This window comes from Parus major, chromosome 3, assembly GCF_001522545.3.
Source record: "Parus major isolate Abel chromosome 3, Parus_major1.1, whole genome shotgun sequence".
NCBI lineage: Eukaryota > Metazoa > Chordata > Aves > Passeriformes > Paridae > Parus > Parus major.
The window spans coordinates 65,142,897-65,284,504 of NC_031770.1; the positions used below are offsets into that span (position 1 = coordinate 65,142,897).

Sequence of the window (141,608 nt, forward strand, 5' to 3'; positions counted from 1 at the left end):
ATCATCATCATCATCATTATCATCATCATCAGGTTTTGATTGTGCCTTGGTGATATTTGTGAATGCATTCATGTGGAAATAATGACATTACCTTTTTAAACCAAGATATTGTGTCAGGAACAAGAAGAAAATATTTGCAGTCTTTCAGTACATAAAAATGGTTTACAAGAAAGATGTAGAAAGACTTTTAAGCAAGTCCTGTATTGACAGCAAAAGAGGCAATGACTTAAAAGTGAATCAGGGTGGATTTACATCGTATATAAGGAAAACATTTTGTACAATGAGGGTGCTGAGGCACTGGAACAGGTTGCCCAGGAAAGTTGTGGATGCCTAATATCTGAAAGTGTTCAAGGCCAGGGTGGATGGGGCTTTCAGCAACCTGGTCTAGTGCAAAGTCTCCCTGTCCATGGCAGGATATTTAGAACTAGATGATCTTTAATGGTTCTTTTCAGATCAAACTATTCTATATGTCCTAAAAATCTGTTGCCTTTATTCAACTGCTTAGACAAATAAATGTCAAAGAATTCTGCATCCACAGAAGTGCATTTATTCTACAGATTTAGAAGAAGCACTTCAATGTATTAGTGGTAGAGGAAAGATTTTAACAATTTGGATATTAGATGTCACATAAATGTGATATTTCATAAATATGATTTTTTCTTATCACTACAAGTGACATTAAAACAGAGCTCCCCCAGTGGGTGATGAAGATTTACATAAAGGAATTGATGTGTGAAAAGAAGGAAACCATTCTAATTTAAAAGCAAACAAAGGAAAAAAAACCCAAAAACAAAACAACAGAAGGAAAAACACTATATAGATTGACCTCAAACTCCTTAAGTTCTTTTTACTTGTTGCCCCTCTTGATTACTTATAAATGATAGAAACCCCTTTTTCTGTTAAAAGAAGGGGAATCCTTAGAACAACCTGTAGTACAAGGTCACACTCATCCTTTCAGACTTTAGAGTGGCTCCATCTAACAGAAAAGACTGGTAAATATTTCTGTATTTTAAACATAGAAATATTTAAGTATACCTCTAGGAAAATACTAACTTTTTTTTTTTTCTTTTTTCATATAGAACTTCCTTTCTTTTCTGTGAATTCATTAAATTTCTGTCTGGCACTGTGGAAATAACCATTTCACTTATGTAGATTATGATGGAAGCACTGAAAATTGCAGAAAATTGACATGCCTGAAAATCTACTGGAGAAAATATCTACAAATCTCTGCCAACACATAAAGAAAAATTCACATAGCTAATGTATTATTTTGCTCTGTCTTTGGTTGATCCTTAGTAAATTTTTGCTGTCTTTTGGACAGCTGCTGGCATAACCTGTTTCTTCTTCCAGTTCATGGAGATCATGATAGTTGTTCCATCACCTTCAGCTTCAAAGGCTGGGTGATTGGAAAGAGATTTAATACCAAACTTAAGATCAAATTTGTTTATGTGCTGGTAGCCATTTCATATTATATTTCTAAAAAATGTGTATAAGCAGAATTCTTGTGGGAGTAACTGCAGATTAATGAGTTTATTCATCCTTGAAGTATTTCTTCAAAGACAACTTCTTGTCAGGGAACAGAAATGACTTACAGCAAACTTTTCTTTCCTAATTTCTTGTTAGTCAAAAGTCACTAATGCAATATTTTTGTGTATGTAAGCTGTCCTTAAGCAATAGTGCTCAATATTCTGTAGGAAGTGTGTGGAATGTTATATTACTCTAAAATATTATAGCAGTGAACTTTTTTGTGGTAAACATTCCCAATGGTTTTAATGTGTGAAACTTTCTTTTTTTCCTCAGTCATTCAATCTGAAGGTTGAAGTCAGCCTCCAGGGTGACTCACAGATTTGCTATTTTGGGCTCTTTTCCTTATCTGAAAGGAATTTTTATGAGTGTCACCTGTTCTGCCTGTACTTTCTTTGCAGATGTATGTTTACTTTTATAACACAATCAGTTAAATCTTGTAAGGTGAACTGAAATCTTTTAAGATCTCAAAATATCTTAACCAAAGTAAATTAAAAAGTCCAGAATAAGGGTGACAATGACAACCTTGAATCAATAAGCATCAAACCTGGCCTGAGCTAGCTAAGGCATAAAACCAATCTACCTTCAGGAATCGTGTTCCTTACCTGCAGACCTCCTCACAGCTGGGTAAGGAGCTCCTAACAGCTTATCTCCTGTACAAACATCAGGAGATTTAGGTTCCCAGAGTTCCCCAAGACATACTGGCTGAGCTCAGGAGTCCCTACAGTAGTTTGCCCTGAGAGGAGCCTCAAATCCCACTTGCATCTTCTGCAGTTTGGCATCTATGGACACCTATTTCCAGACATTATTGAGTGTGGTATTATCACAGAACTACACAAGAGATGATGTTGGAAGGGACATCTGGAAATTCTCCAGTCCTATCCCAAAGTATCTTTCTCTGTCTCAGATAACTAAGTATTCCTGCTCAGATACATGGTTTCAAGACAGTGACAAGATAAAGGTTTATTAAATCAGAAAGTGAAGACTCTTTTTTTTTTTTTTCTCTTTTCCTGTTGTGCCATTCTAGGTTCTGCCATCCAGCATATTTGGGAGACATGGACTTGATTTTCTTCTTTATCTGAAGAGTTTTAAATCCATGTTTTCCAAATGTGTTCTTGTTAAAGTATGCTAAGGAGGAAAGCAAATGAATTCTCTCTTCTTCTTATGCTGATATTTGAATAGACTTGAACATTTGGGTGAGTATTTTCATTTTATGATTTAGTAATTAAGGTTTCCCTTAAAATTAGGGTCTACCTGACTTTCAATCCCTGCTTCCAAAACCTATTTTCATTTCTCTTATTCATATTACTGTTTAATATTAGCAGTTCTGTTTTATCTCCAAAATGACTGAAGAAAAATGCCAATATTTTTAAAGGAACTTTTGTGGGACAAGGGGTGCAAGAGTTGAAAAATCACAAAGTACTATTTGCAAAAGTGATTTAATGAGAATAAGCACAAGGTCACCAAGATGGCTATCTCGATTTACGTAGTTATCTGTCCCTTTAACAGCCTGTATTCAAAACCAACACTCTCAGATCCTCCACAATCAATACCCTGGGAGATGCCTAAAAAGTGTAACCACTTACATTTTAAAATTCCTATAAGCCTAATTTTATTTTGAACTGTGTTACTTATTAATAATACTGAGAGTTGCTTGGCATGAACTTCATACTTGCTTGGCATTGGCATTTTTGTGTGAGATGATCTCCAACCCAACTTTCTTGCTGATAGGCATTTCCAAAACATGCCAGATAGACTAGGCAATACAGCCCTAGGAATTACTGAATATGCTGAGTTTATTAGGAGGGTTCTTACTGCTCAGGCAAAAGGGCTTTCTCAAGCAATTGTCAATGACATTCCAGTAAGTACAGGACACTAGAAGAAGAAAAATTTGAGTCCCCTCCTTTTATGTAGTAAAGGTATCAGTCTAGGATTGAGAGCAATCACTGGCAGAAGGACCCCTGGCCTCCAGCCTCTCAGGAGAAAGCCCAAATACCTAAGTTAGAGGTTTTCTTTCCCTCTGGGTGACCCTTTCACTACAGGCTGGGACCAAATATTTGCATTGTCAACAGATGAACAGGATTTTTTCTGTCTTGCTTTTCAATTAAAAGAGAATGAGATGGAACAAAGGAGAGAAATGAAATCTGGTGAAAAAATCTGAAAATGTTGTCTCAATAAGCTGGGTCATGCCTACCATGCTGGCTTTTATGAAAAATTGTCCTGCATCCAACCTATGTAGCTGACTCTCTTGGCTAGGTGGGATAGGATTAGGCTTGCTGCATTATTTTAAAAAAAACCAAACCAGGCACTTTACAAGAAAATTTAGTTTTGGAATGGCTAAAAATATTCCCTGTCAACATCAGAAAATTCAAATCCCCTGATTTTTTCATGTTAAAATTGTGTTTGACACATTAAATTGTAATTTAATCTAAGTATATTAAAATGTCAGAGAAAAGCTAAGTGAAACAAACATATCTGTCCTGAACAAAAAAATAAAAAATAAATTGTAGGCATTAGTTCAAATGTAGGCCTTTGATAACTCTGTTTTAAATTCTTATATCTTTTTTCTAGCATAAACAGCAGAGGTGAACTGAATATGTGCAACATGGATTATTGACTAAAACACTTTCTGTAAAAGAAGTTGCTATGAGACTGCCCAGGATGTCCCTGACAGTCCAGGAAGGAGGTTGAAGGCACTGCCATGTCCCAGCATCTCAGTTTTCCACCAGAAGTACTCCAATGAGTGCAAGGTTATTTGCATCAGGGGAAATTTAACTTTCAAGGAACATCAGGAGACACATTATAACATTGTGACCTGTTAAGGAAAAACAGGGTTTGTCCTTCCCATCATGCAGCTCAGCTGACACCCTCTAGAGGACAAACTCAATGAACTTGAAAATTGAGTTAGTTTGTTTCTCAGGAATTAATGTGAGCTGTTGGCTTCCATCCAAATTCCATTTCACTGTTGATGTATTTTTAATTTTTATCTTTGTTTGTTTTTTATAGCAAACCACAAATCAAAATAATGGATATTTGTCTTCCCATTCTTTTAATATTGATCTATATAGGCCCAAATAAAGAGAAGAATTTTTAAAAGGTATTTGAAATTATATAATGAAATACCTCCTTCTTCTTCCCCCCTCCATTGTTTAAACTTCTGTAAAAGAAATAAGAAATAAAAGAAATAAGGAAGAAATCATTGTGTTAAACACTATGGTCTATTGATCAAGACACCTGGCAATCCTAACCAATATTTAATCTTCTTAATGCAACTGATGGGATTTTATTTGAATGTTGCTGGCTTCTTCAAACAGGACAATTGCCATTGTGTCAGTGTAAGTCCTGTCTGAGTGAGGGGGGCTGCCCTACTCCTTCAAATAACAGTGAGAATATACAATTTTTTTCTTTCTTCCCTTAGCCTTTGTCATGTCTGGCAGAGGATTTTGCTATAGGTTGTATATTTGGAAACAGCACAGTTAAAATCAGTTTAAAATAGAAAGTCTTGAAAAGTGTCTTTCTCCTTTAGCAGTACCTGACTGGATGGGCTTCACAGAAAAGATATTCCTGTTGGAATCTAAGCCATTATCATCTTTGTGAGAAACAACAGCTAGGACAAAGAAGTTCGGCCAAAATGATATTTGTTTGTTTCATGGACAGTGTAGTCTCTTTTTGCTGGACAAAGCAACTTAGAGTTACAAAACTTTTTCTACACAAAAGCAGAAAGAGCGGTCCAGGTTTAGAGGCTGCAAAGACAGGCGGAGCAGGTGGTCCATTTCCAGGTGTTCACTGCTGTGAGGATTCACTCTGTTGGTCTCACATTCAAGTCATACACAGCTTCTCTTGTACATTTTTAACTGTGGGTCCTTTCAACACTTTGCCAAAAATTTACTAGGTGTAAATTTACAGAAGGTCACCTGAAGGATAAATGATGAGGGCTTGACAGGGCCATCCTCCACACCCCACCAACTCTGGTCCTTCTCAAAGCCCAGGTGGAAGAAGTAACCTTTTTGTCATGTCAACAAGTAACTTTGGGGCACACAGAGATACTGTCAGGACCTCTTTGTCTCCCACAAGATCCTCTAAAGCCTCTTAGAATTCATCTATGGCTCTCACAGTGGCTTTGGGATTGTTAGGTCCTGTTCGTCATGAAATTCCCCTGACTCTTACGGTTGAATCTACCTACCAGGAAATACTCCTGTGCTGGCAGCTGTGAAAGTCTAGTATTGTATCCATGATATATCACCACATTCAAAACAAGGAACCCTTTGTACTATACAATTATTTCTATTTCATCAAAGTGCCAAAGAAAAAGGATATTTGCAAATGGTTCAATACTGCAGTACCAAATTAGGCTGAGGTATCTTAGTAAGACTATTACATACTTCTCATCTCTAATAGTAATTATGAGATAGAGGTCTTGAAAACAAACAAAAACAGTAAAACCTCTTTTCTTTTGAAAATAACACTGTGGAATAAAATCCATGTAGTTGACTTGGAAGCACACCTCTTTTTATGTTGTTTTTATAAATAACATGAAATTATGCACCAATTATATGTGATGTTTATTTTGTCAACTTCCACTTTCCAAAGTGATAAAGTAAGGATTTTTTTATTTGTAGGTAAAATCCTCTTCTATAGAAATTAGTAGGTTTTTAAAGACTGGCCAGAGTAAAGTTCCTTTTCTGCTTCTAATCATAAACCATAACAAATTTGAAGTTTAAAATTATCAGTACTGTATTTCCATTGAGTCCTTATTACAATACTTAATGTTAAGCCCTTAAATGCTATGTTTTATACTAGTATTTCCTTCACATGGAAGGAAAGAAGTCATATGAAAGAAACACAGACTTTTATATTAAAATTAAGAGCCCAAATGTTATCTTAACCAGGGATTAACATTTGCACTTGCAAGTGTTTTGTCAGCTTAATACTTGCAAGTATTTTGTGTTGTAAATTTGCATTTACAAGAAATATCTTGGTTCTAAACAGATGTTTTACTACAAAGGGACTATTGTGAAAACAAGTAAAATATAGTAATTTGAATAATTTATACAGTATGCGTTATGCTTATTGAAAGGAATGCATAACAAACATTACATTTCTAATTTTCTTTGCCAGTAAATAAACCTTGGTTGAAATTTTCAAGATAAACCTAGATTTTATACAATCATAGACAATAAATGCTATGACTGAACCCATTCTTTTGGGAGTGTTTTGGCATGTTGCCAAAACAAGCAAAATCTGAATAAGCCATTAAAAGAAAACAGGAAATAAACTAATGTCAGAAACAGAGAAGGATTGTTGTCAGATTGTCTCCCTCATACAGATTGGTATTTATTAGCATAAGTCATGATTCTTCTAAGGAGTTATTAGCATAAGTCATGTTTCTTCTTCTTCTAAGGAGGTTCACTTTGATGTTTAAGTTGGGGTTTATGAAAGCTGAGAGTCCAGCTTCTGCTTCTCTTTTCCCTGAGTTCCCTTCTGGCACAGCATCTGATTCCTGTAAATCTGAGGGGAACAGTGGTGGTGAGAACAGCCACTTCCCATTCCTCCCACAGCACAGGAGTTTCTGTTCGTGAGCTGGTGCCTTCAGTCAGAAGAGGAAGAAAGCAAAAACTTGGAATAATTTATTATTGTTTCCCACTCTTCTGTGTTTGTCACAGCAGACTTGGCCTGGTTTGCAAATACAGAACCTGATCCAAAGCCCACTGAAGTCCCTAGGACATGTGCCTCAGAATCATGAATATTAACTTATCCAAATAATTTTTATACAAGGATTTAAAAGCATAAAAGGGTTTGAGAGAAAAGCAGTCTTTTGGTAGTTTGGGGCTGGGATTTTTGATCCAGAGTCTGATATAAAGCACACTGTGACAGGGGAGTCTTTTATATTTTAGCATTCTTTGGACCAGATTCTTAAAACATTGTCACAGCAGTATCGCTACTACCATATTACATGATTACTTCTTTGCACACTGCACTCAGTTGGAAGGAATTCAAAACAAGCCCAAATTTATACCAAAATATTTGCCACGTGTTTCAGATAAGGTATCAGAAACTTTGAACACAACATAAGAGATTTGCATTTCTTTTTAAACTCATTTATGTTTCTCCCTCCCTCTCCACTCTCACACCCCTGCACCCTCACAATTTATGTGACAGCACTGCTTTAGTACCTTCAATAAAATAGCCTGGTCCAGTGAGGCAAATACAAGCACCTTATGAGGTGTGACCAGCTTTTGAGTGCAGCCTTTGTCCTTTTCTGCTCTTTACAGATGACACAGGAGCCCTTGTTGGTGCTGCGGCTTGATTAACTCAGAGCTGGGTGTGAGCGAGCAAAACAGACTCATGGCATTTGTTATCTTTTTGATCCCCTGCCTTGTCCTCAGCATCGACTTTGCTTTCTCCTGCCAGAATGCTGACGACTTTGTGGGTGCCAGTTCTCCAGGGGACATCATTATTGGAGGATTGTTTGCAGTTCACAGTGAAATGCTGCATCCAGAAGAAGATCCCATCAAGCCAGTAATTCAGAATTGTGCTGGGTGAGTAATACTGGAAATTACACATTTTGCAAAGAAGAGAGCACTGACACTGTACATGTAAGTCTTATATTAAGGTCAACAAATTCTGGTTCTCTTGCTTTGCTTAGTCTAAAAATTCCTTGGACATCACATAAATTTCCTGTAAATTAAAACAAGATGACAGAACATGGCCAAGTTAAAATAAAAAATACTGCAGCTTACTGAGGAAGGGAATGAGCATTTTGTCTGTTATATTTGTATTTACAAGAAATATCTTGGTTGTACATAGATATTTTGATCCTATTTAAATTTCAGTATTTCAATTAATATATTAATTCATATATAAATATTTCATATTTCAATTATTGATCCCATTTCAATCTTCATAGATAATCAAATAGCCTGCTTAATCACCTGTTATAACATCCACTGGAGATGAGGGGAAATATCTGGGCTAATTTCATCAGGTCTGAAGAGTATTTTAGAAAACCAATGTAACCACTAGAAACCTTGATGTTTGAAATATTTTCTTCTATTCTGAAATATTTAGTGCTTCCTTTCCTTTGCTTCATGCTTTTGGTGAAAATAAATATGTTTTTAAAAAACTTACTGTGCAGGTGTAGTAAGCTGGAATATCTTCACTGACTCTGACAGAAGCTTCCTGAAGATACCACTTGCAAATTTTCATGTATCATGAAAATTAAACTTTTAGTACCTTTTTCTTTTCCAGAGAAAAAAAATTTATTCGGGTATATTTTAAGTTTTGTGTTTATTTTACTTAGACTCCCGTTAAATGAGAAAAAAAGTATGGTTTTTAATCTTTTGTACACTAAACCCAAGCAAATCACACAAAACTTACTACCCATCAGTTCTTCTCAGCAGTAGTAAAATTCTAAGGGATATGCTTGTAACAGAATTGCTTCACCCTTGCTTCCAGCAGTTTTTCTAAAAAATACCACCTATGTTTCTCTGCCAGCTTCGAAATCCAAGTTTTTCTTCAGACACTTGCAATGATACACGCTATTGAAACCATCAACAACTCAACGCTGTTATCTGGAGTTACTCTGGGCTATGAAATCTACGACACGTGTGCAGAAGTTACAAAAGCCATGGCATCTGCTCTGAGATTTCTGTCTAAATTCAATTCTTCTGAGGATGCTGTGGAGTTCAAGTGTAACTACTCAGACTACATCCCGAGAGTCAAGGCAGTCACTGGAGCCAGCTACTCAGAGGTGTCGATGGCAGTGTCAAGGCTGCTGGCTTTGCAATTAATCCCACAGGTAGGTTTGAGGTTCAGATTTACCATTCTAAGAATACAGGCTCTGATCCCAGGAATTGCAAAAGCCACATATTTACTACAGGACAGGATTTGGTTTATCCTAAGGACATCAGAATGGGTGGGCTTCAAGTGGAAGCCTTGATTCACTTGCCCAAAGAAAGGCAGTAAAGGATATTTTGTATACCCAAGGCGCATTTATCCAAGTGTTTTTTCAGGGTTGTCCTGGGTTCTTGTCAGCCTGGCCATGCCTTTAGTCAGTCCTGGTTACTCCAGTGTGCCTTGGATTACACTCAAGGACTTTGTTCAGGCAGAAAAGTTACAGCTGCCATGTCTAGTTTGCCTGGTGGTGAATATAACAACACTCAGTCTCAAGCTAGAAAAGAAAAAAAAAAAAAAAGGAGACCAGATGAAATCTGGCCAGGAATTCAGGAATTCTCTGAAGCCCAAGAGAAATTAGGTGCTGGAGTCAGTTAAAACTATGGACAGGGAAGTGAGGAAGATTGCTCTAAAACAAAGATTTACTCCTGGTACTCTTCCTCTTCAAACAATTGTAGAAGTGAAGGAATACAACAGTTCAGATCCACACAAGTCCTTCCCAAAATATCCTTTTCTATTTCTGACTTCTCTAGGACTAGCACAGTCCCACATTTGTGCTTAGGCCTGTGCTGCCTTCCTACTGTCACCCTTGTAAAAAAATTGGGGTCAAGGCCAGGACTAACAAGGAAGAAGCAGAGCCACACCATCCTATCTTGCAGATTTTTGGTTTTGGCAATAGATGTAAATTAACCAAATAAGTGGAAAAGACATAAAATCTGAACCAAAGATAACTTCTAACTGAATCTTCTCCTCTGCAATGGTAGGAAGTAATTCTGACCTCCAACGCCACCACAGGAACTGTAGTAAGTATGAAAACTAAAATGCCACACTTGAACATAATCAAAAGGCAAGTGACTACAAAAATCTGCAGTAGGGCATAGATGAAAAATGGGAGCCAACAGATTTTTCTTATCAATAACACCTGCAGTGTTCTGACACAGTAAGATTTTGGTATCCCCTCCAGTGAGGTGACTCTCATTTTGGAAAGCTTAAATTTATTTTTTAAGAACTGTCAAGCAATACAGTAGAAAAAAAGTTCCAGCAAAAAAAGTAAGAAAGGGTTAAAATGGGAGATATTTAAATAGCAATGTTCTTTTTATGTTTTCTAGCTACATTCACAAGAAAAAATATAATAAATCATTTGTATGAAAGAATTATAGCATTTTGTATTATCAGTTACTCTTTGTCTGTTGAAAGTCTCCCAACAGATTTAATGATCCTTTTGAAATATTATAATTAAATACTGGGGAGAAAATATACATATATATATGTAAGCCATACTAACATGCTGTGATAGGAAAATACTACAAGAGTTCTAGCAATTAGAATAGAGACTCAAAAAAAGCCAATATTTTAAATATTGTTTTGAAGAACATGTTGACCGTATCTGAAAGGAGTAAACCATAATTTTTATACCATCAATTCTGCCGTATCCATTTTGAAAGATTTTGCTCTGGGCCTTTATTGAATTGTGTGGAAGAGAGTAGAAAAAAAAGTGTAACTGGTACTGGGCACAAGTCTGCATCTAAGAGCAGAGGGAGAGAACCTGCCCCCTTTGGCTGCAACTGGTTGATGCTCACTCTCAGGAGGAGGGAGCCCAGGTCAGGTGGGAAGAAAGAGCAATCATGGCAGCTTTGGATCTCTTGGCATACTTTGGAGGAGACTGCATCCATAACTGAATTGTTCGCTCTTCCTAGGTCAGTCCTGCATCATCAGCTGAAATCCTCAGTGACAAAATCAGGTTTCCTTCTTTCTTCAGGACTATCCCCAGTGATTTTCACCAGACAAGAGCAATGACTCGTTTGATCTGTGAATCTGGGTGGAACTGGATCGGAGTAATAGCCACTGATGATGACAATGGGCGGTTCGCTCTGGAGAGCTTTGGGGTCCAGGCCATGGCGAACAATGTTTGCATAGCCTTTAAAGAGATGCTGCCAGCCTATCTCTCTGACAGCACCTTTCACACCAAAGTTGATAATGCAATTGAGAAGATTGTCAAGGAAACAAGAGTAAATGTTATTGTCGTCTTTATGAGACAGTTCCACGTGCTCAAACTATTCAAGAAGGCAATTGAGAGGAATGTTAATAAAATTTGGATTGCCAGTGATAACTGGTCAGCTGCAGTCAAGATCAGTACAATTCCCAATATCAGACAGCTAGGAACAGTTGTGGGATTTGGATTTAAAAGTGGGGATGTCTCCTCATTCCAAGAGTTTCTGAGAAACCTTCATGAAAAGCCCACTGAAAACAACAAGTTTTTACGTGAATATATTATGCTTTTGTCAATCTGTGCACACCTGGAATATCATGATTTTCAAACATGCATTGCAAACCAATCCCAGGATGATCTATTGGAAAATGATGGGAGTAAACCCCAGATCTGGAGAGACGATTTTTTGAATGCTAATGTTGAACCAGGATTTATCCATAGTACTATACTTGCAGTCTATGCTATAGCCCATGCCATTAAAGGGCAATGCAAAGACAGAGACTGCAAGGATCCATCTGCCTTTACTCCCTGGGAGGTATGATGCTAATTCTTTCAGGTCTCCTTCTCTCTGCCTAACTTTCATCACATTTTTGCTCCCATGTTCCTGGAGATAAAACCTTGGTCCTTTTACTAAACAACTAAATGACTTATCAGCTATTTGACCAATAGTAGTTGGTCCCATTGCTGCAAACCATTGTTGCAAACCATCTCTTGAGAGATGGGGATACTGCAGGATAGGAGCAATCACCAAAGAATCTCAATTTTCCTTTCTCTCTTTCTCTCACCATTGCATCTGTTTCATCTTAATTCAAGTATTTTCCTCTACAATGAGTCTCTACTTGAAACTGAAAATGTAATACATTACATTATACTTCTCTCTGATCTTGGCATATATAAAGACATAATCTCTAAGATGGGTGAGGTACTTGTTATCACACTACTGGGTGGGTAAAGAAGAGGAAAAATCAGACAAGTAAACCTGACCTGACCTTTTACCCAACAACCTGCTCAGGACTATTCACTTTTACACACTTTTACTCAGAGGATTAAACAAATGTTCATTTAAAAGTCAAACAACCTCTGAAGCGCCCTGATTTGTTACTCTGATTTGCTCTGACCTCTTATCCCAGGTCAGGGCAGGTCAAACCCAGATACAGGATTTGAAAAAAAAACCAAAAACTAACCAATAACCCAGTAACAATCAGACTTTTGCATGAATTAATAAACTCTAATGTGACAAATGCAGGACTACTTTGTGGGAATGCAGATTTATGGAGCTACATTTACATAATAACTGAACTAAATTCCAAACCATCCAAATTAAAAGTCCTTTTAAGTTGTTAAGTGCTTGTGAAGAGAACTGAAAGAGATAGTTATTTCCCCCGTGATGTTTTCATAGCATGTTTCTTCTACATGAAAATTCAATCCTCTAGAAAGGGAGGCATATATCTACAGAAAAACCTTGGGATCCAAATAATCCATATCATACATCTCCATATACAAGGAAACAATAGAGTGATTGTTGTTATAGACTGCAAAAATAATAACCAGTTGCACCAAAATGTTGCTAAATATTAGCCCCTTCTCTCTGAAACTCAAGATGTATTCAAAAAGCTCTGGTGTTCTCATAATGTTAGATAAATTGAAAAAGTGGAGAAGAGAAGAATTAAATGACTAGTCTGAGTATATATAATTAAAAAAACCCTATTCAGTTCCACCCAACTATGCATCATCCAAATAAAATGCACCAATCAAATTGGTTAGAAACATACCAGTTCTTCATAAATTATATAAGCATTCAAATAAATTACACTAAAAAATGAAAAAAATGGCATATTATACACACCAGATGTGTTACATATATTTGACAAAGCCTATCGAGGTAGTATACCTGTCAGCACATTTAATTGTGTTAAATGCTATGAATATCACAAATGGACCCATGTAAGAGCATGCTTTTCAAATGCAGTTGAACTCTGCCTTTCACCAAACACTGAATCTTTTTTCTTGTCAGTTAATTACTGTTGCCAAAAATCACTAGGTCTGCAAAATAAGAAAGCTTGTGTTTCAATTAAGAACCATGGCAGCAAATGGGAGTACTCCTATGATCTCCCCATGAACTGGGAGTAGGGATATATAGATATATAATGTGCCTTAACCTGTCCTATTCTAGATTCACACAGACCTTGTTTGATCTGTCTGTGATGAGGGAGGCAGAAGTTTTCCCCTGTTGAACAGAATGGATTGCAATATGAAGCTGGACAGTGGCCTTAAGAAAGCATCTTTGGTTTGGTATTTCCCGTGACCTATCAAATACAGCCTTGCTGTGTATTGTTGCCATTGTGCCATTGATCTTGTCATCTGAGCAAATTGGCATATATTGTTCTTTGATTATTTACAGTTTTGAATCTCACCTTGCCATACACAATTTCAGCCAGAGTCACAGCTGGGAACAGTGCTAGAAACTTCCAGACATGCTAAGGGAATTTACTCTGGAAGCAAACGTTGCCCAGATTGACTCTGCTGACTGTAAAGTAACAATGGGAGCACTGTACACCACTGTTCTCTACAAGAAGGGGAGTGCCTAAAGATTCTTAGTTTTTGCATGCAAAAATATTTTCTCACTGAATATCACACCAAAATTTTCAAGGCTGGAAAAAAATAACCCTATTATTATGATTTTATGAAATTATTATTCTTTTTATTAATTGGTTTTTAAGGCCAACAAGGTTGTACATAGAATGTAATTCTGTAAACAAAACTAATTTTAATTTTAATTTTTCTCTTACTTCTAAAAGCATTTCTTTTTAACTTGATGTTATCAAATCAAATTATCATATGTTAAACTACTCAGTTTGTCACACTGACATGATATTGGTACTGTATGTTATCACTCCTTACACTTATGTGCAGCTCCTTGAAGAACTTAAAAAAGTTATCGTCATTGATGATGATAAGGAAGTCAAGTTTGACTCCAATGGAGATATGAGCACCAGCTATGATGTCCTTCTTTGGAAAGAAATTGATGGCCACATGGAAATCATCACTATGGCAGAATATGATGCAGAGAAAGGTGGCTTTATCTTTGAGGATGAAGAGAAAAAAAAAGATTTTCTGGCTTTGAAGGTAACTTTTGATTTGCTGACATAACGTGTGAAATTTGTTTCAGATAATTTTTTTCTCCCTGCAGCACTTGCAACTGAATCATGTGTCAGCTAGAAATCTCTTGTGTGGTTTAATGTTTTCCTCTTAGAGCAAAGAATCCTTTCTGAGTTTATTCAATCCTTTTCATACACCCTGAGATGCATGTTAGCCTGTGAATAGGCTCAATGATACAAAATTTATTTATTTCTCCAGAATGCCCCTAGAAGGTTATGTCTATCCTAAGGATGCTATTCCAGAAGCTTACAAAGGGATTTTAAAATAAAAAAAATGATACTGTGTAAAAAAGCCCTCATTTATGTACTACTTTTTTTTTTTTAAATGAAGGTTCAGATGTGTTGACTTTATTGTTTAAAAAAAAAAAAAAACCCAAAAAACCAAACAAAAAAAAAACAACAACCAAAAACAAACAGCAAAAAAAAGGTTTTGGTGTTTATTTGTTCCTGTTAGTGCAGGGGGTCAGCATCATGAGTAGGTGGTGCCACCTGGAGCCCCAGCACTGGTGTAGACAGGACTAGCGGGTGGCTCTGGCCAGTTCCAGCTGGACAATCTGTGCTCTGTGCATGGGTAGAGGTCTGAGTTGCAAGGCATTCCCCACTAATGGGACAGGGAGAGGCTGCTTACTAGGTGGGCTGAATTCTCCACATGTGAACTTAGCTGAGGACAAAAGGAAACCTCAAACTTTGTGCCCCTTTGTGGTGCAAGGAAATGTCTCCACCTCGTTGTAAAGACCATCTTGGAAGGAGAGGAGATTGCAATGTGCCTCAGGACAGATCATTTGACAAAAAATAGTCTTTGGAAGGAAGACCTGAAGTGAGACCTCAAGAGAAGGCCCTGATCACACACTCAGGAGTGGAGCCTCATGACTCAGAGATAAGCTGGCAAGGGTCAGGAGTGCCAGAGCTGCAGTACAGAGCACCCTCCGAATTGTCTTCTTCAGGCCAAGGTGTCCCTCCTGGGCTCTGAGCAGCTGAAAGTATGAGAGTATCAGGATCTCATTTGTGAAGCAGCTCACTCAAATTCCCCATCAGATGCTTCTGTGCGTCCTTTGAAGATGATCCCCAGTAAACACAGGTTCAAAGCTGAACGAAAGACTTTGATCTAGATTTTAAAGGTACACACAAATCCAGGGATTAACATTCAGGGCCCAAAAATAAAATTATCAGGTAAATAATGCCCCATTCTATTACTCATTGACTGTGTTGAGGAAATACAAGAAATTTGACTCTACAACGTCTCTTTTTCAACATAATTTTCAGATTTCCTTAAAATATGTGTGATATGAAAAGAAATACAAATTTCAAAAATCCTGGAGGTTTATATTAATGCTCTCTTGTAATTAGCTGTACCTGAGATGATGATCTCTTTTTTTTTCCCTCTGCACACTGCAGAAGGTTCAGTCAACATGTTCCCAGCACTGCAGGCCAGGCCAGGTAAAAAAGGTTACAGAAAGTCCACACACATGCTGCTATGAGTGTATTTACTGCCCAGAAAACCATTACAGCAACCAAACAGGTAAAAAATTTGTATCCAAATAAAGGTTTATTTATACATCAATGCAATTGTTTTGCTTGGATATAATGTGCCTTGAGAACCTTGGGTTAAATTTTGGAATGGGATTTAAATATTTTTCTATGATCAGTTTCCTGTAAAACTTGGTATAAATGCTTCTTAAAAGGCCAAGTTTAAAAAAATTAGATTTTCCAGCTGACTAGCATTACCCTTTGCTAGGATGGAAATTCTGGCTGATTTATCAGTGAGATTTACTCTCATTAAATAGAGTCTTTCCTCCCTATCTTTCTGTAGTACATTCAGTCCAGTAAGGAGAAATTTCTTGACTTTCTGTGTGGTGAGACACTGGAATGTACTGTCCAGAGAAGTTGTTGTGGTTGCCTCATTCTCAGAAGTGTTCAGGACCAGGCAGGATGGAGCTCTGGGCAACCTGGTGTAGTGAAAGGTGTCCACACCCCAGCTCAGGAAATGGGACTAGATCATCTTTGAAAGTCCCTTCCAACCCAAACCATTCTATAAGCCTATGAACCTATGAAATTTAAGGCTATTTATTTTGCTTAACAGCACATTTTGTGTCTTACCTCAGAGTACTGTGCAATTTGATATGACTGTACAGCAATATTTTCTAGTATCAAATCTGAGGTATACTTTACCACTGGTTTAAGCAAAATCTTTTAAAGGGGAAAATTAAATATGGAGGAGATGGAATTAAGAAAATTAAAGTAGCATGCACTTTTAACATACTGAGAGCAGAAGAAAAGTTAATTTTATCTTCTTACTCAATTAATTGTGAAATTTCTCCATTCCACAGAATAGGAATTGCAAAACAAAAGTACCTTTCAAATCATAACCTAAAGCAATGTTTGTTCTTCCTGTTGTATTTTAAAAGCCATCTGTAACAAGAATATTTAGGGTGTTTTCTTGTTAAAACAGACAAATTAAAGAAAAACAGTTCAAATTTTTGCAAGAGAATTGATTACTCTAGATTAATTGTTCAGGTTGCAATTAAAGTTTGCCTGTCCAGAGCTCCAGCCAGGCCCCATTTCACTGGTCAGTAATGAGCAGGACCGCTTTAGCACCCTGTTCATTTTCCCTCCTTGGCCCTGGCTGCAGGCAAGGCTTGCTCCAGCTGCCAGGGAGCTCCAGGCACCTGTCCTTAGCTCCTTGTGCCACTGCCACCGCAGCCACCGCAGCCCTGCAGCTCCTCCCGCTGGACAGCGACGGCCGCCATCAGGAGCAGTCAGACCCATCTTTTCCCTTTAGCATCCCTTCCCACATTGCTCCTTTATCTCAAGTCCCTACAATCCTCTTTGCAGTTTATTAACTTCGGGGTTCTAAGACATCTTCCTTTTTTTCTGCTTCCAGACATGGATTACTGCTACCGATGTAACAACAAAACCTACTGGGCTCCCATCAACAGCTCCACGTGCTACAGAAAGACAATCTATTTCCTTGCCTGGACTGACTGGTTTGCTATCTTCCTCCTCCTCCTCTCTGCTTTCGGGGTTGTGTTGGTTTTGTCCATTTGTGTAATATTTACCAAAAACTTGGACACACCAGTCGTAAAGGCATCTGGTGGTCTGACTGTCTGCTATATTATTCTCTTCAGCCACTTCTTAATTTTTTTAAGCACTGTCTTCTTCATAGATGTACCCACAGAATTCAAATGTAAAACTAGGCAAGCACTCTTTGGCATAAGTTTTACGCTCTGCATTTCATGTATTTTAATAAAGTCACTAAAAATTTTATTAGCTTTCAGCTTTGATCCCAAGCTTCAAAATTTCCTGAAATGCATGTATAAACCTATTCCCACTGTGGTCACCTGCACTGGAATTCAAGTTATCATTTGCACCTTCTGGCTAATATTTAACACACCTTTTGTAAATCAAAATTTCTCAATCCCAAGAGCAATAATACTGGAATGCAATGAGGGGTCCATTGTAGCTTTTGGGATTATGTTGGGCTACATCGCTGCCCTAGCATTTATTTGCTTCATATTTGCATTTAAAGGTAGGAAGTTGCCAGAGAATTACAATGAAGCTAAATTCATCACTTTTGGCATGCTAATTTACTTTATAGCATGGATCGTATTTATCCCTGTCTACGCAACTACATTTGGCAAATACTTGCCAGCAGTGGAAATCATTGTTGTATTAATATCTAACTATGGAATCCTCTGCTGCACTTTTCTTCCAAAATGCTATATCATCATTTACAAGCAGGAGACAAACACAAAATCTGCCTTTCTCAAAATGGTTTACACTTACTCCTCTAAGAGTGCAGGCAGCGTTGCTGTTAGCCAGGTTTCTTTAGATTCAAAATCTTCCAGCCTGCAAGCTACTATCACAGAGCCATGTAAAACTGAGAATGACTCTGTGAATGGAAACTGCCATTTCCCAGTGCCTAGGCAGCCACTAATAAAAGGCAAAGTTCTTCCTAAAAATGCTACAAGGAGTATGGTCAGAAAAAGAGTCTCCAGCATATGACTGGCCAGTGTTAAGCACTGGAAGTTAAAAAGCCATTTTAGGGAGCCATTTCTCTTTCAGATCTTTTTCCTTTTGATATCCCCAAGGAGGGCAGGCCATGTGAAACACCTTTTCCTGTAGTTAGGTGGTTACCCATTACCAGATCTGAAAGGCATTCCTGACTCACAGAGTCCATCCCTTGCTCCTGCAAACTCCCTGATGCACAGTCCTCTTCAGCAGCTCCCTTCCTTCCCCATCCAGCCCACATAGACCTGTGGGAACCTATTCTGCAACCTCCCTTCCTCAAGTGAGGCAGAAGCATCACAAATTTTTTATTTCTCACAGTCATATAAGTGGCACCACATGAGCTTTCTCACTTATTTTGCCTCTTTGATGCTCATTTGTTTAAGGAGCTCTTCTACTCATCTGGCCCCATTTTACAGATCAAAGAGAACCTTGTCCCAGGCTTTGTTTGCCAAGATAAACACGTCCAGTCCTTTAGTCTCCACTTTTAAGATAGGCTTTCCATTCTTCTGAACTTCCAAAAGTAACTCTTTTCATCTGGTATCAGTGAATCTTTTTGTTTTCCTCCCAAAATTGCACATCTTACTCCAGATGAATGTTGTAGTAACATTTAAAGTCCCTTGTGTTTACCAGCATGGTAATGAACTAGAGACAGATCTATAAAGAAATTACAGAATTCTTCTGGAGCTCTGTAGTTATACATATGTTCATTTGCCTTTTTTCCCCATACTCAGAAGAAACACAGTGATTCACCTCATTCACCTCTGATATATGACGAGAACGAGCCCCAGGTGTCCTTTTATTTGAGAGTGTAAAGTCAATGTGTAATGGCAAAACTTAAAACCACTAATTGATTCCTCTCATTAGCATAAATAATGTAATGACCATCATGAGTCAGTACCAGCATGAGCGCATCCTGGAAAATTTAAGGGGTTGATATATATTTTTAAAAAATGTGATTTTCAATGAGAACATGACAATGCATTATTATGATACACAGAAAGAGCACAAGGATGACATGATCTGGACTGTCTCTGCTCTGTAGTTCCATGCAGTTCCATGTAGTTCCATGAGCACAGCTGTGCTGTGCCTTCTGTGTGAGAGGCAAAGGGCACATTCAGAGAAGGAGGAATTTTTCTGTCAGGGTAATGGTACCACAGAGCTTTTTCAGACAGAGCTTAAACACCAAAGCTATGCTGTCAATACCGGAACAGGAACAGGAAAATACTTTTCCATATTCATAAAGCCCAATAGAAACTTTGCTATTTTAAGTTCTGTGCCATGTTACTGTGAGGTAATACTAAAATCCTTGATATTGTGTATCTATGAAGGTATTTTAAAGTAATTTGAAAGGCAAGAGTGCAATTCACATATAGATTTGTGTAAATACATATGTTATGTTGCTGACTGTAGGAATGAAGGATTATATGTATATATTTATATGTTGAATGCTGTTTGTACTTCAGTTGTGGAAAATACCTTTCTGCATATGAAATTATGCATGATAAGCTAAAATGCCTGAAATTTGACTGCCAATGCAGCAAGAAGTCTTCCCCTAAAAGAGAGAAGCAAAGCTTTACATTACATGCACAAACTGTCAGCAATCAGCTGGTTAGAAAAGTGAATTTGGCTGGAATGTTGTACCTGTGTTTATTGTTTTCAAAAGTGTTGAGTGTAGCATGCCTTGAAGCTATATGAAAGGGAATGATTAAAGCCATATTGATATTTAAATTTGAGTTGGTTCACTTAATTTCCTTACCTGTCCCCATGAGCTTATGTTTGGCCTTGGACAACATACACCTGTAAGGTGTTTCCACTGTAGACCTCAGCCTGCTTAGAAACATCCTTTAGATTGAAAGCTGTGTATGGTAGGGGATTCATCCTGCAGGACAATGAGGAGAATGTCTTGATGAACAGGGCCTGGTGACAGCAGTATGAAGGTCTCTACCAAGGTATCTCTGAGGAAAGACATTACATATGGCAGAATTTCAAAGGAGCCCTACATGCTTCTTCTAATTCTCCAGCTATTCAGGTCTTCTGTGCAAAGCACAGTCCATGGTGGAGCAGAGAGGATGTAACAGGTTTGCAAGCTTGACTTGGCAGCAAAAAAGAGACATTATAGCAAGATGTACTACATGTTTTTAAATGCCTTGTCTGCAAGAAGCAAGTGATCACATATAGGAAGAACATAAAGAGCTTGTGCTTCCCTACACAGAGGATAAAAGAAAGCTCAAAACAGGAGTTTATTATGCTAAAGGATCATTTGTGCACATTCTCCGGCCCAGGGCAGTAAGTATTCCAGCAATCTAACTGTTCCTCTTGCCAGTCATGGGAACATTATATGAACCTGAAACAGATTTTCATCCCCAGAGCACAGAACAGGAATCACCTTCCAGAGTCATTGCAAAGTCTTATCCTGCTGCTCCCAAAGCCATGGCCTATAGGTCAAGCCATGTGAGGCCAAAGGGATCAGCACTTTTTTCTGGCCCTCTGCTTGCTTACTTTGGAAAGATCCTGAAACCACTTCTCAAAACACTAACATCCCACAGGCACGTTTTCCATCTCCGAGGGCAACAGAGAGAATAAATGTCACCAAATACAGTACTGTTCACAGAGAAATCAAATGGGAAAATGCTGCTTGTCAAGGTCAGTAGGAGGCTGCTCTGAATGTAAACATTATTTAACCTTTTTAGGGCTCATGTCATCCATTGTTAATAATCCTGAATGATGCATTCTGAAGTCACTATCATACAATGTATCTTCAGGCAGAATGAAGACCATGAAGGCCACCAAGTGTTTGATGTCTTCTTCTGCAGAGCATAATTTCCTCTGAGATTTCAGTAACTCTGGCTGTGTAGATGCCTTTCAGCTGCCCAGTCTTTGAAGCAGTTCTTGGGCGAGTGCTGTGAACTACATGAGCTCCAGGCTTCCTCCCAGCAGCTCTGCTGACAGCCATTGGAACTACAGTCACTCTAAATGTGTGAGTGACCATCAGGAGGGGCAACTAATAGCAGTGTCTGGGATGCTGCTCATAATGAAGGACACGGAGCCCAGCCCAGATGTGCTGACTCTTCCTACCCTTCTCGGCTGTGTCTTCAGGGACAAGGAGCCTTGCTTGACACTATGCCACTCTCTCTGAGCAAAGGTAAAGTACTGTCCTCATTTCTGTTGATGTGTCTTCATCTCCTTGACAACACTCTGAAAGAGGGCATAGCTGCTCAAGGGGTGTGTGTGCATGCAAGGAGGTGCATCTCTTCCTTTTTATTATATGCTCTGCTCCTGAAGAAAAAATAGCTGGAGGTTACAAATCACTCAAAACTCTTTTTTTGTGCTGTCACACTGAGCACAGGACTTAAGCTGTTGCCAGACAGTGATCCATCCCTGGGGAGTGGGACTTCCTCTGTTCATCTGCAGCCATTCTGGCTTTGTTTGGCTGTTGCACGTAAAATCTTCCACTGCTTGATGCATCAGATGGAGTTCTGTTGAGGCGGTCTTACACTGTTGTGAATATCATGCTGATACAGGCTGTTATTTAGTAAATGTCTACTCTGTGCTGATTTCTCTGAAAATTTTTTCAGGGTTGTTTTTTTTCTTTGTTTGATTTTTGGGTTTTTTTTTGTTTGTTTGTTTGTTTTTAAATAAAACTCTGTCCAGGATATGAAAGGTTTTTCAGAAAATAAATAAGTTTTTCAGTTTAAGTAGATGAAAAAGCCTGTGATGAGAATCAGTATATTTGAGCATTCTGAAAGCAGTAAAATGACAGCAACACAGATGTGGGCAGGGTTGTGTCTCAGAATTTATATTCTACATGGAATTGTAAAATGGTTTGGAAGGGACCTCAAAGATCACCTAGTTGCCATGGACAGAAGCACCTTCCACTAAACCAGGTTGCTCAAAGTCCCATCCAACCCTCCAGGGATGTGGCATCCACAACTACTCTGAGCAACTTTGTGGCAGTGCCTCACCAAACTCACAGGAAAGAATGCCTTCCTAATCTAAACCCATCCTCTTTCAGTTTAGAGACATTACTCCTTGTAATGGGAGTAGAGGAATCACTGCATGTCCCTGCAAAAAGCCCTTCTCCATCTTTCTTGTGGTCTCCCTTTAGGCACTGGAAGGTGCTGTAAGGTCTCCAGGCAGAACAACCCCAGCTCTTCCAGCCTGTCTTCACAGGAGAGGTGTTCTGGTCGTTTTTGTGACCCTCCTCAGGACTCGCTCCAGCAGGTGCACGTCCTAACATGAAGCTGAACTGCCGCGTCTGTTTCTTTAGCCGAGTTTTTTCTTGAACGATGACCTTTCCTCACTCGAGTTGCAATCCATGAGTGCGGTAGGTGAACAGGATGCCTTCTCCAGAGGACCGATCCCGACCGGGTGTCGGCGGCCGGCCCGGTTCTCGTCGCTTCTCCTCCGGGTGCGGCTGGAAGGGTTCGCGGGGCGGGATGGGGCGGGGCAGGGCCGGGCGGGGCCGGGGTCGCTCCGGCAGCGGCAGAGAGTCCGGCCGAGGCAGAGGCTCCGGCCAGGCAGAGGCTCCAGCCGAGGCAGAGGGTCCCACAGAGGCAGAGGGTCCCACAGAGGCAGAGGCTCCGGCTGCGGCAGAGGCTCCGGCCGAGACAGGGGGTCCCACCGCTCCCCGCCATCCTCGGCATGCTGCGGGCGCGCCTCCGCCCGGGGCGGCTGCTGTCCGCCGCTCCGCTCCGCCCGCCCGCTCCGCGGGGAGCCGCTGCCGCCGGGGATCCCGCCCGGAGCCCGGGCACCACCCGCGGTAAGGGGCTGCCCGCCACGCCGGGGGAAAGCGGAGGCGCCGGGATCGGCCCCGCGGCGGCGTCCCGGGGCTGGCGGGGAGATGCGCGGGCGGGCGGCTCGGGGCCGGGGCGGAGCGGGGCCGGGCTGCCCGGTGGGGGTGGCCCGCCGGTGGCACTGCAGCTCGGGTGGTCCCGAGAGTTCTCCTGCTCGCTTGGGTACCCACACCCCGGGCGGCGGGGAGGTCGGATCAGACGCACAAAAATACTCGCTGCGTGCGGGGACAATCCAGAGACGGCGCGGAGGTGACTTCGTGTAGCCGAGACTTGGAGGTATAATCCCTAAATTACTCTTCCTACCAAAATGGGTAGGGTTTTTCCCTTGCACACTTTACTCTTAGGTAACCCATAATTCTCTCTTAGTGCATGGTTTACAATGTGTGTTTTTTTTTCCCTGCTCTTTAAGCTGAGCAGGCTCACAGGGTGGTCGCAAGTTACAAACCTTCGAAGTTTGACAAAAAAATCCTTCTCTGGACTGGACGTTTCAAGACAGAAGAAGAGATTCCTCTGAGGATCCCGTAAGTGCACTGGCCTTGTCCAAGGGTAACATGGAACTGAAGGGAAAGCAGTGGTGTGATCCTGATCCAGTGGAAAATTTAAAGCTTTTCCACAGATCGGTTTTACAACCCTGAGACTTGGAAACAAACTAGAGGGCAAGAGAATTTCCTGTCCTGGTTAGAGGTTAAGATGAGAAAATGTTCCTTGCTGGAGTCCCTAGAGCCTGGGCTTAAGAACTGGATCCATCTGCGTGGACAGCCTTGGTTACATTTATGTACTGGCTTGTTTGTTTTGCTTATTCCTAACGTGCAGAGAAGGACGTTACTGGTAAACAATATTTTCTGTTTATAGCTTGCATAGACTGTTCTAAGGGAGCTGTCACTGAATAATTACATACAACAAATTATTTTTTATTATAGAATTGGAGGAAAAATAGGGAAGGAGGTAATGAGAGGAGAATCACTCATCAAGGAAAACTGAGTACTTGAGATAGCCTTAGTCTCTCCTATTCTTGCTGACCCACTGGACTACATGATTTTTGAAGGTCCCTTCCCACCCAAACCACACACACTACAGTTCTCTGACTTGCTGAAAATTAGCAACCCATAAGGGAGTCAGGCACTAAACACCTGAAACTCCTCTAATGTTTAAGGCTCCCTTTTCTTACATGCTATAAAGTACCTTAGACATCTCTCTAGGACACTATTTATCATCACAGTATGTCTCTACCTTGGATGACATGTTGAGAATAAACAGTATCAGAGCTGTGTAAAGCAACAGGTGCATCCTCTCCCTATTCTTGCTGATTCCTGATAGTTTCACTGGAGTTTGCTGAGCGGGACAGTGGCTTTCTGGACAGTCTAACCTCTCTTGTGCTGTTAGTTTCACCATCTTCCTCTAGAGGAAGGCTCAGATATGTCTCAGGAGCTGTAAATGCTGTTCAAGTCATCAGGAGATGTTTATAAAGATGTGGTGTTTGCCAGTCATACAGACACATGCACAAAAATCACTCCTTTCTGGCCTGGCAGGTGAATGTCACCACTGTGCTTTCTGGGTGAGCAAAGTGTTTTTAGAACTGTAAGACTATGCTATACTATAAATAGTAATATACTAGAAGTGAACTGTATACTGAAGTGTTACACTGTTTTAACTCTTGCCAAGAAAATAATTGCAAGGTGTTGCTACCTGTGACCACAACCAACTGCTGAAGATAGTTTGTACTATGAAACAAATTGGCAGGCTTTATTCAAGGTTGTGGTTTCTTTTTTTTAAAAAAAAAAGTCCCAGTTGTTGCTGACTTCAGCAGAGGTACACCTGGAGTCTTAATTAAGGATTGAACAGCAAAGGCCCCAATATGCAATTAGGGAAGAACATTGTAAGGTCTGTTTTCCTTAAAGCAGATGCAGAAAGCAGGGAGAAAGTGAAAATCTGCCTCAGAGGAGTTTCAATTAGTGCACTGTGAAATATAATTAGGCTAATACATCAGCCTAATAACATTTACGGTTTTGCTTTTGTTGCCACAAATGGATTATTGGATTAATGATCCTACGTGCCTGTCTGATGTGCCGTTTGTTTTGAAGATGACTTTTATCATTGTACAAACCAGAAGCAAGGAAGGGATGGAACAACACTGCCACTCATGGGACCTGTCCTCTTCCACCACACTGAACCTTAGAGCAAAGCACTGCAGCCCTCAGCTCTGGTGCAGGCTTTCATGGGCACTGTCAAATCCCCAGCTCTGCCCCCTCCAACCACGGTACTCTTTAAAGTAAATCTAAAGGTTTTTGAAGGAAAGAGAGCATTGCACCATGTTTACTTAGAACACAAAATAAATTCTTTATGCAGCTATTCTTTTTACACATATAGTTGTGGGTTTATACATATGTATAAAACATGTACTTATAACATACAAATATCTATATAAAATATTCCCATGATGACCTATGAAAGGAAAATGGTGCACAGCCAGTATTATGAACATCTTAAAAACTGTACTCCCCAGTATAATGCTTGACTGAAAAACTTAGCTGAATGTTTAGGGAGAATTTTCATTATTTCCTGTACTACTGGTTCCCAGGGCCACACTGCTGGCTCAGAAGAGGAGAGTGGAAATAGGAGCTGTACCAAAGCAGATTGCTGGGTTGTAAAATGCCTCCTTTGCACTGACTACTGCCAGAGGACAACAGTGTTCACTACTTTTGCCTTTGATGATGAGCAAAAACAATCCTGTAGATTGATTTTGTTTAGGTGTGTGTTCCTGAAATAGTGCCCACCCACTTTGTCACGCTGCTGCTTTAATAAAGAACTAAAACCTTTAACTTGTAGTAGTGCGAACTCTGCTTTAATCAAAAATCCAAGGATGTAAAGTCCTTAGCCTACAGAACACCATCTGAACATGTTAGATAGAGCAGTAATTGATTTCTAAAGTTAACTTTGAATAAAGAGAGCTCCATCTGACACCACATATACGCCTCCATCTGTTTTAAACAGATAACCCCACTTAATCTTCACTTTGTTTAGAGTTTAAAGTATGATTTCTGGTGTATTTACCCCAAGCATTGAAATGCAAACATTTATTGCCTGAGCAATTTTCCCCCCAGTTTAAAAAACTCCAAAACAGTCTAAATCCACTAAATCTTGCTTTGCCACGGGAAATGGGTTAGGATCAGAAGATGGCTGATACATAACTAACCGCAGCAAACTGAAGATGTTTGTTTCAGAAGCTAATTCTATATTTATTTTTAAATTGTGATGTTATGTCTGCAATGCTTTGAAGAGCTACTTTGCCTTTTTTAATGACTCAATTGAAGTACTTTAATTGCAGGCCAGAGATGCTAGACAAGGCAAGAAACAAGGCCCGAGTGAAAGCCTGTTACATCATGATTGGGCTCTCAATTATTGCCTGTTTTGCGGTGATTGCTTCAGCTAAGAAGGTGAGTATGACTGTGCAGCATACTTTAAAACAATGGAATTCTGTGAAAAGCACACAAATCTAAACCAAGAGCGGCAGCTTACGGCTGTCCAAGTTTTAGCTGATCGAGTCTCTGTCAACCCCGCCACCCCAAGTGGCTGTTGCCCATTCCTGAGGTTGGGTAGCTTTCCCTGGGTGCATCCTTACTCCTACATTGTTACCTCTTCAGGCTGCTGCACGTCATGAGTCCTTAACCAGCTTAAATTTGGCAAAGAAGGCCAAGTGGCGGGAGGAGGCTGCACTGGCTGCAGAGGCAAAGACAAAGTAACTTCGCCTGAAATGCTGAAGGTCCTTGGAAGAGCAAAATTACCTGCTGCTGACAGCAATTAGTGAGTTTCACCCCTACATGAACAACTGCAATATCCACACCCTGGAGCCAGTAAGGGCAGCTACAGCACTACAAAAAGAAAGGGAAGGTCTCTTTCATTAGGAAGATATTCAGGATACTTGTTGCATATAATTAAAACTATTTAGAATGTTTTGCATATGATTAAAAGCAGTAATTCATTTTATAGGAGATGAGGTAGTTTCCTAAGAATGCCAGTTACCTTTGGTTAGATAACCACAAAGTATTTAAACCCAAGAAGTTTTCTGTCTGGTGACAGTGCAGTTATTCAGTGCACAAACTGCCACTTGGGATTCATTGGCATCAATGCTGTATTCAAAATGGTATTTGCATTTTTTAGTTTTAAGCAGCAACACTTATTAGATCACTAAATAAATACAGCAAACATCTGTAAAATAGGTTTTATTGGTTTCTGTATGGTATTTGGAGATTTAACATTCCATAATATTGCATACTACTTATATGTGTTCTGTTACAGTAATGGACCTTTGGCCTGGATTTAAAGATGCACTATTACTATCTGAAGTTAATACAGGTAATTTAGTTTCCAAGCATTATATGAAGACATTGTGCCATATGTAACTAGAATTTTTCATTCCAGATTTCAGTGAAATCTTGAGGTCACAGCTTAAGTCAACGTATCAATTTGCAGACCTATTACAAAAATCCTCAGTTGTACAATTATAAATATAAACCTACTGAGAATTAACCATGGAGGAAAGACAATAGTGCATCTTTACTACTTTTTTAAAGACAGGCCCAACACTAAATAGTTTCCAGTTGCAAACTTGTTCTACAGCAAACATTTCTGTGCCAACATTATTACTATTTTCTGATTGCTGCTAGCAACAGTGTGTAAAGCAAATACTAGAAAATTAAAAAGCTGTATGAACCAGTCCTAAGACAAAAGTGCAATGACGAAAAAATTAGATATGATTCAGTGTAACAAGAGAAGGGAACTAATAAAAAAAATCTTATGCTCTGCATAGTTGCATAGATTAGCTAGTTAGTATTCACATTTAAGCAGAACAAATGGTACCCTTTTAATTAAACCCAAACCCCTGTATTTTTAAACAGACTTTGTAACTAATGGGGCACTTCAAATTGCATATAAAACACCAAACTTACAGAGATTTTCAAATCACAGTTTTGTTCCTCCCACCATACTGGCTTCATCTATTTAGGTAATACCATCATAATCATAGCCCTACCTGCAAACGAGTACACTGGAACTGACCTTAAGTCATAATCTCTGGTTTTATTTTGTTCGTTTACGTGCTTTTAACAAAGCATGACATAAACTCAGTGATAAAATAGGAGAGACCATCCTGTATGTATTATCCTTTAAAGAATGTTTGTTGTTATTTTTTAACAATATCAGGGTAAACCAAATGTTGAATTTAATGAAGGATTTTCATTATCCTAAATCTATCAATTTTAGTTCCCTTTCAAACTGTTCCATTTAAACATATCAGAGGCATGAAATAGTTTGTCTAAATGTATAAAGTGCAGTCACTAACCATCCACAAGATAGAATAATATATCCACACAACTGAAGATATTCTTTCAAAACAAATGTAATACTTTAGATGTTCCCTCTTTTCTTAATTTTCAAGTCTTTCAATTAAGATTTTCATAGTTCAGATTTGGTTTAAATAAGAGAGGCGTATAAATGTAGTTTTACAGGGTTCTCCAAATAAAAAGCAGGCACGGCTGGTTATTATCAAAACAAGCTTGTTAGAAACAAAGGAATACCCTGTTACCTGAATAATTTTCTTACACTAGAACACTGAAATTCAGCATTTGCTTGTAATCTTGGTAGATTTCCATGATTGTTACCCTGTTCTTTGATGGGGAGTGGAGAGACCATGGGAGAGAATGAAGGTTGGTATATGAAAACCTAAAACTAATAGAGTAAAAAGGGCGTAAGTACAATCACCTAACATTTTATGAAAATTTGGCAGCTGTACTCAATATTATTACACTATTCAAAACTGTTGTATGCTGTACAAATCTAGGTTTAAAGTGTCATTTGCTAAAATATCTCATTATTCAGAGTTCATAAAGTAACAGCACTCCTATATACACTTCTTACACCTCTATCTTCCACTAAAAAGACTTCAAAGGGAGTTTGCTTCCCTCCCAGTTATATCTTAGTCAAAACTGACCATTAATTTAGAAAATCCACTTCAAGTCCCACATTCAATTACAATATAGAATATATTGCTGTAACATCCAAGTGAAACATCTTAGAATCTTAACTTGCATGTAAAAAAAATTCTAAATATAAAATGGTACTGTAAATGATACCACCTTTAACCTGTATTTTTCAGTGCATTAAAATATTATTTAGTGACAAGCACAGTGCCATGGGTAAGTGATTTAAAGTTTGAACTGCAGCTTTTCATGAAGCATGAAATGCTCTCATTTGTCACAGATTTCACTTAACCCAGGAGTTTGATGTTAATACATTAATTACAGGTAATAAAAAATAGAAATACTTCAGCGTTAACCCAAAGTATTAATTTCTCCAAATGAGATATACTACTATTACACCAGAAACACTACTTATATGCAAGTCAAAGCAGAGCATACATTTTTCTGTACTCAACTGTTAACGTAAATATTAGAATTCTATTTCTTTTAGTGTTTAACAGCAAACACTGTATATTGTAGAGCCTAAATATTTAGATGACAATAACTTCTAGTTAGTTTTGGTGTCCACATACTTAATGCTATTTACAGTACAACAAACTTTTCCTTCAACTGGAGCGATTCACTATTCATTTTTCACTGCAGTATTTCTATTGTCTTACCAAAAGCAAACCAAATTCATTAACCTAAGGAACAATTCAAGTGGCAGTAGCGTACTTGGGTCAAAAAAAAACACCTATTGTCTAAACTTTTAAGAAGCTATTGTACTAAAAGGCAAACACTGCAATGTTTTTCAAACTAAAGTGGTGTTACCACATCTTGACAGAAGACAGCTGAAAAATCAGCTTGGTGATTAATGCACATCACCCTTCTGTCATTCTTAATTGCAGCTTTCTTGTGGTAACTGCAGCGGCTGCTTCCACTGCAAAGTACTGCAGTTGTGGCTGACTTGTAATGCCATTTAGCAGCTGTCATTACAGAGCCAACATCAAATGACCAGCAAGGTCTCTGCTGATTCCAATTTGAAAACCTCTGAAATAGTCCTCTTCCCACATAATTGAGAAAAAACTTTTTCATATATTCAATATTATATTAGATAATTAGCATTATATACGTATATCTATTATGCCTTTAAATACATTTTATAAATAAATTCCAACAGTGTGTTGTAAAGTAAGTAATGCATAAAAGTTTCACAATTTAAATAAATATTTTTCACATTCCAATTCAGCTTCTTACAAGCTCATCTTTATTTCATGCCTTAGTTCTGAAGCAATGTTTCTGCTTCAATACAAGAGGTAGATTTGATAGAGACTGGGCAAGTCAAGCCTACTGCCAAAAATTCAACTGTCAGTAACTGTATTGCTGATATGAAGTTTGAGACTACATGAAAAATTCAGAACCACTACCTAAAATCCTACCAAGTCTTAGCTAAACAGTTCTTGTTAAATCACATTTAATGCTTTTAAACATGATTACTCACAGTTGTTTTCTGTACATAAGAGATAATGAAGAACACAAATACAAAACAGAGAACAGTTGTCTCTAACACAATATATAAAAGTGCATGAGATGTTTCTTCATATATTTCTGCAAAACATATTCAGCTTTTCCTCTAACTTTGGCCATAAAGAAAAGACCTCTGAGAAAAAAAAAAGCCCAAACCATACAAGTGTTTAAATTTTATGCTTATATTCACTTCAGTAGTTTAGAGCTGGAACCCCTCCATTGGAGCCTCCTGCTGTTGAAACACAAACTGCTGCTGACTTTCATCCACCTGAGGTGCAATACTAGAGTCCTCTTCTTCAACACCAAAATAATGTTCTATGAGTTCAAAAGCCTTTTGGTAGATCTCTTGGTTTTCATGCCTCTGAAGAAATTCAATTTTATCAAGTCCTAAATTCAAAACAGAACATTTTCAAAAATATAGTTGCTTAAATGAATGATGAATTCAAATGGAAACAGCATATAGTACAGCAGTACTTCTTAAGACAGAAAGATGCAATCCCAAGTCACCTCAATTAAGTTCATACCACTGGTTCTTAATTTCTTAACCCATGTATTTCTAGTCTTAATTTTCTGCTGTCCAAACTCACTGTAAAACTACACTAGAAGCATTTAAATTAAACTAATATCCCAATTTCTGTTCTTCTACTCTTAAGTCTTTCCCCAGCTCTAAATTCTAATCTCCACTCATGGAGTCATCCATGATGACTGATGGGCACAGTCTGGTATCTTTTTTTGATTTTCATTTTAATATTTAAAAATATTACCCTTTGGAAAGCTTACCATTTTGCAAGTAGAGAACATAACTTCTGCTCTTTTGGCTGAATTAAGTGCTAGGCAGTCAGTTAGGTTGATATAAAATTCCTGTTTAGCTTTTTAAGGTAATGTAGATTCCACTTAAGTTGGATTAGAAAGAGCTCAAACCCTCTGGTGACTGCAGAAGCCAAAGCAATGAGGGTGATATAATCAGCTGTTTTCCTTAACCTATACTTGACAGCTTCAGCAGCCTATGCTTAACTGCTAAAGGAAATAAGAGAACCTAGAGAATCAACACTTAAAATTATGAATGGAGAGAAAATCTGCAACACAGTAAATTCCATTGAAGTGTTCAGTACTTATTATTCCTCTTATGCATTTAATTGCTTTAGTTCTTCAAGCATGCACTTGATTTAAAAAAACTCTCTAACAGGGAATTCAGATGTAAAGACTGCTTTACAGAAAAGTTAGTACCATCAAGTCAGAAGTAATGTAATCAATTAGAACCACAGTTTATTAGTTACTAGCAGTTTCTGAAATACAAATGTCTGCCAATTTTGTTTTGTCAGAGCTACAAAAAAGGCAACTCTCCATAAAGAATGCCAGCTTCATTATAAGCCAATTGTAAAATAATCCAGTCATGAAATTCCACAAATTAGTTTTTCTAGAATGTCTGTATACAGTCGTTCAATTAAAGAACTTTTCTAAGAAACTAAACAAAATACTTGCAAAAGTAAAAACATTTTAGTTTTTAGTCAGTTTTATGATCTGAAGTTGATTTTCCTGTTGCTGATGTTTACTATATTAAAAAGTGACCCAACTTTGGGATTAATTTAAAAACGTCTGATTTTACATCCCAGTTGGTAATGAAACTATAGCAGACAGGACTATGTAGTAAAGTATTCAAAACTGTATTTAGGAATGGCTGATAAATTTATGCAAAGCATGGTTCCATGGGACATGGAACTGGGACACCTGTGCTAAGCCCTTCTGAGAATGCTTCTCCAGAAGAACATTTAAACTGACCGCAAACAAACACCCAAACATTTTCTGCATTTAAGCACTTTCCCCTAAACGTTACATTACTTAATTTGTGATACCTTATGTCTATTTATGCTTGGAGTAATTCTTGTATTAAAACTTACCTGCAAATTTCAAAATGACTCACAGTGGTTTTGTTTTTACAGCTTAGAATAAGGAGGTTCAGGTATGCATTTTTACAAGAAGTGTGCTCTTACCATAGGCTTCCTCTATGAGGGCACAATAAGGATTAGTGCCAATTCCATTTTGCTTTGATTCTTGTTCTCCGAGACGCAGAATATTTTCAAGTCCATTTAAAGCCACCTGTACTATTTTTGAATCCATCACAGTTAGGAGGTCACAAAGAGGCTTGGTACAACCTAGTGCTACCAAATACCTTTATAGCAGAAAAGAAACAGAGGAAGGGGAGAAGAACTCATAATCCAGCACATTTATTTTGACATACAGTCTACTGCTGTTGATACTTTTGCTAAAAAAAAATGGCTGAAACAACAAAATTTCTAAAACATGCAACAATACAAAGAGAAATAAATATTGCAAATTATCCTAATTAAAAAAAAAAAATAATGTGTGTATTCCTAATTGGAGTGTGAAATCTGTAGTCTTTTTAACTTCTTTTTACCTACAGTATGCAGATGGGTTTAATTGAATATAAAAGAAAAAAACTTAGCAGGAAGTTCTTTTCTCCAGCAGCTGAAATTTTCAAGTAGTAAAGATATCAAGTAAACACATTAGGTACATGCAAGAACACTGGGCACTGTTCTGTGCTAACACAGTCCACACTAGCAGTCCGTTAAAATATTAACATCGCCTACTATAAAGAGAAGGATGTAACTATAAATACAAAGACAAAAAATACTGGGATTCTGCGTATCCCTTCCTTTTCCCAATTTTGAAAAAAATTTTGTATGAACTTCCAGATGTCATAACTTGTGTCCTTGCTTCTAGTATGCAAGTAAAATGAAAACAGCAAGGTTTCCCTAAATATAGTTTAATTCAGTAGTTTAAAACTATTGTGCAGTTAAGCAGTAGTAACCTGAGGACATTAGGAGGACTAAAACTTCATTATACCAATAATATAAATGTATTTTTGATGAGAAACCATTGTTATGGTATTATATGCACATCTACTGTTTGAAGTTCCTGAATTAAAATTTATTTTTAAAATGCTAGATTTTGAAATGTTACATTATATAAGCAATTAAAATAAAATTTTAAAAAACCAAGATGCTTTCCGTTGTTATCCCTGTTATCCCTCTGATAACACTTAGTGCTTATAAGAAATTCAGGATTAACTAGTTACATTATAAATAAATAAGAACATACTTCTTGCAACAGAACTCCTAAATATGCTGGAAAGCTACCACTTTCAGTTCTGGCTTCCAATAATACAGTAACTTTTAAATCAAATTATCAGCTACTGATTCAAAGCAATCATTATTCTACAGTATTCAGAGAAACCAGAGAACATTTAATTCTAGTAATTCTATCTTTGCAGCATATAAATAGCTACTGACAGTAGAAGTTTAATCAAACTCAGTTCTGAGCAAGGAGTTTAGATATCCGTTTTAAAATAATACTGATAGTGCATTTAAAATACATGAAGAAACCACTAAAATCCGTGAAGTCTGTCCCCAAATATACAATCCTACTGCACAAGTTTGTTAAAGAACCCCCACAGTTTTCCATTTTCAAACACTGAAACAATTAATCAATTGGTGCAATTGTGCTTGACAATGTAGTGTCAGCTGTGGAAGATAAGCCTGTGAAAGCTTTAGGTGAAAACAAAGTACTAATTATTTATTAAGTTTGTTGCATGCACTTTGATTTTTCTGAATTTCTACATTTAGCCTCCATACAGAGTTTCATGGCAATGAGGCCATGTTTAGGATTTTGTTGCTATGACTGTCAAGATTCAAATGCAGAAATCTGAATGCCCTATAGAAGATCCTTAGGCAGAGAAAATTAGTAACATACACAAACTTACCTGATCTGTTCAGGGGTTCCTCCTGATGTTGCATTAGTTATGGCCCATGCTGCCTCTTTTCTGGTGCGAAATTCAGCTTTTTGAAGAATTTCAATCAATATTGGAAAAATATTTGCATCTATAACAGCCTAAGAGATGAAATTGTAACATTTTACAACCATTAATAAAGATTTAAGAACACTTATAGCCTTAACTACAAGAATTAGTGATGCCTGCTGATATTAAAACAAAGAATATTGCTTAGATGGTGCCATACAAACTAGAAATGCTAAACTGAAATTCAGAACTATTCCAACATTGCACTGCAGCAACCATCAGAATACCTTGGGTTTTTTATTTCTCTGTTTCTGGTGGGCAGAGCACAGCTTCCTGGATTGGCCCATTTAAAAATCATATGGCACATCCTGAATTTTTGAACTGAAGACCAAGCTTTGGAACAAAATATTCAATTTTATTGAGGTCTGTGGTCTCCATCGAGAGACTATGTCTGTAATTAGAGACTTTATTACATGTTTTAAGTTATATAAGGAAGTAACATTTTCATCTCTGACTGAAGTAGAAGGGGAAAAAAGTAATTTTGGAATATGCATTCTGATTCAGAATTCTCATTTTTGTTGATCAGAACCTTTTTTCAGACAGCTCCAGATACCTGCAACAATAAGCAGGATGCAGTAACTTCCACAAGAACACAACTCAGTGTTGATGACATCATGTCAGTCTTATCCAAGCAAAATATTCACCATTTCCAAACTGGTTCACTTTTTACTGGACAAATTTGTAGTACAAATTGTGACAGCTATTTCTATTTAAAATAATATCTCAAAGTTGAGAAGAAAGCATTTAGGTTAGGTAAAACTATAGATAGGATTAAAACAAATACAGACAGTGCAGTATCCATTTACATCTTGTGAAGGAAAATCAAGTTAAGTAGTAAAATGAAAACAAAACCAACCAATTAACAAATTCGCAGGCTTTACCTGAATCTGAGCTCTGTTTCCTGCAGTTATATTAGAAACAGTCCAGCATGCTTCTTTTCTGATAGATTCCTTGGGACTACTAAGTAAGTGCAAGAGACACGGTAATGCAGAGCAGTTTAGAATCACCTAAAATAATTTAAAAATTGAGAACTGGGTTGTACTATATATATACATATATACCCTTGAGCAATACACATATATATATATATGAATATAAAAGCATTTAACAGAGGACTTCAAAAGATTTTGCGATATTTATATTATACAAAGTGTCATATCCTGCAAAATTAGAGTTCAATGTTGAGTGTGTGACCAGACAATCCAGCAATTTGAAAGAATCTGCCTTCAATTAATTTCAGACCAAAAGACTGACAATTGCAAAACTAAGTAAGACTGCTTAACACTAAAATATGAATAAGTCAAAATGACTGACAAGTGCACATCTAATTTGTACGGTTGTTAATTTTTAAGAGGTAAGGTTTTCCACTTATTTCCTTAGCAAAATCCTTTCCTCTAGAGCTCACTAATTATGCAATTAACATTTTTCCTTATATTCTTTTTTACACTAGTACTGTCAGCCTTTTAGAAACAATTATTTTTAAAGTAGGAGCTGTCTTCCTATTTACTGCACTGCTTCAAAATCAATCCCATTGCCTAAAATTAATAAAATAGATCTTTAGAATAAATTACGTCAGTAATACTATCACATACAAATTCATGGACAAATCAAGTATAACCATAGCTTAGAAGTGAAAGCCTTGGCTGCCTTTAAGACTGGAAAAAAGGGAACCATAATGAATAACTGAACCCCCTGTAAGGAAGGGAAAAAACCCAAAAAAACAAAAAAGCAACAGTCAAAGTACCATACTTTTCATTTCAAAGAAATGAAGCAATCCACTACACACAATGCTGCAAAAAAAATGTTCGTTCTTGCATTAACTTAATGCTTAAAATAGGAGCCTAAACTATCAAATCAACAACAAAGCTTTCTAGAAAGACTCTTTCAGTGATGCATGCAGACACCTATACCGGACATGAATTTTGTCAGTTTTTACAAAATTCTGTCTTGCCAAGTAAATTTTCTTAAATCAAGTAGTCTTACCTGTGTTTGAATATCATCCCCAGTAACAATATTTCCAACTGCTCTTAATGCAGGGGATACCACCTTGTAATCATTATGCCTGGAGACAAATATTATATTGCTTGATATTACCAAGTGTTAAAAGAATATTTTTGCATTTTCAGCAAACAATGATTTACTTCAGGTGCTAAGTATTTAGTTATCAAAAACACTGTATTACATATTGCACTTTCCCTGTTTAGCCAAATTTGACTACTGCAACCCCACAACCAAACTGCTGATTCAAAGACCCAGCACTTTTATGGAACAACACAACTTAGAGCAATCTGCTCAGCAGATCCATTTTGCCCAGCTCAAGTATTATTAAATATGATATTTGAACATGCATCGTTCAATATCCACAAAAGCAGAGGGGGTGTTATGAGGTGTATACTACAGCTTAGTATGTTTTGTAAGCAAAATTACCCCTTCTGTGAGTCAATAATCCCAAAAGCCAACACATGAAGTCCATATTCAGTTGCATGATGTGTGGAGGAAGGAAATTACACAGTTGCCCTAAAACTTCTATGGAAGAGAAAGCAATCTTCCCTCTCCTGACAGCTATAAAAATGAGCTTTTCAAGGGGAAGCGTGCTGAGCTCTCTGTGTGGGAACTACTGTCTACTACTACTAGTAGATAATACTAATACTAATGTATTCACATGGGACTACTACTCCAGTCCCATGTGACTGCAGAGATTTAGTCTCCCTTTCCAGGAAAATAATGAACAATAACCCAAATATACTGGAACAGTTTAAAAGTAGCTCTAGCCAGCCTCTAGACTTTGCTAAGTCCAAGAACTGTCTGTGAAGCAATTATATGTCCTAGAAAGTACAACAGTGAAATAATAAATAAATAAATAAATAAATAAATTTACAATTCAAGATTGGTCTTCAGCCTTTGCCATTCTATTCCTTCATGTATATGGAATCCTACATTATATTTTAAGGAATTTTAAGGAATGTAGAGGAATACTTTGGATTCGCTGTCAGTGTCAGGAATAATTGCAGGAGCCGAACATCCTAGCAAGAAGCTTAAAAGATTTCAGACTGAATTCACGTTCAACACTTTTCACAAAAATAAATTAAGACTTTAGGTGAGAAAACATAGCTCAATATTAACAGTACTATATGACATTTACTTGGTGAGAAGACTTACATAAGCAGCTCTACCAATCTTCGACACACTCCAGAATCAATAACAGCTTGAATTTTATCATTGGGACCATCTGAAAGGTAAGAGAGGGCCCAGCAAGCATCTGCTAATACATCCGGGTCACTGCTAAACAACAGTCTTGATAAAACATTTAAGCAAGGAGCAACCTAGGTTAAAGAAAAATATTGCATAAAATTAGTTGTTCCCTGCTTTTCAAGTTTCAGAGAATACTCTGCAAAGGCATTAATGTGCAAAACTCTTTACTGCTCAAGTATGTGGTCATTAATGAATGAGGGCCCAGGTGGAACACTTTCTGATTAAACCAGATATCAAACTGAAACCAGTGAAGTGGATAAATTCTAATTCCCAGCCTATTTATTGAGAAATACTGTATTAAGTATATAATTGTTCTGCTTAAACAAAAACCATCTACTTTTACAGGAATTACTGATGCTTTTTTTAATCATCCAGGGAGCAGAATCTAAAAGTAATAAAGATTTTTGGTTTTTTTTATTGCTGGCTTTGTATGTGTACTAGCAGTTATTTGTAATAACCAACCTAGAATAACAGACACAGCACCCAACATTCACTGAATGGGTGAAACAAGCAGGGTCTCATGTCAGTTCTCACTGCTGTTGTACCCTCTGGCCTTAATCTCTGTAACTTCCACGCAGAACCAAATGAACTGGACCATCTTAACACCATTTGAACCTGATGGGTATCTGTAGCCTGGGAATTTCATATTCTTTGCAGAACTTAGTTCTTTACCTTACATGGGTTATGCAACTTCAGTCTCTATTATGTGTCCAACTGCTGCTGTTGCAAAGGGCAAAAAGCAGAGGACCTATTCTTATTAGCAGCTGCCTACAGGGCATCCTTGTGTGGTTTTGCATTCAAACCAAGAAAAATCTTGTTTTTTCACTACCAGAACAAACACTAGTAAAGAATATAGGTTAGGCAGAGTCATTGTAAGGTGTTCAATTAACTGACATCAGAAATCCCCCTCTTTTGTTAATATTTCAAGAATTAATAAGTAACAATAACTACTAGTTAGTAGTTACTAACTCAGGAGGTAAACTCTCTCCAGATTAACTTGAACGATTGTTTAACCACAGTCTCTTCTACCAGAATACACAATGTTCAGCTTTTTTAAAGTCATTAACCTTACCAGAAATTAATTTCATACTGAAAATAAGAAGCTAAAACTCCTACTATAGCCACATACTAGAGAGAAGAATAAAAAAACAAAACAGTGAGAGCATATAGGCTCTCTCTGTCATCAGAGTCTGATTTAACTGCATCTGACAGAGCAGGGAATTCAAAATTTCATTCAGGCAGTGTGCACTCACAGTCATAGAACAAAAAAAAAAATAAAATAAAATTGATGAACCCTCAACTATAACTCACATTCTCTACAACAGTTCTGGAGAAAATACAGCCCCACATGGTTTAGTGCTGAATGCATAATTTCTCCATCACTTCACACCAGTGTATGACCATTTGTATCAGACTATAGACTCAAGTCTGTAAGCAATATGATTTTATTGCTGAGAGGTGCCAAAGTAGATGATTTTTCAGACAGGCAAGATTTTGTGATGACATTAAAAATATAAAATGTATGTCCATATCCAGATTCAAAGATTCTGTTTGTTATAAAATGTTACAAACGTAAGTATTCTTTAGCTTTCTGATTTCTCAAAATTACTACTTTATTATACCTTACTGAAGTCTGGAGGTGGGTTTTTTCCTCTACAAAGATTTGAGAGTGCCCAGACTGCATTTCTCGTTGTTGTAAGACGATTTGAATTTGTTAACAATCTGTGAGAGACAACAACAAAAAAAAAGCAATTTCTTATTAAAATTTAGGTAATTTTATGTCTATTGTTACCAACAGAACATCAAATAAGGAAGAGAAATTCTATTACTAGTCACTAGTTTAAATTTATTTATCTTCATATCTTACATGCTGCAACTATTTTCTTAAAATCAATTGAATCTGAGCAGATTATTTTGCATATTTTTGGATGTCTCATTCCCAAATCATGTACATGCTTATAAACTAAACAATTGCTTATATGAAAAATCATTCAACTAAACCTGTCTGAGGGTTTTTAGAAGTGGCTAGGAGATGTAACCCTGCATGGAATGAACTCTGATGTTTTCATTCAGAGAATGCAATTAATAATAATAAAAATAGTTCCATAAAAAGCTGTAACTTGGAAGTTCTTGTAAAAAAATTAACACATTACTTCTGTTTTTGCCAAATAGAACATGAAAGATTCAACACCTGAAAAATCAGGTTCACTTTCAGATACATACCAAAATGTCTAAAATGTTAATTCTTTAAGTCCTTGGTGAAAGTAATCATGTTCTCCTCTGCTATTCTAAGCTATTTTACATATGTTTTAAGTTGTTTTATTACTTTAAGAGGTAATAAACTGAGCAACTTTTGTGCTGTGTAAATTTTTCCCTGTGATGAAAATACTACAATAAGCACACAGTAAATGCTGGAATGATATTCTCAGTGAAATCTTCTAGTGGAACATAGGTCATGTAACAACTACTCTGTCAGCTCATCTCAACAAGCAAACAGACAAATAGGAATGCTAGAGCTTGGAGCTACTGAACAAAGGTGGAAAAACAGCCTATTGCCTAGGTAGATGGAACCATACAAATACAAGTAGGAATTAAATCATATCTCCCACCACATACACTCAGAAATCTTACAACACAGAGTTGGCACAATACAGAAATTTCATACCTGTGAAATAACACTTCTCTCCTTTTGCAAACACTGAAAAGCTTCCAGTCATGGACTAATTAATTAAAGATATGCATGAAGCTCATGTAATCCAAAACATTAAATTGCTTATCATACTGTTATGATTCTCAATTTAGACAAAAAAAATATTTTTTTCAAGTAAATTCTAAGTTGAAGCTTTCATTTATCTATATGTGTACAATGTATTATAGTATTAGTTTGTAATACTTACTCCAAGAGAGGTGGCAATATTCCACAGTTCAAAACAAAGTCTCTGCATTCTGCATTATCACCAGCAATGTTCCCAAGAGCCCACACTGCCTTAAAAAGCAAAGCATCCAAGTGAATTTATTCATGCTTGCAAATCAACTTTTACAGATATTCTGTAATTTTTACAGCAAATATTATAGAATAGAAAAAAAAATCCATGAGGGAAAAAATAGTGACAGTAAATTTTTATCTTCCTGGAAGCAGACCAACTAGCTAGTAGGTAAATGGGGCTCAAAGCCTCTCTAACCCCACACACCCCAAAACTGGCCTTCATAAGTGAATTTCAGATAGTTACAAATCCCTCAAGAAGACAGTTACCTGCTCCTGTACATCTTCATGTTCTGAGCTAAGCAACTTAATAAAAATGGGAACAGCTCCAGTTTCAATTACAACTTTGGTGTGTAAGAAAGTTCCAGATGCTATGTTTGTCAAAGCCCAAGCTGCTTCAAACTGTTGAGGAACACAAACATAATTCTGTTAAACCACTCAGCAGTAAAACTTAAAATCATGACATGAAGTTTGACATAAGAGTTTCAGATGTTAATTTTCCAACTTTTTTCCTTTCCACTGATATGCAATTACTATTATGGTACTCTTTATATAATAAAATACCTGGCATTGACAAACTCTCTATTTAGTAAGACCCTTCAGTAATTACATAATTTTTAGGTTTTGGCTTACAGAACTAAGAAAGATTTCGAATCACTGTTAACTAGTAGAAATACCTTTTGTTCAGTCAATATTAAGTTAATTCTTTCAGGACAAATGTCCATGAAGCCTAAGTGCTATTCCCATGGGGGAGTAGGCAGAACTGCTTACTCCTATCATTAATTTGATATTTCTCAGAGATTTCCTAAAAACATTTCAAATAAGTCTTTCAGTCTCCTGTAATTTTTCTTTGCTAAGATTTCAGTTGAAAAATACTACAGTATATTCAACACTTAATGAGACAGATTCTGCTCACACATCATTGCTGATGATCTTAATATATCACTGTGTAAATCTTCTTGAACACCTTCTGCTTTCAACACTCAAATTATTGTTCAGCTGAATACATGACACTAAAGACTACTATGAAATTCACAAAGTCAAGTCACATTTTTAGCAGCAATAATGAAAACATATGGCTTCAGTGGTAAACAATAATTATATTCGGTTATTAAAGAACCCCACCAAACAAAACAAAATGTGCCTTCCAAAGCTCTTTATAGAAGATTTCTTTTCCCATTCCAAACCCACAATCAGTATGAGCCGAACTCACTTGCAGAGTGTAATTTTCACTCCTCTCTAGAAATTTCACAAATCTCTGTACTACTCCTGGTTTTTGAATGACTTCATCTATAGGTGGATTAGGCTCTAGGGAATAAAAACAAACACATTTGTGTAGAAAGACCAAATAAATTACTTTTTCAGTATGACAAAAACAACGAATATGATTTGAAGATCATAATTTCATTCAATCACTTTCTTTCCAAAAGGAGTTACAAACTTTTCTCTTGAAAAGACTGCAGGATCTTCTCTATGAAGTGCTACAGTGTAGTAAACATCCTGTGACATATAGCAGTAACACATACTATTATCCATTTGCACATTAGTAACACTTCACAAAACACTGCTCCTTCCACCACTAGCTCAGGTTGGTGGAAGAGCCATTATGGCTACTGGATACTATTTTAAAAGACCAAGCTCACCTTTACCTATCATGCTACACACATTCCAGTGTCACCTTAAGACTGCACATTCTACAGCCCCAACAGAAACAAGCTAAAACTCTTCTTTGCCAGCCATGTAATTTTTTTCCCCTTGAGTAGAGAATGGGAATGAGAAGCTAAATCACTGCAACAATTACTCTAAGTATGTTAATGTGCAGCTAGTTACTGCCCTGGACACCTCAATCAAAAACATCCTTGTTTTTTACTTTGTCTGAAAAACTTAACATCAAAATAATGACAATTGCTGTATTTAGCCTTTAGGCCAGAAGAGATTTGGCAGAGTTTCTTTATAAACAGAACTACAAGTTTCTGCAAGATCTATTTTAAATTGAAACATAACTAATGGTTAACTGACTATAATTCATAACACAGAAGGAAGCAAATAGAAAAAATAAGCAATGTTTACCTACCTTTAGAGAGCAATTTTCTGAATTTCTGAGTTGCTGTGAGTTGTTGATCCGGATCATCTGAAAAAATCATCTGTACCATATCTACTGTAATAACTTCTTCCTAAAAATGCAAAGAAGATCTATTGTAGTGTAGTACTATGCACACTAATAGATAACATTCTAAACACACTCTGAAGTATTTACCTCTGGAATAGGAACAGTAGAGCTGACATCAGGATCCTGAATTGGGCTTTCTACCATGGACTCTTCATTTCCCGGGAGAGACACATTTCGGCGTTTAAACAGCTGAACAAAGGTGAAATTTTTAGGAGACATTAGGAGTTACCAAAGTGTGGGTACTGATGACGTACACTTGAAGAAATGCTTTCACCAATACCAGTTAAAGAATTTTACCTACTCATACTTCCTATTCACCCATGCAAAGGGAATTCTATACAAAAGTTTAGATAACCTAAAGGAGAAAAACTATCATATCTGTGTCTTGAGAAACTTCACAGCAACATTTCAGACAAACATTTAGAACTAAATTCTTATTAGTCATAAAGATCCATAATTTTTTCCACAAGAAAAATAAGATACATATATTTTTTGCTTTTAGTCTTTTATCCCTTATAATTAGCATGCATTTTAAACAAAAACCAGTATTCTACAAGCTATTTTCCCCTTTCTTGGTTTGTAGGCTAAAAACATCAATACATAGGCAATGTTTGTGTTTCAGCACACTGCATTCCTCCCTTCTACACAAGACTACTACTAAGCTGCACCTGTGTTTTATACCCAGCTGAGGAATGGTTAAACCAGAAATGTAATTTTCATATAGATGAGAAAAAAAAACAGTGTAGCTTCAAGATGAACTTCCAAACCACGTAATGTTAAACATTCTCTGTCCAAAAATCATTTTAGAACTGGCTGCATTCACTGTCTATGCTCAGCATACACACCAACACTACAGTACTTAATAAATTAAATTCAACTAGTGCCTCTGCATTTTCTGGCATACAAGAAAAACATTCACATTGACCTATTCTCTTCTAGAATGCAAATCTAAATTTTTATCTTTATTCCAGTACTACACTTACAACCAGTGTAACCAACAATTCTAAGAACATTACATTTGTACCTTTAGAATGAAATTATAGACTCTCAGTCCACTGACTAAGATTTCAACTGTAAGCATAATAATGAAACCACCTATAAATCCTGAGAGTTTTGTCTTTTAGGTGTCTACAGACCTAGGTTTCTGCAGTTCTACATGTCCTAAACTGCAGAAGACCTCCACATTTATATCCAGCTATATTTCAACAGGAACCTAAACCACGACATTCTCTCCTGTTTAATGCATTTATGGGTTGGGTATAATTCTGGACACAAAACAACTACAGAATCCTGAATGCAAAAGAGGCTAAATTCCATTTAAACACACAAAGGAAGAAGAAACAACATTTCACTTTTGGAAGACCAGCCATTCTTTCTAGCACTCAACAAGGACACAGAAGTTCTTGGTTGAAAAGTGTAAACTTGTTTGGTCTTTCTACTAGTGACAATTTCTTCTAGAGCATAAGTGGTCTCATCTCCCTGCATAAACTCTTTCTCAGGTCAGGAAGAATTGAAAAACACTGGTCCAACAGAGCCTAACAGTAGTCTCATTGTTACAACAGTCAGCAAGGGAGAAGAAACACCCATTATTTTCATCATTTATCTAGGAAGCACTTACTACAAAATATGTAAACAAACTTTCAGCAGAACTCCAATGGAATTACTCAATCACAGGTAAGTGCTCCAGAGCCACACCACTTGTGACTCTTACTCCCCTGGCCCAAATAATTGAAATTCTTTTCCCATGCACCACTTTCTCAGTAGAAGCATATGTATTCTCACCTCAGAGCAGACTGTAGATTAGAGCCTGGGACACTCTCTAGGTTGTGGGAGACAAACTCATACACTTTAGACAAAACAGAAAAACCAACTACATTCCTTACCTTTCTGGCAAGAAACTACTAAACATTTTGTGAAGAAGAACTATGACAAACTATTAAATAATACAATGTTCCACATACTCTGATCACTAAAAATTCAATGAAAACAACGGCAAATGTTTGTATAATAGTTCAGGGATGCTCAGGTGATTGGAAGCAAGGTATCAAAGATGAAAATAATTCTTTTCACAGCAAAACTTTAACCCCAGCTGTAGCAGAGAATGCAAGGTTTCAAATTCTTACTGGAAATATGAGTGTTCTTTCGGTCTAGTCTCACATGTTTAAACCTAGACTATGGATTAAAATTAGAAGTCATAACTCTCTCCTCTGTGAGCCCATGTAACTTAAAATGGCTTCTGTTCATTTTTTTTATGATTCTATTGAGAGGTGCCTGGTGCTTCCCACAATTGCAAAGAAAACAGACATTCAATCTGGCCCTCCTGGATTCCACTCCAGAGGACGAGTATGCTCAAGTCCTTTCAGGCCCCTGAATATAGCTCCACAGGCACTGAACAGTGAACAGCTCACCAAAATGCTTACCTGCTCTTCTCTTTTTTGTTTCCGAAGCTGGATTCCTTCCTCCTCTCTTCTCCTGCGCATTTCTTGGGGATTAAGTGCATTATTCTTGTAGCTCTTCATTCGGAAGTTATCTTTACCGGGGCTTGCCATGTTGTCTATTGAAAAAATACAAAATTATTCCAAAAGGCCAAACCTGCCATCTCCTGTACTAGGAAAATGTCTACAGCAGGCACTATATACTCCTGCATCAGTTTGCAACACCCAGTTCATAAAAAAACCAAACATTTAATGCAGAAATCATGGAAAACCTATGCCTAGATAAGCACTTCCAAACTGCAGATTAAACTACAGCTCATTTCAAGGATCAGATACAGCATTAAAGTGCATAAGCTACTGTAAAAAGAAACTATGCATCTTGTAAGAAAACTGAAAAAAAACCCCCAAAGATAATATGCCACAAAAGTTTGATTCTGTCAGTGAAGAAGCAAAGAAATTTCCTTCTTTCTCTCATAAAGATGACGTTCAATATATTATAAATAAGGACAAACCCAAGAAGAAAACCTGTAGTTTACTGCTTCATTTAATACCTTATGGCATTGTTTCTTTCACTATCTTACAAACATAACAGAATCTAAGGGCTATGCTTTTTCTTCTAATCTGTGTGCAGAAAAATAATGTAAGGGTCAGTAGCACCCAGACAGGCAGACTCTTTTTCATTTTAAACTAACAAAATTATTGTTTCATTCTAATTACTGGTTCTTTTAATGGATTTAGAAGATTAGAATCTGACTGTCATTTCAGGTACATCAGCTGTGGAAAGATAAAAGTGACAGTTCATGATTCTGTCACCAGAATGATCAGAGTGGAAAAGGTAGCATGGTGACTTTTTTTAAAGCTAGAACGGAAGCCTTTATCTGAGAAACAACTGTCAAAAACACGACTCTACAGAAACTATCACTTGTCTGGAATTCTTCTACAAGAAGAAAACATTTAAACTACAGTTCCTGAGCTGTGCACAGCTCTCTGGCAACTTCCATGCTGAGACAATTTGTTTTGGGGTTTTTGTTTGGTTCAATTTTTTTTTTTATCAGCAGTACCAAGGACCACTAAGCAATAAACACAAACTATGAGAGGAAAGCAGACTACAGACTTAGGCTGATATCGAGACAAAACACTACAAGGACTCGGCAGCCTGTTTCACTCCAGTATTTGCTTCACAAGAACCTAACTACTAACATGTCTGCACAACAAGGCTAAGTGTGCCACTTTCTAAGGCAAATTTCTTGCAATAGTCATGTAACTTCATTTCCCATCAATGCTACTGGATTATTTAGTCCTAGAACACCACCTCTTTCTTAATCGTTCATGACTTACTAATTTAATTGTGCCAATAAAACTGTCAGATTAAGAAATCGACTGAACAGGAGAAATGCACATTCAAAGTAACCCAGACACCTGCTCTCTGAAGAGTTATAGAGGGTCAACTGGAAGGAAGGTCTCAGCAAAACTGTTTTTAAAGAAAAAGCTGAGAAATGTATAGTCCCCCCAGAAGGCTTCTAATATAGACATCGTAAGAGCAAGAAGTCTGTCAGTCCCTGATTTCACACCTTCTACATCTAGATCCAAGCAAGCCTGCATTTCTCTGCTAAAAAAACTACACCCGTTTTAACATCAAATCCCTCCACCCACCACATCCTGCATTGCACCCACTTGTTGTGCATAGTCTAAGACATATCACACTACATTTTTTCTTTTCTCCTTCTTCTCTACATAAGGCTCACTAAACACGGCGCCTCGCTGCCTCTCCGCGGCCGGACGCTGCCCACAGGCTTCGCACCGACCTAGCCCGGAAGGACCGACCGGTCCGAGACCGCCAGGACTGACTGACCTGTCAGCCCGAGAGGCCGGACACTCACACACCCACCCAGCCTGGCTACACACAGCGAGCAGCGACGCTCTTCACTCACGTCCCCAGCAGAAGGGGTGGAAAGCCCCCTCCATCGGCAGCAAGGCAGGGAAGGGGGAGGGCGGCAGAGCCCTCCTGGCTGAGGAAGCGGACACCCCATCCCAGCCCCGACCGAGATGCCATGTGGGCAATTCCCCGCCGCAGCCAGCGGCGGACCGGCCTACAGCGGGCACTCCGCCCCACAAGCGGTGCAGCCTCTGCCGCCCCTACCCTCCAGCTCTCAGCGTTTTTCCCTCCTTACCCATCGCGGCGGGCACGCCCGGCGCCGGGCGCCGTCCAAAGGTGAGATCGCCGCTCCGAAGCGCTCCGCACCGGCGGCAGACACCGATGCAAGATGGCGGACGCCGCCCCGCCGCGCGCGCCGCACTGGCCGGGGGGCGGGGCCCCGCCCTTCCCAGCAGCCTCTGCGCGGCACGCGCCCGCCCCGGGCCGGGGAACGGCGCTTCCCAGCGGGAAGCGCGCGCAGGGGGCGAGTCGTGAGGCGTTGGGGGGGGGCGGGACGTGAGGCGCGCGGCGCGGGAAGGCGGGGAGCGGGACCCGATGGTGCTGTGCGATGTGTGCGGGCAGGCGCTGCCCTCTGAGGCGGTGGGCAGGCGGCACCTGCGGCGCCCCTCCCTGTGCCGCCGCCAGCTCCGCTGCCCGCTCTGCAACGCCGCCGAGGGCTGCGATGAGCTCCGGCGGCAGACGGAGACGGCCCGCCCGGAGCCGGGCCCGCCGGGCTCCCGCAGCCCCGGGGCACCGCCCGAGTGTCCGTTCTGCGGGGAGGCGGCGGGGCGGGAGCTGGAGGAGCACGTCAGGGTGCGGCACGGGCACCTGCTGGGCGCCCCGGGCACGGGTGAGCGGCGGCGGGGAGGAGGGAGGCAGGGAGCTCTCCGCGGGGATCGGGGGTGGCAGCGGAGAACCGGCCGGGGGATAAAGTTGGAGCGAAGGAAGTGGTTGTTTGTTTAGATGCTGTAGTTTACTTCAGGCGTGGTCAGAATTTTATTTCACCTAACTGGCCGAACGCTGGTAGTTGTTTCTGAAGCTTAACGCTGGTGTCTCTGCTAGTGGGTAACAGTCTTAGAAGACCGCGTTTGTGATGTAACAAGTTACGTATACGGACTAGATAAATGATGGTTAGGATGCAAAATGTGCCAGTGCAGTCAACCACACTGCATAATCTGACTAAAATGTTTTCCTTAACCACCCCTCCACCCCCAACGAGAACACACCCACCCCCAGGTCGTAGCATTGAGCAGCATTTTACTTCCATGTGTGCAGATAATGCAGAGCTTGAATAATTTACTCGCCTGTATGCCAGTTTCTGCTTTAAAAATAGTTGTATTAAGGTGTTTTGGTTTTTTTATGTATTTAACACGTTTCTGAAAATTATATTTTCAGAAAACTGTATTTTGCAGTTTTACATTAAATGCTTCTGGTGAATTTAGATGATTATACCAGCAAGTTTTCCTCCAACCAGCCATAAACATTTAGCTGGGACAAATGCCTTCCAGAAACTGCTAACACAGGATATCAGCTCTTGTGTTTTGTGAACTGGTGAAGCTGCAGATAAAATCTGGGGACTCGAGGAGACCATGAAAGATGGAGTCAGGCACTTGTATGTGGTTCCCAGTGGCAGAACAACTGGCAGTGGGCACAAGTCAAAATATGAGGAATGCCATTTAAATGCAAGAACACTTCTTTTTACTGTGAGAGGGGTTAAACACTAGAACACATTCCTCTGGGGAGTTTGTGAAGGGAGTTTGAGAAGAGTCTGTACTTGGAATTATTGAAAAAAATTACTGGGAAAAGCTGGGTGTAACTTAATCTATTTAATGTGACCATTCTACGAGGGACTAGATGATTTCCAGAAATCTTTTTGAACTTTACCTATACTACATGGTACCCTCAGTAATAATCATAAAATTGAAGAAAAAACATTTATTTGAAGAAATGCAGGATGACCAACAAAATAAGAAAGACAGCACTTTATTCTTCCAGCCCAATAACTGCTGTGTTATTACAGGAATACTAAATTTTTCTGTTAGCAGAACACATCTTCTTATTAATGGTTTGATATTTCAGACTAAGCATTTCTTGATACAGATATTATCATAGCAAATTGTAATCTGTAAGTTAAATGGTGCAAAACTTAGTCGAAAGAATGAAAATATGTCTTAAAATTTTTGTGTAATTAGATACTCTCTTCACCACTTAAGAATTTGTAACGCTGTCTAGAAATTGCTGCCTTTCACTGGGGAATTTCAGTAGCAACACAAACTTCATTACTGTGTATTTGTCTTAGATTGTATATCAGGGCATGGTTCTAGAAAAAAACCTCAGGAATTGCATTCATCAAGACACTGTGTTTCTTTATCAGACACAGGAGATGGTGAACAGCTATATGAATGTCCTATGTGCAGTCTTACCTGTACAAACATTCAGATTCTTGAAGAACATGTGGATTTACACTTAGAGGAACATAACTTTTCAGAAGGTATGTGAAAGAGTATGGGCTTGATAATACTTGGAAGCATTTGCAAATATTTGCATGTTGTAGTGTAGAATCTCAGATAAAATTTAAAATAAATATTTCTATATTTAAAAGGAACTTGGACACATGTATAATGAAGTTAACATAGCTAAGATCCTATCACTTGTCCAAGTGTTCTACTTAATTACCACGCTAATAAAGAAGTCTTTGTCTATGCATGATTGCTAAGTAAATGAACTTCATGTTAGCCAAAAGAAAAACTTGGAGCAAAAAATGCTTAAAAGGCATCAGTATTATATATTTGGTTTTCTAGCTTATAGAAGGGTTACATAAGTGGAGTCTACAGTGGCATGTTCCACTATGATGAGTTGAGAATTTATAGCTTATGAAAACTTCATTGTTTTTCTCCATTAATTTCTGCAAATACTTTACTCATTCATTAATTGTAATGTTAAAGTAAAAAAATCTAAATTAATTTTATTTTACAACATGGCTAACAGAATCTGAGAGATTCCTTATTCAGTTCTCTATATATTTTTGTTACTTCCTTATGAGACTGCTATCAATGGTCTTAGATGCTAATAAGTTGTATTAAAGCAACCGTGACATTTTGCTAACAGTGAAGTGAAACACAGTAAACAAAAGCTGTTTTCTCAGCGGTACAGGTATATGCATTATTTGCCAAGTAATTGCTCCAGTAACTGCATAAACTTTTTCCAAGTCAAGAGTCTGAGTCTTGGTAGACTGAATGCAGTCAGTCCTGTTCAGCATTCGTTGCTAATAGCTCAAAGTAATGTGGTATGCATCTCCTAAAATTAATGTCCAATTTTGTTTACACATGTCGGCTTAAAGGGAATCTTTAAAAATTAAACAAATGATCCCTCAAAGCATTACAAACCTCCTGAAAGTCCCCTCACTTTAGAATGTTGTTCTGGAATAGGTGGAAACATTGGAGATTTAGAACTGGCTCAGCAGCTCCAAACTGAAGAAGATGAACGGCAGAGATCAGAAGAAGAGAAGCGAGAGAATGAAGAATTTAAAAAGCTGCAGGTACGCTCTGGTTTCTAAATGGTAAACGTAAAGTTGTGCCTTTAGAAGCTGAGTATCTTGGAATTGTAATGTCCTGGAATGGCAGGGATGGGTTGGAAGCAAATTCAGTCTCTCGGCAATGCTGATCCTGGCAGAGTGCTGGACATGGCAGCGTTGAGCTACTTGGCTTAACACCTTTGACTGGTGCTGGCTCAGGATAGGGCTGCCTTCTCCCTGTGCTTGCTGTTCTACTCTCCCAGCACACCTGCTGCCTGTGTTCCAGCCAGCTCTAGTGCTCTGCCTTGCAGTGCAGCTTGGAGCATATTCCCTGCCAAAGTGCTGAAGGCTCTGAGCATCCTGGCTGTCCTTTACTGGAATACCATCACCTGTTCCAGGTCCTGCTTCCCTCTGTCTCCCATCTCACAGCCCTGTTGACTCACTTCCCACTCTCACTACCTCCTTGCCAGACTGCCTCTGCCAATGGCTCTGCCAAGAGGGAACAGAGGGATATGTCTGCTCTTCCAGGTGTGGCTTTCCTAGTCCCACATTCATGTTCAGGAATGGAGCTTGGTCTTCAGCTCTAAAATAATTGTAATTCTGAAATTTTTATGTCTCACAATTTTTCAAAGTTACTGATAGTGATATTGAGAAACTGCATGGACGAAAGGTGAATTTTAAAATGTGATTTAAGTAATGCACATTCCATACCTAACAGAGACAGTATGGCTTGGATAATTCTGGTGGCTTCAAGCAGCAATTTCTAAAGAATATGGAAAGAGAAGTTGATAGAGGAAGGATGCAGCCCTTTGAATATCATAAGAGAAAAGCTGACATGCTGGAAAGTTTGGCTTCTGGTATAGATGATGGTAAAACAAAGACATCAGGTAAAGACGCTAAAATTATACAACCAAAACTATACTTTCTAGACCTTAGATTGTAGTGATCAAAACAGTCTTTAACAAAACGTAATTCATTGTTTAGTATTGGTTGTGTCCTAGTTCTAAACATTATTTTCTAGATCTATCCAAATGGTTATAGTCCTAAAGTAATAAGGAAATTAAATCTTGGTATAATTTTAATCTATGTTCTAACTCGCAGGATGTTTCTCTTGTTTTTTGTTGGGTTTTTGTTTGTTTGTTTTTGGTTGTTTTTTGGGGGAGTTGTTTGTTTGGTTTTGTTTTGGTTTTTTTTGCTGTGGAACTTGGAACCAAGTTGTCTGGTTATGGGCACAAATACATGTATTATATATATTGAGGATCCAAGTGTCTTATTACAAGTTTGTTGCCCTTGACTCTGTGCTTGTTTAATACTCATTGGTTCCTAATCCAGTGCAGCTGTTCAAATTTATAGCAGCTTTTTGTCTTGTGTTTCTGTTAATGGCTATATTGTGTAAGGTGGTGGCAGGTAAGCACAGTGTTCACCTGATTACAAAGCCCAAGAGAGGACTGTGAGGAGTAGACATCTACTTGATACATTATCTTTTAAATGTTTTATAGTTGATGCAGAAATACAGGGCAGGTGGGTCTCTGTGTCCCTTTCAAAAGGCTCCCTTGTCTTTACTTTCCAAGACCACAATTCAAAGGTCTTAGAGCCTATTGCTAGTGATTCTGGCTTACAAAATATCCACTTGGTTCTTGAAAACCAAGAAAATAAAATTTCTTCTGTCAAATGGATTGCATGGAAATAACACATTTAAAGTTTTCATTCTTGGTAATGATTTAGATTTCAGAGAAGTTGTTAGAAAATAATTTGTGGTGACTATGGAATGATTCTCTTCACAACATCATGACTATAAAAGGGCTTTGAGGATTTACATATATGAATTGAAGAGAGCATTACAAAGCATTTTCTTTCATGTAACAAAGGAGAACTTGGAATATCCTGTAGGAGGATTATTTAAAAATATTTACAATAATTCTCAAGTTCTGTGCCATTGCTGCCATTCCTTTTTTTTTTTTTTTTTTTTTTCTTTTTTCCCTCTTAGTTTCTCCAGGGAAAAAAAAAATAGTAAGCATAAGTATTGTTGTGTTTTTATAAAGCTGTAATGGAGGTAGCAGGGGCATAGGAATGCTTTATTTCTGACTTACTTTTTCTGTATCACTGTAATAGTTCCTTTAGCTATCACAGCTCATAATTTAGTCCAGGCTGTTTAATTTTCAATAGTAATTGTGTAGCAAAAGTGAAAAAATAATTTTGTTTTGAAAGCTTCATAGTACATAAATTCATCAAAATAAGGACCACTGAAATTAAATTGGGGCAATATCCACTGCTTTTGTGATTTGGGCTCTAAATGTAATGAAATTTTAAAATAAATTGTCTTCATCTGTATCTGTTCCAAGTTGAGGAAGGAATCTTTTGGTCAATTTGGTAGCTCATTTTACAGATGAACTTTATGTTTTGTCTTCCTTTAGGAGTCATTGAAGCATTGTGCAAGTACTATCAGAATGAGAACAAAGATGTGAGGCATGTGTGGCTTTCAGCAGGAGTAGATCACTTCCACTCATCTTTGGGCGACAGAGGCTGGGGTTGTGGATACAGGAATTTCCAAATGCTCCTTTCCTCACTGTTGCAAAACAGCTTCTACAATGACTGCCTGAGAGGTATTAAACAAAATGCTGTTTGTTCCACATACCTTGGATGACGGCCTGCTGACTGATGTTTTGCCTTTTCATTTACACAGCAAGTCTTACAAGGTCAATGATACCTATTAAATGGTTGTTATACCACTTCCACTTGCTGTGAAAGAGTCAGAGGTGAATACTGTCAAGAAATGATGTGGTTGAAGTTTTACCCTTTGTTTCTTTGATGCATCTTTGTAACATCAACTGCTTGTTATAAAAGAAGCTGAATATTTTTAATTGACTATTTCAGTCACTGTAACAATTCAAAAGCTTTTCTGTTCCAGATACTACACTAATTCCTAGTATCCCAAAGATTCAGTCCATGATTGAAGATGCCTGGAGAGAAGGTTTTGATCCTCAGGGGGCATCTCACTTCAACAACAGATTACATGGTTCCAAAGCATGGATAGGAGCATGTGAAATTTATTCACTGTTAACCAGTCTCAGGATAAAGTAAATATTGCTTTTTGTTGTGGTTGTTATTTTTAATTTCTGATTTAAGCGCTGTACCTTCAAAGGTTAGAATCCCCAACTGTGTGATGACAAAGCCACCCTAGTGACTGAATTTAACCATATATAAACAGACCTGATTTAGTGCAGCATGAAGCTGTGTAACCACTTACAGGTACATGTAACTACTTATAGGAAGCACATAAATTGAGTAACTGTTTAGATCATGGAGACTTGATGCAGAATTATGCCACATATGCATAAATTAAAGCACTGATTGAAAACTTTGTTTCTCTGCAAGTTTCTTCTCAAGAAGAATCTGAATTTATTCTATTTTCTGTGGCTTGCAGTTGGATTCTCTAGTGTACATGTATCACATACAAAAAAATGTAACATTAATTTTTGCAAGTTTCACAAGTTCTTGTTAGACTGAACAGAGTAGAGCACTTCTTTCTTATGTAATAAATTTTCTAGTTTGTGACAGTATATGTTTCATTGCTTTGTAATTATGTGGCCTGTATTCCTGTATTAAAAAATAAGAAAATATTAAAGACCACAGGATGCAGGGACCCAGAGATGAAAAAATTGTTTTAACAAGCAACCTGCTTGAAACTTTAGTGTTGTTTTGATTCTCAATGTTTTGTAGGTGCCAAATCATTGACTTTCACAAGCCCACTGGCCCTGCGGGTACACACCCTCGCTTGTTTGAGTGGATTTTGCACTACTATTCTACAGATAATGAAGGTGGTGCAAAGGTGGTGTGTACTTCCAAACCACCTATTTACTTGCAACATCAAGGTGAGTGTCACAATATGCTGGGTTCTTACCATTATCTATCTTTCTTTATATGTACTGCAGTTCAGAGCAGCATTTTTTAGTCATTTTGTTGAATTGAAGGCGTGGTTTTATTTCCCATAATTTTCCTATTTAGTAAGAGCAACATTAAGATTTGTATTTTTATTGGATGGAAGAGCTGAATGTGATTGGGATCTCAACTTTTTGACATATACTCTTATAACTATCTTCTTAAATTTCAAGTACTGCCTTTCTTGATCTGCAAATCAGTCATACATTACAAGGTAGTAAATGGGATTTATGTGTTTCTAAACCACTGAAACTCTTATTTTGATATTAGGTCATAGTCGTACTGTTGTTGGAATAGAGGAGAAGAAGAACAAAAGCTTATGTTTACTACTGTTTGACCCAGGATGTTCTTCCCAACAAATGCAGAAACTGCTGAAACAAAATGATGGAACTGGTCTCAAACTACTTCGGAAATTTGTGGGTAGCCTAAAAGAAAAGCAATACCAGATAGTGGCTGTAGATGGGGTGCTCTCTTTGGAAGAGAAAGCTGTAAGTATCTCAGAAAACAGTTTCTGTTTGTGAAAATTTAAAACCATCTGCATCTCTTCTTTAAATGCATATGCATATATGGTTGCATGGTGGATTTTTTGCATCTTTTCACTTTCCTTGATCTTTTTTTTCTTCCACTTTCTGCTCGTATAATCACAGGATATCAAAACAAAAAACGTTTTGCATATAAATGGATGCCACCTTGATGAAACCGACAACTTCTAGGTCTTATATGAAGCTTTCAGCTGTTTGGAGATATAAGTTAGGCTTTTTTAAACTTTCCATTTCCATACAGTGTTTTCTCATAAATAACTGACTGCGTGAGCATGTAAGATACTTACACTCATAATGCAAAATTACATTCAGAGATCTGAGCTGTTGAAATTTTTATAAATCCTATCCATGTGTTTGACTTTGGGGCATTTTACCTTTTTTATGACCTTATAAATTTTCAGCAGGTTGTCAAATGTGGTTTTTATTTCTTAAGCTTTTTCTTTCTTAAATTGATTTGGAGGACCAACGTTCCAATTCTGTGGTGTCTTACCAGCACTGTCCAGCATGTTCAAGCTTTTATTCAAACTATGAAATAACTGGTGACTGAATCACTTGCTTTGCCGTATTTATTGTGTATGTTGAAATGAGGTATTGTCTTAAGTGTTCTTTGGCCCTGAACATGTCAGAAATATCAGTGAAACATGGCCATATTCTCCTCCTGCTGAGAAAAGCCATAAAATTTAGGACACAGTGTAAAAAAAGTATTGTTTAGGTTTGGTTTTGATTTGCCACTTTTTTCTTCTTTTCAAAAATTTGATTTATATTTAAAAATTTCAGTAGTTTAGAGTGTTGTCTTGGAAGCTCCCATTTCATTAAGATGAAATGTAACCCCTAACACTCGTTAAGATTACTAAACTACTAATTTAGAAGAAGCTCTTTGAAGTGCTGGTTTTGTTCATGAAAATATTTTCTTTTCCTCTCTTCCCACCTATTTTTAGGCTCGCTGCTGTGCTTCTCAGGTCTTAACATCAGAGAAGATTCCTTAAAGGATACCTTTGTAACCTGCTTCTGGAACTTGCTGGGTGCAAAACAGTAAACTGCTGGACTGTGGAGCCTAAATCAACAATTTTTAGACTTAAACTATGTCTCCATAATTGCTTGGGAGCTCTGGAGAAGCACAACACTGGAGTAAACCTGTAGGTTTTGTGTTCCTTTCAAAACTTCTGCTTCCTAATACAAACGTACCTCTGAAGTATTGCGGTCCTTTCTTACTAGAAACTGCGTTATTTTCTTAGTTGCTTAGAATTAGCAACATATACTGTCTTGTAGCAAATGTCATTACTGTTGTTAATGAGCAGCGGATAAAGATACTATGGAGCTACTTCGTTGGAGTTCCTGGTCTCCATCTGTAAATGTGTTTATGCTGCCACCGTGACTGTTTATGTGCCTCTAATTTCTTCATGATTCAGTTTCTTCCACCAGGGATTTCTTTACTAGTAAACTTCTTTTCAATTAGTTGGCTTCTCTAGATGTATCACTTAAACACATGTGCTTAGGACCAGTGTTGGCATTGGCTAAGAGGTCTAAGAAAGTGTTTCCAAAATAGTGTGTATGCTTTAGGTGTTGTACAAGACAATCTTTTGGGGTAGAGGAAGAAAATATTCCTTTTGTACCATGAATAAATAAAATTAATATATATTTTTAAAAGTGTTTATTCCATCTTCACTTCATCATTTTTTTAAAAATTTCTCTTTTTTGTGTGTTTTATCGTGTATATCCCAAAAACGACACTGCCTTTTGACTAGTGCCTCTGTTGTGCAGGGTTAATGCCATTGAAGAGATTGGAGCTGTCTGCTGAAACACGTATCGTGGGTGTTTGAGGCACCCATACCTAGGACATGCTGCTCTGGTTGAATGTAAGAGCCCTGCCCCTCCAGGAGGGGAGCTGAAGGCTGGGAGGGATGGTAAAGTGTGTTGCAGGTAGCAAAGGATGTTTTTGCTTTACCAGCTGTATCGTGCATCCACCTATTGTAACTGGAATTTAGATACATCCCTTTCCTTTAGACTCTTTTTATGTTGACACCTAAATACAGGTGTAAGAGCCTTACCAGTCACCTCTTTCTCTTGTGTTTCATGTGTTCTGGCAGTAAGAGCTTGTCATTTTTGGAAGCAGTAAAACATGTGGATGTGTACAGATATTAAAATCCATAAATCACTGATTTTCCTGAAATATGCATTAAATTAAAAAAAAAAAAGTTATGAAAATGCATTCATTTCAGTGGCCTGTAAGCTTTGGAAGTTTTAAATATTTAGGACACTAGAGGGGCTCAGACTAGGAAAGAGTTCCTGGGAATTGGAGAACTGTCAGCTCCCTTATTAACCCTGTTCTATGTGGCAGGTGTCAAACAGATGGAAGGAAGGAAAGAAAAGCAGAGCTGCTCTCTTACTGTGGAAGACAGGTGTCTGCTAGGGAGGGCAGGAACCTCTCTTGGAATGAAAACCCCCTCCCTCCAAATTACTGTAATTTTGAAATCACGGGCTCTCAGGCAGAGATCTGGGGATAGGAATAACAGTTCTTTACTAGTATAACCAGGCAAACAAACAACACTAACTACAGCAATAACAAGAACACAGAACCAGGGATCCCGGGACAGCTTTCTCGGCTGAGATGGGATGGAGGAGAGGCTTCGTTTTCACAAACCCCTCGGGCAGTCAGTCCCGGTGCTCCTGCCGGGCTCCGAGGAACAGTCGGCTGGGAACAGCAGGGATGAGCTGAGATCCTGGGCCGGTGGCTGAGGTGTATCAGCAGCTCCGCGGTGGTGGCTGGCACTGCCACACGTCCCGGCAGGACAGGGGGTGCGAGGCCACCAACAAAGAGGGAAGAAGGAGAAGCAGCAGCTCCGTCTGGGTGATGGCGAAATTCCCTTCTCCAAGCCCCAACAGCTCCAAGAGAGTCTCGCTCTGCAGCCCAAGAAACCAGCCAGCCCCAGCTGCCCCACCCTCCCTCCCCCTGGGCCCAGCTAAACTCCGTGTTTTTCTCAAGCACCCACCAAGTACCATCAAAGCATCAAGGTTTCCCCACAACTAACAGGCGGATGAGACGGAACAAAAGGAAGGACACCCAAGTCCCAACAGATGCCAATACTGCAATCACAATTTGGATACAAAATCCTAGGCTTTGCAGGATGCTTGAGATTTTACAGGATTTTGATGTGGTAGGGCACCATGCTCTGATTTTTAACAGAGCTCTATTCAAAACATTCAGCCTGTTCAAAACTAAATTTATTCTGGTCAAGGCACAGTGTTGCAACTCACTATTGCCTCCATGCATTACAGTGCATACTTTGGACTGAGGCAGTTAAAAGCAATATACAAAAAAGGTTGTCAGCACCAGGATTTTAAATTACTGTAATTCTGTCAAAGTTTATAAATGGGATTTTATTCAATTAATAAGAATTAGTTTTCAATCTAATCCAAAGTACATAAGCAAATTTAAACATCTCGGCTAAACTTTTTCCAGAAAAAAACCCTTCTCTCCATTCACTTCAGTAAACTAACACACACAGCCAGGCTTACTCTCAGTCAAATTCCCTTTTATTTCACAGATGTTAATTGCTAACAAAGCTAAACAAATCTGCAGTTCAGACTGAGTCACTAAAACTTCTTATAAAGACCTGGAGGAACAGACTTTATGCAATTTTTTTGTCACTTCAAGCCTTATTATTTCCTCTGCTTTGAAATATAACAGCAAAAACACATTTTCACATTTTAACTTGTTTTACATAATTTTAACATTTTTAAGCTATACATTCTCTGAATGAAAACCAATAAATATGCTAGTGTGAAAACAGACTAGAAAATTTCAAAATTCTAGAAATATAATTAATGAGAAACTTCTTTTCATATGCAGATGACTTATCAGTGATCCACTTGGAAAATTTTCTAATTACCACATTTGCACAGACTACACGATTCTTTGATTTGGTTCAAATTTAGAGAGATCCAATTCACTCATTTTATGAAAAACCCACCAGTTTTAAACATACATAGCTGGAAATGGAAAGCAGCCTTAGGAATTAAATGGGGCTTTATGCAGCTGAGTTGAGACATGCCAGAAATAAGTTCAGTGCTGAAGAGCATTTTAAAGCATCCTAGCAATTACACAGGAAGCTGGATGTAGTAACTATGAAGATTTCAATCCAACTGTATCTTTGGAAAAGACAAGATTTAATATCACATTAGCTCACAATTCTTTTAATGTATCTGGTAACTCTGTTGGAGTACAGATTCTGCTTATTGCTTTGAAACATAAAGCATTGTCATTGAGACACAGATGCTTATCTAGAGTTCTTAGTAGCCAAAATTGAAAAGAACATAGGGACAACAGTAGGAACAAAGGCACATGGTTAATTTATAAAAGTATTTACAGGGTACTTGAACACTTATTTCTATCTACTAGAAATTCATTCACCTTGAATGAAAAAAAAAAGGAAAAAAAACAGGTTAAAGGAAGTCATCCAAAACAGATGTTCTTGAGCGATATGAGCAGAGAATATTATAACCATTAAATTATTTTCATAATTAAACTTCTCATCTTGAGTATGGAATTTTCAAATAATAAAATTCATAAATTTATTATTCCTCTAAGCAATGTGATATTTTAGTGCAACCCTCTTCAAAGATTGAAGCTGGCACAGTTAAGGCAGTCTACTAACAGTGTTTAAAATTCAGCACACAGTGTTTAATCGTTGAAGTGCCTGTCTATTTGGAAAGCTGTCTTTTGACACCATCATCCTTCTAGCGCTGCAGTTTCAAACACAGCATGTTTAAACACTGCAGTTCTTGCAGTGTTTGGGCTGTTTGGAGGTGGTAAGAGAGGACTCTAACAGCTGTTAGCTCCAGAAACAACTCTGAAGGATGGGCAACATCCCCAAATTGATGTGTAGCTTTACTGCATTCTGTGCTAACCTTCACAGGCTGCCAACACAATGCTTCTGAAACTACACCAATTACATTCAAATCTATAGAGCACTCTATAAATCCTGCTGCTGTAATGTGCACTCCACTCATAGTGTTTTGATACAGTTCGCTGCCAAAAGCAAACTCATCTTCCTAATGTGGATTTTGATTTTTCATAGAAGTTCATTGAGGCACACATTCAAAAAAACCCAAGCCCTCTCTGAACAAATCAACCAAACTTCAAGAGGATTTCACATTCTGATTTTTTTTCCCCCCTACTGACCTGAATTCACCATTTTGAAAATATTATTCATGACTATGGAAAAACAATTGAATTGTATGGAAATGGTTTCCACTAGGCTTTAATAAGGCTATACAACAAAGGTGCCTAGTGCTGTCTATCTACAGCTGACAAACTGGGGCACCAGAACTGACTTGAATTATTAAAAAATTCCACAGGAGGAAGAAACAAAAAAAAAAAACCCTGCATAGCATGTGATCCCTTTTATTCACCAAAGCTGCCCATGTTTATCCCAGGTGGAAGACAGCAGAACAGCTGCTCAGCATTCAGATGCAGGTGTGTTTAGTGCTTGCTGTAACATCTTCCCATCTTGCATGTTGCCACATCCCTTCAAAGGACAATTACAGAAGTACGGAGGAAAAAAATTAGAGAAAATAGAAAAGCGTTTTCAGACAGATCAGTATTTCTCAAATTTTTCATTTGAAATATTAAAGTAAATTTATTTATACTGAAAGTCATCAGAAGACCATTCTCCTGGATTTAAAATATGTTGTTTTTTTCTTTGGAAAAAAATTAAGAAAAAAGAAAAACGATACACATTACTAAAACCACAGATGCTGTGGCTTTCCTGCTTGCCCCTCTCTCCTTACATATGTCCATACTGATGACAGAATCAGTTCAAATAAGTCTAATCACTATCTAAATTAACAGGGTTGTAGTCAGGGTCATCCTCTTCATCCTCCAACTCTAAATCATCCATTTCTTGGAATAAAGATTCATCAACCTCCACATTGTTTCCAGCTGTAAGGAACAGAAAGATACTTTATTTTCATAAAAATAACAACAAACAAGGAAACAAACAAGGAAAACATTAACAACAAGAAAACATACAAGACCTTTTCATATTAGTTCTTCAATGGAGGTAGCTGCTAACTTACTTGGCTTTTTATATACCAAATAGATATGGAAAAATAAATGCCACATTTTATCTTTTTACAGCTGAAGTTTTTTTCTTTGTATCAAAACCCAGTCAAGACAAATGTCATACAGAATCTCAGAACTCACTGGGAGCATGAAATTAAAATTTACATTTGCCAGAAGCAGAGATTCTTTCTCCCCTGGACAGCCAAAGCCAGAGCTCAGGACCTCAGGGCTGGAATAATTACTACTATCTAATGAGATAAATTCACAGGGCTCATAAAAAATTCCTTACACAACATATGCTGACATACATATATTTGCTTTCAGATTTAAATTTTACAAGCAAGATAAAGCTTTGACTACTTTCTCATTTTCTTCTGAAAGAGATGCTGCTGAGCTAAGGAGAAAACTTGAGGGCTGCTGTTTTGTTTTCATGTAACAACAGTGACATCTTCTGGTCACCAAATGAAGTTCCTAGCACTTCACTGGACCTGAAGGCACCGTTATGAGACAATGCCATTATCCTCTGAAAATTAGTACTACATGCTACTGTAGTATGAAAACAGAGTTGGTAACCTGTTGCTTATATGATAGAATGCAAGCAGCAATAAAGAGATTTTAATCACCAGTAGCAACAGGATTACAAATTAATGCAGTAGTAGCAACAGGATTACAAATTAATGCATTAATCCCAAATCATCTGGGCACAGAGCCCAGGTAGAGGTCTGATCCTCCCTTGAGGCAGCCAAATGTGCCATCAATAAACCATCTCCACTTTAGGTATTTTCTAGGAAGACAAGATTAAATAATTCCCTGTAAAAAAACCTAAACTTCCCCATTACTACCATTTCAAGTTTATACCCACTGACATTCATAAACTTTTTTTTTTTTAATTGTTACTTGCACAGAAGAATTTTGACTCTTCTGCCTGTGTTTTGTGATACCAGTAGATAATGCAGCTATATTAAAGAACTGTCTTACCTCAAAACTCAGGTATTTTAAACTAGGGTATGTTACTGTGAGTATATATGCTTTTATATGCTTTATCTCCAAATGATTTTCCAAGTTTAGTATTTTTCTGGCACAGGCTTACAGAATTTTCATCTGGAACCAGGTCAGTATTTTAGGTAAGGTAACAGGCATATCTGCAGAAACCATGAAAAATAACTGGGTTGCACAGAAGCAAATAATATTTATTTCGGCCTGCAAGATGTCTACTATCCGTGTTCAGGTTCAGAGAAAAAGTGACAGAAGTCCAAGACCTGTGCTTGAAATCACGGGTTGAAATCAGGGGTTAGAAAGCTGGCTATTAGGAAAAAAAAAATATCAGGGCTGACTTGGGTTTTTTTTTATTTTGTTTTTGCTTTTCTTTTTTTTTTTTTTTGTTTTACTCCCAGTCCAATCATTAAAACAGAAGCAATGTAAATAAGATCAACTCAAGCACAAGGCTGCAAATAAATACACTTTATCATTGTGAAAAGGTTTTGGTTTTGAGAAAAGTTAAAATTACTTCTGTTCACTCTGCAAAGCAGGACTTCTTGGAAAGTTCTTCCAAAGTGATTCTGATGTAAGATGTTAAGTCAGAAATATAATGCAGATTTTGCTTAGGAAATTTGACCTATTTTAAGCCACTGCCTTCCAGCTGTGGAATCTAATAGAAATTTACCTTCCTCCAAGAACTGGATGTCAGAGGTGTCAAGGTTATGATCCATTTCAAACAGCTGTTTACCTAGAAATAAAAAACAATATATAAGCAAGTACAGTTCTGAAGCAACTATAAACCTAAGGCAACAACAGTCAGCATGTGTATTTTAGTCTTTTCAAATCAACCAATTCTAGCAGTCTTATGTTTTTAACTGCTAATTTCTGTAAGGTCCCCATTCTGGTTTTTTTTTTTTTCATTCATCCACGACTCATCCATGCCAACAAGCTTCCTCCTCCTACATGTGAAATGGGTCACTGTAATGTTATTAAGACTTTAATATGGGGGGCATTTACAACCCCCAATACAACAAATTTACAACCCACAGCCTGTGTTCAGTTCTTACTGCTTTACTCTTCATTTTGCATTCCACAGGAGATCCTCTGTCCTAACTGGGAAGGAAATCAGCTGACTCCTCCACCTTTTTTTAGATATTCTCCCATTCAAAAAGACTTGGATCTACACACACACACACACACACACAGCTGTGAAGGCAACATCACAGAATAGTGACTTTCTGGCTGAGAGGAACAGGAAGAAAAGCTCAGGTCTCATTCCACATAATCACCTGTCTTTCATCTACACTGCTTATGAAAGCTTCCACAAATAAGACTGGTTGGTGTCCATGGTAATACTGGAATTACAATAATGACATCCAAGAATACATCTGGTTTTGGTTTGGTAAAGGGAAGCTTCTACAGACTACATTTGTATAGAGGAAAACAGACAGCACATAATAACAGCACTTGAAAGAACAGAAAAACTAGAAGCCTGATTTCTGTTATCTCATCTTTGCAGATTCCCAAATGCATACCCTTCAGAGAGGAATCAAGTGTGTCCCTGGTCCTGTACAGCTTTTTATGAAACTTAATTTCCATCTCTGTCAAATTTCATCAAAACTGGCCAGAAGTGAGGAGAAAACAGAATGGTGATACAGCATGGCCACACTGGTTACGTTTTTTCAGGTAATCAGGACAAAAGTAGATCCAGCATCACAGGAGGACTACTTCAAAGCTAAGCCATGCAGACTATGGAGCAGAATGCCAAGACCTATCATCTGTGTAAAAATTACTTTTAAACTGGTCATTATAGGCTGGTACCACTGCAGAAATTTCATGACCAGTACTAAAACATACCGCTTAGCTTATTTTTGCCCGCTTGCTCTTCTTCTTTCATCTTTTTCCTTTTTATTTCTAGAAGCTCTGCATCAAACTTGGCTTTCCAATTAAGGAAATTCTCAATGGTAACAGGAGTGCCATGAAAACGTTGCTGCAAGAATAGAAAACAAGGTTGCAAACACAACTTGCAAAGCTATAGGTGAAGATAAGCATTCTCTTAATTATTTAAATTACAACACTCTGAAGCACTGTGAAGTATTCTGAGAAATTAATCCTAATCCTGAGAATATATAAAGAATACATTATTGTGGTTTTTGTCATGAGACTCTTCCGCTCAGAGAACTATACTGAGGTGGAAACTCTCACGGAAGAACCTTGCATACTCCTTTTGGACCTAGCATGCAACTAGGACCTAGTTCACAACTCTCCACTGATATCGGTTATTTATAAGTAGACAGTACTTCTTACCAACCCTTAAGTACAATCTACCCTGAAATACTGTCCATTAAAATACATTAATCCTTTTATATTGCTGAAACAGATAAAAAAAAAAGATTATTTTTTCTCAGATATTTCTTTGCCAATTTTCAGAAATACAGAACCTTTCAGGTCCCATCACCCTCCAGCTATTTCTCAGGAAGTGAATGAAAACTCATTAGTTGGACTTAGCATAATCCATGAATGGTAGCACTATTCTACAAGAGGGCAAACCAGTATTGAAGATTGGTCCCTGCTTCCACCTCATCCGCTCAGCCCACCCAGGAAGACAGTCTTCCTCAAACCATGGAGCCCATGTGCAGCATGACTAACCTTTTTTGCTCCCCATTCCCTCCTGCTCCCCCTTCTTCCAGCAAAAAAACTGTCTACAGCAAATCTGATTTCATTTGGGAAAAATCCCTGCCTTAGGAAGTAATGCTAGAAGGGACTGTGAACATGCAGTTAAGACTCTAAAAAGGGCAAGACAAAAGGGGAAAAAAAGATCACTTAAGTTCATTAAACAATCTTAAGTTTCAATTAAATTATCTTTAGGACAGCTGTTCCTTTCCCACTGCAACTGAGAACTGCTCCTGCATCAAACCAATGCATTTTAAAGAAGCTGAAAGTCTTTTTCATTTAGAACGTTATTTTACATACTTTCTCTTCTTCTTCTGCTTCTCTTTCTTTCTGTTTCTTCTCTTCTTCTCTTCTTGTTTTTATTTGATCCACTATTTCATTTAATTTCTCCTGTACCGCTGAGACCAGAGTGAAGATCATAACCATTCCTAAATTTTCTTCTGCCTACAACACAAAGAAGACAACTTCAAACAGAAGAACCTGAATGCATAAACATGTTTTTAGAAAGCAGGATGTGCAAATGCAGAGGGCACAGCTGACATATTCTGCACCAGTCTCAAAAGCTCGCTGTAAAATTCAAATTCAACTGTCCAGTTAATCCAGTTAGTTATCCCCAAATGGGTATGCAGCACAACACAAAGATGAATGCCTGTGTTCAGGTTATTAACAAATTATAGACATCTTCTGAAAGGCTTTTTCATGAATAAAACAAAGCCGACAGTAGAAACACAACTCTAAAATTTGCATGTCATAAATCATAAGACACAAGTCACTCAGAACCTTTCTTCTCCTGGAACAGTTTATTCCTTAATTCTATTACATGCTCCTTTGAAGTGAGACAGTTTCCCAGGAAAACAAAAAAAAAAAATCAGCTGATAGAAGAAAGGTTATATGAAATAAATTCAAAATGAAAAAAATGCCCACTAAACATATTATGGCAATTTTAAGGCAGTGAAGACTTGCCAGAAATTCCTGAAACCAAAGAAGTGCTTCCTTCCTTCCTTCATGAAGGTTTGATGATTTCCTGATCCCAAAGGTTGAGGAGATCCACCCCCAAACAGTTATGTTATCAAAGAGAATCAGGAATCAATGTGGCATCTTTTAGTATCTCCAAATGAAACTGAGGCAGCTTATTTTCATAAATACTATATATATATATATACATACACACACAAACAAATTAGACAAACAAGTTAGACAAATTCACCTTAAGCTAGAAGTGGAAAAGAGTGGGAGCCATCGTGCACTTCCATTTCATTACTCTGTATTATTGCACACACTGAATTAGCCCTGTATCTTATCTCAGTGGTGTCATTCACCAAATTCAAACTTCAAAGTAAGTCCCAATATTAGGGGACAGGTTTCAGATCAGTAGCACATACCTCCAAAAACAACTGATTTGAGAGAGAAATTCCAGCCAAAGTGTGCAGTTGCATCAAGGTGTACCAAGATCTTCCATTTTCCTTACCTGCTGCTCTAGCAGTTTTATTATGTCCATGACATCATTATCATCAAGATTTTCCTGTGAGACAATCTCATACAGCGGAGTTTCATCGGGGTATTTTTCTCTATAGGTAAATTTAAGGGTTGTCTGGACAGCTACAAGGTAAAGAAACACATGTTCTTATAGTGATAACTCTGTTTAGCTTTAATTGTATGTTTTCCTACTGCATTAACATACTAAAGATTATAGAATACAAACTATTCTTGCCTTTAAGGAACAGTCTTCTTACGCAGATGTTAAAACAATGTGAACAGATTTAAACATAACCCAAGAGTTCAAAGAAATTAAGATGATAATGTTTACACTTGCACAAACTATTAAAACCTACTCATGTCTGAAAGGTCTTTAGGAAGACTGAAAAACCTTCTGTGGTATGACGGGTTCTAGAGCAGTAATTTCCCTCATACTCTACTTAAAGCTGGAAAATAGCCAGTGTTGTAGTAACAACTAGACAAAATCTCAGCATACTAACACTTCAGATTCTGTGTGCCTAGCTGAAGTATCAACCTCTGTGTTGGGTTCCAGGGCTCCACACTGTGGACAAATATCATATGTCCAGTAGAAGTTATTAATCGGAGAAAAGAAAAATGCATTCAATCTGAAGCTGCCCAGAACCAGGATAACATGGAAATGAGGCAAAAGAGAATCAAGTTCCTTTTAGACATCCTTCCAGAATACCAGGGACAAGTTTTCCTTTATTTCCAGACTCACAGTTCTTGGCAGCACAGCAGTCTGTTCAACATGGACACCTGCTCTAAGCAGGACTTACTCCTTTAAAACTAAGTAACACAGAACCAGTTTATTCCTTCTGTTATAGTATCCAGAATAGCAGCTTTCCGATTTCTTGGAGTAAGGCTTGCTTACAACATGCCCACGCAATTGTTGGTAGTTAACAAATACATTGGGACTTGGGACCCACAGCCTTCTGCTCTGGAACTGTTCCTTAATGGCTGCACATTCAAAGCACACAGACTCAACTCTCCCACATAGCTGGCACACACACAGTTGCCAGAAAAAAAAAATCCCTTCACAACATGTCTGTAAGTCACTGCAAAGATAGTGGAACCCATACCTTTTGAAACTACGCTACAAAGCCTTTGAGATTCAGCAGAAAGTACCTCTGCAGTGAGAGCATAACATTTCTGCAAACTAAACAAGGATCACCCAAATCCTTGAACTAAGGAATTGTTAAGGAATGTCTGCTGTATCAGGCCCCTATAAGGATCTAAGAGGAGGTATACATAGCTATTGGTGATAGAATTAAACATATATAGGAGAAGTTTCTGAGTAAGGCATGATCAACTTACTTTCATCATTTTCTCCAGCTTCAGATGTCACAGTGATTGTGAAAGTTGTTGGCTTTTCTGACAATACTGTTCAAAGGAAAAAAGCAAGAGTCAGGGAGAGTTATTAAATCAATTACTGCTTCACAGCACTAAAACTGAACTTCTCAATGACTTATGAAGAAAGCAAGCTCTTGATACAGTGTTAAGGGCCTTTTTAACTTATTAATGTAATGCTTTTCAATTAACAGCTATATTTCATATGATGTGATGCCTCAAGTGCTCTTTGAATGAGACCATATACATCATCAAACGATACCAAAGGGTTTCACTTTTGGAAAACTTTCTCTTCTGGAAGCTTCACTATTCCAGAAAGTGCAAATCAAATAAAACAACCTCTGGTAGTGCACTGACTGCATGCAGAAAGCTACCAAAGCTAATTTGCTTTACTGCACCAAATGCATCTGATAAGAATCCAGTGCACTCTTGACCCCAGATTATTTTTACAGTATGCCCGCACCTATATTTAAAACAGCCTAATGCAAGAAATGCTACTAACCAAGCAGCGTACTAGAATGAAAGTGTGTGAATCAGCAGCTAGAAGACAGACAGCACAACACAGCAAGAGCTGCGACCTGTGTTTCACAGGCTAAAAGCCTCCTTGTACAATTGTGGGTTGCAGATCACATCCTCATGTAAGGACTGCTCTGCACCATTGTAATAACCTATGCCCAAATTAGTGTACATGCTCTCGAAGTATCAACTGAATTTTGCCTAATTGCTGATGCACAACTACAGTCTTTATTCCCCTTTCTTCTCTTGGGCATAAAAGCATTATATGAGTGAACAATAACTGAGTACACAACAGAGTAGAGGCTGTATGAAAGAATATGACTATCAATATCAGATATCCAGCATCCCCAGTTACCAGAGACCAATTCATATACCTTTAAGTAATCTTTAACATAACACCGAAGACCTGAAAATATTTTCAGGTTGCAGAAACAGGCAACTGTACTGGGCAAATGTTTGTGTGGTGAAGTTACTGCCAAGTAAAATGCTGTGGAACTCTAGGCAGAGTAGATACTGTGGAGGAAGGAATCAGAAAATGCCCCCGATTTTTCCATTGTAAATATTCTTTGGATACAGAATGCCAAAAATCATGTTGGATTAGCCGGCATGGTAGATACTCTTGATTGTTTGAAGGTAAATTGGTAATCCTGAAAAACTGATGAACCAATGTACCTACAACATGAAAGTTTCAGCAATATAACATGCTGCACCAGGGAATTAAAGTCTGCCCTTTTTTCACCTGTAATGGAGTAAGGCACTTAGTAGTGGCTATACATTTACGGAGGAAACAGCATCTTTGAGCACCTCAAAACACCCAGTGCCTCACGATCGAGACGAGCCTGTTACCGTAAAGGCAAACCGGTCGGCACACAAACCAACACCGCGATTCCCACCTAGGGCCGCATCTTTCGAAAGGCATTTCCGAAGAGCATCCTTCCAGCACAGGGGACCGGGCTGGCTGCTGTGCCACAGCGCAAAACGCGGCAGGGGCAGCGCCCACCGACCGGGCCACGAGGGCCATCAAGCGCTTCGCTTTTCCCGGCCGGGGAAAGCGAACCAACATCCCGAGCACCCTCCCAAGCCGCGCGGCTCGGAACCCCCGCGGGACCCGCGGCAGCCCCGCCGCGGCCTCCCGCTCCTCGCCCCCGCACGCCGGCTGCGAGTGCGGCCTCGCCGCGGCCCCGCACCCGTGAACGAGTCCGGGTAGATGGACTCCAGCGCCTCCAGCTCGTTGCGCTGCTCCTCGCTGTAGTCGGTCATCGTGGCCCGCCGCCCACGGCCATGGGCCGCCCGCACCGCGACGAGGCCGCCACCCCCGCCCGCCGCCCGCGCCTGCGTTGTCCCGTCCCGTCCCGGCCCTTCCTAGCATGCCTCGCGCTCGCGATAGGCGGGGATGCCGCCGCTGGCTGGGCAGGGCCGGGCAGGGAGCCGCGGAGGAGCGAGCGAGCGAGCGAGCCTCGCGCTCGCGATAGGCGGGGATGCCGCCGCTGGCTGGGCAGGGCCGGGCAGGGAGCCGCGGAGGAGCGAGCGAGCGAGCGAGGGAGGGAGGCCGAGCACGGGGAGCCCGTCCTGATCCGCGGCCGCCTTTGCAATTGCCGTGCTCGCTGCTCAGTCAGTGCCAGCTCTCGCTGCCTGGCGCTCAGCTCCGGGGCCTGCAGGAGGGATCCTGCTGGCATGGCCGCGCTGCCTCCCCGCCCCTGCCGGGAGCGGCGGCCCTGGCGGAGCTGGGTCCTCACGCCCTGTGTTACACAGACTCGTGATGGTACGGTTCGCTCGTGGATGTTTTCCTGTGAAAATTTACAGGGATCAGCAAACTGAAGGGGATTCAAACCCGATGCTCTAGGTATTGCGTAAAGCAGCTGAATGCCATTTCTGCCAGAAATTAGAAGTTTACTTGATGCAGGTGGTGGTTTGCAGCTTGAAGTTAAACAGCAGCCGCAAACGTCCCGAGAAACGTTCACCGTGATTCCAGGAGTCCCAGCCCATCGGTGGCATCACCGTGATGTGTGTGCAGAATAGGAGTCGCCAGGGCTGACGGTATTGGGAACTGCTGTGCTTCGAGGTTTCCTGCCAGGATGAATTTAAGACTGTCGAGGGTTAAACAGCAGCAGACCCTGATGGGTACGTGGGACACAGAGCAGTTTTAAGGTGTATCACGTTCCTGGCCCCATGGCTGGCAGTTTTCCCACATACACGTTTTATAAGCCCAGGGTTTCCAGAAAACCTTTACCATGGACAGAAAGAGAATAATTTTCAAATTTTCAGTTTCAATTCAGACTGGAATTCAAAGTGGATTCTTGGGTAAGATGGCTCGTTTTAGCAGGCACAGTTTATTCAACTGTACCAACTCATAGATTTGTCTGTAATCGTGGATTAATTCAAAAGCTGTGCCTTTACTACCAATCCGTGACATATTTCAAAGACCCGAGGAGTAAAGGGAAACACACCAAATCACTTAAAATACTACAGCTGTAGTACTCTGGATTAATATGTGCTAACAAAATGATAGTCTGTTAGTATTTTGGCAGGCTGACTTCACAGTGACAGATAGTATTTCCATTCAGTATTTTAAATTACATACTGAAAAATAATGGACAAATAGTATTATTTCATATATAAATAATGAAAAAAGACAGGGCAAATAGTAATCAGGACAAAATCAGAAATCATGAAGCCTTATTTAAAAATTAGCTGAGAAAGAAATAAAAATAATTTTACAGCTTACACTTAACTGCAAATATTGCATCATTTTATAGTAGTACTGTAAAACAATAGAAGTGGAAAGAATTCACATGGACTAAAGACAGCAGGCTTTTGTCATTAGGATCCAGACACCAGCACAGGGGTTTTCTATCAAAACCTTCAGATACACAAATCAGTTGCATAGGTTCCAGATTACAGTGTTCCATCTTAAAAGACAAATATTTTTAAAATTAAATCAGAAGTTGTGTTTACTACCAGACATACTTTGTTTCCTAAGGAGTTCACATAAACAGTGCAGATCCATTACCTTTTATTAGGTTTGCATGGCCAGATTTTGGTAGCAGGAGCACTACAGGGATGCTCCTGTGAGAAGCTGCTAGCAGCTTTCTCTGTGTCCAACAGAGCTGATGCCAGCCAGCTCCAAGATGGACCCACCCGTGGCCCAGGCTGAGCACCATCAGCAGCGGTGACAGCACCTCTGGGATAACAGATTTAAGAAGGGAAAAAAAGACCCTGAGCAACAGAAACTGCAGCCAGAGAGAGGAGTGAGAGGAACAACTCTGCAGACACCGAGCTCAGTGAGGAAGGAGGGGAAGCAGGCACTAGAGGCCCTGGAGCAGAGATTCTCCTGCAGCCTGTGGTATAGACCATGGTGAGGCAGCTGTGCCCTGCAGCCCCTGGAGTAACTCACACCAGAGCAGGTGGGTGCCTGTAGGAGGCTGTGACCCCACTGGGGGCCTATGCTGGAGAACTCTTGGCAATACCTGTGGAGAGAGGAGCCCACACTGCAAAAGGCTTGCTGGCAGGATCTGTGACTCTGCAGGGGACCTACCCTGGAACAGGTCCTTCCTGAAGGGCTGCACCCTGTGGAAAGGACCCACACTGGAGCAGTTTGTGAAGAACTGCAGCTCCTGTAAAGGACCAGCACTGGAGAAATCAGTGGATTCTCCTGGGAGGAAGTACCCATGATGGAGCAGGGGCGGAGCGTGAGGAGCCCTCCCTCCAGGGGGGAAGGAGCAGCAGAGACAGTATGCGATGAACTGACTGCAACCCCAATTCATTCCCACCCCCTGCACCACTGGAGGGGAGGAGGTATAAAAATTGTGAGTGGAATTGAGCTCAGGAAGAAGGAAGGTGGTGAGGGAAGGTACTTTAAGTTTTAGGTTTAGTTCTCATTATCCCACTCTGATGTCATTGCTAATAAAATAAACTAATTTCTCCAAGTGAAGTCTGTTTTGCCCTTGACAGTAATTGCTGAATAATCTCTGCTTGTCCTTATCTTAACCCATGAGCCTTTCTCCCCTACCCAGATGAGGAGAGAAGTGCAGAGCAGTTCTGGCTCCTGCATTTTTTAGTAAAATGTACCAAATAATTATATTTTTCCACTTCAAGTGCCTGGGATCATTTCTGAGTAGCAGATAGCATCCTATAGTGTAGTATATGGCTTTGGAGCCCAGATGTATGTGTACATGGCAAGGCAGTACATCAAGCATTAAAAAAATTATGGCATGCATTTCCCTCCCTCTTAAGAGTTAGAAACATCTACACAGGGGGTTAGAGAGGAGTTGAGTAATATCACATCATACCAAACTGACTTAACACAAAAACATCATTAAGCCTTCTTTCACAAAATTTAGTAGTTTTTAATGATAGTAATATTCATGGGCCCAGTATATGTATAAATTACAAGTTTACAGAGGCAAAGGAAAACCTACTGCTCAGGGTGAGATTTCTGTTCCCATCCTCATTTGCTATTTGTACAGTAGGCAAGCACATACACACACCTTGGAGATTTTGAAATATTTCCAAATAGGAGACTGCCCTTGCTATTGCTTTCATCTGGAATATATTTCAACACAGTTTGCCATATATCAAGTGTTTGTTCATACAGCTGCTATGTGTTACACACATCCACCATATTTCTCAGTGGGGATTTTATCAGAATTGGAAGTTCTCTCATCATATCTAAACTCAGACTTTGATGGTAAAATTCCCCATATGGTTCCTACATGCTATTGTAGCCCCAGACTTAACTAGTAGTTAGCTCAGTGGAGATTGCTTGTATTATGCAAAAAAATAGTGGAAGAGGAGAAATAAGTAATTTCTGCTAAGTGTCACTAAGGAAAAGCTGGATAGCTGCTCTTGGTCTGTACAGAATGGACCAATTCGTAAGATCCAATCAAGGTCTACCTCTTAAAGATCCTTTTTATGGAAAGAAAAATAAAACAGCACTTGTAAATAACTTTCTCAGCATGTACTTGTCCTTTCAGCAAAACTATTAGAAAGCAGAGCGCTGAAGCTTGAGATAGCCTAAACCCTAATCTAGACATTGATCACCACATCTCACAGGAGTCAAAATGCCATCAGTAAAGGCAGTCAGGAGTTTCTAAAGCACTACATTACTACATTGATGCACTTGCTCACATAATTTATACATCAATGTAATACTGTATTGGGAAGTTCCAGCACAGTTCAAGTATGATATAGAGCTAGACAGGTTCCTGCTTTTCTGCAAAGTACTGTGCAGGCTTGGATCTTCAAAGCTGTGTTATGATCCCAGGCTCTTCATCAATCCTCAAATACTTTCCACTTGCACGCTCCTTGAGTGCCCAGTCATGGAGGAGGCTGTAGTCATAGTGCTCCTCATCCACTCGCTTCAGAAAGGCCAGTCCAGAAATGGCCTGCCACTCCTTGAGAGATGGGATACGAATTTCCTTCACATTCTCACTTCCTGGGACAAAACCAAAGAACTTCCTTACATTCTGCATGGCATAGAGCCTGGAGTGCTGCTCTGCTGCCTCATCAAAGAGCTCCTGCTCGTTGTGCACATAGCTGCTCCAGTATCTGAAATGCAGAAAGCTGAGTGGGGAGAAACAGCTTGCCAGGCAGTAAGAAAGGAACACAGTGATGACTACCACAGCAATCAGAAGCCAGCCAGCCACCTTACCACAAAAAAGAACAAAACAAAACAGAACTGTTAGAGCTGAAAATACAATAACTTTTGAGCACCAGAAAATCCATAAGATTATCTTTATTTGCTTTTCCTAAATAACAGCATTAACAAGATATATTCCTGTAAAGCAACTGTTACCACCAAACCCAGTCCATGCCTACTGGAGGCAGCCATATAGTAAAATCACTTGTTCATTTCAAGTTCAAGAAATTTCTGTTGTGCAGTTTTAAGAACATTGCTTTCTCAGCTATTATTTTTATAAGATAGGCCACCCAGGTCCTAGACTATACTAGCTTATAGCCTGTTTAAAAACAATTTTCTCTGAAGTGACAACTTAATGCTTCCCCTATTATTTACCCAGCATGGAAACTTTTAGAAATAAATCTGATCTAAAACCCAAGATTTTACATGGGTTCACGTGAAGCTCTCACAGCCAGGGCCTATTAGTCACATTTCTTCTGCTTTAATGAAGAAACTTCATACTCTCCCTGGCTCTTGAACTTCCATTTGTCTTACTTGATATTACTTTTCAGCATACTACAAAAAGAAGAATATATCCTTAGGTAGCAGGTAACAAATTGGACAAGCAGGCATTGTAATTTATATACCTAAAGTTCAGTTCCACTTAAAAGAAAAGGCTTCAAAACACACAGAGATTTAGCACTCAAGACAGAAGACACTGATCTTGTTTTATCCTAAGCTTTGCCTGCTGAATTAGCTTCACCTCTCATCATCAGGTTTACAGGCGACAGGAGTTACTCACTTGTGACTGGTATCGGAGGAGCAGAATCACTTCATCTCTTGCCCGGGTCAGCTCTGGAGGAACCAGATGACTGCAGGGAAATGCAGCCAGTATCCTGCTGCGCTCACTAGCAGTGACGTTGGGAGCAGCTTCATAGTAATACACAGGGACATACTCACTCACAGCACAGATATAATATGAGCCGTTTATCAGGGTGACTGCAAGCCACGTCACTGGAGCAACCAGCGCCCTCCCAGTGATGCTGCACAAGACAAAGCAGACCAGCTTGCATTTCAGCAACCGGTTTGATGAGGTCACCCTCTCAAAATGAGGCCTTTTGCCCATAACCAGCCTCCAAGTCTGGTTGTTCAGGGCATAGCCAACAATCAGAAGGATTAGTGCAGGCACTCCTAGGAAAGCCAGCCCATAGATAAGGTTCTGTCCAACATGACAGGGACAGTTGAACGTGAAAAAAGAGAAAAGCTGTTGCCCACCAATTGTCAATATTGCAATTATTGCATTGGCAATAACAACCTCTTTGCCTTTCAGAAAAGTTAGCCACTTTGGAAGGAAAGTCATTTTAGATCCTACTCTTTACTAGATTTTTTTGATTTAAGTCAGCACTAGTTTTTAGGTATATTTAACTAGTGTTAATAGCAGACCAGAATAAACACCAACAGCTTGAGAACACCACCAAACAACAACAAAAAATCCCTGCTGGTCTTTCTCCTCCCACTGATTTTTAGTGGCTTGTTTGCTAGCTTTAAGTATGTGTGCAGACATCCACTAATGTGTTTTAATTGATTCAGTAATTTATCTCAGCTGTTCTAAATTGAGCTTTTAGGCTGTTGTGAGCTCTGCCAGCCCCTTGCTAATTGTCTGAAATTAACAATAAATTCCCCCTACCTTTTGGATGATGTGCAGTTCTATCAAACTGATGGCTAACCTGTCAGGGTTAGTTGCCAAGCTGTTTGCTAATCAACAGTAATTAACAGAAACATGGCATGAAACTAGGAAAAAAACAAAAAGGAGCCTTCCAGCTATTCTTCATAAAAGATTATCCAAGCAAATCCTTGGCAAATAGACTGGTTTAAAAAAAATTAATTCCTCCACTTTAAAATAAACTTATAAAATATTCCATAAGTTGCACAATGTGAAATTGGAATCCCAGTGCTGTTTGCATTTGATGTCAGTTCTGCAGCAATTCATTGTCTGAACACTGGAGTCTGAGAAGTAGTTAGTTGCTGGATCATGAGGATTTTAGTATTTCACCTGTAGGTGGCAAGAAGCTGCCATGTCTCTTTTCCTGACAGTGCCGAATGTTTCCTTTGGAAAGTCGGTTGGGGTTTTTTGTTTGTGGTTTTTCTTCGGTGGGGGAGCTTGTTGTTTGTAGGTTTTTTTTTTTGGTTTGGTTTGGTTTTTGTAATATATATGTAATCTGGTATTCACTTCACAAAATGTCAAGCCAGCTGGTACTTATATAAAGTGCTTGTGATTACAAGTTTTAGGATTTTCTACAAGTATAGTCAGTCCTATTCCGTAGATAGACATAAAAAAATTTCAGTTAAGCATTTCCATAGCTGGCTTCTGGATATTAGGATATATGACCTGGGCTCTGAGCATCTCTTACAAATCAAGCCTTAAGCAGGGGTCTGAAAAAATTGAAAACATTTCACTCATTATGATTTTGTCTGGATCACACTTTTCCTATGGTCATGCTATGCAGTGGTTCTATGGATTGCATTACCTAGGCTGATCTGAATATGCAAATACTTATGTTTAAGTACTGGAAAGTCTGACAGTTTGTCATATAAACATCCTTACCAATAAAAGAAAAAAGTTAGCCAGAAAGTTTATGGGCAAATTTGCCTTCCCATTACAGATGTCTATCTTCAGCATGTGTGGACTTGGTTATGTGATATAATAGTGTCTGCATAGCCTCTTCTCTCCCCTTGCAGAGAGGGTTGCTAGTAACAAATTTGATCTCAAGCAGTGGTTTTAGTACCCATGGTGTCTGCTTGGATGGCAGAGACACTCTCTTAGCTGTTGTACACAGGGATGGCAAGTCATACATGCCTTGATTGTTCGCTGGGCAGGACCCTGTTCCTCCAGTGCGCTGTTAGGATGGAAGCCTGCTTGTCTCATCCCCAGTCACTGTCTGAGAAAGAGATCCTTGCTGGCAACTGGCTCTCAAACAATGACATGCTGTTACACAAAATTAAAAGCAGTACAGAAGCATGCTAAAGCATCCAGCAGCACTTTGTCACAGGTTTTTTGGAACTTCTTCTTAGTTGTTTGGACAGAGTAATAGCACAATGAAATCTTCATTTTCTTTCAGTGTCACATGATCTCCAGTAACTTTTCTTGGTACAAGTGACATTATATTTGAAAAAAAAAATCAGTGAAATAAAGCTATCAGGCTATTACAAAATTATTTAATAAAAGTCTTCCATTATGCCTCAGTTCATTTTAAAATCACTGATTGATTCCTTCTGAGATTTCTTTTGGAACCTGTGTCTTATTTTGTTTATAAGGGAGGAAGGCTCTCCCAAGCATCCCTTGTTTACTCAAGAAACACATTAGATGTGAAACTGAAGTGGTACCCAACACTGAAATATTAATAGTCAGCCTAAGACTGTTGAATGAGGCAATTTATACAATCAATACAGCAACTTTGTACTTTTGCATTTTCATTCTTTGGCATTTGCTTTCATGCTCTGCTGTAAATGATCCTGCTGGGTCATCCTATTATGGAACAAATTACAGGGTTGGATCCAATTAAAAGCTTGGGTGGCACATCAAACCTTTAAGTACTTGCCTTTGCAGAGGAACCCAGGGTCCTGAGATAGACATTTAGGCTCTTCATCCAATTCCCAGGAAGGGTTAGAACTGGATACAATCCAAAATACCACTATCTGAGGTGACAGCAGGCTGGCCTGTGAGGCAAAAAGATGCTTATAGCCGACATCTGAGGCAAATAGGGTCCATGAACAAACCTTAGTCATGGTTTTGCTTTTCATATTGCAGGGCTCTGTCAGCCTGAAGTCACTGCCAATAACCTCACTTATGATAAAGAGATTTTTATATTGTTTTTAAGAAGTCAGAATAATTTATCATTTCTTTCAAAACATGGTTACTGGAATACAGAGTTCACCTTCCCATACACAGCAAACAGTTTTTGTTCTCCTTTTTATTGAAACAAAACTGTCATGGCAGAATAGAGAGATTGGTTTCAGCTCCCTTCTCCACCTGATCTAGTAAAAACTCATTCACTCATCTCTTTCTTCCTGAGCTATTATTATTAGCAATGAGATGTGACTGTGTTGCCAAGAAGCTGTGTTCTCCAGCTTTCCTGCCATAGATCCACCAGCTGAGTTTAGTTTTGCCACAAAGAGGATTTTTATATTTATTGGAACAAAGAAAGACCAGGATTTTGTTGTCTAATGGCCAGGGATGGGTAGGGAGTAAGAGGGAAGTGACCTTCTATTTTTCATCTGAAGTCTGGAGGAGGTGACGAAATCCTGGTCTTTCTGGTCCTGCACACGTGTTTTCATCAGTTAGCAGTCGAAAAGCCAGTGTTCTGTGGCTCCTCTACCTGCATTTTGAGTTCTATTTTGCATGGAAGTTGAGCCCACCTGTGCCTTTTAGAAAGCATGGTGTGAAAGTACCTGCATGACAGATTTCCTGTGGGAGTGGAGGGGACCGCTGCCGATGTCCTGTGATCTGCCAGGTCACAGTCTGGATGCAGGCTGCCAAGTAATTTTCATGGTCTCTTTGGCCTTTGGAGAAGTTCCTGTCTCCATGACCAGTACAAGCACTGAAAAAAAAAAAAAAAGAAAAAGATAAGCTTTATGTTAAGGGAAGACTAGAAATTTGTTAATGATTTTTTAAAAACTTACATAATTTCACTTCAGAATTCAGCTGTGCATTATAGGCAAATTTATGAGATTTTAGGTTCCTGCAGAGAGCAGAAAGGAGGCACTCAAATCTCAAAACACCCTCTTGAGAAACAAAACCTAACCAAGGAAGTTTCAGCAGGTCAAACTGAGAATGCTTCCTGGGCAGGGCACTACAGCAAAGTGACAGCAATAGCATTGCTTTATTTGGAAACATGGTCAGAGCAGCAGCCACACTGGCCTTTTAGTAAAAGCACTCATGTGTGATATGAGAAAGCTGTGTTCAACTTCTTTTCTTCACATAGCTTCAAACCCTTAACACCTACCTTCTTGATTTGGAAGAATTCTATTTTCTATTAGAGAATATTTAATACAAGATCTATCCATCTAGAAATTGCAAAGCAAATAAAAGCTTGACCCTGTATTTTACTAATTTGGACACTCACCTTTTGTGGTTAATGCATTCTTGTTTTGGCTCAAATAATTTGTTCACTTTTTTTTTTTAGGCTTTCTAATTAAACAATATCTAATTTATTATTTACTTCTCTGTTGCACTTATCATGTACTTACCTCTACAGTGTCAGCTTTCTCATAATAGCCAGTCCATGGCAAGAGACAGGGTGCTGGTGCACACTTTTATTTGTGCTTTTGATCTTTGGGATATATTTTGTATATATATATATTGTGTATATAAAATATATCTTGGGTTATATTTTGTGATTGTTTTTTTTGTTTTTTAGTTTGATGGGAATGAAGAGGACTGGTGTAGTCTAATGCTCAAGCACTGTGAAGACTGACCTTGTGGCAGAAGGCTAAATTTCTCTCCTGAATAGCAGGACAGAAAGGGAGGTGGAGAGTGATTCTAACTTTCTCAGTATTCCAGTTGCCTTGGATTACTACTAAGAAGTATATGCTCAGGATTAAAACAGGTGCCAGATGTGTGCCTCCCTCTACTCTTTTCACAGGGCTACAAGACAGTGCACCAAGGACTTGTTTCCCCTCACTGGAGCCATTGTTTATTTGGACTCACCATTTCAGCTTCATTTTCACAAAAATGTGCAAACCTTTTGAAATGTAATACATTTGACTGAATACATAGCAATAGATATGTGAATTTACTTGTGTACACATGGGCATGTATGCATTTTCCAAAGGATATTGACATTCCCTGCCATACATTGCACTGTCTGGTGCACAGAGTTCCCTCGTGATTATGGTATTAATAATGCAGGCTGAAGTAATTAATCCATATATATTCTGAACCGGATAAATAAAATTGAGCTCATTTATAAGTAGTCTTAAGTGCTTTGTGGTGGGTTCATTGAAGTTAAATTATGCTAGTTATAATCTTTTACAGGTTGCTGAGGGTTTGTTTTTGGTTTTTTTTTAACGTAATGCAGTACAGTTTCTTGTGGAATATGGGATTACTCTTGCAATGTGAAGCATATTTGGTGCTTGTCACCAGTTGGAGACAGTCAGAGAAACAAACCCATCTCAGACTCAATTTAGAAATGAAAGTAACTATCTAGAGAATTATAATGCCTGACTTTTAAAATTAGTTTAAATTTAAATATGAGAAGTACCTACAATAGTTTCACTTTTAAAATGGAATCAGGTTTTCCAGGGCCAGAAAAGCACCTGAAAAAAAAATGGAAGAGTCTATTACACTATAAAATTCTTAATACAAGTTCATTCTGTGTAAAATAAAAGCAGTTAGAATGACTGAGCTTTACACAGAAAAAGCTGAAAATCTTTTTATCTGTCTTATTTTTCCTTGTTGAATTGTGTCATAACTTTAAACTACCATTTTTTAAAGAAAACTAATCTTTCTTATCCCAAATTAATTGCATCTGAATGCTTTCTGTGTGTCTGTAGTAGTAAATACCTGTAATTTTAATCTAGTACTGGATCTATTGATTAACAAATTTAATAACAGCATGGCATTCAGAGGAGGCTGTATATTTTAACTTCCTTTCCTGAGAGGACTTGGTTGGAATGTATGTGCAGGTAAGTCCTATAAGAAATGACAACTACCTGATTAAATTCACCAGTGACCATAGTCGAAGTTCATTGCAAATCAAAGACACCATGTAGGCCAAATTTAGCACAGGGGAAAACAGATGAACTGAGCCTGGATGTTCATTGCAAGGATATTAAGATATAGGGGCTATAGCAGGTTAAGAATGATAGAATACCCCCTAGAAACATTGTTAGTCAAAGTGCCATTTGCACAAGCTGGCAGCGGTACAGGTGCAGAATTTATTCCTCTGGGAAGCTGAGTTTTCTCAATCTACCCTGGCAACTTTACATAAACAAGGTGGTAGCAGTGCCTTAAAAGCCACACTTCCCCAGCTAAGGCAGACATTAATTCCCCAGACTACAGCAGTCAGAGCTGTCAGAAGACTATAGCTTCTTTAGATGGAAAACAATCAATTTTTATTTCCCTTGTACAGCGGTATCTTGCAATTGTGTTTTTATTCTTCAGAGCAGAAGTTTTTGTTAGCTCTCCAAACACCAAAGTCTGATACAAACAAAGGAATAAATTTACTGTCCCTAAAATTGTAAAACCTGTCCTGTTTGACATGTCTGTTAGCTGTGTTTGTGATTACAAACTGTTCCTATGGACAGAGTGATTATTTATGTAGTGGACAGTGGCAGATCTGTTGCCAGTCAAATTCCTCCCAAAGGGCTCGGTGCACGCAGGGAATAGGAGGAGCATCAGCAGCATTACAGACTGCAGCAAACACATCTCATGCAAAAGACAGAAGAGCACAGAGGAGAAAAGAGAAGAGAAAGAGGAATGAGAGAAAACTATGCTGCTTGAGGAAGAAAATATATAAACTGACAATCAAATACATCAGGAGTTATACAAGTAACATGTCTCGGTCACCAGGAAGAAAGCAGGAGAACCACAAAATAGTAAGACATTTTTGAAATGTGTTATTAAAATGGTGCATGGAGTAAGAATAACCTATTATTTTATTGATGCATTTTATACACTCCTATTTCTGAACAATCTGAAAGTATTGAAAGGATAGGGATAAGATTGGTGTTACAAGAGCAGAGCTACTAGCAGCATTTATGGCTACTATTCCTAATGCTGGGGTTCTGTACAGGTGTGGGAAAGAGGGGCACAAAGTAAGTGCTTCAAGTGTTTATAGTCTAAGATATAAAGGCCAGGTAAGTTTATGTACTTCTGTGGTTAGATAGTCATTCAATGAAACACAGAGAGAGGGAGATCTTTTGTCTATGCTTGGGTGGTTCGATTCCACACAAACCTTTCTTCAGTTTAGTGTTTAGAGCCTTAGGGATTTCTGTTAGTTGAACGGTGATTTTTGACAGGAACTGGGCAGTGAAAAAATTCCAGAAGGCTTTAAGACAATGTTTTTTAAATTTCTGAAAAGAGGAAAGTGGTCTCCACTGGAAAATAAATAATAAAATGATAAATTGTATTGCATTGTTATATTATACTTGAGTTTCTCTGAGATAATTTTCTTGTTGCAACAGAGACTTTTTGCTGAACAATAATAACAATACAATACAGGACCTGTATGACATCCATTTACTCCATTGAAAACTAGTTACTGAGAATTTGGCCAAGGATACAATATAATTTTAAACAGGAGTTATCAGTAAAATAACTTTGGAAAATGGTTCTGCTTAAGATTTTGAAGTAACTTGCTAAAACAGCAACACTGATTAAACTCCAAACTTCTGACGCAGAGGAAGCAGGAAGAAATCTTTCCACCAAACTGTTCTTACTTTGCTAGTGTGATTTGTTCTATTGTTTTTATTGGTATTCACTATTATTTTACCACAGGCTAGAGACAAAAAAGCAGCTCTGGCCTGACCGCATGCCACAGCGCTGTAGAACTTCCTTTAACTAATTCCTGTCCAAGAAATTAAGTAAGAGTCAACCTAATCTCACACATAAAGGCCAGCTTCTACTTCTGCTAAACACAGACAGTTCTGCAGTGCATGGACATGATCTGACAGGGCAGGCAGAGATGGAAACTCTCCTCCAAACTGTTGCACAGCTGAAGAACCCACAGTAGTGCTTGTGACAGGATCAGTGCAGAGATAAACCTTTAGCATCTTCAGCTGCTCTCCATGTTCCCTGGGCAAGGTGCTGCAATCCTCACCATCCCCTTCATCTAGTTGTTATTATTTACAGTTGTGCTGAGTTATAATATTTTTTTCATTATTCTGAGCTGAATTTTTGTCTGCTTTTTACTTTTTTGGAGAAAGCAGGTAATGATTTGAATCAGATCAACCCTACTTTTGTGAACCATCGTGCCTACTGCCATAGGATTAATAGCTCATTGCCCGTTTTCCTGTGGCAGATTTTTATTATTCTTGGATGGCACTTGACAGCATTTGTCAATCCAGCATACATACACTCAAGATGCAAGAGTTACTGATGATAGTAACTCTGAGTATACCAAAAAATGGTGCTTCTAACAAGCAAAATCCCTTACAAACTCAAGTGAGGATCAATATAGATTCTGTCACACTAGGAATGTTGATTTCAGTGATTATGCATCCATGGACAAAAGTTTCTTTATTAATTTAAATGTTGTTTTTGCTTGCTTTTAATGAGCAGCAGCTCAAAAACATAGAAAAGTTGGATTATAGTTCACTTAATTTTCGATTTCCATATTTTCTGACAGGGCAGAGAACTTTTTGTACTCACATACGGGGCTTTGGTAGCCCAGCTGTGCAAGGACTATGAAAAAGATGAAGATGTCAATGCCTGTTTAGATAGAATGTAAGTACTGATTTAAATGTTCAGTTTTATGCAGAATGCTATTTGTTTACAATGCTTTTTGTTTGTTTTCTCAATTTACAGCATTCTGTCTATGGTTACAGAGAAGACAGGGAAAAGGTCCAATATTCTGTCAACAGAAACGATGTTAATTTGTGAATTAAGATCAACAATTAGCTTTTTAATTCTCTGAGGAAAAGTGTCAGGATTGTTTTCATAGCTTACACTTGTTCCTTGCTGATCCTTTAGTTATGCTAATAATTAATATAATCTCCTAAATTTCATATCATATAGCCCTCATTGGATTAGGGGCAAATGAGCCTCTCACTTTTAAAAGACCGTACAGCAATGAGTGAGATAGCACAAAAGGTCAGTGAAGGTGGATTTTCACATGGATAACCTCCTTGGAAAATAAAGACCCAGTGTTTACAAAGCCTCTTATTGCCATAAAGATAACAACGTAATGGAAAATCAGCAAGAAACAACTGTTTAGCTGGTTAACAAAAACGTAGAGTAAGGCCTTTAGCAGAACAGTAATGCTTATACTTCTGGGCAAAGTGGACATGCAAAATGGATTTATAACAATCACAGTGGAGAGAATACCCTGACCATTTTACTGTTTGCAAGGAGAAAAACTGAAGGAGCTGTTCTGTGTCAGAGGGCCAGGAAAGTTCTGTCTTCTAAGAGCTATTTTGAAGTTTCTGTTGAACAACAGGAGGAGAAAAGTAATGTTTGCTTCTGGGCAAAGTGGACATGCAAAATGGATTTACAACAATCACAGTGGGCAGAATACCATGACCATTTTACTATTAACCTGAGAGTTTGCAAACTAGCTGTAGTCTAATAATGATCCATGAGAATAAATGAAAAAAAATATAAATCATTGTTTGGGAAAAACATAAATAATTTAGTAATTTATTCACAAACTTATAAGGGATAACATCCCTCAGATATTTTTTTATATTCATGTCTCATTCAGCTCTGATGAAAATCATACATTTACAAAATGCACAGGCTTCTTAAATGACTCCATGGTAGAAATTACTAGAGAGAAGTTTTGGAAGATGTTGAGACAGATTTTTGTTCCTTATGTTTTCATTATGGAAGTTGTTTTTATAAAATCTTTTTGTTTTGAGGAAGACTTAATAATATGACAGGTTTCATTAAAACAATGTGTTCTTTAGTTCCTGTGATTATGAAACAGCCCAGCTTCACAAAGAAACCTCACATCTCAGCAGACCTGGGACAGATGGGGACAGTGTACTTATTTTTCTCTCTCTGTATATATATAGTCTGTAGTGAGAAGGGTGTTTTTCACTGTGCAGTTGCCAAGTAGCTGCTTACCAGTCTGTTATTAATTTGACTTTGCAAATCTAAGGTATAAAAGTTGAAAGGTATCCAAGTAGTATTGTAAATCACTAATACACACCTTGCTAAATGCTGATTTGCCAGTGTTATTGACATTGATACTTAGGCAACAAGTAGATATTTTATTGTTTCTAGACACATGGCATACTGCAAACTTAATTTTCACGCTGCCAAACCCACTGTTTGGTCTTGTAATCAGCTTACTGTTTGTCTTCTATGATGTTGTACACAAACCAGTGAGAAACCACTGAGTTCGGGCTACTTCACTGAGGGTGTAGGGCCTCCAACAAACAAGCAGGCACTGCCAACATCCACATAACTGGGAATGAAAAATTTCCTGAAAACATTTCTGAGCTGAGTACCCATTCTTATATAACATTTGTGTCAACCTCTTTCCATTTTTCAGAAAATGGTTGGAGTCACAGCTGTTTTGCATGCTAAGAAGTTATTGACCTTTGTTAATGTGCCAGAGATAGGAATTAATATTTGTTTTATAAAAATTCTATTATCGTCCATCCCTTTTTTATTTGTTTTTTAAAAAAATTGTGGTATTTTAAATACAAAATGGAGGTGGTGGTGTACCAAAACCCTGTGTTGTGGTAATGAGCAATGTAGGGACCCCAGGCAGGCACAAAGGAGTGCTTCTTACTGCCAAAAAAAACCCAGCCTTCTTATCAGTTAGCTGGTTATCAGTTTTCATAGTTTTAAGGCACAATGAGCCAAGCCATCCAACCACCATACACCAGGATGTGGACATGATGTGGACATGTGGCAGTCACGCAGCGCGTCTCTCACCTCTCCCGTCTCTCTCACATCTCTCACATCTCTTGTGTCTCTCTACCCCTCTTCCAGCTGAGTCATTCTCCCATAGCTCCCTTCTATTTAGCCTAAATAACAGGCTGGAGTCGTGTTACAAGGCATTCCCTTTATGAAGCCTTACCTATTGGTAAAGTGTTAACTAACAACTTCTGGATTTATTTATTTGTCAGCTAGTTAGATGGAGGGAGATAACACATTAGGAAAAAAAAGAAAAACAGGTAATTGCAAAGGAAGAGTGAAAAATGAGGTGAAGAGGTAAGGGGAGAAAGTGAAAGAGATCAGGTGTGAGTGCATTCCCTATGGGTTCCCCTGGCACCTGAACGCTGCAATGAGTGTTCCCAGGATTTGGTTTCTATATGTATAGACAATGTACAGACCAAAATTCATATAATCCTTGCCAGGAGTATCATGTTTATGTATGATTCCTTAAATGACTACATGAACAGCAGGCCCAATGTGCTGCAAAATGTGGTAGGAAGAAGAATGTAGACCAGCAAAATGTATTATCATTAAAATCACTCAGGATCATGCAGCTGTTTTGCTGAGGAAGCTCAAGAGACACATTAGGGAGATGGCAGGTGGAAGGATGTTCCCCATTTTAAATGTTGTCTTTCCTTGTTTCTTCCTTAGGGGATACAGCATTGGCATTAGGCTGATTGATGACTTTTTGGCTCGTTCAGCTGTGAAAAAGTGCCGTAGTTACTCTGAAACTGCAGATGTGATTGCGCAGGTAAATAAGATTTGCATTTTTTAAAGCATCATCAGATTCAGTGGTCTTAGCTTAGAATCATATATTCCCTTCCTTTTATCTCTTCCTAGGAGCATGAGTCTTAACTGTCTGATACAGATATTAAACTTTGATATCTTTACTTCTGCCATTTGACTCTTCTCATCATCGCCAAAATTATCTTACATATCTTTTTACTTTAAAATGGTAATATTAAGAATGAGCTGCAAAATTTTCTGCAAGAAGAAAAATCTCACTGGTAACAAAGAAGAGCTGTAAGAAAGAAAAATGAGAGGAACATTTTCCTGACTACCCACAATCTAATAAAAAAGTCAAAAAGATAAAATCAGAGCATGTACTTTTACCTACTTTGATGGAAATTTCCCTTTGATTAAGTAGCTGTTCAGACTTCTGTCAGACAAGAAAGAGACAGGTTTCTAAAGATGTACTTTTGCCCCCATTGGCAAGTTAGAATTCCAGGGAATTTCAAAGAGAAATTTAAGTAAGAATGATACGTAACAAAGTTCCTCCGGTAAGCAGATGAGCTGGGATAGAGAGGATCCATTGAAAATGGTGAAGACAGCCAAATGAAACAGATGGGACAAGGAGCATTTCAATCACTGTTTTAAAATATATTTCCTCATTTAAAAAAACTATACCAGGCTGCAAAATCACATTTTTGTTCACTTTTACATTCTTCTTTGTGTGGTGTTGGTACTTTATTTTCACATATATATCAGATACCTGGTTTTCTGGGTCTTATTCCTCATAGTTCCCTTCTTTATAAATGCATTATTACAGTCAAACCATCATTCTTAAGTACAGGTATTCAACAGTAAAGTACAGAAATTAACAGTTCAGAAATTAACAATTGAAAAGACACTTTTTCTCTGCAGTTTGTATTAGAAAGAGACTTATTAAGAGAAGTAAAAAAATTACTTGGAAAGAATGGAACAAGCATTAAAGCACACACTGTCCCTTTGAAAGACTATTTTTAGCAAACTAAAAGGAGTTCTGTAGTAGGAGTATAACATTTCTGAAGCAAAATGTGATATGGACAGCATTTTCACACTTCTTTGGCAAAACAATTTTTAAATAATCTTCAAGCACATTTGTCTGAAACACATACCAACAAAAATGTGTAAAGTGACCCCGTAAGTAACTGCAAATAGTCTAGTAAAAGTTTTTAGTTCAGGATCATGAAGCTGTTTACATGATCTCCTTAACTCTTCAGCAGGAGTGCTCCCAGTCAGGAGAAAGTGATTAAATACTTAACTGCACTAATTCTTCAGAGGTATAAATCTGTTTGATGATGAGTAAAACCAGTTCAAAGTTAAAGTAATTATGACAGTTAAGCAATTAAAGTAGTTAGAGCCAAACCTCTTGTTAGCATAGCTGTTATCCTGCAGTTCTTTGGAAAACAAAGAAGTCTGTAAAATCAGGCTGTGGGTGTTCCCTGTGGAAATGGAAAGGGATGAAGCAAAACCAAAAAACATAAAATGAGGACTACAAAGCCAGTTTCCCAGATTAAGAAATAAATACCAGAGGAAAGATGCACCTAAGACAGTGACTGGGAGCTTAAAACTTCCACCACTAGTTCAGATTGCAAAGCCTGGGCTTTACTGCTACCTTATACTGGCCTGGAGAAGGGCCAACAAGTTTTGATGAGGAGCCAAAGTGAGCCCTTCTACACTGAGTTCCCATGGTGTTCACTGATTTCTCATGTTGATCTTGTGACTTGGCATGGTTACGGTTGGGACTGAATTCAAAAAAGAGATGAAACAGTAAAAGTAGGCTTTCTGGCAATTGGGGTAAAAAATGAAAACCAATTGAGGAATGATATTAAGTACAAAGCCCAGCTGAAGAAATAATGTCCAAGATGGGATTCAGAATTTGGATTTGAGTATAACTGAGGATTACTTTTGAAATGAGGTTGATAATTTTTCTCTTTAATTGCAGAAAATCAAATTTTTAATTCAATTTCTCCCCAGATTTCTCAATTTAATCTATTTGATGTAATTGATCTGATCAAATGAGTTGCAAAGAACAGCTTCTGGTTTTAGATCTGATGTTTATGCTACCTTCTCTAGCACCAGGAGGTGTTTGTGTGTGCCATAGGTGGAAGCAGCCCAACCACAGCCTTTGGTGCACAGCAAGCTGGTGCTGGCTCCCAGACTCCACTGCTGGATTAAACAGAGCTGTGCCTAAGGATAGATCTGTTCCTGAAAAGCAGTGGCTGCAGAGGTGGGCTTTATTGTGCCCTGTGGAGGCAGGAAATGAACATCTCTGGAGCTCTTTGAAGAGAGCTCCCTAGGGGGAGGTAACAAAGGTTGGGGTCATGCAACCCAACCATGTCACCCCCCTGTCCAGAACTGCAGAACAAGCCCTTCCCCTTGTCATGGAAGGTGCTGCCACACAAGGCCCCTGTATATTGACATTTGGCCAGTTTGAAGGTCTGACAGAAGCTGGCAGAGTTTCTGTAGCTGGTAAATGTTGTTTTTAAGACCTCAGCAGGGAAAGGGAGATGCATAAGCAGGTTGCTGTGCTAAGTAGTACAGTCTACTGTGGTAGACAGTAAACAGAACGTTGAAGTGTTGCACTGTGGAGAGTAAAGAAAAGTTCAGAAGAGAAGTTACGAATCAGCAACAGATAGAAAGACCTTTAATATATCTTCCTCTATCCAACCACTGAATGAAAAAAATACTAAGAATGAGAAGTATGCTAGCAGAAGTATTATTTTGGCTGCCTTTTCCCTTTTAAGGAGATTAATTCTGGTCCTTCATTAATCTTGCTATTATGCTGTCTGAAACAATGATTTTATTTTTTTTAACAGTCTGTACTTACTTACTTGGCATCATGACTTATGCATAAAAAGTTTGGTAGTGAAAAGTCCCCAGTAGTACGTAGAGGGACTGATAGTGACTTCCTAAATATTTCAGTAATTCTAAACTGTATTTGAGCATCATCAAAACGTTAATGGTTTTTATTCTTGCTGCTTCAGAGAGATGGAATGCTGGCTGAGACTTTGAAAAAGGGCAGTGATACATTTTTAATTCAGACTGCATAGACCTCATTTTCTCATTAATGTGTCATAGAGTTGCAAATAACATTTCCAAAAGTGAGATTTTTCTTTATACGGGCATCATTTTGGTGGCAAGCCTATGTACATGTCTAAACAGATATTCTTTTTTCTTCCATTTCATAGATAAAAATGAGACAGATTTATGGGATGCAAGTTTTAAAACACCTCTTTCATTTTACTTTCTAGCCCTTTGGAGTCACAAAGACTGAAAAGGCCTTTGTCTTAACCTCTGAGAAGCTATAAATGGTAGTTTTAAAGAAGTTGCTATCCAGTTATAGCCTGTTTTTAAGAAAAAATTGTTTGTATTCATTAAATTGCATATTTGTGCAGTTAAATTATTGTTCCTGCAGGGCATTTTCACAATTTTCACTTTATAGCTTTGCAATTTGGCCTTAATTTGATGCTCTATTGCAAACCAGCTACTTCTTTTGCATAGTTTCCATGCAAGTTCTCTTTTACACAGGAATTCTTAACAATAGAATTTGGACAGATTCATCATACCATAATGCAAAGTACAGCTGAAACTAAACTGAGAGCATATGAGGGCTTAGCATGGTTAAAAATTCTTTATTTTTGTAACAAAGACTTCAAGTTTGATGGAGCAGCAGATGTGTAGTGGAAGAAGAGCTGAGAGAATTTTAAGGCTAAATTGTGGGACAGAGCATAGAGAATTAAACAGAAGTTTCCTGTTTTCTTGTGCAGTCATATTTTGATGAGTATCAGAATTAATGCAAAATTAAAATTTTCCAGCAGAAAATGTTGTTCTTGCTTTTTGGTTTTATTTGTTGGGTTTTTTTCCTCTCTCCAGTTTGTTTTGGACAGTGTTGACCATAGTCTGTCCCTTTCTGAGCTGCCATGGTAGCTGATGAATTTGGGGACAATGCTTATAGAAAGCAGCTTTTGCAATAGCCCTTTGAAGGCCTTAGTTAAATTTGCCAAACTCACATTCCAGTTGAAAACATAGAGTCAAACTGGCTGTTATTTCAGTCTGTTTTTATAGATGTATTCTAGGATCCACATGGAAGTTGCAAGAAGTCACAGGAGTTTTGGTAAGATAAAAGAGTCCCACAGGCCTGGGAATGAGGATCAGTGAGAGATGGGCTCCTTCCAGGCACACATTGTGTTCAGCAGCTGCTCTTGGGGGTGGAGATACTCTCAACATGAGTTAAAAATGTGCAAATGTGAAACAGGCAAGGAGGAGGAGGGGGAAATTCACCTTGGATTTGCCCCTCCACAATAAAGCAGAAGATAGGGCTGGGAAGTGCTGCAATTTCAGATGGCCCAGGCTACTCAGGTGCAGAGCCCTAAGCTTTCTTCTGAGGGAAAAGAGGATACCAAAAGCTCTAAGTGGGATCACTCTGTCCTCCTACCCTTCCCTCTACCAGCTATGATTTTGCCTTTGTGTCCCAGCTATTATATTACACTGGAGACCTTATCTCTACATCAACACACTTGTTTCCCATATTTCTTTGATCAGCTCATTAACCTACTTGCTGTCCTCCCCATTGCATCCCTACTTGCTTTGATTTTCTGAAGAAGGAGGTGGAGAGACAGTTTTGGAAAAGGAAGTTTGACCTAGGCAGCATGGCTGTCCTGTTAGGGAGTGTTGTCTCCCCTTGTATGCAGGGAGGTGGTGAAATGGGGCTGGACAGAAGATGTTGGGACAGCTCTCATAAAGAAAGATAAAATCAGACAAATAGGAAGGGTCACATAGCCTGGAAGTAGGTAGATGCTATACCAGGAGAGGATCCTGGGGAGAAAATGCTTGGTGTCTGTGCCAGTCACAGTGTCAGACACCTTCATTTTGGCAGTGTTGCATCTGTGCTTTCAGCTGCAGCAGGCCCATTTAAGCATGTAACATGTTGTAAGTGTGCTGCTAAGTGGGTCATCTGGGATAAAAGAACTTTAAAACATCATCTCAAAGGTCATAAGTTCTCGAAAACATAAGGAGAAAATTCTAAGCAGATAGTTGAATTAGCTCTTGTGTTTTATTTCATAAAGGGTAATGGTCTGTATATAGATGCTTTTACCTGCTGAAGAAGCCCACTGAGTATGAGAACAGCTGGGCAGAATACCCTGGTTTGTTGAGAAGAGCATGATTCAAGCACAGTAAAACTGTGCATGATTCTTTGCAGACTCAGAGAGACTGGCAATAAAATGCTGCACAAAAGCCTGCCCAGCCACCCCAGGGAAAGTAAGTTTGTTCTCCTTTTATACAGCATTTGCAAATACTCTGAACACTCTGAGAGCCATGTTATGAATTCCAAGTGGGTGAGGTAAAGCACAGGGCTCTGGGGTGAAATGCATTTATCAGAGGCACTGACAAATGTGTCAACTGACACAGTTGCCTCGCCTGCTGGTTCTTCTTGCTCCAATCACTAAGTTTTCCTAGGATATTCAAAAAAATGAAAGTCAGTCTTCTGCGAAAATATTTTCTTGTCTTTAAAAGTGGAATTTCCTTCCAAGCCCTCATTGTACAGTGGCTGCAGGCCCAGAAACATCAACATTACATAGCACTATAGGCTGCACCCAGTACCCGAAATTCGCTCAAAAGTAGAACTTTATATCCATACAAAGAGAAAGTCTAGACTGGGAGCAGATAATAGGGATATGTTCTACAGAGGCAAAATATCCAAAGACAGAGAAACCTTGTGGGATCACTGGTGCCTCAAAACAAGGCTGTGCATGCTACTGGCCTGAAAATGACCTGGACAGAAAACCTGTACTTTCTGTGGGCTGTCAGAAAGCCACATGTATCTTGTTGTTATATTCACACACTTTAAGTGACTTTACTTGTTGACAGTCTCTTGATTTACACAGGACAAGCACATTTTACATAGCATATTGTTAAAACTCTCTTGTAGAAGCCATTATTCATTTCTTTGTGCTGTCAGCTCTTGATGCTGAGCCAGTGACATGAACCCTGGGTGCTGTGGAGTACTGCAGCCTTTTCACTTGTGTAGGGAAATAATTTCAGTCCAGCCTTTTGGAGCAAGTATCTAACCGGGAGGAAACATGATGAAGAAGAAATAGGCCATTGTGAAAAAATATAGAGACCAAACCAACTAGAAGTATGCCATATTAACAAGATATAAAAAAGCTGAAAATATACTTGGTCTATGGTTCTTCCCTTCTGTCCGCAAGGTCCAGCATTGTCTCTATTTCCTCACTGATTCCTTTCTGGCCTTCTTCAACTAGCCTGTGAATTGTGCTATAATGCTGTTTGCTGCTGTTGAAAGAGTAGAGCTGGGAAGCATCTTCCCATGCCTGGAAAGCTGGCAGGGAAATGGGTTCTGGTTCCTTGTTTTCAAAAAAGCACTTCAGGTTTCGCTCGCTCAGCTTGGTGGCATACAGCTGGAAAATCTGCTCCAGTTGCTCCTTCTCTGTCCCCTCATACACTCTCCAGAACATCAGCTGGAGGTGGCTGACTTTTGACTGGCAGCTGGCACAGCAAGTGGTTAGCAGGGAGAGGAGAGCTGTGGTAACTATCACACACCAGCCTAAAATCTGGGAAGGCAAAAGAAATCAGTTTCAGGTTAAAAAGACCCAAGTGAAAATGCTACTTGAATCACCAGTGTCTGACAAAGTGACCACAGACATACACATGGGAACTGAAAAGTCCATCAGCACAGAGGCTTCTCAATAGTGCTCCTTTTGGTGTCTTCTTTGGTAAAGGGTAAAGTGTCTTCTAACTCCTGAAAGCATTACACAAAACTACCCAGCGAGAATTACTAATTTTGAATTGTGAAGAACTACAAACCAAAAAAGGCAAGTAACTTTTGTCCCAGATCAACCAACCTTTTAAACTGTGGCCACTGTTAGATGTTTTGTTTTCTGATTTCTTTTTATTAGAAAATAGCCTCCAACACAACAACTACACTAATTAACCAACATCACTCAACTTCTTTTTTCTGTAGCAGCTTCAGATTTTGACAAAATTCTGCCAAGAACATTTTAAAAGAAAGAGCTACTTCCAGAATTACTTCCTCAGGAGGGGAGAGAGTGGAAAAATGTTCTTGAAATTGTTATTGTGGGATGTTCTCCTCTAAGGAGAGCAGTGGTGTGAACACAATTTTTCCTGCCTTGTGCCACTGGCCTAGCCAATAGTTTTACTCCTCTACTCCACTGCAATGTGTAAAAAAAACCCCAAACAAAAAAACCCCAAAACAAAAAGTAAAAAATTAGTACTTGTTTTCAATCAGTGGAAGAAAGTTCCAGTGTGGGACAAATATTCTAGGGTTCAGAGGACTGTATGAACTGGAACTGATTTCCCGTGCTCTAATGATTATGATATGGAGAGCTGCATCCTTTCTCATGTGAACTCTTGTGCACTGATGTTAAAAAAAATTACCACCGGTAAAAATCTGTATTTAGCTGATGGAATATAGAAGTTTCCTCAGGGAAGTCTGTGAAACAGAGAAGCTTGACAAACATATATTCTTAGGAACTGGTATGGAAGAATAGTTACAGTTTTCCTTTATTTTTCCCAATCACTTTGTACTGACTAACAACTTTAATGGGCATTTGAGAAATTGCTTTTTTTAGCAATTTTTCACTTTTTTGCAACTTAGAAAATGAACTCGTATATTCTGATGCTAAAACTGGATCCCTGGTCTTTCACTATTTCCTATACATACAACTTAAAGTCTTAAGCACTATCTGTTGTTGCCTTCTAAAACTATCAAATAAATGGCTTTGTCTGCAGAGCAGCCTTTGTCCTATTTGCATGAGGACTTGAAAAAAAAACAAAAAACAACTCTTGGAAAGGAAATTGTTCCAGATGGAAACAATCCCTGACAAAAACTTGCTGGCTCCACAGTGTTTTCCCATTTCTGTAGCTTTTTGTTTTTGTTATTCTCTCCACCATTTTGATTTTTTGCTTCTGAATTTATTTGCATTACAATAGAGAGAGCAAAAATGCTGCACAAATACTGTAAAATGTAGTAGCTTTGCTGAGATGATCTGCTTGCTTTATTGTTTCTCACTTCCTCCAAGCAGGACAAAAATATGCTCACATTTGGCATCATGAAAATGAGGAACACAAATAGAAATGTCTTACGTAAACAGTAAAAAGATATTTCACAAATCTTATTTTCCAGTATTTTTCTGCTGTTAGTGACCTAAAATTTCCCTACAGTTATCACAATTATTTAAAATAGGAGAATGTGGCATAAATTTTTTAATAGGACAGACCCCTTTAGTGGGGTGACATCTGTTAATTTAGCCTCCTAAACAATCCAGTTGGATTGTTAGGGTTTTTTGGTTTTTTTTTCCTGTCTTTAGAGAAATCTCCATTCAGGAAGAAAGCTTTAGGTTTTCTGGTCTTATTGACTTACCACCGGTGGGGACCCCTAGGAAATATGGAACAGCTCAAACTGAACCAAAAGATGGATTGATTGTATTTTGCAAGGCTGCCAAAACATTATTTACAGGAAGCCAACGGTTTTAACATAATATCTGACATCAGCATCTTCCACAGATAAATCACAGCAGGAGTACAACCTGAATAATGCTCTTTGTTTATAATTTTTCTTACCTGGGACTGTGCTTGAAGTGTTCTTTTCAGTTCGTCACTCTCTGAAAAGGGCAGGGAGCTTTTGTCACAGGCTACCTTGTGTAGCTCTTCAAAGCACTTCTCGGATTTCCTGTGGCAAACTGCTTGTAAGTAGGCGGGATTTTCCACGCCACTCATGGCACATTCGTAAAAAGTCCCGTTGAGCAAGGCCACGGAAAGCCACATCACTGGGGCTACCAGGGCGTTTAAAGTGATTTGGCCAAAGACGTAAAAGAAATGGCAGACATTCCCTCGGGGGAATATTTTCCTGGGATTCACCCAGCAGCCTGTAAAGAGTTTCCAGGTCTTGCTGTTCAAGAAGTATCCAATAATTAGCAAAACAAGAGCTGGCGAGAAGAGAAATACCAATCCGTACCTGAAGTTCTCATTGCTGCAAGGGCATCTGAAAGCAACAAGAGAAAACACACGTTCACCTCCCATTGTCAGCAGCGCCATAAAGCTGTAGCCTATAGCGGTTTTCCGGTTCATAAAGAACTTCAGGATCGTCTGGAAAGCATCCATGTCTGATACTCACTAAGGAGGTGGAAATCCAGGCGGAATCAGTGGGTGGGCAGCGATGCGCAGCAGGGCAGAGCCGTGCCGAGGAGGAGCAGCGCGCCGCTCTCTGCCCACGCCCTGCCGAGATAACGCCGTGATGTCACCGGCAGATGCTGCACATCTGCACTAGCGGCATTCCCCGCGAGTGGAAAGAAAGCGAGCTCTGTGGAACCAAATAAGCTTGCAGTCTTGAAAGTCTCGTTCTTGGTGGGCTGCTTGTTTTGTGTTGTTTTTTTTTTGTTTTTTTGTTTTTTTTTTAAGCGAGTGCAGATGGAGATCAGAGTGAAAAAAAACACGCTCTCGGCCAGTTGAAGGAGATCTTGAGCTGTGATTATAAGAGTTGGTGAGGTAGTGAATGATCTAATATAGATGCTAATGGTCCCAAGGAGTATGACATGACTGAAAGCAGACTCAAAGCAGACGAGTGATAACAGTTAAACCACTTTGTATGGGGTTGTAAATGTAGGAACATCAAAGAACAGCTCCCTGCTGTTTTCCTCAAAGCTCTACATTTGCATTGCTGGCTCAAGCTGATCACAGAGGAGACAAATGTACCTTGATTTCTAGCCTGTCTGGCTCTCCCCCCTGTTTTCATAGGGTAAAATTGGTCTACAGGATGCTGCTTTCAAGTTTCACCTCTGGTTTGCACGCAACACATTTAAGCAGCAGAATTTCTTTCTTTTGCAGGTTGCTTTCAAGATGTACCTTGGGGTCACCCCTAGTGTGAGCTGCAGTAATGCCACAGGGAATGAATTCTCCTTAATCCTGGACAAAAACCCACTAGTGGATTTTGTGGAGGAGCTGCCAGCAGAACGAGCATCACTTTGCTATTGTAACCTCCTCTGTGGGGTGATTCGAGGTGCCTTGGAAATGGTAAGGAAGTGCAGATCTGTTTTCTCCATTCTTTGTTAATTCACAGTTGCAGAGGAAAGCAAGATCACTTGTTCAGATGAAAGTAGGAAATACCGTATTGTTTAACCTCTCGGGTTAAATGTCCATATCTAGATAATAGAAGCAAAGGCCGAGCCTGGGTCCTGAGGCAGAGAAGCACATGGATTAGCTCACCCCCACACTATCCCCACCTGGCTGTTCAGTGGTGGACTTGGGTGCAAAAGCAAGGTGGGATCAGGAAGACAGGTAACATTTTAAGTGGACAGACAGAAGGACACGTTGGGTTCCTCCACTGCTCCTGGAGCCCATCACACTTATCTGCACAGCTGTAGCCAGTAATAGTCATCCAAATACGTCAAGTTAAATTGATAAAAATTGAAAAAATTGAAAAAGATAAATACATCAATAGTCTCAGGTTACCGTGGTACCTGCTGAAAGAGAGAACAAGGTGTGGATGAGTATAATGTTAAAACCAAAGCATCAGAAGTGTATCAGATGACAATCCAAAATTTGGTCTTAAATTTAAGATTAAAAAAAAATATTTTAAAAATAGAATAAAATAATTTTAATAAAAAATTAAAATTATTGCAAATAAATAAATAAAGGGCATAATTTGAAAATTTCTAACCTCTAGATCTTCTTCAGGGAGATTACTTTCGGGCTGCTTTATGTTTCTGTGAATATCAAGTTTGGCATATATCTTATATTTCAGGAGACAAAAAAATCAACCCTGCACTGTTATGTATATACATCAGTCTCAGAATTATAGTATCTGATACAAGACTAATTAACAAAAGTATAAATCTTAGTACATGACTATGAAATTCTGTGATCAGAAAATCATCAAGTACGCAGTTTAGGGTCACAGAAGAAAGCAAAGCACTGGGAAGAAGGGTAATGTGCTATACAAATTCCAGTGTTTATAAAGTTCCTTTGTGTTGGTTTAGCTGGGAAAGCTATTTTAAAACGATCTAGAGATCTGTTTCCTATGAAACCTGAGAAAGGGGGTCCTCTTGTGGTAAGAGGGAGAAAAAGCTCATTATACCGGAGGAGGGTGGAAAACTGGGCATTTCTTTGCTTAACTGATCAGACCTGATTCTTTCTAGGTTCACTTAGCAGCAGAAGTTTCCTTCCTCCAGGACAGGCTGAAGGGTGATGCTGTGACAGAAATAGGAATTACATTTTTAAGGAAGCCTGAAGACAGAAGGCACAGAAGGAACAAATGAAAGAAATATTGGAAGAAAACGCTTGCTTGAGGGATATTTGTGCCTTTTGTTTCAGAAGAAGACAGGATAAAAATGGCTTTGCTGAATCAGCTGCACCAGCCACTTGGTTGAAAGGTGAAGAGAGATGGGCAGCAAAGAGGAGGGACAGGGCAGGGGTGAGCAATGTTAATTGTCGTGACACAGATATCTGTAAAAAAGATCAAAATGATCACATACCAGTCTCTTGAGCTTAATGGAAGTTTTATCTCAGTATTTAGTGCATTCATCTGTATACCAGTTGTTTTCAGGTAAAGGTGATGACCTTTTCCCCTTTTGTTTGTCAGTAATGTTTCAAAGCATGGCTGCTAGAGGCACTTTATTTCCCTGGCTGTGTGTGGTTATCCATAAAGGATTCATCTGCTGTGATTGCTGTATGTCTCACTCACTCACTCACTCATGCATGTTTTAATGTGCAATGCTTTGCCATTCATTGTCCTCCACACTGCACATCCCGCTATCTTTGAAACCAGAGAGGGATGGGCCTTCACTGACAGCAGGAGCTGGTTGTGTTCCTTCCAGCTCTCGAGGCCCCACATGGAGTTTTGCTGGCACTCCTGTTCAGTCCTGTGCACACACCAGGCTGCAGCACTCTGACAACTGCAGCAGTGCTTGTGTCTCTCCAAGCTATGGGCCTTTTCATGTCAGCCTTCTCTCCAAGAGCACTGATCTTGTGACTAAACTGAGCAAAGCATGATGCATTTAATGTGTAGCCATTGTGGATCTGTACCTGCCTAAGGAAACTTGAATAAAAATTCTGAGATTGCCACACAAATGGTTTGGTGGTCATGTTTTCTGCTTTTACCTGGGCTTCACCACCAGCTGTTGAACATCTTCCTTGTGGCAGTGGACTTGTTACCACAACATGACTGGGAAGTAGAGAAGGAGCAGCCTCAGAGAAACCCACGTTATAGGAAAGGTTTAAAGTTGTTTGGTGCAATGCAAGATGTCTGGATAAAGGTTGGACAAAACCCCAGGTCCTAGCACAGCACCCTACCCACAAAGCCACCTTACCCACTTCTCATCAAAACACTTATTTGAAACTGAAATACCAACAACTAAGTTCAGTGTAGCCCTGAATTAACTCTGATTTTATCACTGTGTTTTGGACCTTCTCCTGTATTTCCCCCAGTCTGTTTACATCTTCATCATGCTGAGTGGGGCCATCTCTTACCTTGGGTTCATTCTCACCAGACCTGTACAGTCCTCATGATACTCTCTCTCCCATTGCTTGTCTTAATAGTGTGGTACAGTGGTGGCATAGCATAACAGAGCTTTAAGTGAGTAATTTTATAGGGTACAAAAACTAAACTATTTGTTAACCACCCTTGGTCTCAGCCCAACTGCTGTTACCTGTTACCAGTAAGAAGTGGCAACATGCATGTGTAACAATATGTTATAACCAGTAACAAGTTTCCCTGCCTTTTTATTATTTTATTTTTTTTTTAATTATATGTGAAAGGTATTGTGGAATTTGTCTGATTTCAGTGCCTGTGAAAGAGCCCTCAGTGGGGTTTTTGCTGGTAATGGCCAGCTGGTTGAGATGGCCATGTGGCTGACCACAATAAAGGTTGTTTATTGGCAATGGTCATTTTCACTTTTTCCAGCAACACTAGCCAAATATTCTCTTTTTTATAATTACTATTATTATTATTATTAACATATCAACATTAATATTATTAATATTATTAATGTTATTATTATTAATATTATTAATATTATTAATATTATTAATATTATTAATATTATCCTGAAAGTGAACAAACTATACTGTCCTTGTTTTCTTACAGAATTACAGAACTGCTAGGGTTGGAAGGGACCTCTGAAGGTGATCTAATTCAAACCCCCTGACAAGGCAGGGTCACCTACAGCAGGTGACACAGTAACACATCCAGGTGGGTCTGGATTATCTCCAGAGAGGGAGCTCCATGACCTCCCTGGGCAGCCTGTGCCAGTGCTCTGCCACCCTCCATGTAAAGAAGTTCCCATGCTGAGGTGAAACTTGTTGTACTTTAGATTGAGGCCATTGCTTCTCCTCCTGTTGCTGGGCATCACTGGAAAGAGTCTGGCACCCTCCTCTTGCCACCCACCTCTGAGAGGTATTAATGAGGTCTTCTCTCAGTCCTCTCTTCTCTGGACTAAACAGACCCAGCTCCTGCAGCCTCTCCTCATAGGAGGGATGCTCCAGACCCAAATCACCTTTGTGACTCTTCTGCTGGGCCCTCTCCAGTGGCTCCTTGTCCTTCTCACACTGAGGAGCCCAGAAGTGAATGCAGCAATGCAGATGTGGCCCCAATGGGGCTGAGTAGATGGGCAGGATCACCTCCCTTGACCTGCTGGCCATGTCTCCCCAGTGAGCCACAGGACACCACTGGCCCTCCTGGCTACAAGAGCACTGCTGGCTCATAGCTTGTCATCCACTGAGACACCCAGGTCCTTCTGTACAGAGATGCTGTCTGAGATGTCAGGCCCCAGCCTGCACTGTTACTCTATATCATTGAGTTTCTCGGAAGGAAAAGAGCACTGAGCAAGTCAGTGGCTGTGATTAATATTTTTTATTTTTTATTTTTTTACATGCAAAATTAAATCTTGTTTTGCCTTTATGTGTTATATTTTTAGTTTATAGTGAGAAAGAAGCTTTCAAGCTCGTTATATTCAGCTAGTTAAAATAGGCTCTTCCCTTTTTCCTTCATTGCAAAATGAAAGTAACAAACAACTTCTATATTTATGTATGTCTGAAAAATTTCTGAGTTTATTGTGTAGAAAGAGAATTTCTAGGAGAAGCACACAGACAGCCTGGACCAAACAATCTGACTTACATATATAAAATGTTCTCTTAAACAACAGCTTTTCAGAAGAAAAGTGAATTTTATTATTCTTCACTCAAATCTTGTATCTTTATTTCTTATAATAAGATGTTCTTTGATAAGAATATTACTACTTGCTAATATGGATTGCAGATTTTTAATGTCATTAAATGTATGAATGTGCTTTTAACATTTGTTAATAAGCTCCACCTACACCACCATGTTATGCATGAGCCTAACCCCTTAAGACAAGCAAAATTTTTTAATCTACAACTTGCTATAAGCATCACTGAAAGCTTCATTATAAAGAGAGAGCTAATAAACTGAGCTGAATTTCTGATCAAATCTTCCATTCCTTTTTTTGTCTCTTTGATAAGGTTTGGTATTGTCACTCCACCTGCCAAGTGCTTTTAAGGTTTCAGTAATAATTTGACATAATAAGTGCAGACATTTTTGTGCATGCTGCTTATTTTACATATGGACAAAAACATAAGAAAATTCCTATTTAAATGTACTTAAGCAAAAGCTTTAAAATGTATTTAAAAGCACATTTTCTGAGGGTTACAACTGTCAGCTTTCGGTTTGCATAGATTACAGAAAGAGCAGAGAGCAAGATTCTTCTTATATCAATAGGGTTAAAGGACTGCCAGCATTGCAAAGGATTTGTTTCATTACAACCATGAAAAGCCTGCTTAAGTTTCATCCACAAATGCTAAATCAGTGAGATTCATCTTCCCTTGATTCGGTGCTGTTGACTCTGTTGGTGTCCACATACTTGTGTATCCTGCTGTAATACGGCTTATCTGAATTAAAGGTATACAACATTGAAATCTTCTGCCAGTCTTCATTGCTGGGGGTATGAAATGGTGCTGGGTCAGTGGTTTCAAAAAAGCAATTTGTATTTCTTTTTGCTAGCTCAGTTGCATGCTCTTTGGCTTTCATCTCAAAGAGTTCATCTTCTTTTTCTGTGTAACTTTTCCAGAATATGAACTGAAGATAGCTGACCGGGGAGCAACAGCGGCTGGCACATGTTGAAATCAGTGCCACAGTCATGATGATGGCTATCAGGAACCATCCTATCACCTTGGAAAAAGAATATATATGTTAATGGTGCTTTTGCATGGTCATATGTGGGAGTATAGAACATAACATTGAAGAAATATGAAAAGTGTAAGCAAAGACACCCTGGAGTGCATGTGACTGTCTGCTTGCTGCCAAAAGAGGGGATCCCATGCATGCATTTCAGCCAGACATACAGAGTTTCTGCACCCCTCAGCTGATCTTGTCAGATTAAAGATGAATACCAAAAAAAGAGAAGATGGACGGAAGTTATTTTGCTCAGCTTTCTTAACTTTTAAGGCAAGATACAGTTTCTGCAACTGTGGTCATGTTTATGGCACAGAGGGTGCAGAATCACTCTGTCTGCTTGTGCTGCAAATCAGAGCTTCTGCTGGCTATGTTCTCATGGGCTGTAGGTACTCTCCCTGATGTCTGAGCCTGCAAAAAATAGCTAGCTTTTGCTTGACACAGAGGAAAGGCTGTGTCCTCTGTGTTTTGTAGGCAGGACACAGATTTGGCTATTGAATATGTGAATTCGTTCTTGTTTTTTATACCTGATTTTAACATCCTTAGACAAGTCTCACAGGTCCCATCAAAACCAAGTGTCCTAGTAGATGCTGGTCCCTCCTCTACCCAGAGGTACTTAGCTGGAAGCTCCAGGCAGAGATCCTGCAACATGCTCTTTTACCTCAGGAGGATTTTTTCTTCAAATGAAGAAGTATTGAGTGCTAAATGAAAAGGAGTTTGCATTTTTTTGGCTCTTAATTTTGTTGGAAGTAGACTGGATATTAAAAATAGTGGTCAGTAATAAAAATACACTCACACTTTTCCTATTTTTGTTTGACTGGATGTTTCTTTTAGATTCCACTGCAATGTCAGTAACAGTCAGTCTTCCTTGGTTTTGCTCCTTTCTTACTGTGATACATTGCAGAATAAATTCGTGCTAAAGTTATAATCTTGTCTGATAAGAATCCTAGCATATTTCCAGGAAACCTCCTCTGACGTGATCATAGTGATATGCACCGAGGTTAGCATGAATATTTGTCTGCAAGGGGCATATTTCCAGGGGACCCCCTGAAAACGTAGAAAGCACCCTGTGACAGTTGCAGTTTGTGAAGCATGGAGAAGCGGTGCTAGAGAGCCCCTCCCTGCCTCACCCGACGCTGTTTGCCCGGTTCAGCGCCAATCTGACTTTTGCTTGTGGCCTTTTACAATTGTGTTTTGATTATAGAATAAGTTCTTTTTTATTAATCAAATTTGCTACTCATTTATAACATTCCCCTATCTAAAATCAATGGTATAATTTTTCCCTTTCCAGCCTTTTTCTTGGAGAAGCAGCATGCTAAGTATTTAACAAAAACACTTTTTTGTTTTAATAGGCATTTGTTCCAAACAGGAACTTACAAAAATCCAAGTAACTATACTTAACAAAAATTAACTTATAAACTTAACTCCCTTAACTGACTCATAATGTTTTCCTGAGAAAAGCTTACAAAACCTGATTTTCCTACTGGAGTTAAGACAAAATCCACACAATGTAGAAACAAAACTGGAGTGCTGCCAAAGAACCAAAAAAAACCCAATTCACAAGTGTTACTGTTTTGGTCATGCAGCTTGCCTTCAGAACAAGAAACTTTAACAAGACAGATACATATTTTAACTATTCTTCTAGAATACAAGTATGAAATTATTAAGAGGCTCAAGCACTGAGATTCATAGTCAAACAAGCTGTTCTTATTTGTTTCTCTTTCCAGATGTCTCCTTGTAACCACTCTGTTGCAAGGAGGCATCAGCTTCCCCTCTCTTAGTGATCTCAGGTTCCCCTCAACTAATGCACTTTTGCAGAAGTTTGAGGTATTTAGAGTCATAAAAGTGGAGGAGAAGAACTCACACCATGTCTAAGTTAACTGAGAAGAAAACTTCCTGAGAAAAGTCCCATTCTCTAGGCTCGTTCCCTGCCCATGAGGTTTTGTAAATGACAGTGCCAAACCATTACCATGCAAACATGCAAAACCAGAAAGGATCATAAAAATACAGCTATTGCTTTTCTGTTACTGCTTTTTTTGCCAATGAATATTTGCTGCCTGTGTGCTTTTGGTACATGGTATTATATAACATAAGAGAGAAGGACTGTTTACAGTGCCCAGCAGGCACCACTACACATTGAGTAGCCAGGGTTGAAGCCCATAGTGTGAGGAGAACAGCAAGACTTTACCTGGGACTGTGCCTGGAGGCTGAGCCATTCACTTGATAGCTTTGCTGATAATTCTTCATCACAGGGTATTTTGTACAGGGTTTTTTGGCAACTGAAGTTAGTCGCATTATCTTTACAGAAAAAGCGTTGTATCCGTCTGCTTCCACTGGCCGCACACTCGTAGAAGTTGGCTCCTAACAGGGCCACCACTATCCAGGTGAGTGGGGCCACCAAGGTTTTGGCTGCCATTGGCACCAACAGCTGGCAGTAGCGGGCACAGGTTCCACAGGAAATGCACTGCTTCTCTGGAGACAGCTTGCCTGTCAACAGACGCCATATCTTGGCATTCACCATGAGGCTGAGCAGCAAGAGCACGAAGGCAGGAGCAAAGAGGAAGGAGGAACCATATACCATGTTCCAAGAATTGCAGGGACACTTGAACACCACAGATGAGAAGATGTACTCACTGGCAGCCGTCAGGAGGGACACGGTGCTGTAACCAAGAATGGTTTGGTGCTGGATGCAGAAATTCACCACTTTATGTAACATATCCATTTTTCTGCCTCTCCTTACTTTGAGAAGAGCAAAACCTCTGTCAGAAAAGGACAAAAGAGAAAGTGTCCTGCAGATCCCACAGCTTAAATAAGCTTGCAGAACTTTCAGTTTCAGTTGGTGTAACGATATAGTGAGGCACAAAAACAGCCCTTCATAGAGGAAATAACTGTCACTGCACAGTCGAGTAGACACACACAGGAAAACTACTCCAGTTGCCAACAGAGTACAATAAAGAAACTTCCTTTTATAAGAATCGTTTGTGTTTGTCCACACGTGCATTGTAACTAGCAATGGATTAAATCTCATCATCTTTTCAGTGAGGCACCAAAGTGTGAATGAAATGTGAGAAAATCACCCAGAACCATATACAGATTTCTATTGTGCCATATTTTTAGCTATACAATATGGCTTGTTCTCTTATGGAAGAAAATTCAGTTATAATTATGTCAATTTTTCAAGATAATCAGTCAATTTTTTTTTTAAAGAAGTAATGTTGGAAATTTTGTAACTCTTATATTTTTTATACTTTAAAGTACATTACGTCATGGATATTTTTGTCTTTGCCAAGTGAAAGCACAGCTGGACCTTGTTCTTTGTTTAATCTTTAAACCACAGAGCCTTTGGGTCTTGCTGGGCTTTTTTCTGCAATAAAGAAAAAAGGGTATTTTGGAGGTCAGGGATTTGAAAATTCACAGCTCCCATTCAGCTCTTTGGGCAGCTGAGAGGATGGCACAGAGGCTCCAGAGCAGGCAGCGCTGGATCAGGTGTCTGCTGGGCTCACAGCAGATGTGCCGGGCTCAGTGCTGAGATGCTGCTGCTGCTGCTGCAGAGGAAAACATGCTACTAAATTAAATACTTGCCTTGGCCTGGAGGAGCCCTTGTTATTATGCAGCAGTATAATACAAGGACACAGCAACCAAAACCAGATGTAAAACCAGGAAGAATTAATCAGACTGAAGGTTAGTCTGGCCACATCTCAACTACAGCCAGCAGCTGAGTGGGGAGTACAGGGACAGGGAAAGGAAGTTTGGCAATGCCTTCACACCCTGTGTGATTTCAGGGATTTCCTTTGTAACTAATACCTTTTGTTTTAACCCATGCAGACTTACTGACATCCAAAATATTGTATGGAACGTGTGCTTAACCTTCATTCTGTTATGGATACATAGTATAATATTGGCTTTTCTCAAGTATTAAGATAATGCTTGTATAACGTTAAAATGGCTTTGCTGTAATAGTTGATACAGTACATTTGAACTGTCTGCTTGGTTGGGATAACATTCAATGAACAGATGATGGGGACCCTGCTGATTATCAGCACGCACTGTCTGTGGAAAGAAAGAGCCAAGGCCCAAATTAAAATATGATAAGAAGGGAATTAAAACCACAATACAAGAAACATGCATGTTCTAAAAAGATGGATCCAAGGAGTAGTTATGCTAAACAGTCCCTGGAAAATGTAAACTAGTTAATAGAAAAGTTTGAATATGCATAAAACTTATGAATATATATCAAGGTGATGCAATAGAAATGGTATATAAAGAGTGTTTCCAAAACACCAGGTGTGCTCTTAGCAGAATGCCAAACACCCGGCCATTTTAACCCTTTGCTTTATTGTCTTTGTCTCCTATTTCCTTTTTTATTAAACCTTTTTTAAAATTTACCAGGAAACCTGAACATTGCTTTTCACAATTCAAACCTGACACTATGCCATTTGAAGTCCCCAAGATCTGGAAGGGAAAGAGAAAAAAGAGTGGATCCTTGGTGTCTCCATCAACTCATGCTCTTGTACACCTTCACCATAACCCTTTCTTTCTCAGGATGGGGAAACCCTAATATAGTCATTCCTCATTTGATGTATACCTTTGCAGACTTTCTTTATCCACATTGCCGCCTGAATTGTTCTCTAGGATTCAGTATCATTTTTCCCATGAGAGTAAATAGGAAGTATACCAGATTTCCAGTGCATTTAAGATGCAACTGAATCACAGTTTGCTAAAAGGAATACTCACATTTGTTTTTCACTTCCTTGAAATAATTTCTAGTTCATTTTTTTTTTTAATCATCCATGAATTGATATTTTAACAAGATATGCATTATAACAAAAAGTCCTTCAGTTCTTGAGAGATAACTTCAGCAAGTTCAGAGTCTATCAGTGTATGAAGGCAGGATTTAGTTTCACTTTGAACACCATTTCTTCTGTGCTGCATTCTGCAACTGCAGAATCAAGTCCAGGGAGGTTATGGATTCTGGTGGCTGGCATGGGACTCCAACAGGAAGGGCTTCTGCTCAGGAAACCATTTATTCAACACAGGAACTAACTCAGTTTAGATCCAGAGACAGAGAGCCCCGAAGAGCGGCAGGGTGGTGGGTTTTATGGGACAGAAGCAGGGTGGAGTTTAAGGTCTGGTTCTAATAGGAACACAGCAAGGGAGAAACCCCAGGGGCTCAAAACCAATCAGAAATCCCTGGCCTGCCACCCCACTAGAGTCTGGGGTAGGACAACTCTTCCCAGGCTCACAGGGTCCGTGCTCTGAGGCAGAGGGATGGAGTTTACACTTCCCGGGCTTTAAAGCCCCACCTCTCACTTTAACAATGCTTATTTGAAACTAAATTTTTGCCTCCCTGGGCAGGGACACTTCACACTTAAGTACTGAGTTAGACATGCCATTTTGCTTCCTGGTCAGGCAGCCTTAAGAAAGTATCTCTCCAGTTCATTAAACCAGTGGTTAATTTTAAAATATTGAGAATAACTTTGCATTATTGGTGAGTATTGTTACCTTGGTTTTTACTTAGAGGCAGCTAAAGACAGAGGTTAGCAAACCATGAAACCAGAACTCACCATACCTGAAAAAGTCTTAGCAGAAGCTCCATCTGTGAAAGTATTTTAGGACAGGTTGAATGAGGCTTTAAGCAGCCTTGTCTCACGGGAATTGTTGGAACTGGATGGTCTTTAAGGACCCTTCCAGACTTTTTTGATGATTCTGTGATTCTCTGTCAGCATGGCAGAAAAAGCAGATGCAATGTGAAATTGCTGCAAGAACACATCCTAACAAAACAGGGACATGGGCTGCCTCCAAGAACCACTGGTTTAACAAGAGAGGCAAAAGACCAGAGGCAGCTCTCTGGAACAGATTACGACCACACAGGGGAAAGCGTAGAGCCAAGAAACCCTGCTACTTCTCTCCCTGAGCCTAATTTTAGCAGTGCTTTATTTATCTGTAATAAAATACAATTTCAGGAACAAGCTTCTTTGGAATGAAACAGAGAAATTAAGAATTAGGAATCAAACATCAAGAAATTTTTTGACTGAAAGAAGGAGGGGCTGACAAAACCCTGTGAAACTCTTACTGTTTCCACAAGAACAGGAAGGGAGTAAGGCTACAAGGCAAGATAAAGAGCTAGAGTGCACAAACAGGATGCAAGGGCAAAGGCACAACAGGATATGGGGATTCTCTGGGCCCCTGAGCCAGAAAAAATGGTATCAAAGCCCAGAAGATGGCCAAAGGACTAAAAAGGAGCATGTGCAAGAAGACAAGTCGAAAAGTTCAGCTGAGGGGAAGATTGCTTACTTCAGCCTCAAAGACCCCCAGACAACCCCAGGATGACCAACAAAGAGCAGTGCACAGTGGCAAAGAGGTGTGGAGCTAATTTTAATATGAAGTGGGGACAGGGAGGGTTAGGAAATGAATATGCATTATGCCTATTTTGTAACCCTAGTTTGTAGAGAATAAAAAGAGAGGGGCAGGTCTCTGAGGGGGTGCATGTTTTTGGAGGAGATATTCCCCATGCACCTCAGCACTGAATAAATACATACGGGCTCCTATAACTTACTCTGTGGGTTATGGAGTTTTCTTTCCGCATATCAGGAAAAGGGAGGGGAGCTCTGCATGAAAAAGGATTAACCCTCCTCCAAGAAAACATGTTTCCAGTAAATATTCACAGAGTGGTGGGCAAGGGAAGAGAGACCACCCTAGTTGGGAAGTGGGGGGAGCAGCTGTGCTGGCAGCCAAGTGGGGCGCAGGAGTGGCCAGGATCAGCCCAGCTGGTGGCAGCTCTGGGAGCTGGGGGCAGCCCAAAGGCACTCCTGGGTGTGAGGAGCCATGAGACCAGGGAGTTACAGAGCCCCCGTTCACCCAGAGCTCTCTTCTCCCAGGGTAGCTCTTTCTTGCCCTCTAAATTAACACTTGTCTGGCCACAACAGCTGCAAAACATTATATGGAAAGTATTCAGAAAAACAGCTTTCTGTTAAAGGACCCAGAATTCCAATTTAATGGTTGTTTTTACATTGATTTGCATTAAATTTCATATCTTCCAAGGGGGATGGGAACAATGTGAAAATTTAAACGACGAACATTTTTAGAACAAAATGCTATTTTTTTTTATTTGAAACATCTTACTGCTTTGAAATATTCTTTATTAAAAAGGTCAGCTGAAAACAAGTGGACTTGCTTAATATTATATTTTCTCCTTGACACTTTAGCTTCTTTTTTTTCATTTGCAGATGAATGATTATTAAACATTTTTCTAGGTGGAAAAAGCTGTAGTCTGAACTAATCCTGTGGTTCAATAAAATGCATAATACTGGTCATAAATGCAGCATGTGTAAGTGTGTGTGAACACATTGAAGGACTTTATCAGTACATATTGTGCAGATCTTGCTTTAGTTATGTTAGTAAGTCCTTAAAATAGGTTATTTTAAACTTTTTTTTCTGGAACTTTTTTCTACTTGTTCAGAATAGCCAAAGACCGGTTTTGTTTTCCTACAAGTCATGCTCCTTCCAGCTGTTACATCCAAGGCCCATCCTGTCCTAAATTTCTTCCATTAGTCTTATAAAGTTCAACTCCCTCTTCATATTAATACTGTAGTATTTTGTGCATTCATGGTTGCAATGGAAAAGAGCACCTCTGCAATGTTTTTCTGTTTACAAGAATTGGACTTGCTTCTCCAGCTGAAAGAGATGTAAGCTGCATTTCTCCAGTTCAGAAAGACACACGGATAATAAGTCCTTTTATTCCAGGAAAATTCTTGTAATGCCTTTTGTCTCATTCTTGGCGAAATTAATGCTTAACATGCTGGAGGTCCTGTCCACAAGCAGATCTGTGCCTACCCTCCAGGTGGACTGACCTCCCCCAGAGCCCCATTGCCTCACTTTGTGAAACTGAGGAAGTTATTCTGACTTTATGGTTGAACCAGCCTTCTTACAAGTTTAGGAAGCGTCACACAGCTCAGTGGCACCACATAAATCATTACTAGTACTAATACTTAGTAGAACAGCAGCCTGAGAAGTAGCACTGTGCCCAGGCCTGCACAGCTTACAAGCATTTGTGTACATAACACTGCTATTTTAAGGCTTTACATTTATTAGCAGTTTTTGGCTGAAAATGAATTTCAGTGGGCAGGAAGGAAACAGGTCTGGAAAACCAAGCGTGGCTCTGAAGGAGGCTCTGACGAGTGAGCTCTGGTACAGAGTCATATAAGCCATGCACTAATTGTCCCTTGCCATTATTTGTTGCTGCTCTTTTACACTATGGGTCCACTGCAGGTCTCATTTATGTATGGGGAAGGTCCTGTGACCCAGTCCAAATGTCCCACAGCAACCAGCTGCATGAGGGTTTTACTGTCCAATCTACAGTCTATATGAGCCATAAATAAATCTGTGTGATTCTTTAGCACTGTCTGTGTATTAAGTGACAAATATTTGCTGAACTTATAAGAAAATACATGATAGAAGCATAGAATTAGAAAGGCAGAATTTGTCATGTTTTATGATGAAATTAAGTAGCCTTTGTGAGGCAGATTATGGCTAAAACTAATCAGGCAAATCACCCTGGACAGTTAACTACTCAGTTCTAAGAAAGAAAAGCTCAGTCTTTTTCATTTACTATGAAAAATGAAGTGCCATAAAATCACTTTTGCAAATTTAAGCGTGTTAAACCCAAAATATTTCTACACTATTATTATAGATGTTTTGTATTCCATGTGCCCTTGCTTTCTTCAGGTTATACCATCACACCTTGCTGTCTTGGAATTTCTGAATAGCTGAGGGTTCACAGAGTCATAGTATCATAGAATAGTCTAGGCTGGAAGAGACTTGAAAAATCACCTAATTCCAACCCTCCTGCCATGTGCTGGGAACCTTCCACTAGACCAGGGCACTCAGGGCCCCTTCCAGTCTGGTCTTGAACACTTCCAGGGATGGGGCAGAACCTCTCTGGGTGACCTGTTCAGAGCCTCATCACCCCCACAGTAAAGAATTTATTCCTGATATCTAATCTAAATCTGCCTCCTTTCATTTTAAGGGCATTCACCCTTGTCCTAAGATTTGATCTGTTCCACTCCTTGTGAGCATATGTGTGTGTCCTAATGGTGGCTGATCATGTGCTACAAAACATGCTCTGTACTTTTCCATTCAAGTAATCCTTCTCTCTTTTTAAACTTGAATAAATTAGCTAGTTCTTTAGTTCATGGTAGTACACCACTGTCTCCAGTTTCCCATCCCAGGTTCCTTTGCTGCCAAAATTTTGTTGCTTACAGAAATTTTTCTAGCAGTTATGCAGTCCAAGAATTGAGACCCAATCCTTTTCAAGGTTGTTAAAGAATTGAAAAGTTTCTGGCTTCTGATCCTCAACCTCCCTTGCTCATATATTTTTTTCTGTTCAATCTAATACTTAGCTACAGAATACCCAAGCTGTTTCAGCTCACCACAACTGTACAAGCTGTGTCAGGCTCTCTGGTAACCATGTCTGCCTTATATTAAAGGCTGAACTCTATTACACTCAACAGCACTTGTGTATGCACTTTCCATTTTTTTAAATGGGAAGATATGATTCAAAAGGAAAGAATGATATATGGGACGTAAGGAGAAAATATTCCCAGTTGCCCATATTTTATGTTAGCCGTAACTTTCCAAGTCTCTAGGTCTGCCCTAATTTATTCTGTAATGTTCAAATACTCCATCATCCTTGTCATTTTATTTGCCTGGCATTTGCAGCTGTATTTTATAGCATTATTGAATATCTTCTATTCCTCTAGCTTCCATAAGGGCAGAGTTCTCCAAGTGCCCTCCCAGGGACTGTGGTCCTCTGCTCATTTTCCTATTGCTACCAACCTGCTGTTGCATCCATCAGAGGAAATTCCACAACAAACTTAATAAGTGAAAGAATACAATTACTTTACTTGATCCAAATAAGGGTTATGCCATATAAAAAAGGCCAAGCATGAGATAAGTGAATACAGTTCTAAGCTACAATTAATAGTAAAGGTCTACCACAACTGCTGCAGCATCTTTACTAGGTCATGGAGAAACTTGGCCTCCCTTAGCATGTCCCAAAGAGTTCAGCTCATCATCCCAATGACAATCCTGTTCCCTAGGGATAAAAAGGAATGCATATGCCGATCACCTATTCCCTCTTGCCACAGGGCAAATTCATCTAGCTTACTCTCACAGCAGTGTGGCAGTGTAGGGAAGTTTCCTTGCCTCAATCCTCCTTGAATTTTTTTCACTAGCACTTCCTGTAGGCATATCCACTGGGCCCAGCTTTCCTGGTATTCCTCACTTCCTATGTCACAGTTTTAATGAAGTAAAGGGGTTTTATACTCATGATTTTAGAAGCATTCTGCCTCCTCAGAGTGCCTTCCAGCTGGAGGTAGGTACAAAGCTAGACTGATTATGGAGTGTTTGGTGAAAAAAATGTATGTCAATGTTTTAGGGACAGTCATAAACTCATGTTATGAGTTTATGGTAACAGGGCCCTGGGGGGTGTAGTGGGACAGATTTCTTCTTGATTGTCCCAGGGTCAGTCAGGTAACCAGTAAAATCATTGATAGTTCTGGACACAAGTCAAAGGGGAAAAGGGTCACAACATCATTCTAAATGTCTTACACAATAATGCATTTCAGCTAGTAATTCTTCTCTGCGTCCTTAATTTCTGGAAAATCATCACAAATGTTATGAATGCTCTATCAGCCTGAAGAACCTGGCAGAAAATGCTGGGGAAACCTGGGGAAAATGCTATGCATGCATTTCACTGAAGTAATGCACTCACATATTTTGTAGCTAGCTCCAGTCTCCTGCCTTCCTGAAGCAAAGAATAGTTTTGTTCCTTAATTCAGAGGGTCCAGGGCTCTTATTTGAAGTGCTTTGACATTATATGTTTCAAGGTTGAACTTGTTTGAAAAACAGTTTCTATACTGATGACAGTACAGACATACCCAGCACTGGAGTCAGTGGCCAAGAAAGGACAGAAAACGACATCTTGGCTTCATTAGCTCAGTCTGACCTACCAGCATGAAGTTACCCTACTGATTTTAACAGACTAGCTAGAGCAAAGGGATTAAAGTTAGACAAAAGTATTTATGATCCCAACTGAGCCTTTTGCAGACCAAATAAATGTGAATGTAATGTCCCAGTACAGAAATACAGCTATTTTCCAAACTTCATATGCTTTCAAACACCAAGAAAATGTTTTTCATCAATGGAAAATACATAGACCAACAGAAGAATGTGATGTATTTCAGACACATAATTCTTCAGAATAAGCTTTCATCTTACAAGTTTTAAGAAATGAAGTAATGCGCTACTTTCCCTTTGCTTCCTTGACTCACAATGATGTATATAACATGGACATTTTTTGGCTGGACTCAAAACTATCATTGAAGGAATCTAAGAACCAGATTTCACTTCCACCCTCAAACATATACACCACTACCTGTGGGCTGAATTGCTATTCACTTTGTTCAGAATACAGTGAATTAACTTTAGACTAAATTAGACTGCAGTCCTGAAATGAAGCACGCATGACTGAACAGCAGCTATTGAAGAGAAACTGAGTGAAGTCAGCAGGGTCTCAGATGAACACAGGAACCCATCCACATACACCCAGTTCTTAGCCACTTTTTCCTGTGGCTAGAGATGCAGAAAATGCACTTTTTCAAAAATGAAAAAGAAGCAGAGTAAGAATGGGAGCAGAGGCATGTGCCAGAAACACCTCAGTTTTTTTACTCCATTTATAACAGGAAGCGAAAAATTGCTTTGCTGCTGAGTGCCATACAGTGACATTTCAAAAGTTATTCCATATACCCAGGCTAGATGAACCCAATGCTAAATGCTTCTACCGTGCACACAGAGCTCACCAAGTCTGCTTCTCTCCTGCACTTCAGACAAAGGGGAGGAGAGCATCCTCTCCTGCATAAGCAAGTGTGGAGGGACACCATCTTTCTCCAGCCTTCCCACAAGCCAGTAGAGCTGTCAGGCTGATCCCATTTACCTGTTCTTCCTCTCTGCACTTCCAAGTGAAGCAGGAAGCAAGGGCAGCTTGGATTTTTCAGGGTCCTGCCACCTGAGGCCTCAAACTCTTTCTTTTCTGTGATACAGACACTTCAAGCCAACACCTGATTGCCCATGCCACATTATTGATGGCATGGAACAATTTGTTCTTCCATTTGTTTCAAAATCAAAATCAGTTACAGTCCTTGGTAAGGAACGAGAGAGACAAGAATGGAAAAAAAGAGTGGAAACAGAACCACTGGAGAGGGCCTTTTTAAAGGCTCTGGCCTGGAAAAGAATAATAAGGGTTCTCTTCATATCTAAAAGACGTCCAACACAATTAAGGCTTAATTTGCTTCTTTAGTTGCCAAATCTGAATCAAAGTCACATCTGTGGAAGTGGAGTTCAGAGCAGCAAGTAATGACAGTCATGTACACATAAATCTTTGCAGATGCAAACCAAGCACAGGTTGTAAAACCCCTGGATGCACACTTTATGCTGACATGGGTCTGGTCTCTTATTGAGGAGGGCCGGGCTGCTGCATTTCATTTCCCTTTACAGTATCAGTGCACACACCCCATTCATTTGAATGCTGGTCTGCTTTAAAAGCTGCTTTAAGACCTGTCTGTAAGCATGGACAGCTCTTGCAACCACCTCTTTCCCCTGGCACTGCTGGAACAGCACAGAGAATTGTAGTGTAAATGAGAGCTAATGTGCAAAACTAAACCTTAATTGATAATCTCTGCAGTTTCAATTGACAGCTACACAAATCCCATGCTAGATGCCACACTACAAAGCAGACAAATAACTGCAGGTGCTTAAGTCTTCTAGACTATAGGGTGGCTTTCTGGTTGTTCAAAGCAACAGCAAATTGACACAGGGGAAATGTGCACAGACATGAAATGAACTCTTGATTTTTTTGGTGTTTCATGGCAAATAATAGTAGCACCTGATATTGAAAAACTAACAGTGTCTTTAAAACTGAACATACGCCAGCAGCTATTTTTGCATGTGTTTATGTCATCACAGTGCAAAGGCAGAAATAAAGAGATTTCCAGTTATCCACAGCCTGTCACTTTCAGCAGGCACCACTACCAACATGGAGCTGTAGGGGTGATACTCCCCAGGCTCAACTCCCTTTGCCTTAAGAAACAGAGTGAGTTGAAACAGACATCACCTTACATGCCTTTTGCAATTAGGGAAAAGGTGTCTTGAAGGTGTTCTAAGATCCTAGGTGAGCTAAGTTACTGTCTGAAAGCTCTCATAATTCAGTGACTATGCATGGATCAGAAATAAACTGGGTATCTAAATCTTTGCTCAGATAAAATGTAGCAAATTTCATTGAATAAATCCAGGCATTGGGGACTGCAGTAGGGCTTATTTATATGAATACTCTGAACTGACTCACTAGCAGGAACCTAATGAAAATATTCTGACCTATTCACTGAAGATGTTTAGACAAGGAAAGCTCATCACATTTCAACACACAGACTTGCAGAAGGCTTAAAAGGAGTATGAAGATAACATATATCTAAATGGTGTAAAGAAGAGGAAGCAAAGGTTTGTGGTCTGAACCAAGTGCTGATGAACATAATTACTGTAATTATCAGGAAAAATATTTAAATAAAAGAAAAACAGCTTTTCCATAGAGATAATGATAATGCTTTTATTTAGCAAATGTTCTGAAGAACTGATTTTCTGTAAAGACATACAGGTATGTCCCAATTCCACAGAGCTTCCATGCTCTCAAATAGCTATGAATTTTTGAAATTAGTTTAATGAACAGAGGGGAATATATGTGGAGATGTCAAACTTATTTTTGTCATAAACCACATGATTCCATTTACCACTAATCCCCAAATAATTGACCTGGGGCCACCAAGAGCTTGCAGAACCCTTGCTGGTGCTTTATAGAGAACAGGCTGTCCACAAAATTTTAACTGTCCTCTTTCTAGCCATGTGAAAAGAAAAAAGACATTAAATATTTCCTTAATACATACTTTTCCATACTGGCAGTTGCTGAGGTTACCACAGGATTGCTTTGGTTCCTTGTATTTTTAATATTACATATGGAAGGGCAGTAGGAGCTAGGACATTCTTTCCCTACTAAGATGTGCTTCAAACTATAGAAAAATTGCTTGAAACCCTGTAAAATAGAGAACAGACCCTATAGAATTAAACATTCTACAGCCTATACATGGCTAAAATATAAACGTTTTTGTTTTTTTTCCTGAGAATTGTGTCCTGTTCTACTTTGAGTTAACCCCATATTTGCCTTCCACTACTACCTACTAGTGGTGTCCCTCTCACTTGGCAAGCACTAACACAATTGTCATTTCCCCACTGTGCCAGATTGTAAAGCATGGAGGAAACGACACAATATAAGGATCTGCAATAATGTGTCCCACACTAAGTCATACTTTGGTTTGGTAGAGTCTACTGCTAAGATCTGCCTCACATACATTTGAATGTCCTCGTCTTAGGAGAATGTCCAGAGATATCCCTAGCAGCCTGAAATGAAAACTCTCTACATGCAAATTAAATTCTGTATAAAAAAAGACCTTAGAAACAAACCTATCAAGAGGGTTTGTTCTCACCAAAAAACTAAATACAACTTTATATTACTCTGATGAACAAGGCATAACATTCCCTCAGATGCAAGGCCCAACTCAAAACACAAAGGAGGAGTACTTATTAAGTACTGATTTTTCTGAGATATTCATTGCTTGCCCTATTCTTTAATCCCTTCTGGTCTGAAAGCAATCTTTCCCCAGATGTTTTTGGAATGTTTCAGAAAAAAAAATAAACAGAAAAAAAAAAAAAAAAAAAGAGAAGATATAAACTTTGGCCCTATTAGGGTTAATGCTTTTGCATAGACATATATGACCATAAACTGGTCAACTAGTAGAGGTTTTCTGCTAACATTGTGACTGAGAACAGGAAGAATACAGCCACAATAATATACAGCTGTCTACTAAAAGTATTGCATACAGACATCTTTGGCCATGCAGTCTCTTGGCCTTCTGGAAATATGTGATCTGCATTGCTAACATGACAAAAAAAATAGCAATGTTGAGAATTAGAAAGAGGCGAGTGTAAGAAGCTGATATTGATGGGGCGCTTCGAGCAGTCGCCACCATCTGTGCCAGCCCTGATCGGCCTTTGATTGACATCCCAGTTTTGTGCTTCACATAAGTGATATCTGCAAAATCCAGAAGATCTTTCATTTCCTCGTCTTCGTCTACAGGCAGCTCTTTTTGTGCTTGAGTCTGTGCCTTTTGTCGCACTTTTCTTTCATTTACCTCAATTTGTGCAAAAATGTCAGGAACGGCATCAACAAATTTGTAGCCTTTGGCTACCTTTCTGTTTTTCTTTGCTCTGCCACGCTGCTGTTGCTGCTGCCTCTGTGAGATTGCAAATATCCTGTCAATGGCCTCCTCTGTCTGTCTCTTATCTGAGAACCTCAGCAGGCGCTCAGCAGTCTTCCTAAAGCTGGCCGTGTTGCGTACACGAGACAGGATCTGCTTCTCAAGCTGCTGGAAAACAGGCTTAAAATGTTGCAGGTTCCTCTCCACGATCCCTATGTAGTCCTTCACTTCTGGCACTGTGGAGCTCCTAATGGCAGAGGCTTGGTCGAAGACAATTTTCTGGCGGTCTGCAACCACCTGTGCAAAGGCAGAGCGGGAGCCATCCTCGATGGGCCACAGGTACACGGCGTAGGCGTGCTCACCAGTGGTCACAAAAACATCCAGCTGCGGGGAATCGCCACGCACGGTGAAGCTCTGCACGTCCACGGAGGGCCCAATGAAAAGGTAAATGGCCCTCGTGACGGGGTGCCGCAGCAGGGTCGTTACATTCACGTAGTTTGTTCCATTGTAGGGGTAGCCCCGGGGATACATCCTCGAGGCAATGATGGCTTTCTCACTGTGGCCAGTGTCGTCCATCCAGTACATCTTATATATCCCATCACGGTGCCTAATAAAGGCCCCATGGACATCATCAACAACTGTTTCTTCAAAAGGCACATCCACATTGTGGAAGAAACTGGTCGCTGCTTCCAGAGGGCTGTCATCTTCTAGGTGGATTTGGTCCACCAGCAAGAGAAGCTGGGGATGGAGAAGTATAAGGTTTCGTTGCAATTTTCTCAGTTTCAGTTTAGGATTGTATGCACCAACTCCTTCTCCCCTGATAAAAACCACCCCACTTCTCTCCATGGCGGCAACCACTCGTCCCTGACAGTCGCCAGCCAAGTCGTGTTTATATTTAAGCCACTTTGAGGAACAATCTTCTGTAATCTGCCCTTCCCATGGGGAGAAGCAGCTCTTAGACACAGCAGGGGAAAACATCAAAACATTATTAAAAAAAGTATATTTTGGCCCATACAGAGCTTCTGTTATAAATGGTACGCCATTGGGAGCAAAAGTAAAGGAGTTCTGGTCTGGGTGTTCATGGCCAGCATTAAAGTTCCTCCACCCCTTGATCCACTCTTTGTACTTGTTCTTATGAACAATATCATATATTGCACGTCCTCCTAGCTTTCCTGACTTGAAAGAAAGGAAAGGCCTGTTGATTTCAGCTGGCAAAGCACTTCCATAAGTTACCACTCCCCAGTCCTCAAAATAATGCAGCTTAGGAACGCCATAGTCTGGTGGAGGTACAGAGCGCAAACTTGCATCATACCTGAAAAAAAGATGAGAAAAGTGGGGTTAAATATAACTTGACAGATTCCACTACCAAAACTCAAAATGCCATTCACTATTTACATCAAGGAGCAAGCTAACAATATAAAGCCCACAGTTATGCTTCATAATCATATAGCTTTAATTATTATTCATCATACTAATCCCTATACAAATTTGTTGTGTGCTTTTTACAGAACAAGAGCTGAAAGCATCTGCTCTGCATTTAAAGCAAGCAGTCTTTCTGCAGTTCAAAAATAAGAGTACCACTAATTTCAAACTAGTCATGTGTTGTCCTATATAGTCATAAAACTACTGACTATAGCATAGATTAGACCAGGCTGTAGACACTGCTTAGACATCAGCATTTGTGCCTATTTACTGACTACTTAACAAAGAGAAGCAGAGTATCTGTTTCCCCAAAATGATAATTACAGAAGTCTGTCTTCAAACTGGATAGGCAATAAATTAAAAATTAATGAAAAGGCACCCTAAAGGATAAATGTTTATTATTTGTATCAGTTAATGTATGTTAGTTTCATTCTCCAAACTAGCCTGAAGAAAAATTTTCATGTCTTTTCTTGTATAAATTGTAAGATAGAAGAAGATATTTTGTTTAAAAAGAAGCCTTAATTCCAGAAAAGGTTAAAATTACTATGATTTTATCTGTGGGAGTTAAAACAACAAAAATCCAACCCAAAACTTAACCTTCTGGCATTGTTTTTAAGCAACCAAAATAAACAAAACCACACTAAGCCTATGAACATTTCTTGTAGATGATTCCAGAATCAGATTTATTCTTACAACTAACCAGGAGCTTCTGGCAGGCCCTAGACAGTCCCAAAATTTCCATGAAGACACAGGAGAAAACAGGATAGGATGAGGCTGTAGAGGAGAGATTCTGTATTCTGCAAGTAACAAGATGAAGGCTGCTTGGAGCATAACTAACATTCACTCCAATCTGCACATCATAAGTGCAAACCAATAGATATTCAAAAAGATTTTTCTTGCAAGAGAGAGAGCTCCACTGACTCTTTAAAAGAGATTCTTGTTCTCTCCATAAACTAAGGGAATTCATATGTGCATCCAAAGTTCTTGAATCTTTTGCTTTCTTTTACTTATAAAGGACTTTTAAAAAAGTCTTTTACTTTTAGAAGATTGACATAGAAGTTAGCACAGCTGTAAATTACATGGAAAAATATCCATCTAGCCATGTAGCATGGCATTTTTTCCAAGCATAACTTGCAAATTAGTGTGCAAATCCAGTCAACTCTAGCCCTACTGCTTGGATTATTTAGCTTTTAAAAGAGAGTTTATACTATTTTACAGAACTTCTGAATTAAAACTATGCTTTAAATATTCACCTAATTCATAATAAAGGAACACAACAGGATTAAACCCCATTAGAATAGATGAAATTAAACATACAAGAAAATTTTTAGTTCCTTTGGAATGGCCTGTATTCTATGAAAGCAATAGAGAGTGGAAAGAAACCATAAAAGCAGATGTAGGACAAGACCAGGGTGTTCCCTGTGGCAACCCATACTGTGTGTCTGTGATAAGTGAAGAAGTTCTTCTGTGCCTCATGTCCTTGGGTGGCACACAGACAGCCTGAGCCCGGCCTCTACGGTGCACATCTAAAGATAATGCATTATCACTAACAGCAAACAGCTGCCAGGTTCCTTTTGAGCCCACTCATTCCCTTTCATACCAGAGAAATTCAGTGTGGAGAGTGCACCACCTCTGCCCTTTGGATGGTGTGCCTGGGCCCTCCACCACTCGGTTCCTTCTGATCTGCTCTGCCAGCCAGTTCCCACTGCCATTGCGCATAACAAATTTGTCGAGAAACACCAGCTGGCTCTCCGGCCCGTAGAACCAGTTATAGTTGGAATCCGCGATGGCCACAGTTCTCTGGAACCCTTGGGGAAAAGTGAAAAGGAATGTCAGAAAGAACAAATAAGCACACAAAGATGCTTTTGAAGAGTGTGACGCTGAAGCCAAATGGTGCAAACAGAAGCAGCCTTTTCAGATGTTTTTAGACCTGCTTGTAAATGAGCCCTAAATAGGTTACATAGGAGTGGTTTCCTTCTGCTGCAGCTAACTTGAATATTCACCTTTCTTCTTTGGCTTTGGGCTACAGACAGCCAAAGTACTACACAAAATGTAAGATGCAATCCACTCCTCTCCTCACTCAAGTCTGGAAAAGGTAACTTTCCCTTTACAATTTTTATGTGAATCTGTACTCTCTGAAGGAATAAACCTGAGGTGCCCCGGAAGAACAAAATAATCAGCTTCACCTTGAAACCATCAGTGTGAGTTCATTTTGCTCTTAGGAAAGGATGAGAGGAAAGGATGCTCTCCCCAAAGGATGCCTGAGGTTTCACATGGAGTCAGCACAATTCCTTATGTGCCTGCTCTGGCATACCAAAGCTGCATTCAGTCCCCCTGACATACATGGATAGATCTGGGGTTCCAAGAGAGTTATCTATGTTTTTTTAACCTGGAATCTGAGCAATATAAGTTCCTAATGAAGTGTCCTGCAAATAAACAACACAAGGGGTAACAGCTTCAAACTGAAAGTGGGTAGACCTAGTTTAGATATAAGGAAGAGATTAATTTCTGTGGAGATAGTGAGGCACTTGAACAAGTTGTGGATGCTCCACTCCTGGCAGTGTTTAAGGCTAGGTTGGATGAGGCTTTGAGCAACCTGGGCTAGTGGAAGGTGTCTCTCATTAATAAGCAGTGATAAACAAGGATGTTACTATTTTGATGACTGTTGAAGGTAAAATCCAAGGAAATGGTTATTTTGAAAAAAATCCAAGTAGAGTGCTGTTTTTAAACGGCCTGTTTCAAGTATGAAGCTTATTGCTGCTTCAAAAATAAAGAGATTCATCTTCATTCATTCACCCAAAGGACCTACCTGGCAGGACAGTCCTGTACATAAATGCAAAGTGCTGCTTGAGCCAGGGGTGGCTGAAGTGATTGATGTCAAAATGCCTTTGGACAAGAAACATGTACTGAAATAGCGATCTGGTTGTGTAGCTGCCATAAGCCACCCCTTCGTAGAGGGAGCCATCTGTGACCTCCTGCAGCAGGACTACTGACTTCTCCATGATTGCCAACACTTGCTTGGTCCACAAGTAAGCTTCCTGAAGGTAGCCTGAAAGAAAAGACAATGGCAAATGTAATTAAACACAACAGTTCACAGATGGTGCCCTCTGCAGTCCCATAGTGGGATCCTTCACAGCAAGGAATCTTCAGTGCAGGGGGTCTATAATACAACCTACTGCTGCAGTATCCCTGTACTTCTAGGGTGAGAAATAAAATATTGTATTTAAACACAGCAAAACACGGTCACATGAGCATGGGAAAATCTATCAAGCACCTTTTGCTAATAGTATGGGGCTATGCCTTAAAACTTAAAAAGAAAATTTCCTTACTGCATTCAGGACATGCAAAAGAGGGAAGAGCCAAACCAAGACTACTGCATTTCAAATTAAAGGTGAAGACAAACAAATGTCTCCACTAGAGGGCTCCAATAATGCAACAATTCTGATCGGTCGTTTTTCACTGGCAGGATCACCAGCACGGTAAGGAGATCCACAGAGACTAAACGAGTAAAAAAGTTCACATTTGAGCTGCAGTTAACTGATACTCTACTAACTCATGCTCTATTTTAAGATCTGCTCTGTCCTATGTATATTTTCAACTTGTTGTACAACCTAAAGAGTTACCCAAATCAAAACTATTTTGGAAGATCTTTGCATGGGTAATTCCAAAAGTAGATTCCTCAATTCTAGAATAAAATTAATCTTCCGAGTAGATAAATTCTCATGCTCCACATCTACAAGCCCTAAGCAGTTTTAGTTTTTCTAAAGAAAAGAGATTTTACTATTTTTCTGTTTACTATTTACTATATTTCAGAGATTTTACTATTTTGGTCTGCTCTACACAAATCAAGACCTGGGAAGAGGGCACGAGAAACTTTCTCAGTGCCAGTCTGCTTTCACTAAGCACAAGCATGAGGGCTTCAGCATGGCATTTATGTATTGCAGAAGTCAGCACATGGAACCCAGCAGAGTAGAGGCTATGTGCCTTCTCTAATTTTCTTTTGGATTGAGTAGCAAGAGAGGTAGGACTAAACAGAGGTCAACTGCCTTGTGCTTCTACATGGCAACTTAGTGTTCTCCCAGCTCAGAGTGTCTGGACATAGATTTAATCAGACTTAATTCCACCCCATAGCAAAGCCCAGCTGGCACATGTTGCACCCCACTACGTGGAGAAACAGTGCCTGCTGAAGGAAGCACATGTGCCAGGCTAAGGGGGGTAGAAACTACATTAAATCCTGTTACTCAGAGTGTTTCATCTCATTGCCACCAACACTCTATTTATGCTCAGCAGAGTGATGAGTAATTCAGGCATCCTACTAGTCAAGAATGCCAAATCCTGCTCAGTTAATAGAGACAGAAAAAAAAAAGTGTCTAAGCAAAACAGACAATCTGAGTCTAACACAGTACTTTGAACGCTTGGCTGAAGAAAAAACTGTGATGGGGAAGGCCTGAACAACAGTGACAGTAGTACTACTCACTTCCATTTCACTCACAGCTATTAAGACATTCTTTCATTACTCTTCATGGAGCTGGCAGCACAGTGGTCTGTCAGAATAAAATCCTGAACGTTTCCACTCCTGTTTTCCTTTGTGACATAAAAGGGAAGCTAGTTTTTGACTGCTGCGAGAATGTTATTTGCCATGGTTCAGCACAGTGTCTTCACCATTGTAATGCATTAATGTTCTGTTTACTTAGGGTATATCTAAGCTGTAATGCTGCACTAAAAGAATAATAATACATTAAAATGAAAAAAGTACAAGACTCAACACTCTGTCAGGCTACATGACAAACCAGAACAAATCTCACCTAAATTTAGCAGTATATAAACCATGTGTCTATACTAATATCAGGGCCTTACTCAAGTTTCCATTTTGAACATCTAAGTGTCTAAGAGCAAAGACTTTGCCATATGCACATGCCTAGACTTAACTTCAATTAGTTTCATTTTCATTCCTATGGCAAAATTTACATTCTTTTAAATTGGCTATTTATTCTCTACAAGCTTCAATAGATGAATTATTAAGTTTAAACTTACTAGTTGGAATTTAAACCTTCTGTGAGAAAGGTCTACACTGGGATATATTTTTTTCAATTGCTATATATCTGATACAGAAGCATAATATGTTAATTCCTTTTCTCCCTCCTTTTTTTTTTCCTCCTTCAGATTAATTTCTTTCATATTGGAATTAGTTTGTGTTTTAATTTTTGACAAACAAAAAAACCTCATTTAAGTTGATATTTAAAAAAAAAATAGTTGCTCGGTATCAAAACAACAAATTTAATTTAGAAATATGTTGTTAATTTAGAAATAGTATGTTTTGACCTATTTTCATTTGAAATATTACTACTATTTTTAAATTGCTCAAGAATTCATTAGTTTCCTGCTTCTTTCCTTCCTCCTCCCCCCAAATACCATCACTTTAGTGAAAAAAATATTGCCCAGCTTTGTGATATTTTCACTGTTTTTCACAAGGCAAACTTATGGTCTATATCTTAATAAAAAGCAGAATCATCTTGCAAACTGCCAGCTTTCTGCACCAACAAAGGCTTAGGGAAGGATGGAATTGTACGAAGTTTAGCAAGCCCACTGAATAAACATGGCTGGAGTCTTCAATTTGTAGAAGGCAAGGCAGGAGGATAGGGAATAACTTCCACACACACTCTTGATGCATTCTTAATGCTTTTCAACATATTCACATCAGTCAGTGTGTTTGTTTTGACAGGCACTTAGCAAAAAAAATGACCCTCCAAACACAGTAGGTGCCACAGTTTTTTGTCACACTTCTTTGGGCACTTGAAAGCTCCAGTGATGTGCAGATGTGGCTGTGCTTGGCAGGGCTGAGCAGCTTGGCAACACCACCAGCATCCAGAAACTAGATTTTCATTGACTTGCAGTGCATAAGTAATTCCATTGGGAATCATGTCTTCAAAATACTTCTAGCACATATAAAATAATCACCTGATGAAATACTGATTCATTCTTATGAAAAGCAGGAGCTGGCTCCATGACTTCCATCTCTCAGCTCTGATGTAGCTCTGGGGTTTAAAGTCAGGATGGCTTACCTGCTTTCTCTCTCTCACTCTGTGACTTGCACTCTCCAGGAGGACAGGGATAGCCCCTTGACAGAGCAGGGAAAAGCTACTTGCCAGGGCATAACAAGGATGGTTCTATGTTCCCAAAGCAAAGAAGAAGGGGAAACCTGGCAGAAATATTGGTTGTGGAGTGCAATGGCATAGAGGGGAAAAAGTACAGCCTTGGGTATCTCCATAAAAAAAGGCTTTTGGGAAGAAAGGCCCTAAGCTGTGGCACTTGGGTGGATAAAGTTACACTTTCGCAGCTCACCCAGGTGACAGGACAGAAGTCTTGGATGAAATTCCAGGTTACCTGTTGCCTGACTCCCAGGTCAGAGCACTGGGTATTTCTGACTGACTTTCATAATGCTTTGTGTAAGGAGCCCAAGTGCATCATTCTACATTGATAATCTGCTCTGTCCATGAATCAGGACTGGACAAACTGTACACAACGGGATTTTTAACTCTTACAGACTATCAGGTAAGAATTTCAGAATCACTTAGAAAACTGAACATATATATACATCATGCCTTGTACATCTGCCCACAGACTTTTGTTCTATTCAGTAAATTAAATTTTACTAAGCAGCAAAAGAGAAAATTCAATACTGCAGCACACTAAGAAACATTTTTATCAAATCCTGAACTTTGCTGCATAAGTGGCCGATTTGAGTTGATATACTTCAGAAAAAAAACATTCCTATGGCTTAGCACATACCTTGATTCATCAGAACCAGGCTTCCAGCCAGCAGGGCCACACAGTTGGTAGGCTGGTGGTTGTGAAGGTACTGGAAACCCCATCCACGTCTGTATGATGTTTCGTACATATATCCTGAGGCATTGGCAATCACTTCAAGAAATCTCTCCTGTTGAATCTTGCTAAGGTAGCTGTACAAGAAGTCATAAGCAGTGGCAAAACCAACCAAGGAGTGAGCAAGAGGGACTTCATCCCAGGGGGCATCCTTCACTAGCCTGTCAATAAATGAAGATGGCAATTAATTGAATTTCACCTACTTCGTTTTCCCCCTTACTGTACTGTGATAAGCATTTGACTTAAGGTCTCCAAAGTTAGATTATTCATGTTGAATTTTAACACAGTAGTAAGATACTTACCAAGTCTCTAAAATATTTTTTCCTATCCTAAGTATGGACAACATTAATCTTCAAAGCTCATAAACTTTATTAGAAAGATTAAGTTGCTAAATATTAGAAAAATGTTTGAAATATTCTGGGTTTTGCTAGGAGAAAGACAGGCAGAATAGTGATTGTACAGAAATTTAATTTATTTATCTGAAGAAAGATTCATGTCATTTTTGTGATAAAGTAATATGCCATGGTTTATACGCCTCCAACCTCCTGCAACAAATCTTTTTTCTTTTCCAAAGGAGTCAGTTGATGATAAATGGTGCCTATGAGACCAAAATTGTCTTTAAAGTAAGTATAAAAAAACAAATCACTATACTGTTTTTTCATGTCCCAAATGTATTCAAGGACAGAAGCAGAGAAAAGGAAACTTAGTTTTACTACAGCTTGAATTAACATTCTTAATAAACACTGGGGTTTTTTAATGCTAAGATAGAAAATAGGTAAAATGTTGTCAATACTCAAAAATTATTTTCTAGGAACCACAGGCTTGTTTCCAATGATTACACTGAACTTAGCAAAATAGTAAATTTTTATCAAGACTTTAGTATTGCAGTACTTACAGTACTTCCAGGCCATGGTTGTACAGAAACGAAAATGTGAAGGAATACATAGTGAAAATAAACTTTTATAAACTGAAAAATCATCAGTTGCTTTCATGCTCGTTCTTCTCTTTCACGTTTTTTTTGCAATCTATTTTTTATTACAGAAATGAATTTAAATTATTGAGATGAGTGTCCTACTGCAATCGGCAGAATGGTGAATGCTCCCGAAGGCACACACATTCTAGTTTCAACTACTCAATGACTCTATAAATATGATTTCATCTTCATTTGTGTAAGCATCAGCATGAACAGACGAGGAAAAAAAAATCCCCAAAGAGTAAACTAAAACCAAAAAAATTCTGCTACAGAAGCATTTATTGGCATTCCAAATGCATTAAAAATACATGTAGAAATTACAACCATCAGCCTAAGCACTGCAATGATGGCAAAAGACAAGCAAGTGAAAAAAAAAAGACTTTTAATTTTTATTTGAGCATATTTAAATCATAAGAAGGACTCAAGTTTGGCACATTCATACTCCCATGTAAGGAAACTCTCTGTATGCCTTTTGATCAGCTGAATTTCCAACAGTTTTAACTGTTCGCTGTTTCTCAGCTTTGATCCCATCTTCTGCTTGCAGTGAAGTTAAACATTCTTTTTTCCTTTTTTTAAATGAAATATTTAAATGAAATATTTGTCTCACAGATTTAAATGAAATACATCAATCTGAGTTATCTTGTTATTTGTAAATTTCAATTAATTCTCCATTTCTGCTTTCCTTATAACTGAAAAAGCTGTTGATCCTATACATAAAACTAAAGTTCCATTCTTTGCCAATTATATGCATGACTCTGGCACCATGATTCCTGTCAGGAATCCTTTGACACAGAAAAATTCCTTTGATCAGCTGTATAATGAATTCTAATTTCCAAAGTATTTTTAGTTTCACTAAACCTCTGCATATTCAGAAATCAGAGTTCAAATAGGTACAGGAAATTTCACTCTAAAGGCATCTGCTTGGAACAATTACAAAGAGTTTGAGACTAAGCCATACATTAGGGTAGAAGAAATGTACTATGAAAGAATTCAAACTAAATTGAAATATTTAATTCAAAGTTTAGAACCATTTCAACAACACACAAGCTACTAATTAGATTCTGTTTAAACCTGATCTTTACCTGACTTAATTTAAGATGGGATTTGCCAGTGGAACTGATTTATTGTAACTTTCACTCTTAAGGTATATGCTAAGTTTATGTTTAGTTTCTAACAGAATACTACATCAAATTCTACAGTGTAAGAGCATATAATAGTCTCCATGGCACTGCTTCTGACAAAATAGAAACTAGTCTTCTACATGGGAGGAGATAAATTGAGAGGTTATAACTGCATTTAGGCTCAAGATCTCCTGAGGAAAGAAAACCAAACAAAAACAAAACAAACCCTACAGCCTTTCAGTGTAAAACCCCTTATGTTAGGCACCCTTATCATACATACTGACAATTACCCAGCTTGGGTTAGACAAGCAATTTTGTCATAACTCCCCTCAAATTGCACTTCTGTACAGTTAAATCTTGTATAAAATTTCACAAAGGAAATACATACAAGGAATAATAGAGAAAATTAAAGATGATGATTTAAAGATCTTAATTTCTAAGCACACAAACCCACAGTCAACATCAGTTCTTAAGGTGGAACTCCTGAAGAAACAACTCTTTTGTTGCTATAAATCAACTTAACTTAGTTAACTTAACTTAGTCTCAAGGGAACCAAGCAATGTACACCAAACGTGGAAAATGATTCAAAAGAAGAATGGTCAAGTAGCAAGCATTACATGGTTTTTATATCTAAATTATGTTCTCACTTTTCAAATGCATCTCCCAGTGTCAGCCTTGGTAAATAGTCTGGCTGATAAACTGGGGGAAAGCACAGAGCCACAGGCATGCACTGAACATATGTGAAAAAAAAATGTTTTCAGGGCTATTAACTACAAAGAAAAGTGGTATGCATTTATACAAAGATAGGTAAAAACAAGCCAACACTTTGCCCTGTAAAAGCTGTTTTCTAAGCCACTCAAGACTAAAATTTAACATCAGAGATTATGAACTTCAGTTTCACGCTTAACTGTGTCTGACAACAGCAAGTAACCTCTGCCTCAAGGCTGAACTAGCCTTGTCAGCCTCTAAAGGCATCTGATTTTACAAAAGCAAGCAAACAAACAAATCCAAAGTAAATAAAAATATCTATAACTTTAATATAGAACAACTTCTTAGTTGCAGACATATCTTTGAGCAAAGGCAATTGTTCCAAAAATTCTATACTACATTTTAAATTCTAAAACATAAAGTCACCCCTACAGTACCTTTTTACACTTATATACCTGTACCTGTCAGTATAGGTATATTTGGAAGAGGTGCCTATCTGGAAACTTGAGGAGGCTATGAAAGAGCAAAATGTGCTGAACAAGTTTGCTAAGTCATTATCAAACTCCATAAATATCCAAAGCCATACTCATTGTTCTGCACAAAAAACTGCTGTCTGGACAAATCCTGTGAATGGCACAGGATAAAGACATGCCTGGGGTAGTCTTTAAAGTTTTGTTCATCTGTGTCGTATAAAATATTTTTGCTACTTTATTTTAAACATTTAGAGTTTGACATAAATCCTCCATGAAGAAACTAGAGAAATAAAGAGAACATGGATAAGGCTGGGATTATGGATAAGCAGTATGGTTTTCCTACATGTGCTGAGAATTTTAGCATGGTGCAATGTGGTTTATCTGTTTCAGATTTGCCACCTTCTACAGTGAACAATGAATATGAAGAGGGGGTTTAAGACCCTGTTTTCCAGTGATCAATTGACAACACCATGAACCATCATGCATGCACCGCACTTGTTGTAGGTATACACAGCACCTTCATTAAATGCAATTCCAAGTTCTAAATAAGTATACCCTTTGTACAAAATTTTGGATGGAAAATAAAAGTCATCAGCACCAACAAAGCAAAGATCACTTCAACCTCTCAATTTCTTGAACCCACTGCTGGTGCTACTTCCTCTTCTCTCAGCAGAAACATGTGTTGCTAGAAGACACGAAGTATAGCGAGGGTTCTGAATATTATGCACCGCAACTACAGGTTTTCATGAGGCAAAAAGCCTTTATTCAGGGTTTTCTCAAACCTTTTATAAGGTGTTCCGACCCAGGTTATCTTGACTGGTGGAAGGAACAACACCTCCCTCATCCCCTTGGTGGGACAAGAGAGAAAACACCCTCAGAACATCTGTGTCTTGTTTTGGGAAACCAAACCTTGTTTTTACACAACAGTCCTTGAGAGCAAACAGTTCTCAAAAAACTTTCCCTTGGGAACAATCAGCCCCTGAGAGCTTGAAATTCTCTCAGGTTCAGAAATCATGTCTACAAACGTGTTTCTGTGATTTCACACTATTCACTACCAAATAACTTCTTCCTTACTGAAAGCAGGGTCACCTGGGTTGGGGCAGTCCCAAACGTGAATACAGACTGGGAGAAGAATTCACTGAGAACAGCGCCCTGCAGAGGTGGATTTTGGGGTTCAGGTGGATGAAAAGCTGGCCATGACCCAGTGATGTGCACCTGCAGCCCAGGAAGACAGTTTTTCTGGGCTCATCCAAAGCCGAGTGGCCACCACAGTGAGGGAGGGGATTCTGCTCCTCCACTCCACCCTGGTGAGACTCCACCCGGGGTGCTGCAAACGGCTCTGGGCTCCTCAGCATAAGAAGGACATGGACCTGTTGGAGCGAGTCCAGAGGAAGCCAGAATGATGCTCAGATGGCTGGAGCACCTCTCCTATGCAGACAGGTTGAGAGAGATGGGGTTTTTCAGCCTGGAAAAGTATCCTGGGAGACCTTGCAGAAACCTTTTGGTACCTAAAGGGGGACATATAAAACAGAGGTTTTTTGCATGGGCAGGTAATGGTAAGACATGGGGGAATAAACTAAAGAAGGAGATGAAGGATTATGAAGAAACTCTTGACTGTGAGGGTGGTTAGGCACTGGCACAGGTTGCCCAGAGAAGTTGTGGATGCCCCAAACCTGGAAGTGTTCAAGGCCTGGTTGGACAGGGCTTTCAGCAACCTTGTCTAGTCCAAGTTGTCCTTGCCCAGTGAAGGGGTTTTGGAACTGGAGGGTCTTCAATGTCCCTTCAAACCCAAACACTAAGATTCTATTAGCATTTTTCTCAGAAATACAAGCCAAGAGAAAAAAAACAGTATCTGGCAGTTCAAGGCAGGATTTAAATCAAACTCTGATGCTCAAGTGAGTTCTTCGATCACGACCTCTGAGATGTTTAGAGTCATCTTTTCTTCACTGTGTATTCAGGTCTTAAAACCAAATTGAAGTATATAGGAAAATAACACTCTTTAATCTGAGATATAGAATACCCTTCCAAGCAGTGTGAGAACTGATTTTCGGCCTCTAGGTCAACAACTAACATGGTAATAGTGCATGCAAAATGAACAATTAAGCACACCCTGACACATGCATTACACAAGTAATCCATATCCTGAATTTTAATGCTCCAAATTTTCCCATGACAAATTACTGCAGAATAACTCATGGAGGAGGAGATTAAAGGAAAGATGTCAGTACTTGCTCCTCAGTACTGAAATTCTCAATCTTACCAGGTGCATGCAAAGGAAATGAGTGAGAACTCTTTTCTAATGGTGTAGAGGTGAAAATCACTTCTAGGAGAGCCCTGTAGTGCATTTTGATGCCATCTACCTCAGAAATGGTAGCCAGCTGCGAGCATGGTTGAGTTTAATGCACACTGAATGTCAAGTGTGGATGCAAAGGAGACATGTAACGGGGCCAACTGACCTCTTGATTGCTTGTGCAATTGTACATTCTTCCCAATGCCAAGGGCAACACCTTGGCACTCTTGCTATTGTCCTGACCCACTGCTGAGGGAAGGAGATACAGCTTTAAACCTCCCACCAGGCGAGAAAGAGAAATATTCTTCCATGGCTAGACAAAGCATACATATGAAGAGGGAGAACATCTTTCAAAGGGAATGAGACCACCAACATTCATTTTATAAACCAGACCAAATCTTAGACATTTTTCTTATGAAGTCTCCAAAACAAGGTATTTTTTTGTGCTCAAGTAGAATATTTTCTTAATAAATGGAGAAATATTCTACAATTGTCATTTTGGGAAGAAAAAAGAAGATTGAAAAAAACCAAAATTCTCATCTTTTACCTTTCTCAGATTTTTCTGGTTGGCCGCCAATGCAAAATCCCCATTATCTGCCCAACCATAGTGCTTGGTCCTTAGCAACAACAAAAAAAATTAAAATAAAAAACATACTTGAAAAACTGATTATTTATGTTTCTGTTCTCTAAGGTAAAACAGATTTACCCCTCTGTCATGTTTCAGCAGCAGCCAATCTCACATGCTTGTGTTCACTGAGGCTCAGTTGGCTGGAAGAAAGGCAAAGGAGTGGCTAAATGTAACTACATTCACATTAGTATGGGAAAAAAAAGATAACATACAGACAGACATTTTAAGAGCTTACTATAAAAATAGAGTCGTGCTGCTTAGGTGCCATGGGGAGGAAAGTAAAACTTCAGTTCCTTAAAATTCTTAATCTACTTTTTAACCTCTTTCCCTCTGTTTCCTCATAGATCTATGATCATCATTCTGATCCTTCTAAAGCTTTTTTCAGATCTCTCATTTTTGGCTTTGATCACAAGAGAGTGCTTCTCATGCAGGGATTGCTTTTATGATGCTTCTGTGTTGACACATTAATAAACTAGAACTGACTCTGTTTTAGTTGTTCTCTCAGTGTCACATTAAGCAGACACAGAAATTTAACTATGTTATTATTTTAGGAGATTGCCTCTAGCTCTTGTTTTAGCAAATTTTTATACCAGTCATGCCTCAAAAGGAGCTCCCTGTAGCTACCACAGAACATCAGAACCAGTTTATCTTCTATATCAATTTAGGTATTAAAGAAGCTCTCCAAAATCCAGCCAGCCATTTAATTTCACAGACATGCACAATTTCTATTTTTAAACACTACATATGTAGAAGATAAAAACAGCATAAGGGTTTGATATTTCACTTACTAACATAACATATATTCCAGATATCAAATTCATCTTCCTACCCTTCCTTTTCTTTTTCTTCTTCTCTGTAGGAGACAGTGTATCAGCATCCTCCAAACTTCTTTTATACTAACTTTTATTCCACAGTCTTATAAAGCCCCCCTAAATTTTCTTTGAATGTGATTGCTGGTTGATTAGAATCAAACTGATGTTATAAATTTCTGGTGTCAGCACAGAGACTTACTTTAACTTTTGATATATGAATTTATTTTAGTTAAATGATTATCCACATGTTTAATTATTTGCACATATCTATTTTTACCTTGTAATCTGTATTGTTCAACAACTAACACTATCTGTATACTAACAGCAAGGATCCTATAGGATGCTCCAATACTTTTTAATAAACAGTGACTAACAGGAGGCTGCATGTTTGCTAGTTTATGAGAAAGCAGCAGAAAGGTCACAGACTTGTTATGCCAAAGCCTCGTGTTAGCTTCTCCTTGGTTGCTGCTATTTCTCTGGAATGTCTGCATGTGCTTGACAGTAATTATCTGCCCCATGAAACCCACAGAGCCACTGTTAAATCCCACACCTTACTGCACATTGGTAACATACTTGTCTTTAAAAATGGGACATCAACTATGTGCAAAAAACCCCAAAACAAACCCACAAACATCTCTTTCTGGCCATCGCAAATCAGAACATCTCTCTTGCTACAGGAAGGGTGCAGAATTTGTGAACTCCCAAGACATTTGTTCGTAAGGTGGGCTTAGTAAAGAAGAGAGTTTTTCACTGCTTGGTCCAAAACAGAGAATCTGATTGAATTGTTACTCCTGCACAATGTGTGACTCTGATTACATCATTCTGCTCAGCACAGAACTGGACGAGCCAGCGGCATATGGAAAGAATCACGAGCACAGATCTCCTCGGCCAAAACGCCCTTCTGGTGGGGAGTGCTCTGGGGGCCAGTCAGAGATAAAATGCCAGAAAACACATCAATATCCTCTGTTCCCTCTTAAAAAAGGTAATACAGCTCAAATATAAGGACAAACTTCCCATAAGATTTTAGACAGTATCTAGATATCCAAGCCGTGGAAAACCAAGGGGTTTATTTAATACCAGCTTTTAATTTTTTTACAGGCAAAACCATTAATGCTCATTTATTTCAACTAAAACATTAATGCACATTTGTTTGCTGTTGCTAGTCTCCACAACAGTGTTGTTCCCATATCATTTTGGGTGATTGTTATAGTTAGCTGTTACCCAGTGCCCCTGTGTTTATTTTAAAATGTAAACCTACTCCAGGATGTAGCCATTAGGGATGCTCTGCTAATGAGCAGCATGCCTATCAGCATGGGTTGTTATGACAAACGGCTCAGCCTCTGTTAGTTGACACAAATGGGAACTCAGTTATGGAAGTACTTTATTATGTGACATAAAATGACTATTTTAATAGATGAGAAAGGACCAGAGCTCTTAATTACATGCCCCTTCCATGTATATATCAATTACCAGTAGACTTTCTCATAATTGTATCCTGGGATATTGAATGATATTTGGACTACTGAGGATTCCACTAATGTAAAGAAGAAATTTAAAATGTCAATCTCCTTAATTTCCTAGCATTCTGAAACAAATAACCAGCAACATTTTAAACCATATTTCTTTTATTCCACTACTGCACATGCTAAAAACATACACTTTTGTTTTCTGGTGAGGCTTAAATTTCACTTAACATTGTCACAAAAACTAGAGGAAACTCATTAAGATGATTTAATTTTTTTTATAAATTCTAAAGCTATTTTAGAGTCAATGCCATGACAGCAGAAGTCAAAAGAAATCCAGATTATACCGCTGAAAGAACTAAGCTGTCAATGCCAGATTTAACTTTCCAACATGTTGATGAATCTGTCAGTGATAAAAAATATATTTTTCCAGAAAACTTATATGTCAGTCTTGGCACCTACATTACTGAGGAGGTCTAAGGAGAGGCCTGTTTTACTTGCCTTACTGATACCTCTTTGGAAAAACACTCCTTCCTGATGAAATAAATAGTTGTGGCAGATCACTTTTCTAACATGCAAGGTGCCAAGGGCAGGCAACATCAAGACTGCTCCTTCTTTCCACCCTCCTGATCAGAGCATGCATGCCCTCAAATTATTTAATAAGGACAATAATCATAATATATCATCCAGAATGATGTTTTCCCAAAGGAAAATACTGAGGAAAACCAAACATGCCTAGATAGACTGGACAAAAAAAATTCCGCTACTGTGACACTGCCAGAACAGTTCACATAACAGCCACAACTTGTATTTATCATGTTTATTCTCCTAGTCTGAACCTAAGTGGAGAAGTGCATGCAGTAACATTTTCTGGTACTTTTAAGTTGACTTTCTTAGGAAAAACAGATTTACATAATCTATCTGCCCAGTCCTTCAGCCTCTGAACTCAGTCTATTTGAGCAAAGCCAGACAGTGCAGTACATGCCTCAGAGATGTCACATTCCTACTTTTCTGAAAACCACTGTTGGACGAGGGAGACAGATCTATATTATTGCCACCACCGATGGGGCTGTAGTGTAAACTCCATGCTGACAGCATTCAGACATAAGTTCTTGGGGGGGAAAGAGAAAAGGAAACCAGATCCATGTTTCTGCCACAGCATTTGAAGGGCTGGCCAGCTGGAGGTTATACAAAGGGCAGCTTAGCCCAGCTCTATTGCCTATGTTTACAATTTCCTCCTGCACTTCCACCAGTGCTAAGCACATTGCAGCCACTTCTTTTGCAAAGCAGAGAACCCTGATTAAACCTTGACTGATTTCTGAATGGGATGTCTACATCAGAGGGGAAAAATGGCAAAAGTATGGGTTCTTTTTCACCAAGGTAATGCAAAATCCTTGCTTGAGAAAAAACAGTAGCTGGAGGCAGTAAATAACGTCAAAGCCAAGTGGAAATGGGATATCTGCTTGGTTCTGATTGGTATCTGGTCAGCTGGGACAAAGGAGAGCATTATAACAAGGGGCAGAACAACCACAATTAATCCAGGTCAGGAATCACAGGACATAAGGAAATTAAATAACATTGAGACAGAGAGTGACATGTAGGAAACTGAAAAAAAACCAGATGCAAACAAGTTCTCCTACTCAAAATAATGCTTTCCCCTCTTTCTTATTTCATTAAAACAGATGGCCATGTAACTATACCCTACCCAAAACAAGTTAAGAAAGAGTGTGAACAATGAAACTAAGGAGGAAGGTGTTGACTTTGGAGCAGTCTGTCTCCTGTTGGAGATGGTCACACATCCTCGGATTCACCTCTGTAAGCTATAGCCCTCTGTCAGTATGCCAGGAGAAACACACAGTGTCTCCAGAGCTGAGACTGAAGCTTTGTATTGCTATGCTTCAGTGGAAGATTTTGGAAATTTCCACCGCTGTTGAGACAATATGTTCTTCCTAAATCTCACATGTCCTCTCTTCTGTGACATGCAGGCAATATACGGCCAGCGCGTCCCTTCTGTCTCCCATCACTTCTTTTGCTCTAGCTCATGTATTCCTGTGGCATTCACCATTTTAACACTTAGTGCAAGGGAACCCAAACACTATCATGCCTTTTCACTCATGTCCATCAGGAGGATATAGATCCCAAGCTATGCTAGCTCAAATCCAACATAATTCCAGTGAGGGCCCATGGAAGGATAACATTTATAGTTGGTTACTAGAAGGTAAGGATTAGTAGTTTGAGCAATGAATACTGCTTGAATAGTTAATGCTTCTCTTCCTGTGCTGACTTGAATCTTGACTCACACTTCTGCAGAGCTGCTGTCACCACATAGCTGTAGAAGAGCAGCCACCACAGCAGGAAGCAGTGTCCCATCTTGCTCCATCTCGCTGCTCTGGACAGATGCCACTGTCCTGGAAAATCCCACATTCCTGTCCTCTGACCTATTCACAGTGATAGCAACCCTGGAACCTAGTCTGCAAGGTGCACCATGTGGCAGCTGCTGCAGGGAGGTACGGGAAATGCATCTGCCTGAGCAAAAAGAGGACATAAGTTGCAGGTGGGTATGAAAAGGAGACCTTGGGGTCTCAACTCTAGAATCTCTCCTACACTGAGAACAATAACTTCTGTCCCCCAGAAAGAGTGTGGTACAGAGAAGACAGAGTAATCTGGAAGTTAATCCAAGAGGTGGTCATCAAAACACCAGTTACTCAGGCAGTTCCAGTAATCAGATGGACAACTGTCATGTCCTAGTATGTCTTAAGGAGCAGCCCAAGAACCATGCAGCCAAATGAAGCTACCAGTCTGAACTACAGCTCAGACACATTCTCAGACTGCAGAAGCCCAAGAGTGTAGTTTTTACCTACACCTAATTACACCTTTTTCATAGGCCCTCCCCCTCCTAAATTCTTCCCAAGGAAGTATTAATTACCTAAAGGTATGTAAGAATCTAGGGGGGGGGGGAAAGTAACTATTTTAGCACTTCTTGCTACAAACCAGATGTGAAACTCTTCCTTCTGATTGAGAGTGGGTCTGGATTACTGTTTTTTTTTTTTACAGCAAACAGGGTGATACACAAAGGACCATGCTCCTCTCAGCATCAACTTTCAAGAAGATAAGTCCAGTGAAGGTGCAAAGCTGTGTGTCACTGCTGGTCCAGATGAGGGTAAATGCATTCAGCACGTTAGTCACTGTTAAAATGAGTATTAGTACAACTGACATAATTTAAGCAATTCACTCATCCACTCACTCCTCCAACTGTAAGCAGCAATACAGTAAGAACAACTTAAAAAAAAAAAAGACAAAAATCTACCAACTAGGCTGAGCCGCCATCCTCTCCATGTAATCCTTGGCCATATTGATGGCCTCCATGTTTTCAGGGAAGAGCACACAGAACATTGCCAGGGCCCCAAGGTTGTTGCCGTAAATTTCATTCCAGCGAGCGCTGAACTCCTTTGGGTCCCAGGGAGGAAGGTACTCCAGGGGGTTTGACAGCATGGTTTGCACTGCTTCAATCAGACGAGCCGCAATGTGCTGGTGCGTGGTGCTGGCCTGGAGCCGCAGAGCCTCCACGTCCCCCTTGGAGAAGTAGAGCATGGGGTAGCTGTCGTAGTTGGCATTGACAAAAGGAACCATCGTGTCTCGCTCCTCCCTGGCGCCGCAGGCAAAGGCGAAGCAAACCGCGTGTATGAAAAACACACTTGGGGCTCCCCGTGTGTGAGTCCTCATTGTGGCATCAGATCTCCAGGTCTCAGTGGCAGCCAAACCATCTTTGAAATGTCCTGTGGTAGATGGACATGAAAGAACAAGTTAGAAAATGAATCTGTGAGACACCATCATTCGGGCACCTCTCTAGGAAATATGATTCCATCTAAAATTCTTCAGGTGACTTTCAAATCATTTCTATATGAATACTTCAGACAAAATGTCTGCAGAGCAATTCACTCGAGAGAAAAAGCTGTACACTTTGAAGAATGCCCCTTCCTTCCCACACCTTGCCCTCTAGTAGTTGATACCAGCTGAAGGGACACAACAACAGCTCTTGTACTCGAAATCTCAAATAATTGCAACAGTGCCTAATATGAAGCAGCACTGACTGTACTGGCAAGTGGGGAAGGCCGGGAAGGGAGGAGGAAGGGGGAGAGCCAGGGAGGTGGTGGCAGCCAAGCCTGCGTGCTGCCTTGGCTGATGTTAGCAGCTGGAGAGAGGGAAAGATGAGGAATTCTGGGGGTTTGTGCTGGGGTCACTTTATACCGGGCTTGAGGCCTTCAGTTCTGACACGTCCTCATTTTAAAAAAAAGAAAAAAAAAAAGAGCAAGTCAGGAGTCAAAAAGGGAAACTAGTAAGTGGCAAAGTCTTAGAAAATCAGCTGAAATACTTTGACTTCCGGGCATTTAGGGGTTTGCATTATTAGTATTTTTTTCCAAGGGGCTTTTCATTTTACACACAGAGATTTACTGCCAGTTACCAAGAAGACTGAACATTGAATTAAAATGCATATTCTTCTACGTACATTACCTCTTGAAATGTGCTCAAATGGGAAATCTATGCAGAGGCAAATGCAATTTAAACATAGTATGTTACTTTGTAGAAATTACCAACTATCTGGCCTAAAGTCACAGATAAAACATAGCCAAGATCCCCTTGAGGAAAGCCAGCAAATTCCTAGAATTCTTACGAGGGAAAAGGTTATGGAAAGCAGGCTCAAGTGAGACAGTTTTATGTAAATAATGAAGAGTAGTTTTCAATTATTAAAAGGAGAAATAGAAGGAAAGAAAACTTAAAAACAGATACATTTTTTTTCTCCCATGGAAAACCTGTTTCATAGGATTCAGTCGTAAAACTTGTAGGAAGTTAAAGTACAAAGCAACCTTTTACTTCTCCCCATAGGTCCTTATTCCATAGCTGAAATTTTCTAATAGAAACAGAGGCTGCAAAAACCGTACTTAGAGGCCCACATCCTGCTTCAACAAAGTCATTGATATGAGAAAACTTTGACAGACAAGGACCCTTCATGCCTACTGGGTGCCCAGACCCTCTAGATTTTTGTGCTCGGATACTAAAATTAATTTGTGAGCAAACATCTTTGGCCAAGAAACACATAATTTCTTGTGAATTCCTATCTAGGGCACAAATAGTATTGTACTCTGTAACTGCTTAAAATGATCAATTACAGTGAGCAGCATAATGGCTTAAACAGAGCATAATGGAAGATGACATTTTCTCAGTATTTTAGTGCATTTTACAAGTACATTTTGCCCTGTTCTTGATGTAAACTAATTGTTACAGGACACATTATCACAGGCTGGTTTATTTGGAAACACTTTTACTGTATCTACATAGACTCTCACCACATACACACATAAAGACAAATGCACCATAATTTATCCAGATATACTCAAATCCACTGTATTCTTCTCTATGCTGAAGCAAACTATATATTTTGACACGAAGGAAGTAAAACTAGCCAAAGCAATATATAATGGTTGAAACGATGTAATTTTTGTAATTGATGAGAAAACTGCTTTGTCACAATAATAAAAAACACCTCTACAGTTTTCTTCTAAAGCCTCTGTGATCCTTTAGAACTGTGAGCAGAGGAAGGAACCTAAAAAAAACCCCAACAAAAGACTAAAAATGCTTATAGCTTTTTCTGTGTTAGGCATTTATTGAAAAAAATTTCTTGGCTTACACAAGCAAAAAAAAAAAACCCAGCTAGCAGTAAGGACTTCATGCATTCTTTCCTTTGGTTTGATTTCTGTAAGTACTTCTGCAAATCAGTGAGAATTAAGAATATGCATAAATTTAGGGATGGTTTTAAGAGTTCCCTAAATTAAGTTATTTCTGACCAACGATTAGGGAATATACAGCAAGGTTTTCCAGAACTCCTTTGCAGATCTGAACACACATTTCCCAGCATTACACCGTCATCAAACACACATCCAGTGTTGCCAAAAAGTCATAGTACTCTTAAGCATTCAATAGCTTCCCACATTTTCACTCTTCATTAATGTGCACATTTCATTCAGAAAGTAAACCCTTTTTGTTACCTTTACAGTGAGCCCTGCCCCAGTAACTTTGCAGGGCTCAGCCTGGTGTGACTGAGGGATGGGAAGAGGCAGCTGGAGAGGAATACACCTTCCTTTCCATGCCAACCCCTGAACCTTGATTATCAGTGAAGCTTAGGTGAAGCTGGATCCGTGCAAATCACTGTCCACATCAGCTCCAGCTTACCAGTTGTGTGTGAACCTGTTACGAGTCTGTCTGATACACAGGGCTCGAAAGAGTTGGAGTCTGGGCCTTCTGATCATTTAATGTGCACTCACAATACCACTTTTTAAAGCTAAAGGAATTTCTTACTCTCATATTACACTGCATCATTACCATCCACATCTTCCAAGAAAAACTTTACCAAACAACTCAACCTTTTCTGAAAATGAGGGGGTTTTATTCAGTTAGGAAACCATGATCTGATTAAGTATTAAAAATTAAAAGGAGAAGAAAGGATGCTTGCCCATGGAAGAAAATGCTATTATACAGTGTGCTTTGAAAATGTTGTCATTTAGTTCTAGATTGAAAGAGCACTTTGCATGATTTCCACTCCACTGCCAGCAGAAACAAACAATAAAAAACATCAATTATTCCAGAAAAAAAACACCCAAATCAAATTAAATCTTAACAATTTTAGTTCTCCCACTCCGCATTACTGGTAGATGTTCAGCTGTAGAAAAAAAAAAAGTATTGTAAAACTGAAATCACTAACTGAACTAAACAGTGGTTTATACAGATAACTTTACCAAATAAACTATTTAAAAGAAAGGAAAGGCTCATTTACTCCTGCCACATGTGCACAGAAACGTTGCTTCATCAGTGAGAGCAGTGGAGTGAGAGGGGCAGAGGAGGAGGGAGAGGAAATGATGGCACTGTTACGATCACCAACTTGCACAGCTGTCCTTGAAGCAGTCTGACCTTCCTGTGGGTGATTAAAAATTAAAAACAAGCAAAGAACTGTGGCTTTCTGTAGTATCAGTTCTGAAGAGCCACTCTGCTTTGAAGCTGCTTTTTCCTGGGACCAAACTTGAAAAACAGAAGAAGTTGCAGATGTCTCTGCTGGTATCTCCCACATTAGCCATGACCCATCTCTGACATGGACACCTTGTCAACATTTACAGTCAGGAACAAAAAAGCTGGGATTTCAGGTGACTAAAACTGTATCTACTGTAGATACAGTAAAAGACTGGAGGCATTACAACACCACAGATTATTCAGGTTTCTGAATAAAATATCTTCCCAAAGCCCAGGGCTGGGACGTGAACACGTCAGACTCTTTGTCTTCTTTTGGGAAGCTACTATTTTCCACAAAGGCTAAGTTCTCATTATCGCTACCTGAGATACCTGAGAAACAAATGCTTGCCTAAAAAATGTGTTCAAATATTTAAAGGAAAATCTGTTCCACCATACTGATGAAAATCAAATCTTCAGGTTCAGTGTGCAAACTCTTACCTTAGAAAATGACCTCTGAGTCAGCAAGGACTTATATTTCATAGTTTATTTGCACTTCATAAATGATTGACAGTGAAAATGAACTTTTTTAAGTTGATTTTTTCACAGTTTCGTCACAAATTACATTACAAGGACTAGTATTAAAACTGAAATAATCAATTTTAGAACCCAGTGTTAAAACAGGTAATAAAATCATAGATTTTTCAACAAGAAATGGT

The 141,608-nt window shown here is 39.2% G+C and overlaps 10 protein-coding genes and 1 long non-coding RNA gene across 19 annotated transcripts in view; 5 read left to right on the forward strand and 6 right to left on the reverse strand.

The window, feature by feature from the left end:
- Nucleotides 1-7,615: 7,615 nt before the first annotated feature.
- GPRC6A (G protein-coupled receptor class C group 6 member A) lies at nt 7,616-20,301 on the forward strand. Of its 2 annotated transcripts, XM_015623522.1 has the most exons (7): nt 7,616-8,063; nt 9,019-9,322; nt 10,182-10,220; nt 11,115-11,942; nt 14,321-14,533; nt 15,961-16,084; nt 17,447-20,301. In XM_015623522.1, exons 1-7 carry the CDS (start codon nt 7,870-7,872, stop codon nt 18,565-18,567), a joined length of 2,823 nt encoding a protein of 940 aa, XP_015479008.1. In that variant the 5' UTR covers nt 7,616-7,869; the 3' UTR covers nt 18,568-20,301. The 2 variants fall into 2 exon arrangements, with proteins under 2 accessions (XP_015479008.1, XP_015479009.1); XM_015623523.1 differs by lacking the exon at nt 10,182-10,220 and having other exon boundaries at nt 7,617-8,063.
- A 597-nt stretch (nt 20,302-20,898) lies between these two features.
- Nucleotides 20,899-27,577, forward strand: FAM162B (family with sequence similarity 162 member B). Its single transcript, XM_015620463.2, has 5 exons — nt 20,899-21,024; nt 22,924-23,332; nt 23,776-23,887; nt 26,692-26,800; nt 27,008-27,577. Exons 1-5 carry the CDS (start codon nt 20,899-20,901, stop codon nt 27,104-27,106), a joined length of 855 nt encoding a protein of 284 aa, XP_015475949.1. The 3' UTR covers nt 27,107-27,577.
- KPNA5 (karyopherin subunit alpha 5) lies at nt 27,572-47,865 on the reverse strand. Its single transcript, XM_015622678.3, has 14 exons — nt 47,736-47,865; nt 45,550-45,683; nt 43,217-43,318; nt 43,034-43,133; nt 42,173-42,267; nt 41,230-41,361; nt 40,874-40,962; nt 39,599-39,698; nt 37,884-38,047; nt 36,708-36,786; nt 35,606-35,731; nt 34,629-34,756; nt 32,839-33,017; nt 27,572-31,234 (listed from the first exon to the last, which is right to left on the reverse strand). Exons 1-14 carry the CDS (start codon nt 47,737-47,739, stop codon nt 31,047-31,049), a joined length of 1,620 nt encoding a protein of 539 aa, XP_015478164.1. The 5' UTR covers nt 47,740-47,865; the 3' UTR covers nt 27,572-31,046.
- A 138-nt stretch (nt 47,866-48,003) lies between these two features.
- Nucleotides 48,004-57,124, forward strand: ZUP1 (zinc finger containing ubiquitin peptidase 1). Of its 2 annotated transcripts, none has more exons than XM_015623481.3 (9): nt 48,004-48,329; nt 49,854-49,970; nt 50,908-51,017; nt 51,712-51,880; nt 53,408-53,596; nt 53,902-54,070; nt 54,714-54,865; nt 55,203-55,420; nt 56,413-57,124. In XM_015623481.3, exons 1-9 carry the CDS (start codon nt 48,035-48,037, stop codon nt 56,458-56,460), a joined length of 1,467 nt encoding a protein of 488 aa, XP_015478967.1. In that variant the 5' UTR covers nt 48,004-48,034; the 3' UTR covers nt 56,461-57,124. The 2 variants fall into 2 exon arrangements, with proteins under 2 accessions (XP_015478967.1, XP_033368717.1); XM_033512826.1 differs by having other exon boundaries at nt 55,275-55,420.
- A 1,710-nt stretch (nt 57,125-58,834) lies between these two features.
- Nucleotides 58,835-69,895, reverse strand: RWDD1 (RWD domain containing 1). The gene is made up of 7 exons (XM_015623235.2): nt 69,737-69,895; nt 68,001-68,066; nt 66,658-66,788; nt 65,490-65,633; nt 64,374-64,506; nt 63,202-63,264; nt 58,835-61,415 (listed from the first exon to the last, which is right to left on the reverse strand). Exons 1-7 carry the CDS (start codon nt 69,807-69,809, stop codon nt 61,303-61,305), a joined length of 723 nt encoding a protein of 240 aa, XP_015478721.1. The 5' UTR covers nt 69,810-69,895; the 3' UTR covers nt 58,835-61,302.
- Nucleotides 69,896-72,871: 2,976 nt separating this feature from the next.
- Nucleotides 72,872-95,225, reverse strand: CALHM4 (calcium homeostasis modulator family member 4). 2 transcript variants are annotated; one of them, XM_015622772.3, is made up of 4 exons: nt 95,141-95,225; nt 78,616-78,764; nt 74,969-77,883; nt 72,872-74,194 (listed from the first exon to the last, which is right to left on the reverse strand). In XM_015622772.3, exons 3-4 carry the CDS (start codon nt 75,524-75,526, stop codon nt 73,790-73,792), a joined length of 963 nt encoding a protein of 320 aa, XP_015478258.1. In that variant the 5' UTR covers nt 75,527-77,883; nt 78,616-78,764; nt 95,141-95,225; the 3' UTR covers nt 72,872-73,789. The 2 variants fall into 2 exon arrangements, with proteins under 2 accessions (XP_015478258.1, XP_015478260.1); XM_015622774.2 differs by lacking the exon at nt 95,141-95,225 and adding an exon at nt 78,847-79,041.
- On the forward strand, nt 80,777-99,512 carry TRAPPC3L (trafficking protein particle complex 3 like). Its single transcript, XM_015622776.3, has 5 exons — nt 80,777-81,762; nt 83,514-83,611; nt 86,426-86,525; nt 96,404-96,589; nt 97,714-99,512. The coding sequence occupies exons 1-5, from the start codon at nt 81,721-81,723 to the stop codon at nt 97,831-97,833; spliced, it is 546 nt and encodes a 181-aa protein (XP_015478262.1). The 5' UTR covers nt 80,777-81,720; the 3' UTR covers nt 97,834-99,512.
- Nucleotides 87,140-95,696, reverse strand: CALHM5 (calcium homeostasis modulator family member 5). Its single transcript, XM_015622775.3, has 2 exons — nt 95,141-95,696; nt 87,140-93,111 (listed from the first exon to the last, which is right to left on the reverse strand). Exons 1-2 carry the CDS (start codon nt 95,678-95,680, stop codon nt 92,722-92,724), a joined length of 930 nt encoding a protein of 309 aa, XP_015478261.1. The 5' UTR covers nt 95,681-95,696; the 3' UTR covers nt 87,140-92,721.
- A 1,081-nt stretch (nt 99,513-100,593) lies between the features above and the next one.
- Nucleotides 100,594-104,649, reverse strand: LOC107201764 (calcium homeostasis modulator protein 6-like). The gene is made up of 2 exons (XM_015621530.3): nt 103,951-104,649; nt 100,594-101,759 (listed from the first exon to the last, which is right to left on the reverse strand). Exons 1-2 carry the CDS (start codon nt 104,482-104,484, stop codon nt 101,394-101,396), a joined length of 900 nt encoding a protein of 299 aa, XP_015477016.1. The 5' UTR covers nt 104,485-104,649; the 3' UTR covers nt 100,594-101,393.
- Nucleotides 104,650-107,501: 2,852 nt separating this feature from the next.
- LOC117244053 lies at nt 107,502-129,310 on the forward strand. Of its 3 annotated transcripts, XR_004496433.1 has the most exons (6): nt 107,502-108,123; nt 117,317-117,565; nt 121,882-122,022; nt 124,995-126,048; nt 126,467-126,594; nt 129,091-129,310. It is a non-coding gene; the product is annotated as an uncharacterized LOC117244053 (long non-coding RNA). The 3 variants fall into 3 exon arrangements; XR_004496431.1 differs by lacking the exon at nt 129,091-129,310 and having other exon boundaries at nt 107,503-108,123; nt 126,467-127,000; XR_004496432.1 differs by lacking the exon at nt 129,091-129,310 and having other exon boundaries at nt 107,517-108,123; nt 126,000-126,048; nt 126,467-127,000.
- Nucleotides 115,393-141,608, reverse strand: part of DSE (dermatan sulfate epimerase) — a 34,452-nt gene continuing 8,236 nt past the window's right edge. For 3 of the 4 annotated variants that reach the window (XM_015621528.3, XM_015621527.3, XM_015621526.3), the window contains 5 exons: nt 137,201-137,669; nt 125,333-125,586; nt 121,353-121,592; nt 120,144-120,351; nt 115,393-118,433 (listed from right to left, as the gene is read on the reverse strand). In XM_015621528.3, the coding sequence (XP_015477014.1) occupies nt 116,672-118,433; nt 120,144-120,351; nt 121,353-121,592; nt 125,333-125,586; nt 137,201-137,616 (2,880 nt within the window). In that variant the 5' untranslated portion in view covers nt 137,617-137,669 and the 3' untranslated portion in view covers nt 115,393-116,671. Of the gene's footprint in view, nt 118,434-120,143; nt 120,352-121,352; nt 121,593-125,332; nt 125,587-137,200; nt 137,670-141,608 lie in introns of those variants that run through there. The other variant, XM_033512828.1, reaches the window with a different exon arrangement.

Bases quoted from the DNA above. Each gene is read 5' to 3' on its own strand.
- GPRC6A (XM_015623522.1), top strand. From the start codon at position 7,870: ATGGCATTTGTTATCTTTTTGATCCCCTGCCTTGTCCTCAGCATCGAC. The intron at 8,064-9,018 runs GTGAGTAATACT...TTTCTCTGCCAG, and splicing joins GTAATTCAGAATTGTGCTGG to CTTCGAAATCCAAGTTTTTC. The intron at 9,323-10,181 runs GTAGGTTTGAGG...CTGCAATGGTAG, and splicing joins CTTTGCAATTAATCCCACAG to GAAGTAATTCTGACCTCCAA.
- FAM162B (XM_015620463.2), top strand. From the start codon at position 20,899: ATGGGAACATTATATGAACCTGAAACAGATTTTCATCCCCAGAGCACA. The intron at 21,025-22,923 runs GTGAGGCCAAAG...TGCCTTCTCCAG, and splicing joins TGGCCTATAGGTCAAGCCAT to AGGACCGATCCCGACCGGGT. The intron at 23,888-26,691 runs GTAAGTGCACTG...CTTTAATTGCAG, and splicing joins GAGATTCCTCTGAGGATCCC to GCCAGAGATGCTAGACAAGG.
- KPNA5 (XM_015622678.3), bottom strand. The intron at 43,319-45,549 runs GTAAGCATTTTG...ACCTTTGTTCAG, and splicing joins AACAAAAAAGAGAAGAGCAG to CTGTTTAAACGCCGAAATGT. The intron at 43,134-43,216 runs GTAAATACTTCA...TTGCATTTTTAG, and splicing joins CTACTGTTCCTATTCCAGAG to GAAGAAGTTATTACAGTAGA.
- ZUP1 (XM_015623481.3), top strand. From the start codon at position 48,035: ATGGTGCTGTGCGATGTGTGCGGGCAGGCGCTGCCCTCTGAGGCGGTG. The intron at 51,881-53,407 runs GTAAAGACGCTA...GTCTTCCTTTAG, and splicing joins TGGTAAAACAAAGACATCAG to GAGTCATTGAAGCATTGTGC. The intron at 53,597-53,901 runs GTATTAAACAAA...TTTCTGTTCCAG, and splicing joins CTACAATGACTGCCTGAGAG to ATACTACACTAATTCCTAGT.
- RWDD1 (XM_015623235.2), bottom strand. From the start codon at position 69,809: ATGACCGACTACAGCGAGGAGCAGCGCAACGAGCTGGAGGCGCTGGAG. The intron at 66,789-68,000 runs GTAAGTTGATCA...TTTACCTTGTAG, and splicing joins AGCTGGAGAAAATGATGAAA to CTGTCCAGACAACCCTTAAA. The intron at 64,507-65,489 runs GTATGTAAAATA...CTATTCTTGCAG, and splicing joins AAGCAGAAGAAGAAGAGAAA to CAACGTTTTCATGGCACTCC.
- CALHM4 (XM_015622772.3), bottom strand. From the start codon at position 75,526: ATGACTTTCCTTCCAAAGTGGCTAACTTTTCTGAAAGGCAAAGAGGTT. The intron at 74,195-74,968 runs GTGAGTAACTCC...TTTTGTGGTAAG, and splicing joins TCCTCCGATACCAGTCACAA to GTGGCTGGCTGGCTTCTGAT.
- TRAPPC3L (XM_015622776.3), top strand. From the start codon at position 81,721: ATGTCTCGGTCACCAGGAAGAAAGCAGGAGAACCACAAAATA. The intron at 83,612-86,425 runs GTAAGTACTGAT...TTTCTTCCTTAG, and splicing joins AATGCCTGTTTAGATAGAAT to GGGATACAGCATTGGCATTA. The intron at 86,526-96,403 runs GTAAATAAGATT...TTTCTTTTGCAG, and splicing joins CTGCAGATGTGATTGCGCAG to GTTGCTTTCAAGATGTACCT.
- CALHM5 (XM_015622775.3), bottom strand. From the start codon at position 95,680: ATGGATGCTTTCCAGACGATCCTGAAGTTCTTTATGAACCGGAAAACC. The intron at 93,112-95,140 runs GTAAGAAAAATT...TTGCCTTCCCAG, and splicing joins CACTTCAAGCACAGTCCCAG to ATTTTAGGCTGGTGTGTGAT.
- LOC107201764 (XM_015621530.3), bottom strand. From the start codon at position 104,484: ATGGATATGTTACATAAAGTGGTGAATTTCTGCATCCAGCACCAAACC. The intron at 101,760-103,950 runs GTAAAGTCTTGC...TCTTTTTCCAAG, and splicing joins GCCTCCAGGCACAGTCCCAG to GTGATAGGATGGTTCCTGAT.